Source organism: Lissotriton helveticus, chromosome 5_1, assembly GCF_964261635.1.
Source record: "Lissotriton helveticus chromosome 5_1, aLisHel1.1, whole genome shotgun sequence".
In the NCBI taxonomy this organism is placed as follows: domain Eukaryota; kingdom Metazoa; phylum Chordata; class Amphibia; order Caudata; family Salamandridae; genus Lissotriton; species Lissotriton helveticus.
The window spans coordinates 1,267,794,178-1,267,938,356 of NC_136065.1; positions in this window are offsets into that span (position 1 = coordinate 1,267,794,178).

Genomic DNA, 144,179 nt, shown 5'->3' on the forward strand with positions numbered 1-144,179 from the left:
ATGCCACTGATTTCGCATGTTGGCTAAACTCCAAGGAATTGTATTCTAATTGTTTTTGATCTTTACATTATTAGTCTTACCTAAACATGGCAAAATAAAGCATAAACTAAAAAGCAACTGCCCATTGTTTACATCCGCATGCGCTAAATAGTAGTTGCACAAAACATCACACCCAAACAAGTGCTTGCTAAACACACAGATTGATGTCAAATCAGTGGATATACAAAAGGTAAAATAAACAAGCTGTTACTTTGATTCTTTCCTGCGCGCAATCGTTTAAACAAACAAAAAGCGACAGAAAAAACTCTCATTGAAACTGCACATGCACAGAAATAAAAAGCATCCAATTAACAAAAAACAAAGAAACCAGCGCACACTGGCTGATGCCTAATGTAAGAAAAGGATGTGTGTGACTTTAGTCATCTCAATTTGTTTTATTAGCAGCATCTGCTGCTCTGTCACTGTAATGTGAGCCGCAAGGATCTAATCACCTCCTGTTCGGCCATGTCACTGTGAGTGCAGGAAACATTGAATGAGGAAGGAATGAAACCACGTACATGCCAGTATTTTGGAAGAGGAAAAGTGGGAGCCTTAAAAAAACAATAATCGGGGGAATGTATTTTCTTCATTGATTTGTATCGAATCAGAAGCAATGTGAGGAGGGAGACACCAAAATATACACGTTTGGCTTCAAAAATCGGGAATATCCCTCCTGAATCGGGTCTCTTGGCATGTATGCAACTATGATATAAAACATGTGAACATATATTACTTCGGCCGCTGTAGGTCCGCAATACTCTGTCACTTGCTATTCATACATATAATTCCCCATTTGTAAAGCTACTGTATTAGTGCGTGCTCGGAGCGTGGTATGTGCGACAAAGTAAAACAAAGGGGTTGGGGTGTTCTGCAGCATATGCCACTATGAAGCACATACAATACGGAAATGATGTATTGGAGCACCAGCCAATAAGGAGCCCGGAAAAAAAGAGCAACAGAGGAGTGACCCAACGGCAAGCGGCAGGCGGGATTAGGCGGGATTCCACTCTGTAGAGTGATTACCAGAGGTCTTCCAGACAGCGCATGCGCTGTCTAGGCTCGACCTAAAAATGGGGAAATTATTTTGTGTGGTAAAAAATTGAAATTGTCTGTTATTTCTCAAAAAATTCAGAGGGTGGATGGCTATTTGTTAAGTTGCTTATTAATAATATATCTTTAACAGTATTTAATGTTTATGGTTCCACTAAACTGGATGATTATTTCTGGCCTAACAGTTCTACAAAGTGTATTCAATGATGAATTTTTTATCTGCGTGCTGGGCAACGAGGCCCGTGACGGTTATGAGGTGGCCTTCTCTTCCACCCCTATTGACTTTCTCTACTGATGAGGGAAGATATCCCGAAACCTGGGCCATGTCCCGGGTCTAGAGATCGGGGTAACAACAAGTATCTACTTGCACCTACATAAGTGAACCACTTACGAACTTTCAGTAATTCTTCGAACTTCAGGCACTACACATACCAGAGTGCTTAGGGGTGACCCGGAGGAGGGGCTAGCAGTGTGGGGTCCATTGCTGGTTTTTCTACATAAGGGCTCCCTTGAGCCTCCCAAGCTGACGAGCTTCTGGACGATGCACCTGCGTGCTGGGCAACGAGGTCCGTGACGGTTACGAGGCGGCCTTCTCTTCCACCCCTATTGACATTCTCTACTGATGAGGGAAGATATCCCGAAACCCGGGCCATGTCCCGGGTCTAGAGATCGGGGTAACAACAAGTATCTACTTGCACCTACATAGGTGAACCACTTACGAACTTTCAGTAATTCTTCGAACTTCAGGCACTACACATACCAGAGTGCTTAGGGGCGACCCAGAGGAGGGGCTAGCGGTGTGCGGTCCATTGCTGTTTTTTCTACATAAGGGCTCCCTTGAGCCTCCCAAGCTGACGAGCTTCTGGATGACGCACCTGCGTGCTGGGCAACGAGGCCTGTGACGGTTACGAGGCCGCCTTCTCTTCCACCCCTATTGACTTTCTCTACTGATGAGGGAAGATACCCCGAAACCCGGGCCAAGTCCCGGGTCTAGAGATCGGGGTAACAGCAAGTATCTACTTGCACCTACATAGGTGAACCACTTACGAACTTTCAGTAATTCTTCGAAATTCAGGCACTACACATACCAGAGTGCTTAGGGGCGACCCGGAGGAGGGGCTAGCGGTGTGCGGTCCATTGCTGTTTTTTCTGTATTTAATGTTTATGGTTCCACTAAACTGGATGATTATTTCTGGCCTAACAGTTCTAAAAAGTATATTCAATGATGAATTTTTTATCCTCGCAGGTGATTGTAATGAAGTTATTGACCCGTTTATTGAGCGCCAATCCCAGGTTCGTTTTATTCCTCACAAGACTCATAAGCAATTCCAAAATACAATTTCTCAGACATGTCTTGTAGATGCTTGGAGACTCTGTAAACCTGATGCAACAGAATTTCCTTTTTTTGTCTCCTCCATATTACCTTTTCCTTTCTAAATCCTTGACCCAAAACCTTATTTCTTCTTCAATTGAACCTATTGTCATCTCTGAACATGCCCCAGTTGTTGCAGATTTCCATCTGCTCCATTCACATCCCAGGTCCTCTAGATGGAATTGTAACAATTTTCTTCTGCAAGATCTGGCTTTTTTCCCCCTCTTATTTCTTTGCTGAGGATTTTCTTTCCTTAAATGCGGACCCAGAGGCTTCCCCTTCATTAATATGGGAAGCATTTAAGGCTACTGCACATGGCTTTATCATAGACTTTGTTTCCAGAAAAAAGAAACACTTACTTACTCAACATAAAATTCTACTCGTCAATATCAAATGCCTAGAACACCAATTATACACCTCTTCATCTGATTCTGCCTTAGAGGAGCTTGTTCATTCAAAACTCGATGTTAACAAAAAACCGACGGATAATGCCTCATCTATTCTTCTTCGCACCAGTGCTTGCTATTATGGTGGATGAAATAAAGTTGGCAAACTGTTGGCTAACTACCTTAAATCTTGGAAGGAGCGTGTGTTAGTATAATCCATCTATTCACCAGATGGGAAGCATCTTTTCAAGAATACGGACATTTTAGATGAATTTATGAAATTTGATAAAACTCTATATACTCCAGAAACCCCTCACCTCTTTCTCTTATTGACACTTATCTTAATCACATTTCACCTCCTTCCCATAAAGATCTTGACTTCACATCTCTACATTCTGATCTGTTGACTTTGGAGTGATCTCAATCTTTTAAGTCTTCTTTAAAAAGATAAAACTCCGGTTCCTGATGCATTTACGGTATACTTGTATTTACACTTCTCAAATTTACTTCTTCCAAAACGCTTACAGCTCTTTAGTACTTTTACTCTGCTGGTATGGCAAAAGGCGCCTTTTTAGAAGCTACAAAATGCCTAATTCATAAAGATGGTTGTGATCCCAAACATTGTGAAAATTATTGCCCTTTATCCCTGGTAAATGTTGATTATTAAATTTTTGCCAAATTGCTTGTTTTACATCTTGAATCTCTTTTACCGAATCTAATTGGCCTAGAGCAGTGTGGTTTCATTAAAGGCAGCCTAACTTCCAATAATACCCGGTTACTCTTTAATGATTTGAATAAGGCTCAAACTCTTTCCTACTGCAGTTGCTATTGACGCGGAGCAAGCTTTCGATAGGGTAGATTGGTCCTTTTTATTTAAAGCTGTTCATTGGCATGGGTTTTGTCCCAAATTTGTTTCTCTTATCTCCTTGTTATATTCTGCTCCTAGAGCTTCTGTTGCAGTTAATGGTCTTACATCTCAATTCTTTTCTCTGCAATCTGGTGTACGTCAACCTGCCGAGGCTGCTATATATCTTACAAAACACACCATACCCTGTTCTTCAGGGAGTTTTCATGCGTATCTCACAGGCAGGTCGTACACTGCCCTGGAAGGCCGGGACTCCTAGAATAGCACTTAGCAAACTCACCAGAGGGGTGTACGACAGAGGCCTGGCGCTCCCAATGTGCGCCTATACTACTGGGCCTCTTAGCTCCAGGTAGTTAATGACTGAGTGGACGCAGATAGCTCTGAACCGGCCTACAGAGTGGACAGACTAGTAATGCCAGGGGGAAACAGTGAACATCTGCTTTATGCCCGAAGGCTGGGAAAAGAGTGGCCCGCGCATACGAGGGTGGTGGTCCAGTGTTAAAACAAGGCGAATAAGTTTCTGGGGTGGGCAGGCAGATTGACCGGTAGAACCCCTCCTGTGGCTTGGGTACCAGCTGCGCGAAGTGTCACGGCTGACTGGCTTTAGCGGTTGGAGATTGATTAGCATAGACTATTGTGGGGACGTCTGGAAGGGATCTGCCCCCGCTCCTTTGCATACCTTAAGAAGGAGTACGACCTTTATGATTCCCAACACTTTCATTACATACGCCTTACACATGCCATCCGCTCCCACCTGGATAGAGATTCCTTCATCCCGGAGCATTCCCCATTAGAGGATAGGCTATTATTATACCCTATATTAGAGAAGCCTACATCCACCATCTATCGTAAACTCATAAACAATATTGTGGACCCCTTGGTGAAGCTCAGAGTGAAATGGTCCCAAGACATAGGTGCCCTCGATGATGATGGTTGGCAGGATGCCATGCCGAGCCCACGTGAGATAGCAATTTGTCCTAGGTTCCGATTGGTTCAATTAAAAATACTCCACTGTATATACTACCCCTGCACACACTTATATGAATGGGGCAGGAGTCCATCGGCCCCCTGTTTGAGGGGTTGCCAGGGGGAGGGTACTTTCTACCACATACTGTGGGAATGCCCTGCATTAGTCCCTTTTTAGACCAAGGTTGCGGACACGATGTCAAGGATTGTGGGCGACACGGTCCAGCTGGAGCCAAGGTGTCTTTTGTTGATGATTAGACACAGATTGGTCCAGACACGTTGAACTGTGGCTTGCTTTGGCTGCGGAGGTGGCCAAAAAAAACACGATTCAGAAAAGGGGGTGGTGATGGACAGAGCATCTCAATTAAACAGAACACTCATACCCAGTCAACAGATCAGGGCTTGATCCATCACTGTTTTTTAGCTCACTGCACCATCCCAGTTCAGAACCTGGCTACATGCAAATTAGTCTGTCCCTGGCCCAGTGCATCATGGGAACAGGGCAGACCAAACTACCAAGCCAATTCTTTACTGGAAAGGAAACAAGCTTCCGGGGACCGGTTTCTGGCATTGCAGCCGTCTTCGGCCCGGCTTGCTTGAATCCTGATGGTGCAGTGAGCAAGGGACTCATGTCTGAGCATACCCTGCCACTCCTATAGTGGCCAAAACGATTCAGAAAAGGGGGTGGTGATGGACAGAGCATCTGAATTAAACAGAACACTCATGCCCAGTCAAAAGATCAGGGCTTGATCCATCACCGTTTTTTAGCTCACTGCACCATCCCAGTTCAGAACCTGGCTACATGCAAATTAGTCTGTCCCTGGCCCAGTGCATCATGGGAACAGGGCAGACCAAACTACCAAGCCAATTCTTTACTGGAAAGGAAACAAGCTTCCGGGGACCGGTTTCTGGCATTGCAGCCGTCTTCGGCCCGGCTTGCTTGAATCCTGATGGTGCAGTGAGCAAGGGACTCTTGTCTGAGCATACCCTGCCACTCCTATAGTGGCCAAAACGATTCAGAAAAGGGGGTGGTGATGGACAGAGCATCTGAATTAAACAGCACACTCATACCCAGTCAAAAGATCAGGGCTTGATCCATCACCGTTTTTTAGCTCACTGCACCATCCCAGTTCAGAACCTGGCTACATGCAAATTAGTCTGTCCCTGGCCCAGTGCATCATGGGAACAGGGCAGACCAAACTACCAAGCCAATTCTTTACTGGAAAGGAAACAAGCTTCCGGGGACCGGTTTCTGGCATTGCAGCCGTCTTCGGCCCGGCTTGCTTGAATCCTGATGGTGCAGTGAGCAAGGGACTCATGTCTGAGCATACCCTGCCACTCCTACAGTGGCCAAAACGATTCAGAAAAGGGGGTGGTGATGGACAGAGCATCTGAATTAAACAGAACACTCATACCCAGTCAAAAGATCAGGGCTTGATCCATCACCGTTTTTTAGCTCACTGCACCATCCCAGTTCAGAAACTGGCTACATGCAAATTAGTCTGTCCCTGTAAGAACGGACACGAGGACCTTGGCTGAGGTGAGCGGGTGCCTGTGCCCTGGCTAATCGGCAGGGTGCATAAAAAAAACAGAGGGAGCGAAGCTGCCATTTTATAGCACTCGGAGACCGCAGAGGTGGCGCAGAGCTTGGGAAAGAGGCCGCTGGGCTGACGTGAGAGGTGAGTTAGCCTAAATATTGCCCCACACGGTAAACTCTGAGCAGATAAGACACAGGGGGGAGCCTCCACAACGGATAGCCGCGGCACCCAACGCATAAGTTAGCGGGCGCTGGAAGACATTGTTCTGCAGAGGAATTACCGCACTGTCCGCGAGGTTGCTATTGCACGCAGGGAGGGTGGCTGAGAACTGCACCGGAAGGTCACAGCATTCCCCGTTTCAGTTGTGGAGGGGAGGAAAACACCGGGCAGCTGCTATCACCACCACGAGGGACCTACCCCCACACGGGCAATAAGTCAACACTGCCACAACAGCAATAACAGAGCAAGACAGTACTGCAGCACTGAGTGCTGAAGGGCGCAATCTGAAGGCAGGGAGCAACGTAGCACTCTGGACGGAGGGGGTGCAACCAAAAACACAGCCCATAGTTGCTGCAGAGACGCGTCAACACACTCGCGCTATACCGGGGAGCAACCTGACCCCGTTGCGGTGGATAGACCACGCACTGCGGCCCTCATCAGCGGAAGGAGAGCGGAGATTGCAAAGACTCGCAACATAAGGCAAGATATCTAATGCAGATCGAGTGGAGCTTTGAGTGTGGAAGAGCGCTCCCCCCCACTACACACCCAGCAAGTGTATTGGAAGATTGCCACCTGACAGAGGGCACGGTACTAAGCCATCAACTCTGCGGCACTGATACTGGGAGGTGTGGAGTGTAACAATGGGGAAGCCGCATACTAGACAACCACGTTTAAACTTCGATAAAAGTTGACACCGGCCACCAGGAAAAATCTGAAGACCACGCAGCGTCACAACCACCAGCTGATGATATCTGGGAAATGTTCAAAGACCTCAAATCCGGGCATTAGAGGGCATAGACACCAAGATGGACTTGTTGGCTGAAAGGATGGACAGAATAACACAAAGGATGGGCCGCGTGAGTGTACTGGAAACAAGAGTGACTGAAACGGAAGAGGGGCAAAGGGATATGGACAAGAAGCTACATAACATGGATGGCATATTACATGCCATACAGCAGAAGAATGATGATTTAGAATAGAAGCTAGGTCCCGGCGTAACAACATATGTATTACAGGAATTGCGGAAACAACAGATATCCAGAATATGGAGAAATACATCGAGACGATGATGACAGATCTATTCGGACAGGACTTGTCAGCCATGTTTCTTATCGAAAGAGCCCATCGCATGTTCAGACCTCGACCTAGGCCTGGGGCGCTGGTGAGGCCCATATTGGCACGAGTTGTGAATTACAGAGACTGGGACATGATATTGCAGATGGCAAGGGAGAGATGTGACATACAATACAAAGGCAACAACATAGCGATATACCCAGACTTCATGCTCCAGGTCCAAGCGGCCCAGTGGGAATTCATTCCTGCCAAGAAAATCTTTCAACAACTAGGCACCAAATATTATTTGATTTACCCTGCTAAGTTGAGGGTACAGGGGCCTGGAAAGCATAGATTTTTCACAGACGTGAAGGCAGCGCTGTCTTATGTTAAGCAAATGGCTAAGGACCACAAACAACGGGCAATGACCAGTGACCTGCAGATTGAACACAATCTAAGCGGCAATGATTGATGGGCATGTGCCGGCACGTAGAACTTGCAGATAAGTATCACATGCTACATACAGAGATTCTGTGCTTTGCAGCTCTGAGGCGGACACTATCAAGATAGACCTGATTGTGACTAAAGTGGTTAGGCTATAAAGTGATTGACAAGATTAGACAGATAATTCCCGTTATATGGAAAATTCTAGTTCATTGGATCTGGGATGTGTGCTTCGCACCCGGCTACCCTGTCACAAGTACAAGGAAGTTTTGACGGCAGACTCACGTACCCCACTGGGATGACTTCCAAGGGTTCACTACTGTGGACCATGTGTTTACAGTTCTGGGGGATGAGGGAGGGTACTTCACAACCTGATTGGGGGGTTGGTGTGGGTGGGGGGGATGAGGAAATGTTTTCTTTCATAACCCTGTCATGTCAAATGCCACTGTTTTGAGACAAAACTGTTTGATGGACACTTGTTTATTCCTCTGAGGCGACTTAGTCCGCAGCTTGGTCTCGCAGAAAGTTATCTTCATATTCAGAACTCCTGCCCATGCGTTAGCCTCATGCCCGACAACCAAGGACCCTGCACATATAATTCACATGTGTTCATCATGACAGAGCTTAAATGTCTTTCTTGGATGTGAGAGGCCTCAATGACCACAGAAAGGCCAGACTGCTCCACTCTTATCTCTTGCGACATGCAATAGACATCTGCTTGCTGCAGGAAACTCACTTGACGACCGCAGCTGTTACAGCACTCAAACATACCAGATGGGGGGAGGTAGTGGAGGCTGGGTTTTCGAACTACTCAAGAGGAGTAGCGATCCTCATTCGCAGGGGACTGCAATGGCAAACGAACCCCAGAATTATAGACAGAGAAGGGAGATACATTCTCTCACTAGGCACACTCTACAAAACCCCAGTGGTGATAATAAATACTTACGGACCGCACACAGATAATCCTAACTTCTTTCAGACCATACGGCAGAAAATCCAAACACTGGGAGACACCGGCGGTCTTGTGGAGGGGAGATTTTAATGTAGTTTTATTGCCCATAGCGGACAGGCAAGGAGCGTCCCGCGATCACCATCCAAGAGCTGCCGAAATTCTGCTAGGAGTTATAGAAGACCTCAGCCTAGTGGACTCCTGGAGAGTACTGCACCCGACAGTTAGGGGGGGTACATGCATGACTCATCATCGCAATGCATGGTCCAGGCTGGACTATTGGCTAGTATCTAGTGATCTGCACTCCTGGGTGACCAATGCCACACACTACTCCCGAACCTTGTCCGATCACGCGCCCACTTTGTTAACAATGCAAATCCCACCACCATATTGCCAACCCTTCAACTGGCGTTTCCCAATGGGAGCACTAATGGATCAGGTTTTCCAGGAGGAATTAAGAGAAAAAATTAATGACTACTTCACATTGAATGATGGGTCAGTGGACTCGCCAGGCATGCTATGGGAAGCGTTTAAAGTGATTATAAGGGGGAATTGCATGGCACTTAAAACAGGGGTACTAAGGGATATACGAAACACATTGAAAAGGTTGGAGCGCGATATAGGGCAACTGGAGCGATCGATCCAAATAACCTCGTCACCTGCTGCCTTGGCCCAGCTTAGGTCAAAATTAATGGAATAATAGTCAGAGGCGGAACGGGAAACGGCATATATGTATAAATATACACAAGCGAGAAGGTATGGGGAGGGAGAAAGAGCCAGGAAAACACTAGCTGGCCTGCTCAGGACCTCCAGGGGAGCTAACTACATAAGCGAATTGCAAACAGAAAATGGCGAGATAGTTAGAACACCGAGTGAAATACTGAAAGCAATGACCCACTTTTATCAACAGCTATACACCTCCCACACGAACCCAGCCCAGTCCGCCATTGTAGAATACCTAGACACCGTAGTGCTGGCATGGTTTAACAGGGGCGCCTGAGAATATATGGACCTACCAATCACGGCAGAAGATGTGAGGCAGGTGATAAGCAGTATGCCAGCTGACAAATCCCCAGGTGCAGATGGACTGACGGCAGCCTTTTACAAGGAATACGCCGATATTCTTGCTCCGCGTTTTCTACAGGTATATCTAAAGGCGATGGACACGGGTATTTTGCCCCCTACACTTAGGGAAGCCACAATCATCACATTACTGAACCCTGATAAAGAACCCACTAAAACAGACTCCTACCGGCCGCTATTGTTAATCAACTTAGATGCGAAAATTTATGCCAAGTTACTGGCCAACAGATTGCAGCCGATGCTGCCGCATATTGCTCTGTCGGATCAATCTGGGTTCATCCCGGACTGGTCGACAGCTCACAACCTACGAACAATATTTGGACTGTTGCATTATCTGACCCCACATGTTCAGGCAGTAGCTGCTTTATTGGACGCCACGAAAGCGTTTGATTCATTGGAGTGGAAGTTCCCCTTCACCCTCCTACCCCGAGTAGAACTGAGCCCCATGTTCGTGCAACAAATGCAAATAATATACAATAATCCGATGGCTAGAGTCAAGGTGAATGAGCATGTGGGGTCCGTTTTGTTATAACAAGAGGAACAAGGCAAGGGTGTTGGCTGTCACCATTGTTATTTGCGATTGCCACGGAACCACTGGCCGCTATACTCCGTCAACACCCCACACAACGGAGTATAGGTTTTACATCCAGGGGATTGCTGATATCTATGTACGCAGATGACACGACAATTGATTTAGGAAACCCCAGAGAAAATTTTGATGTAATCATGAGAGAAATGGTGCGGTTTGGCGGTATGACGCGGATACAAATAAACTGGGCCAAATCCACGATGCTACCACTCACTGAAGAATTTCCTATCCAGTGGGCGGAGGGTGAAATACGTTACCTAGGAGGATAAGTAGGGCCATACAAGAAATATGGTTAGCCAACTACGGGAGAGTAATGGACTGGATTCACAGTAAGGTTCGGAGCTGGAAACAGCTTCCACTATCCCTGACGGGCCGTATAGCTATCACCAAAATGGTGATCCTTCCTAAACTCTTATATCTATTTGTAAATGTACCAATGCCACTAAACACAATTTTTTTTAGATGTCTCCGTTGTAGCATCATGGGACAGACAACCTCGGGTCTCCTGGAACTTGTTGACGCTGCCATTTGGTCAAGGCAGGTTAGAGGCTCTGGTCTTTGAACTCTATGCGTGTAGCGCACAGGTACAATACCTACACTTCTGGCATCACCCTACACCCTACCAACCCCACGTGGCTATAGAAATAGATAGAATAGCGCCTACCCCACTAAACACGGTGGTATATAAACCCTACAAGAGACCCAATATGGAAATAGACACAGTGGAAACAACAAGATAGGCATGGAGGAATATAGCAGAGAGGGCAGGTCAAAGTGAATTATTTGCCCCCTCCATGCCACTGGGGGGTAACCCTCTTCTGGCTCCACTAACAGACAGGGCCACCATACAGAGGGCGAAGATACATGATCTGACCAAGGGAACTGACCTTTTCCCTGGATGACATATTTCTTTCCCTTCAGCAGATGTGCAAGCAACAGACACCTTCGGCTTCAGCCATGTTGCTATATTACCAACTTAGAGCGGCATGCAGGGCAAGATACGCCAGCTTTCCACAAGTACCTCCCACTTTGGCGGCTCTAAAAGATGTTTTGTCGAATCCATCCAATCCATCCATTGATAACACGTATTTATAGAATAACGCAAGACACGTCCCCCATCATCACCAGCTCGTCAAAAACACAATAGGAGGGCGAAATGGGCATTACAATAACCGACAAACAATGGCAAGTCTGCTGTTCACATTTAGAACACCTGTCACCAAACTATGGGCTGCGGCACATACATTTCAATTTTTTACATAGAGTATATAGAACACCGCTTCAATTACACCGCATGGGCCTGCAGCCTGACAAAGATGCTGGAGGTGCGGGTCACCAGACGCAACATTCATACATCTGGCCTGGTACTGCAGGCCGATCGCAAACTACTGGGTCGAAGTGGATAGACACATTGGGGACATCCCAGACTATCCAATACACTTTACTCCACTAGTGGCACTAATGGGTTTTGTGCTTGAGTTCCCGAGGAGTTCCCGCAAACTCACAGCTATGCTGCTGCTGTTGGCCAAGCACCAGGTTGCCATTCATTGGAAAAAGCAGTGCCCACCTATGATAGCTGGCTGGCTAAATGCAGCCACATACTGCAAGGATCAATTGACAAATTATTGGGAATTGATGCCTCACAGGTCTAGGCCTTTGGATATTTGAGCACCATTCGTGGGTTGGCTGAGTTCGGGAGGGGCGGACCTCCGGGACGATAACTGTAGTGCGAATTGCATGTTTGTGGGCATGGAGAGAGTCAATTCACTTAGAAGTTTGAAAAGGAGAGGAACATGATGTCATAACAAGTTGATGAGACGTGATACTAGGTATGGAAAGGGTTGATGGAAGGTTATAATAGATGAGTACGTATTGGACAGAAAGGAATTAACATATGCATTGGCATTTTGAGTAGGTTGAGAGGGGGACAAGGGGGGTTTAATGGGGTTTACTGGGTTTATAGAAGTTTACAGGGCAGTGCAGCATACCGATAATAACAACCTAACTCACAGTGAAGTGTTTCAATGTATTATACTTTTCAACCGCTGCTGGACCCATGGGATGTCGGCTTGACAGCTGTGTTAATCGAATTAAACATCATATTGAATACGCTGCCGGCCCCAGGGTTGTAGGCACCCAGTCATGTACACTGTATATATTGCAATAAAATCTTCAACAAAAAAAATATGTATATTGATTTTACAGGAAGCTTATCAGATTCGTTGAGATTACTTTCACAACATGGTTTATTCAACCCAGCCAAGTGTCAGACATCAAAGGCATAGCCACATCAACATCTCCCGTTGCAGTCCAATGCTTCCTGGGTCTCACAAATTACTGTGGGAGTTTCATTTCCAACACAGTGATGCTGGCAGGTCCCCTGAGGCACCTCACAAAAGCCTCAACCAGTGGACATGAAGAAAATCCATAGAACAAGTGTTTCAAGTAAAAAAAATCACTTTCCTACATGACACGGTAGTAGCCTACGTTGACTCCAACAAGGAGTAGGAGCTAGTGGTAGATGCCAGCCCCATCGGCGTCAGACCAGTCTTGTTGCAACACACTGAGGGCAATAGATGGGCACTGGTTGCATTTGCCAGCAGAGCCATTAACAACACAGATAAGTTCTACACCCATATCGAAAAAATTAGAACTTGCTATCAAGAGGGTGTGCCAAAACTTTCATTTTTATCTCTTACAGCTACCCCTTCCAGGTATTCCCTGACTATAAGCCGCTTATGCCACTGTTTTAGAGCACTGAGGTGGGCAGAACACACAGAGTTACAGAAAAAACTCAGAGATATTTCATGGAAATCTGCCAACAAGTGGAATATTTGCTGGTTGCACTGCAATATAGCATCAGTAGCGAAAGCAGCGCTGAAACTCAGTGCAAACAGCATTATGTGTTGTGCAATAGTGCACACCCATTCGAGTTGATTTTGCTGACACTTGAGTATAAAATCAACTGGAGTGTCAGCAAATCTATTCGAACTGCAGCCTACTCTGACCGCCGGAAGGCTCCGTGATGACTGGAAATTGTGCCAGGGGCAGTAAATTTCACTCGCAAGCACACGTTGTGAAGACTTGCGTTGTTCCTAAGAGGTGCGAACATCAGAATAATCCCATCATGCACCGATTGGCGGAATTTGGCAGGAACAACGCATTACAAGCATAAGGCAGAGTTACCCAAATTCTGCAAATTCCACGTGCGGAATTATAATTCTACGTGGGCCTATTGAGCACAGCACTGCTCCCTCCTCCATGCATCGAAAAATTGGCCCTTCAGCTCCAGAAAAATCATCTGACAATTAGGATACAAACCCAGATGCAACAATATTTCAGACTGCCTTTTCAGACACCCAAACCAAGGACCTAGCAACTCCAAAACACCCTTATTGGATGTTGATGAGTTTGCCTACTGGATTGGTGAAGAAGCTGTCCACGGGCAGTAGCACTTCAAGACATCGCTGAAGCAACTGACTTTGATCCATGACTCCAAAAGACTCTAGAAATGACCAAGTTCAGTAAATAGAGAGATGTGGGGAAATATGATAACATAGCTCATTGTGACCTGTCCACTCAGTAGAACATTCAACATGAAATCAGCACCACAGGACAAGGGGTCCTGCTTCGAGGCCACAGATTCATAATTCCCGGCCAGCTGCGACAAGTAATGCTATACCTCGCCTACGCTAGACTCTAAAGGGTTGACTATAACGAAATCCTGCAAAAGAAAGTCTGGTTTTCTGCTCTAAACACAAAGGTAGACTACATGGTGGCCGATGCCTCTGTTGTCAAGTATGCAAGGCCTCAGACCAACCTTCACTGATCGCCACTGACAGCCCCAGTGCTGGTCCTTCGTGAGACATCATTGTTTAATTTGGGTCCCTGCCTGACGAACATCATATGTTCGTGGTGTAGGATGCTTTTTCCAAACTCTCCATTGTGGAAATACTAACAAGCACATACTTTGAGCAAATGAAGAAGTACCTCAACCACATTTTCACAATTTTCGGAGTCCCCTCCACCCTGAAAAGTGAGAATAGGCTTCAATTTCAAAGCCAGGACTCTAAAGAATACATGCGGTGCCTTGCTATCACTCACAATAAGATTACCCCCGCTGGCAGGAAGCCTGCAAAGTTGAGAGACTAATGTGTATGTTCAACAAGGCAGTTCACATTGGGTTTAAGCAACAAGCTGACATGGAGGATGTCATCAACAAGGCCATCAGAGCCTACAGATGCACCCCACACAGCACAACTCAAAGAGCACCAGCAAACCTCATGTTTGGAGGGCTGTGAGAGACATAATTCCTCATGCCAACCCGTGGACTCCCGAGCCCATAGATAAGGAAGCCACCCAACATTGTAGGACCTAGAACAACAAAAATGTCAGTGTTACCCTAAGAGCCAGAAACTCTGACTTACACATAGGATATAAAGTTCTATAACGCATCCGGCAACTCGAGGAGCAGTTCTGACTCCCCTTCGAGGCTCTCTCTCTCTCTGAGTTGTAGATAAGAGTGGCATAATGGTGACTGCTAAGAACAATCATGACTGTGTCACAGGAACTGTGTCAGCATTCAATAAATCAATTTTATTTTAATTTCTTAACAAATAGAAAACAATCATTGCAATTTTATACTTAGATCAGTTTATAAGTAAGAAGGCGATCTCAAACATTGCAATTATACAGTGCAAGTGAAGATAAGTGAAGGAAAAGTGTGTTAGTGCTATACAATCTATGTACATACACTAGGGACTGATCGAGGATGCATAAGTAGTTTGTACACACTCTAACACAGAGTAAAATGCTCCAGAATCAAAATAAAACAGTACAATGTTGTTTTGTATAGTCAGAATGTCGACCCTAAGCATGTAATTTAGGTAGGTCATCATCAAGATGTAGGCTTGGGAAGCACCCATCCAATTGTGTAGGATGGATGTGGAGATATTTTCTGAGCACTATTGATGCATGGGATGTTTCAGAGGAAAACTGATGCAAGGAGCAGCTTGGGAGTGGCTCAACCTCTCCTGCTCAGTGTGATTTAACACATTCCAGAGAAACCTACATCACATCAAACACCAGGAAAAAATGACACCCCCCAGTAAGTCGAGGACACCTATATCGGCTATGGGCATAAATCATGAAGCCAAAAATATGGTATGTTTGTGAGTGATCCCATACAGTCAGGAAGTTGCCTTTGCAGGACTCTTAAGGCCCGTGAAACGAAGGTAAAGTTATACCAAAAGTCTAACTCAGACCAAATGTCTAACTTTACTACTAAGTATTCACAAAGGGACTTACGAGTAGTATATTTACGCTTGTGGAGGATCCACACTCGGGCTGTAGGTTCCGCACTCGGGGTGAAATCTTTGCACTCAGGGCGGAAGCTACATACTAGGGCTGGAATCTCCACACAAGGGGCAGGGAAATTGTAATTACATACATGTGCAGTCAATTAATGCCACCTGCAACCCATGCACTGCAAACCACATAAAAGCAGCACACACCCAAGGCTCTGTTTTTTTCAAACACATACTTCACCTGGCTGCCTTGCCATCTGCCAAGTGTCAGCATGTTAAATATCAGGAGGAAAAAAAACTTCACAGAGGAGGAGACCCAGATGATAGTCAAATTTGTAGTGGAGAACTCCAAAAAAACTACTAGGTCTTCCTCCATTCTTCAGCAGTGCAACACATAAGATAGCGCTATGGCAGGAGTTGGGTAATGCAGTCAGTGCATTGGGGGAGAATGTCCGGACCATCACCGACATCAAAAAGAAGTGTCAGGATGAGAGAATTAGGGTGAAGGAGAAGGAGAAGTTTACAAAGGTAAATAGTCAATTGTGTTGACTGGCTGAACTATCACCAAACGTACACAAGGGTACAAAGCAATTGAATGTTTTTTAGACCTTTTAGGATTTTTATGTCAGAACAGTTTATATCAGAATATCTGACTGTTTAACTGATAGTTGTTTGCACTTTACACATGCACGCTAGGTGGCACTAAGGATTCTTGTGTTTGTTTGCTCATTAGCACGGCCCAGGTCATGTTCAGTGCCAGGTGCTGGTTGCCAATGACTCCAATTTTGTACTTAATGAGCCTGGGAACGTGGACATACAATAGACGCACGCAGCGGACATGCCGCTGACGCGCCCAAGGCAAACCTGTCTGTGCCCATCTGCACTAAGACCGTGCCAGGACCCCTGGTCAAACTGCGTCCCAAATATACTGCAGGGAGCTGCTGCTGCTGCTTAATAGTGGTAAAATTTCACCATGCACTGTTTTCAGTCTTACTCATGATCAGGATAACATTCACTACAATCATGGTAAGTGGGAATGCCAGTCAAAGTCTTTCAGAAGACAACACTGAGGATTTTTCTTCCCCTGACTTTCAGATGAGAAGGGTAGGAGACTGAAGTACTAAACATACGCGCTCTTATTAAGCACAAGACAGAATTTTTAAATCACTTAGAAACTTATACCCCTCAAAAGGTATTTTTAACTAAGACCTGGGCAGGTGAAAGCTCAGACCCAGACATGGCTGACTCCCTACCAGTTAGATTCTCTGTTACCAGATTAGACCAAGCTGGTAAGAGGGGGGCTAGCTGTGGTGTATCAGAACCACTTTAAAGCTGTATGTTAACCCGCCACAGTAACTGATAGTGAAGCAATGCTATTCAGCTGTAAACTAGTACACCAATCCGTATTTAACAGATTATTGATATATAGGCCTCCTGGTCCCAATGCAAGCTTTTTAGAAGGCTTGGGAAATACTCTAGAATCATGTATGCAGAATGCTAATTTTACTATTTTAGGTGATTTTAACTTTCATCTAGAACATATTACTATGAAAGAGACAGAGCACCTTCTAGACAATCTAAGTGGTTTTAATTGATATCTCTCAGCGTGTGATCACTACCATTCTTATAGCAGGTCATACCACGGACGGCATTTTTTTCAACAAGTCAGACCTAAAGGTTGATGATATCTTACCTATGACATGGTCAGATCATGAAGCCGTAAATTTCAGCTTAGAATCTACCTTGCCCACCAATGATATAAAAAAATCATGTGCAATATAAACGAGTCCAAGTTTGGAATAAAATTTGCAATACAGATCTGGAAGACGTTTTAGACAGATCCTACTCCTGATTCATTAAAGACTCTAACACAACAGCGGGAACATATTTGGAGTGGTTAAAAACTGCGGTCACCAAGTTTGCCCCTGCTAAAACCATAAAGAAAAAACATAGAAGAAGACCACCCACTCCCTGGTTCTCTCCTCAGCTCAAGGAACTAAAACAAAAATGTAGAAGGAAAGAAAAAGAGTGGAGGAAACACTACAGGAGGGAAGAAAAGGTTAAATATAGTGAATTCATCTAAGAATATAAAAATCTGATTGTGATCGAGAAAACAAAATATACCTCAGAAACAATTCACTCAGTAAGGAATTCGACAAGAGAACTCTTAAAAACTGTTGAAATCCTCTTTAGACTATCTTCAAACTGCACTATGGCCCCTTGCAAGTTGTTTTGTAATCAAATTGCAGGTTTCTTCAAAAATAAGGTAGAGGAAATCCATGGTAAATAAATATCAATGTCAAACAAGAGGTATACAGTTCCTATCGAGAGAGGGGCTGAAAGGTAAATTGGTGGCTAGGTTCCAGGTGAGAGGAGAAAGATAGGGGGAATAGCTCCAATAAGGAGCAAGGACCCTCACACACCCAGAGATGTGTCATGAGTCATCATAGGGTAGCTCCTCGTTGGGCCGGCGCTGCAACCGGCCACGCAGGGGGGCTCTTTGCTGGAGGTCTTCTATGTAGTTTGACGAGAGTCCCTAGAAGATGGGATTGTTAAATAATTACTTTATTAATACAAATGTTTAACATGAAGTGCAAATGTGACTGTGGAAGTCACTTCAAGTGTTTGCAAATATTAATGGTGAATTCTACTCTCTGTGTTTCTTTTTGACTATCACACGACAAGTCTCAGAATCCTAAGTACTGTACATTTTAACTTCCAATTTTTTCTGTACAAACAGTTGACCATCTCTGCTGGTGATTTCAATGAGATTTTGTAACTGGCACTTGGAATTGTGCACGAATTAGTAAACATCATAGTTGCATTATAAATGCAATTAATTAACTATGTTAAAAGTTGTACTTAATCATCATTTGTTGTATTTGTCTGTTGACTTTTTCATTTAATTTCCTCATATAGCCAGAGTAGATCTACCCAGTGTAGAAGAGGTTCATGCACTTACAGGAAGGCAACATCATTGGGCAGATCAACCACTACCACGGAACAAACTAGTATGTAAATATGCCCAGAAGTGGGTCCCATGTACTAAATTATTATCAGACAACCTATAGATATTTTTCTGAAACTCCATCATTTGTTTCACACATGCTCTTAACTAGTATATTTTGGTTTTAACATGTATCAATTAAAATGATAGTGAAATTATAGTCATATCTTTTTAGGTCCTGTGACGTTGGCCAGGACAACAAATACTACTGTGACCTCTGTTCCATCCAAGCACAGGCGTCACAAATGGTCAGGCACCACATACTGGCCAGATGGAAGACCCTGGTAAGCTCACTTACATATAAATATATATAAGGCTCATTGTCTGATATATTGGATGACATGTTAGTAGTATGTGGTGTGTCTCAAATATCCCTATTGTCACCCATCTTCATATGCTCAGATATGGTTCATAAGAGTAAACTCCTTAACATGTTGGTGAATGAAAGTATGACTCTACATTTAAATTGAAATAATAAAGTATGTACCTAATTTCTTATATTGTCTCATGTAAAGAGTAGTAGCACTAACTGTTTTGAAAGTGTATTCTAACAACCATACGTGTAAGTTAATAAACGTCATCCTTTGTATTGAAATATGGATTTGTTTGTGTCATTAAAGCTGCTGTCAAGAGTACCTCAATCATTTAAAGTATCTCAACCAGGAATTTGGGAGACCTTCTGACTGTAGCAGTCAGACCCACTAGCATTCGTCCGTTACGTAAGTAAGCAATATAGTGTTGTAAAATAATGTTTCCCAATGAGTTCACGAGAACCAATTCATTGTGAAAGTAATTTTGCAGATATAGCAAGGTGTCACTTCCTTCTTAAGCTGCTGGATTGAGGATCATGTCTTCTGCCATGCAATCAAGGAGCCAGGTTCAGCAGCTGACTCACGGGGGATCTCAATACCACTCAGATATGTGGCAGGAGCTGTTGAGTGTGATTTAGCATGGCACATCTTCATTGAACACCTCAGTGCTACAGTGTGAACTGTCACACAATCTAGATCACATGTGGAACTTCAGTAAAATGTAAAGAAAAATGGCTCAAATGCTTGTGTTGGGAAATGCATTTTATTTTGCAACCTTTGTCTTCCTTGTGTTGGGGACAATGACTTGCATTATGAAGCTGAACCAAACCCCAGTGGAGAATCTGAGGAGAGATCTCAATCCTCCACCAAGCTGCAATGTCAGCGGCCAGCACTGCTCAACAAGATGAGGAAGAAATTGAGCATGTACTGATCGCAGCAGAGGACATGGATGAGCGGGTGTACATTTTTGGCCAGCTTGCCAAAGGCTGAAGGCAGCATTAGGTACGCCAGCATTGTACCTCCCACTTCCCTTCTGAGGATTGTCCATTCCCAGCAGTTAGCCAACCAACTTCAGAGTTCACCACCCCAACACAACCATCACTTCCTCACAGCCCTCATATTCAAGGTTGAAATGTTGCTTCTACACACCCCTACCATGTCTCTCAAGCATTTGAAGGACCCAATTCCCCTGGTGAGGAACAGGCATACCCTAGGCATGAATCTCCCCACCACAGTCTCCCATGTGCCACCCCTCCCCGTGCTGATGTCCTGACAATCATATCAGAGGGAGTCCTATGAGGAGGGGGATGGCAGATGCTCATGTTGGCCAGCGAGAGGAAGATGTTTTCTAACAACAGTCTGATGTGAGGCGAGACATGTGCAATAGGGGCTACTTTGTCTGACTGTCAGGGCTGAGCGGTTCTCCTCTAGGCGGAAGCTTTCCTCATCAGTTTTGGGAGTGAAGGGGTTACTTGGCGTCAGACAGGTACCAGAGAGTTGGAGTCAGTTGGTGGCCAAAACATTCCACAAGCTCAGAGACTGAAATATCGCTGTAGAGGAAATTCCAACATGGCGCTCTACAGTGAACTGAGTTAGCGTTCTAGTGTTTTTTTTACTTCTCAGATGGCATCGTCGGTTATCGTGCTCGCGCACCTAAAGTGCGTTGCACTTCAACCATCAATTCTACAGAGTAGCAGCATTTTTCCAGTGCTCCTCTCGTATCCTGTCAGAAAATTCCTGTGAGGTTTCTTCGCTTGCAATTCTTGCACTATGCCAAGCTCGTTTGAAGCCTTAAGGTCTGTAGCGGTACCCATTTCCGCCAACGCGGAGGAAGCAGGTATTTTTCTTGGGACTTCTGAGAGGGTCCAGTTAGAGGATTCTCTCGTCAGTCCGCCTCATCACCTACTTTCTCTTTTCTTTGGTTGTTTGTTATTTTAGTCAGGATAGCCTTCATTCCTGAAGAAGCAAGTACTTTTCTCTCTGGATTATTAAGAGACTTTCTTATTTGTTTTCCTACGAGGAAGCTAGACACTGCTGTATTTTTTATCAGGCAAGTGAAGGCTTACAGACTAATTCATTTTTGTTGGGCATCACAAAGAAACTATCTGAAGTGTTTGCGCAGAACTCTGTTCAGCCAGCACTACATGAAAGGCACATAGTCTCTCATTTTATTAGCCACTAAAACAATATCTCTCCCTACTTGCTGCGTCCATCCCACTTGTCTACAAGTAGGTATAAATATATATATAGCTATATATATATTTACTTACCAACTCTCCTGGTGCAGTTCTATCGTCAGCATCAATCTGGAAAGAGAAATAAAGAAGTAGAACTGAGATAGCTCAAACATTTCAAAAAGGCAATTGCACTACAAGAGAGAAGCTAGTCCGCAGTATAACACAGGTAATAGGAAGTCTAAGTATGTAGTAAAGTACATTTAGTGCATATATGTGCATGAAAGGACTACTGGTAATTGTTTGCCTGTAATTACAGGTGCTAGGAGATCATATTGAGGACGATCTCCAAGGTGGCACCGCTGTGGCGGTCTCTCTATCTTCCCATTTCCCTTTCCCCCTTCTTTCTGCGAGCAGAGTGAAATCTGGTGCGCAGTGAGGTTGAGGAGTTGAATGAATTTTCGTCTTTACAGTATTCAGCCCTTCTGCTCCTGTCGAGGCACTATACAGGTACTGAGTTCCGACACTGACATTTCAGACTCACTATAGGAAATTCCTCAGATAATTGACAGGCAGATCCGGGTCTTGGGCAGTATTGTCTTGCCAAGACATGTCAAGGATGCAGCATGAGCAAATATCAATCTACAGGGAGTGGAAGATGCCATGCCTTGGCCATGAAGATGTTGGAGGGCATGTTGAAAATGTTTCAAAGTCTTCCTTCATGGTCAACACATGTAGGAGACCCAGCATACTAACCTGCACCCCACATCACCCAGCCACATGCACCACCACCTGCACAGGTACCCCCCTTGTGAACAGCCCACTGTACAGACTCCCACATCCCTGTAGAGGCATGTCCCTCCTTAAACAAGCACCCCTTCTTATAGGCACACGATTTTCTTTTCAGGCACTCCCACCAACTGCGCAGGCACCACCTTCCTAAGCTTTGCAGACTAACCCACCTGCACAGGCAGATGCCTCACCCCCACCCACACATTGGCACCAACCCAGAATATGCACTAACTCACAGAGTTCCTCAACACCACATTTGTGAAGTCACAAGAGAGATCTCCAGTGACCACTCTAAATATGTAAATACTCAATAGATAGCTAAATAAAATTCATATTTTGCACAAATCAATACTTCTATCCTGAGTTGATTAGTAGTTGATTATGCTCAAATGGTTACTCTAATTGTAGGACATTTATGTTACTATAAATGTGTGTCAGTAAGATATGTTGATTTGTCGGACCATTCGTGTTACAAAATATCATGTTGAAAGCATAGAAAAACAAATACAGATGTAGACTTTACTACTTTGAATCTAGCATATATAATGGAAAACACAAGTCAGAGAAATGGTTTGGAACAATATTTTATACAGTGATGAAAATCTTAGTTGAAGAATTATTTCAATAAACATTGTCTTTTGGAAAGGGAGAAAGGAAAAAAAATGTCTTCACCAGAATGAGCAAGGGAACTAGGAGAGGTTGACCAACATAATCAAAACATGTCAGGAAGCGGCTGGGGAAGCAGTCTATGTACAAGGGTTAGTTAAAATGAAGCCCACAGTCAAAACGTTGTCCTAAAATAAGAGTCCATGGTAAACATGAAAAATTATTTTTGCACACCCAAGCCACATGTAGTTTGCCTACGATTGTCCAGTCTTGGGGGGACACAGTAACTAGCCATCCTCACTGTTCTCCTTGATAACTATATCCAGGTCCGCTTCATCTGTGGGCTCATTGGAGCGTAAAACACATGGGGTAGCTTGGGGACGCAACAACAATAGTCTTGATGAGTCCTTGGGTCAATGCAGCCAACATGGCTGCACCCAAGAAAGTGATGGAGGCATTGATGTTCTCCAAAGGTCTGGACTGTGACTCTCGGGACAAATGCAGCTCAACTCTGACCTTCTGTAAGCCCCAATAGAACACAGTCCGGACATCATCATATGCCACTATTACTCCCTGGGGAGCAGCCAAAGGATCAACTACATATGGAGAGGTTTGGGGCGAACATGAGGGGTGTGGGGTTTTGGGGCCAGATGTCTCCCTCAGCTCCTCTTGGCAGGCACTTGGAGGGAAAATAGTGGCTGGGTGCAGCTGGAGGCCGATTATAATGGGGGCCTCAAGAGTTAGAGAGGGTCTGTGGCAGGCCCAAATGGTGTTGGGGCCTGTTCAGGGATGCCATCTCTATTTCTAGTTTTTGTCGGCCAAGGGGAGACCCATATTCATCATCCCCTTAGCTTTTGGTGTCCCTCTCAATGTCCTCCCCTTCAATATCCTCAACTTCCACCCAGGCTGTTGATATTGATGGCAATGTCTCTGTCCGTGTGGGTGCACTACCCGTGCCTGTTGCTTGACCTTCTTCCTCTGCATTGCTGGTGGTTTCTAGAGGACGGGTCCACCAACGAGCTGTGGTACTCCTCACTGCCATTCTTTTTTCTAAATAGTCCTTTCACTTTCTCACTATCTCTTTATCCTTATTAGCTCTCAAACTCCAACACTAGTGTTTGCTTTCTTGGATTAATTTGGTTCCAGGTGTTCTCACTTTCTTTATCCACACTGGACCTGCCAGATCATTGAGAGATCTCTTTTTAAACCGTTGGAAATGTTTAACTCCCGTAGTAGAATGGGGAGTCAACCTGTACATGCAAACCTTCTTTTTTAGTTCATCCACCCAATTCATCCCATTCACTACAGCATGTTGCACACACACCTTAACTCCCTTGTTGAAGCGCTCAATCATACTGTTGCCAGTGGGATGATATTAGGATGTGGTCCTGTGTTTGATGCCCCTCTAATTCCAAAAGTCCTCCTTCATCCTCAATGTCAATTGTACACCATTATTGGTAAACAAGGTCACCAGAAATCATTTCCTATCAACGACCTCATCCAGAAAAAAAATCACATCCCAGGTCTCTACAGCATTGACCACTTTAAGTTCAGGCCACCTAGAAAACCTATCTATGCAAGTGATGACAAACTTATCACCACCTGAGAGCTACAGGTTCCCTGATTAACAGAGGTTGTGTTCTGCATTTCAAGATCTTATCGCTTTTACTGCACTCCATGCAATTATGTAACCCTCTCTCAATTACTAAATCCATGCCTGGCCACCAATAATTCATTCTCACTCTCTCCTTCATTTTGGAAATCCCTGGGTGGCTTTCATGGGCATTCTCAATAAGTTTCATCCTCACTATCTCTGGAGGAATCAACTTCTTCCTCACATTATTAGGCCATTTTCCAACAAAAACTCGTCCTTCACCTGCAAAAAACCTCTCATACTTTCAGATACTGAAGTACCTTAAAATAAATAAGACCATATAGAGCTATACTTACTGATAGCCCCCAATACCAATTACCAATAACCAGTCCGTTGGCAGTGAAGGAGGTACAATCATTTATTATACAACACTCTGCCAGAGGAGCCTCTCGCGACCTAACCCCTCGAGGTCCACCGAGAAGAGTACTGGCACATTATCAAGAGATCACATATATACTGTTACATTTCGAAACCGTTACCTAAGAAGGAAAAATTCAAGTTAGTACAGGTTGCTGCAAAGGAAAGACCATATAGGGCATACAAAGCAACTTCAGTTCAGCTCAGCTGGTTATAGCAAGGTCGATGAGGGTAACTCCCTTCTGCCTGTCTCAGGAGGGTTCCCACGGCGCCTCCTGGAATGTGCTTATCCGGCCTACCCCCACCTATAACCTTGACAGGCCAAACATGCAGGAGCAGCAGTTTGTTACAGTTGTCATGCTATTTCTCAAGGGAACGACCCTTACCGACTATAACGGTGGGATTCTGCTAGTGCTAAAAACAAGCTAGGCCACAAAATGGCGCTGGTCGGGTTAAGTTATAATACCCATCAAAAGGCAGAAACTCATATAGCGTGAGCAGTAACCACTACATTTATTATATGTGTGAAACCCACTAATGCACAGGTACCTATACTGAACTGAATAGGTACATCATGCTAATTTCTAAACAATACTGTGTGTATTCAGTTTACTCACAAAGCCTAATTTATATTTCAGTTCCTCAATACCTTGACCCCATCATACCAACCATTTTCCAACCTGTGAAGTATGTCCTTCAACTGCACATCATTCAGCTGTTTCCTTCATCACTCCTCTTCTTGAATGATGTGACCTGATATTGCACATACCATCACAGATTCATCACCAAATTCATCCTCAAAACCTAAGTCTTCTTCTCCTCTGGGCTCCTATGCACACAACCTAGAGCAGCAGTCTACAATGATAACAGAAGTCCAGGGCGAATATTAACCGTAAAATCTAAATCCTGTAGTGCCACCACCGACCTTCTAATCCTGCTGCAGATGGCATCAATTCCTTTTTTGCAAAAACCTCCTTCAAGGGTTTATGGTTTGTTCTTACTTCAAATGGACTGCCCCACATTAACATTTTGAGCTTTGATATCGCCCAGTATACTGCCAGTGCCTCCATTTCTATGAGGGAATAGTTTGCCTCAGAGTCCCTTAACAGCCTAGACAAAAACAAGATGGCGTTAACTTTGCCACAAGATTCTTGTTCCAACACTGCTCCTAACCCTTTCACACTGGCATCCGCTCTCAAAATGATTTTTACAGCAGGTTCACAACTACAAAAAATTGACACGATAGATAAATCTACTTTCACCCCTTCAAACTCGTTCTTACATTCCGCCACCCAAACAAATGCAACACCCTTTTTTAACAACATCCTCATGCTTTTACATTCTTTCTCATATCCACACAAAGTATGGCCTCTCCATTTACCTTTCTAGCCATGATCACAGGAAACATCCATTGTGTTGCCTCCACCTTTTGAATCACTCTGCTCTTCTGTAATTTGTCCAACTCTTTCTTTATCGCTTCCCGAACCATCAGAGGAACATTTCTCATTCCCCACTTTGTGATGAGTTGGTGGTTTCAGTTTTTTACAATGAACATAGTTCCTGAGATTACCTAACTCCTTTTGGAACACCTCAGGGTAACGTGCTTCAAATTCGATGGGTTTGCTCAAACTTTCCACCTCTTACACCATGACACTCATTCTTGCAACCCAGCCATCTCTCAGTTTCATTAGGATCTAAAAACACAGACAAGTTTCTCTGGTGAAGCCAGCTAAGCAATGAATCACCTTTATATGATACATATATTTTAGCAGAGATTATTCTGTTATACAACTCAATCGTCCCCCAAAAATAGCCCATTTGCTTACTGGGCTGTCGACCATAAGCTTTAGGCGTGATATCCAACTTCATTAGCCTTATAGAATTTTTCAGCCATTCTTCATAGAACTTTTTGGGGAATTAGTGTTATTTTCGCCCCAGAATCAAATAACATTTTTGCGTTAGAATTATTCACACCCACTGTCTCAATTTATTCTTGACAATCACCAGCAATGATTTGCATGCCAAATGCTTTACCCTCTGGGTCTGAGTCATATACCACTTCACTCACTTTCTTGCTTCTTGCCAACCTGCATCAGGATGTAAAGTTGCCCTTTATACCACGTCTTGCATGTGGCCTTCCATCCTGGACTTTAGTGGAATTCTCCACATGTCCAACATTATCACATCCAAAGCACATAATTACAGGTTTCTTTACCATCTGCCCATCTTGTTTACCCAGTGCAGTAGGGAAGCTCTTAGGTTTTACCACCTGCACTATCTTCTTCTTTTCAACACCAAGTTTGTGGTAGGGTATGACTTCAACACATGCTAAGGAATGCTCACATGTCTTGGCTGTTGTCAACACATCAGTAAGAATGGGGTTGTCTTTCAACCAGAGTACTTCTATAGCCTTGTCAAGCATATAGCCAAGCACGAACTGATCACGCAACCTTTCATTGTTTGCTGCACCAAAATTACATGTGGCAGCCAGTTTTCACAATCCAGTTATATAACTCTCGACTGACTCCCCCATGTGTAGCATCCTTCGTCCAAAATGATATTGCTTTAATATAGTGCTAATAATGTAGATCTAGTTTCTTCAGACACTCCTTATATGCACTGAGACCATTAGCATCTTCTGATGACACGTCTGGCAGATGCTCAACGACTTCTTACCCCTCAGGGCATAAGCAGTGCATAAGCAATTACATTTTTCTCTCCACTCCCAAAGAGGTTCCACTTACCCTGGTATAGTGCATAAATATGTTCTTCTATCTCTGCCATGGAATTATTGGCTGACTCAGTGCTAAAAGAAAGAAAGGTGGGCCTGTATTAGAGAACACAGCTACCAAGACAGACAGCAGAAAATAAGTGCTATCAGATTGTAAATATAACCACTAAACGAGAATTAGTTAAAGCGTAACAGACCTAAGTAAATTCACCTTGAATATGGGTATTTTGGCAAAATATAAGGCAAGATAGTAAACACACACACACTATCACACACAAGCATGCAGAAAAACTAAAATAAGTCCCAAAATGATTACACCAGTAACATAATAGTTACTCACGTTGCTTGCAATCCTTGCACTTGTTGTATGAAACAGTACCTGAGCTATCCGAAATCCAAGAGAAGAAAATAATGCATCAAAAAATAGAATATTTCAGAGAGGAATTGGCAACAGAACGAAAGATATTGCCAGCATATCATGGAATTGAAATCAATGACATTTCCTGTAAATTATCCTCTGGCTTATAGAAGGATTTCAAATAAGTAACGCCGCGTTTCCAGCATTTCAAAATATTTGTACATGTCCCTCTTGCAGCTGTAGAGTTCATAATGTATGAAATGCTACATGCTGTGTCTGCTGGGGTCATGTATGTGTCATGAGAATCAGGCATGTGTAATGGTTGTGTATATTCAAACAACATTTATAAGTATCAGACATGTATGGTGCTGAGTACTTACCCAGAAGCCACATCTTGCCAAATTCTCCCACTGCCAGGCGCCAGGCAACAGGTGACCTGTGGAATATGTAGGTGTCATGTCTACTGCCTGGGAACTCTGTACATGCATAAGTAGCACAGCCACCAGCATCACACACACCCTGCATGTAGATGGCATGCCAGTGGTATCTGTTGTGGAAGATGTGTGCATTGTGGTGAGGTGGCTGAAGTGTCACATGAGGGCAATCAATTTCACCTACCAGGCATGGGAAGTGGCAAAAGAGGTAGAAATTCCAAGCAAAACTTTGCCTTCCTGCCGGTGTATGTACCATACCTATGTAGGAATACACTCTCCTATTTACGTATTTCAGAATCTAATGTAAGCATCTGCACTGGCTTGTCTGAGAAATGACCACAATGTCACTAGACACGCTCTGGAATGACCGAGCAGCAAAGAAATGTAAAGCTGCTAGGATCTTGACATAGGCAGGGATGGATTGGGAGCGGCATGTCTCAGAGTCAAGATCCTGCTCCCACTCATAAACCTTGTCCAAGATGACATGAGGGAGATAATGAAATTTGGGACTAACATCTTGACTGGATATGCCAGAATGATTGATCCTTTGTCTGAAGATCCTCTCAGCTCTCCTCCACCTCAAATCATCACAAGGGGCAAACTGAAAAACATATTTAGAGACATGTTGTAAGGCCTGAAAGGGTTTCTTTGTGGCTGCTCGTATTGTATGTATGCAGCCAGGCTGTGATTGGCTGTTGGGCTAAAGACATTCTGCTGGAGCTGGGTGGGGGGTATGGTAAGCAAAGACACAGGTGAGTGTGTAGTGTTTGGTAGAAACTTGTAATTGTTAGGTTTGATTAGAGGTTTTGACTTGTGCACAAAATTGACATTTGAACTTATTGTGGAAGACATTACATGACAGATAACTATTTGTTAAATGTGCAACTATAGAAGAGATGTTGAAACAAATAAACTTGTGAAGTTCTTGTTGCCACTTGAAGGGTCATATGAATAGGTTTATGATATTGTATATGTTGTGATATATTTACACTGTTGTAGAAGTGTGTGTTTTTGCAATCTCAATTATCTCTCCAATACACTCCCTTCATCACTAACTTCTAAGAATATAAAAAGAAAAAAAGTAACAAATGATCCTGTCTGTTTTCATAACATCAAGAGTTGTGAGCTGCTTAGTGCAGCTGAAAGGCATCAGTGATTTGTACTACAGCAGCTGTAGCTCAGTGCTGTAATAAATTGTTTTCATCTTGTTTAATTAAATAATTAATAATATTGTTCAGCTCTGTTACATTTTTAACAAGTGTCAAGCGATGTTTTTTTTCTGTAATGCTCCACTTTCAATGTCAGTATACTGTATTTGTTTTGTGTAAGCACACAGGGGAACAGAAACATGTGTTACTTTATTTCTTGAATGGGCTGCAAAAGAAATACAAAAAATAAAGTGTGGCCAAGGTCAGTGGAATCAAGTGGCAGGGTTGTCTAAATGATGTGCCAAGAAAAGGCACATTATGCAGCATAAGGCCAAACATTTTGTGACTTATTTGTACACATATTAACCCTATCTTGGCAAAGATGTCTCCTCATTAGTATCAGTTAAACACCTAAATACAATAGTCATCAACTGAAAGATGACCAAGGGCCTTCCACTACACAGCAAAAGGCGCAGCCGTGTTTGAGTAATTTTAGATCCATTGAGATAGAAACAATTTTTTGGTAAAAATCCGAAAACTCTTCAGCAGAAGTCGGATAATAGCGCAAGTGCGGCATATCCATAATTATGTAAAAATACCCCAGCAGTGAACTTACATAATTTCAGTAGCCCCACGTATAGTTTAAGGGCATCAAAAGAATCAGATAATTGCTGATGCACTGCATAATACTGCATACTGCCTGGTACTATTGGAGGCTTTGATAGGTGTGCTCTTTTAAAGTCTCCATTGCAAATCAAGCTGACATTAAAAGCTGAAAAATATGAAAAAGCATGTTGCTTGTCACTGTATATGTTAAGAAGTAGGAATGATAATGCCATTTGGAAAGAGAGGAGTCTAAATCCCAGGAAGGATTAGCCCACTAGCCCTAGGACTGAAGGAAATTATGTTTCCACAGCTGTGCATATGTGCATCAGGAAAATACAGTACCCCGCACTGAAGCAATACAGTATATGAAGTGGGTTGACCTATTATCCCATGCTGCATGCTGTAGTGAGTGGAAGCAAATATGACAACTGAACAGTTGAAGACCACTGATGCATATTCACTCCATGCATGTACATTATGTTTTAGTAAAAACAACAGTTTGAAGAGACAGTGAATTCAGATTCAGAGCCCAGACCTAAAAATACAATATCACAATTCACTCACCCAGAAAAAGCCATCGTAGTTGAAGTCTACCACCCAACGGCCTCTGAATGTCAACATGCTTGTGAGATCTCCTTCAAACATTTGGGTCAATGAGCACACAGACTTTGGCAAATTAGTGCTCTACGACAGCTGCTAAAGAAATAAAAATATATAATATACCAGACTTCAAGTAGTATCAGCTTGCAAGTTAAGAATATCCTCTTGCTCACCTAGTTTATGGTACTGGAAAGTCCTTCTGGGTCCACGAAACATCTGGTTAAAACAATCAGCTATTTGTGTTTGGAAATCTTGTGCTCAATTGATGTCAGGATAATACAAGGGTAGTACACTATGCATATAGTGGTTCTGTCTCACTGTTATATAGCATCATCAAAGACACTGACATCAAAGAGTACCTTAGGGGATAAGCACAGTGGGATCAATGGAACAGAGCATTGCCTTGGGACTGAGCGGACACAAAGGTGATTATTGCTTTGCTATCAATTTTCTGGTCCATTATGAAGAAGCGCATGTGTTACATTCTTGGTTGTAAATAATTTATTTATTTCAGCAATATATTCTAAAGTGTTTAAATGAGAAAAAAAACAATGAAAAATACCACTTTTTTCAGATTTGAAGCATTATGCCTTTAGGTAGAATAATAGCTTTATACTGTTTTGTAGTCTGCCTGGCTTCAAACTGTAAGAAGATGGGGTCCTGGGAGGAGGCGACTGCAGGTGAGAGGAGCAGTCCAGTGACTGCTGGGACTAGGGTCGGTCAGTTAGGTGAGGACAATAAGTTTAGAGGCGGTAAGTGGGATGGCAGTCAGAGTTGAGGTCCTCCTTGGGTAAGTATACAACAGACACCAGGAGCTAGTTGTGGTGTGGATAAATTTTCAGCCCAGAACACTGGAGGTATATGGGAAATATTTCAGGAGTGATGGCCAATAGTAAGTTCCCTGAAGTACTAGCAGTACCAAAGTAAGCAGGGAGAACAGATTTCCTGAAGTCTGGGGTTCTTGAGCAGGCATGGGTCCTGACGCTGTAGTGGTAGGAGTGGCGGCCACTATTCAAGCATACTCACCCCCCAATAGTAAGTTGAGGAAGGCTGGGGATGCAGGGACACAGAATATGTAGACATGCCTAAGAACTTATATGGTGCAGGAGGAATTGATAGGGCTGAGGGAGTGTCTTGACCATCTCAATTTCATAGGCCCTCAGGGTGCAAATAGTAGCAGTTACGTAGAGGAGTGAGGCAAGGCAGAGAGTCGAAGTGGACATATCACATCCACACCCCAGATGTTTCAAAGCAGTGGGCACTCCTTCCACACCTATAAAGCCTATGGAGAGTCATGGTGGCGTTCATGTAGCAGCAGAGTGCAATGACGTTTGTGTGCAGAGTCGTCCCCACATCCCCAACAGTGAAAAAGGACCTAAGATACAGGGAATGCACAGGACAGTGGTTAAGGATGTAGCAGGTGCAAAGGTGGTGCTAACAAAGGACTTTCTGCTGTATAGCAATGGAGATGATAGTGAATGACGTGGGGAGGCCAAAAGGCCCAAAGGGAGTTAATGCTGCAATTGAGGTTGGTGGTTTTTCAGGAACACAAGTTGGAAGTTGAACAAAGAGATCAGAGCATGGAGAAAACAAGAGAGTCACGTCAGGACATACTGCTTCTGAGCAGGCTTCGATCCTACATCCAGGTAAGGGCATTGAGTATCAGACAATAAAAGAAGGGGTATGTTCTATTGGGATGGGTGATTATGCGAACAGTGCAACAGGGGCTTGTGGTTTAAAAATAGTTAATTATGTAGAAGGAAAGGGCATAGGAGGGATGAAAGTGTAAATGTAAAAGAAGATAAAGGGAAGTATAAAGCTGTTGCAAAAGTGCAAGAGTGTTCAAGCGGATAAGTGGAGAAAGACAAAAAGGAGACACAGAAGCATACATGGGCATAGGTAAACCTTTGGGGGCCAACCTCATGGCGGCAACAAAGGAAAGAATTTAGGAAGGGGATTATATTGAGGTGTTGAAATTTCTTCAAGAGAGGGGTCCAAGAAGGAAGAGTATGAACTGGTGTGCCTGCAGAGAGTCCTGGTGACTAAATTGAAAATTGGACTAATTGTCATTTAAGCCAGTGTGTATGGTAAAACGTACCAGCATAGATGCATTATCATATTTAAATATCATAAGGAAGGCTAAAAAAAACATTTGGGAGACTTGCTTGGGAACCTTACAACAAGGAATTCAGGACCATACTGTCAGAAAATGAGGAAGGGAAATGGGGTGAGTTAGATAATGATTTGTGGCTCCATACAATGGAGTTCAGCAGGCCATTACATGGTCACTGGCTTGCCTGTAATATATTGGCACTTTCCAGGGTGCCCACACCAAGTATGGGGTAGGATGAACTAGTCAAAGTCGGGGTAGGGTGTCAGGGGCCAGGTGGGGATATAACAAAGGGTTCTGTAATAGGCAGTACTGTTGCTTTTAAAATGAATGCTAAAAATGCAGCTGCAAACATCCTATTATTCACTGTAGTGTCACAAATGGGGTTCCACAGGGAGGGCATGCAGGTCCAGGACAGGCATATCTGGGGAGGACCAGTTGTTCCAACAAGGTATGCTCCTGGGCCAATGGGAAAAGGCTTGTCCATTTCAGTTCAGGCATTTGCTATTTTGGTTGCAGAGGTATGGCGAGAAGAAGTCTGCTGAGATCTTGGGGGATAGATATTCAGTTGCTTTTAAGATGCAGCATTGAGGTCTGTGAGAAGTAAAGTGGGCAGAGAATCTTTGTTAGCAAAAGCATAGACAGAGGTGGTGTGGGCCAAATTGATGAAAGAGGAAAGTGAAGGGAGGGTGGAAGGACTGTTTGCTGATAAGCTAAGTTGATCATATCTCCCATCAGCATGGTGCCCACAGAAGATAAAAGTGAGTTTCAATTAATCCAACATTTTTCTTGGCCGGAAAGTAGCTTGGTGAGCAACTACATATCAGAAGAATTCACTTCACTATTGTTTGCTTCTGTCAAATTGGCTTTTAAATTGGTGAGGAAGTCTGCATTTAGGCTTCTGACTGTGCACCCTGATGATTATGAATTACTATGAGTCCAGTTTGGTGGTTGTTTTTTCATGGACATAGACTTGCCCATTGGTTGTTCTGTTTCATGTGCCTTGTCTGAGAAGTTCAGCATGTTGTTTGTGTTTGCAGTGGGTTCTTAAGTTTCACATGTTGGCTACCTTTCAGGTGGTGATGCAGGACATTGGTGTTTGTGTGGCACCAGAAAAAACAGTCTGGCTGCAGTGGGTGCCCTTGAGTTTGGGTACTGATATTAAATCAGAGAAAATGGAGGTGAGGCTTATGGAGGAGAAGCCAGGGGTTTTGTTGCAAATGCTGGAATAAATTTTGTGGCAAAAGAAAGCTACTGTAGGCAAAATTCAGTTTTCTTGGGTTGCTTGAATTTGCCAGTCAGTGGTGAAAGCAGTGTGCACCTTTTGCAGCAGATTGGGGTTGGCTTTGGTGGGTTGCACTATGCCGCACCATAGGGTTTATCTGGCTGCAGGAGTAAAAGGGGACTTGTGATGTGGAAAGTGGTGTTGGAAAGATTTAATGGCATAACTTTGGTAGGAGTAAGGGTGGAAGCAGAGTGGTCCATTAAAATCTTTTCAGATGCTACAGGAAGTAACATCTTTGGTTTGTTTTGGCAAGGGAAATAATGTGCAGAGGAGTGGCCTACGACCTGAAAACATGGAGATAGGAGTATAACTTTCTTGGAATATTTTCATCTGGTGATGGCCATGTGGGGTAGCAATTTCAAGAACAGGAAGTTGTCCTTTAATGTTAAAAATATGCCTGTCATGAAGACTGTAACCAGGCAGACGTTGGAAGATAAGTAGGTACTACAAAAATGAGTTTTTGCGCTGGGCTGCTTGACTTACCGTGTGAGGTTTCACACAAGGCTTGTAACAGTGTTTGCCAATTACATTGCAGATGCTCTGTCTCATTTGCAGTGGAGTAGATTAAATGGTCTAGTGCCGGAAGCAGACTTGTCAAGAACAACTATGCCTTTGGAGCTAAGGAACATAGGAGCCATAGAGTGATGAGGCTGATTGAGGAGGTCCTTGGTGCCATCAACACAGTAGGCATACTTTCAAGTGTGATAAGAGGTTGTGCAATCTAGAGCAAAGACGGAACATGGGACACATTTAGCATGTGAGGCAACAGAAATTATCTCATCTATTTCATTATATGTTTGCTTGAAAAAGTGTCTTGTGTTTCATTTTAGAGTAGGCTTTTTTGGAGGTATGAACCTTTGGCAACAGAAATGGGAAAGAGGATTACCAAAGGTTAGGTGAAGGAGAGAGGCATGTCAAGCAGAATATGGAGAGTCATGTTGGATTTATGGGAAAAGGTGCTGTGGGTTCTGGGCAGGGTGTGCGAGTTGGGGTAGGTTTTGTTTTCGGTGACAATGATGTGGTCATTCTTTTTCCAATTTCTGCATATCGGAGCTACTGGGGGGAAGTTGAGGGCAGCATGGGGTGTGCAGGGGCAAAGTACAGGAGCATCACAAGGGGAAGTGTGTGTCAAGAAAGGTAAGGCAGATCAGAGGGGACATGGTAAGTGGGCAGTACTGAGGAGATAAACTTTAGAGGTTTTCCAAATGCTTGCTGGCAGAATTTCCAGGAGGGGATGCGTTCAAAATGCGTTGCAGTCTTTAAGCACGCAAAGGTAGGGAAATTGATGGGTTGTCAGGTGTTGACTGTTTTGAGGCAAGCCTTATGACTGTTGAGGCAACCAGCAGATGGGTTTGAGACATACTTTTTTAGATTTGGAGTCCACAGAGCCTGGGATGAAAAGATGAGGTAACGTAAAGGGAGGATTAAGAGGCTGGGGGGTGCAGGTCCAAGTCCCTTAGGAGGTATGTCCGCCTTGAGTGGGTGGTGCATCATGGAGTCCTGGTTAGTAATTGTTCTTTAGTTGGTTGTTTGCAGGATGCATGTCTAAACTACAGAGGGCCTCATTTCAGTTTGGATTTGTGGACATTCGTCCGGGAAATAGACACCAGTTGTACACCAGCATGTCTGCTGATCAGCATGGCTGTAAGTTAGTGGTGTAGAGGAGAGTCACATGAAGTGTGTTAGAGTGGAATGACAAAGAGTGGAGTAGAGTATTGTGGAGTGGAGTGGCAGAGAGTGTTGTTGAGTATATTGGCATAGAGTGCAGTGGCATTGAATGCAGTGGCATGTAATTCAGTGGCATACAATGCAGCATCGTAGAATATAGCGGCACAGATTAGAGTGATGCATAGTAGAGTATAGTGGTGCAGAGTGGGGTGCCACAGACTAGAGTGGTGCAGAGTAGAGTGGCGCTGAGTTGAGTGTCATAGAGGGCAGTGGCGTAGAGTACAGTGGCATAGAGTGGTGTAGAGAGGCATGGCGTAGATTTGATTTGATTGGCATAGAGTGCAGTGGTGTAGAATGCAGTTGCGTAGAGTACAGTGGCGGAGAGTGCAGTGTTGCAGAGTAGAGTGTCAGAGTGCAGTGGTGTAGAGTGGCATAGAGAGAAGTGGTGTTGAAAACAGTGACGCAGAGTAGAGTGTGGTGCCTTACAGTGCATTGACATAGAGTGCAGTTGTGTACAGTGTATTGGCATAGAGTAGAGTGGTTAAGAGTAGAGTGGCACAGAGTGCTTTGGTATAGAGTGGAGTGGCACAGAGTGGAGTAGAGTGGTGTAGAGTGCATTGGCATAGAGTAGATTGTTCCATAGTAGAGTGAAGTGGCACAGAGTGGAGTGGTGCAGGGTAGAGCAGTTGCATAGGGTGGCATAGAGTGTAATTGTTATCAGGCCTTGTGTCTCATTTTCTTTTCCGCAATGCCTTGAAAACTTTGCTGTTTACACAATCTATGATATGATCATCTTCATTTGCTGTGCACTAGTACTCTGTAGTGCCTTGATGCCCTTGGGCAACGTCTGCGCTTTATAAATCTACTATTCATTCATTCATTGGTGTAGAGTGAAGTGGTGTAGAGTGCAGTGGTATAGAGTGAAGTGGTGCAGAGTAGATTAGAGTGGAGTACAGTGGATTGGCGCAGAGTGGAAGGGCATAGAGTTGAGTGTTACAGAGTAAAGTGCATTGGAATAGAGTGTATTTGCATAGAGTACAGTGGCGAAGAGTGCAGTGCTGCAGAGTGGCATAGAGTACAGTGGCATAGGGTGGAGTTGTGCAGGGTAGACAGAGCGGAGTATACATGGTATGGCAACGCACTGCCATTACAGACCACACATTTTCTATTGAAATGGGCATGACTTTTGCACAGGTATACAGTTTTACTAATAAAACTATACAGTGCACAAGCACAAATATGTGGAAATTGCTTCACCTAATGTAAACATTTATTTTGATCATATTAAAATATTTGTTTTCAACACACTTCAGAAATAACAAAAACATTGCTTCATTTATGTTCCAAATTCTGATATATTCTGAAAAACCTACACAGTTCATATAAATGATGTTGTGTGCTAGAAAAAACCTCTTTCCTACCCCCAGGATCCAGCAAGACTATAACATAAATACTCCCACTTTGAAGTCAGAGAAAGAAAAGTAAACAAGCACCCTCAGGAGACAGCACCTGACATTTGATCTCGGTCTTTCAATGAACAGCAAATGTGACAAGGAAAGAACAAGATTAAAAGGGCCTGTTTACAGAAAGGAAGTTAATGGAATAATACTGTCAGCATTGTTTTTTTTTGAGGGGGGACAAACTGAACCTGGAGAGCCTAAACCAAATAAAGCCAGCAATTAGAAAACTAGAAAATGTGAGTTACAAACCACAAAGCCAATGGTAATCAATGGACGGAGCGCATTCCTAGGTCAACTTTCTGAAAGTCTCCCAACATGTCTTTAGCAAACCAAGGCTGTGACCTAAAAAGGGTCTCAATAGGACTACAGAAGCTGCATCATAGACCCAACTACTCAATTTAAGGAAAGTGAACTTACTCTGACACCCAACAGGAATCATAAAAGGCCTCTGTTGGAAAATAACAAGATGCCTTTCTAACTTCAATCACTACTAGTCATACATCAGGAACAGAAGAGCCAATAAACATAATGAATGCCCACTCTTCATCAAATAACAGGAGAACTATGAACCACCTTGTGCCCTGAACTCATTTAATAAAAGACATGCTGACGACAACAGTCGAGCTTAGTCCAGAATCTGATAACGTCTTTCCTGCTAAACAAATGAAGGTCAAAACATCCGTTAAAGGTGGCTACAAAGGCCCAAGTCCTAAGGATAGTCTAACAACGTCAACCAATCTAAGCTACATCAATATTACACCATCAAGGTGCAAAGAAAAAAATAGACAAATCATCCTACCAACAACAGCGAACACAACAAGAAAGAGCAGCATTGATAGCACTGGAGATGAAGACCGTGACTGAAGACTAGCCTTTAATCTTTAATCCCCTCTCCAGCTCACGGAGCCCCCATGACATCTTTAATTCGGATAATGTCCTGAGGCTGCTACAAACGTTCACTGAGGTAGTGCAGGTTAAATCACAATATCTCCTTGAAACTATGTTCATGGAAAAAAGTAAATTCTGGTTCTTTCAGGTCACCAAAGCTACAAGAAAGGCACAGATGGCAAACATTATTTGTTTATTTATATTGAATAATTAAATACTGTTGCTGTGCTAATCTAAGAAGTAGACCGACAACGCCACCATCTTGCAGAATGTAATTAGTGCGCATATTCAGAATTAAGTGCTGGAAACCACTATCTCAAATTAAGCACTGATTACGCTCATATGCAAGACCCAGCTAGGACTGCCCATGGAAGTGAAGTATCACCCTACTAACCCCTTTACAGTCGGTCATCAAACTACTAAGCTGGAACATTGTAGGACTGAGCTTGTTTGACAAGGAATGCTGACTAAAAGAGCAGTAACTCACTAAAATCCTATGAACTGGTATCAAGACCAAGTCACGAGCACAAGCCCTCAAAACTTGGAGGAAGGAATGCAAACATCTGATCATGCTAAAAAAGAAACAGGCCTATCAGGACTGTAAGAAACTACAAAGTTCGGGCTGGACTGTTCCTATGAGGCACAGGGTCAAGGCTGATTTGCATATGGTCATGTCTGAACTGGGGTGGTGTGGAGTGCAAAACAACAATGGATTTAGGCCCAGATCTCTGTACTGGGGTGAATGTATGACATTGTTCTGCATTCTGTCCATCAACTGTTGTTTTTGCATTTGTCACCCCGAGTGGGACGGGTATGCTCAGACGTGAGTCCCGTGCTCTCCACACCACTGGAGTCAAGCTATCCTGGCTGATGACGGCAGATAGCCAGAAACCAGTCATTAGATGCTTGATTCCGGTCCAGGGAAGACATGGCTTGGCAGTTCGGGCTGGACTGTTCCCATGAGGCACAGCATCAAGGCTGATTTGCATATGGTCATGTCTGAACTGGGGTGGTGTGGAGTGCAAAAAAACGATGGATTTAGGCGCAGATCTCTGTATTGGGGTGAATGTATGACATTGTTCTGCATTCTGTCCATCAACTGTTGTTTTTGTAGTTGTCACCCCGAGTGGGGCGGGTATGCTCAGACGTGAGTCCCGTGCTCTCCACACCCCTGGAGTCAAGCTATCCTGGCTGATGACAGCTGATAGCCAGAAACCGGTCCTAGGATGCTTGATTCCGGTCCAGGGAAGATATGGCTTGGCAGTCCGGGCTGGACTGTTCCCATGAGGCACAGAGTCAAGGCTGATTTGCATACGGTCATGTCTGAACTGGGGTGGTGTGGAGTGCAAAACAAACGATGAATTTAGGCCCAGATCTCTGTACTGGGGTGAATGTATGACATTGTTCTGCATTCTGTCCATCAACTGTTGTTTTTGCATTTGTCACCCCGAGTGGGACGGGTATGCTCAGATTTGAGTGCCGTGCTCTCCACACCACTGGAGTCAAGCTATCCTGCCTGATGACGGCTGATAGCCAGAAACCGGTCCTAGGATGCTTGATTCCGGTCCAGGGAAGACATGGCTTGGCAGTTCGGGCTGGACTGTTCCCATGAGGCACAGGGTCAAGGCTGATTTGCATATGGTCATGTCTGAACTGGGGTGGTGTGGAGTGCAAAAAAAACGATGGGGCAGATTTACATGCCCCTTGCGCCTCTTTTGCGCCGCCGTTGCATCACTTTTGTGACGCAGTGGCGGCGCAAAAGATGCACCATGGTGCGGGGTATTAAAAACGTGACGCATCTGGGAGATGCGTCACGTTGTAAAGCCCTGCGCCATAAGGAGGCGTTCCTGCGCAGGAACACCTCTTAAAAGTGGCTGAGTGAAATTTACAAGATTTCACTCAGTCACTTTTAGGCCAATGCTGCATCAAAACCATGTGCCTGCTTGAAGCAGGCGTAAGGATTGACGCAGCATTTGAAGGATAGGGCACCCTAGAGCCTTGCTGGAGCTGCATCGCACTTGAGATGCAACTCCAGCAATGCGCCACTTTTATTGCACAGATGCGTCACGCCTCATGGTGCGCCGCATTGTAAATGCGGCGCATCCATTGTGGCGGAGGCATGGCGCACAATAAGTGGCGCATCCCTGCTGATATGCAGGGATGCGCCACTTATTGTGCCCCAATGGATTTAGGCCCCAATGGATTTAGGCCCAGATCTCTGTACTGGGGTGAATGTATGACATTGTTCTGCATTCTGTCCATCAACTGTTGTTTTTGCGTTTAGTATCATAGGCAGCATGAGAGCAGTGCTTAGATTAGCTGGGAAGCTTTTGGCTTATTTTTTCTGGAACCGGCTGTCACCTCTACTACAGCCAGGCAGAGAGATGCAAGAGAATTTAACCTTGCGTGTACTGCAATAAGGTGTCAAGTTAGGTTTATTTATTACAGTACTGCATCCTTTTAACTGGCGGTGACTGCTTTATAAAAACACTGTTCCCAATGACCTCTGCATTACAAATTCCATTTTGCACCTATGATTCTAAGATGTGCCTCAAATTGGAATGTGTATTGCAGAAGTGATCAGACACATTCTACTTATAAAGCATTTACTGTTTGTTATAAATGAATGTATATTTTACATGTGAGTGCGTTCAGTCAGAGACTTTGTGAATTGTGGTAGGTGACAGCTCCTTCCCCTCGTTAAGTCCGAATGGCCCATCCTGCCAACACCTAGCCTCCCTATATCTCACTGTCTGGGAGAAATACACAAATATCTACTGCTTGTTGTACTTAGTCATGTAACCCAGAGACAAGCTACCGCCCAAAAATTGTTAGGACAAAGAAAAATCGCAACTTTCTATAAGTGCAATTTTCAGAATTGTGACTTAACTTTCAACTGTGCCATAATAAATAATAATAAGTCCACTTGTAAAGCGCCATTGTTACACTAATGCCAGTGTGTCCCCGCGCTGCGGTAAGATCAGCCAGTGGTCAAAGCCCAAAACCCCCCTGACTTATCCTTGAGGGAAAAGATATGTATTTAATTTTTTTCCTAAAACATCTTTCTTGGGTCGCAATCCGGAGCTCCATCGGGAGGGCATTCCATTGTTTAGCCGCCAGTAGACGAAAGGACCGGCCACCCATCCTGGCCTTTTTTATGGCCGGCACACATACCAGACCAACCCCACCCGACCTCAACTGACGTGAGGGAATGTGCGGGGACACAAGTTCTGCCAGATACGCAGGAGCCTTTCCCTGCAGAATCCTATGGCAGATGCAGAGTGCTTTAAAGGCGACTCTTTCTTTAATCGGGAGCCAGTGAAGTGCCGCCCGTGCTGCCCTAGCAGAAGATCTTCTCGGGCACCTCAGAATGAGGCGGGCGGCTGCATTCTGCACTCCCTGCAGGCGCAGCAAGCATCTGGCTGGTGCGCCTAGATACAAAATATTCCCGTAGTCTAGGCGAGAAGTCACTAGCGCATGGACCAGTGTCTTCCTAGCCGCCATGGGTAGTAGGTCCAAGGTTTTTCGCAGGACCTTCAGAATTCCGAAGCACGTCCCTGCCACCCGCCTGGTTTGGTAGTCAAAAGAAAGGCTAGGATCCAGCCAAACTCCCAGGTTTTTTGCCTGTGCACATGGCGTAGGTGTCGCCCCCAGGTCCTGAGGCCACCATGCCGACGACCACACAGTTGGGGCCCGTCCCACCACCAGCACCTCCGTCTTGTCGCCATTCAGCCTCAGGCAATTATCCGCCATCCATGCAGCCAATTCTTGCATGCATGCCCTGAAGCTGGAGGCGGCCGACTCCGGCGCCTGGGTTAGGGAGACCACCAGCTGTGTGTCGTCCGCAAAGGATACGACCCTGATCCCAAACCTCTCCACAATCCCCGCCACGGGAGCAACATAGATATTAAACAGGGAGGGGCTCAGGGTCGATCCCTGCAGCATACCTTGTCTCAGCTTGATGACCCGGGAGTAGTGTTCGCCATGTCTCACCTGGAAGCACCGCCCCGACTATAAAGATTTTAACCAGCCCAAGGCACTGCCCGACACCCCACCTTTCTGCAAGCATTGTACCAGGGTGTGGTGGGCTATAGTGTCAAAGGCGGCACTTAGATCTAGCAAGTTTAAGGCCGCCGTTTGACCAGCATCCACAAATTGTCGGATGGACTCAGTGGCAAAAAGCAGAGCCGATTCGGTCGAATATCTGGCTCGAAAGCCGGACTGGGTCGGGTGCAGAAGCTCATGTTCCTCCATGTGGGTCGTTAGTTGTATATTCACCACTTTTTCAGCCACCTTAGCAAAGTATGGCAAAAGGGAGATAGGGCGTAAGTTGTCTAAATGCTCTAACCCAAGGTGCGGTTTCTTCGGGAGCGGCAGAACCACAGCTTCCTTCCAGCAGCCAGGGACGCAACATGTATCAAAGGAGGTCGTCACCAGGTGCCTTATAAAAGGCTCTAAGCATTCCAAACTCCCTTTTAACCTTATAGGAGGAGCTGGGTTCTTAGGAGAACCAGACTTAATACTACTACAGATTTTAATCAGCTGTTCCGGGGGGTATAGAGAATTCCTTCAGCCCTCCTCCTTCCTCCACAAGTACTCCATCTTCCATCCCAATCTCACTGCCCCTTGCCACTTCCGGGAAGGCGGAATATATTTTTTCCACTTTTTCGGAAAATAATTCGGCTATCTGGTTACAAAGCCCCTCTGAACCCACCACCGGTGCTGCTTAGCTGGTAATGGAGGTTAGCTTTTTATAAACCTTAAAAAGCTCCTGGGTTGAGCTGCTAGCTGAATCCATTAACAAGGGCTTTAAATTACAACTAAACGAAGCATTCCTTCACACTCCCAATTGAAAGTTGTCACTTATTAAATGTAATAAATTAACCCAATGTTATCCTATGGGTGAGGTAGGCATTGCAGTAGTGAAAAACAAATGTAAGAGTTTTTTTACTAACAGGACCTGTAAAATGTAAAATGACATGTCCAACTCTTTTAATACCCTGCACCGTGACCTATAGGCTGTTTAGGGAATACCCTAGAGGTGACGTATATGTATTAAAAGAAAAGTTTGGGCTTAGCATAAGGTTTATTTAGCCAGGTTGGAATGACAGTTTAAACCTGCACACACAGGCTGCAATGGCAGGGACGGGAAAAGAGATGGCATGTGAAATACAATCCCTGGGTGCATGGGGTACCACTTTAGCAAAGACTTACAAGTGCATAAAGTTCTACGGCCAACAAAAGGGAGATCAACAAAAAATAGGAGGGGTGAAGGCAAAATGTTTGGTGAAAAGAATCAATCAATGCTGCAGGCCCACTATTACCTTTTAAAGTAAAGTCCCTGGTGTATAGAGTACCACTTTACTGAGGACTTACTAGTAAATTAAATGTGCCACTTGGGTATAAGCCAATTCTATCACATCTAGGGGAAACAGCACAAGTACTTTAGCACTGGTTAGCAGTTGTAAAGCGCATAAAGTCCTAAGGCCAACACAAACTAGCTGAACAAAACATAGGAGGGGTGAAGGTGAATGTTTGGGGGAAGACCACCCTAAGGCTGACAGGGCCAGAACCCACCCTTTAAAATGAATATTCCTGGCTTCCGTTATCCGCGTACACAGCATCAACATCCTCATCCATGAAGATGACACACACTCATACTCTCCCCCTCAAACAAGAACTCCAATGCAAGAAACATGTTCACCGCCTGCATGACCGAAGTTGCTAACTGGATGAAGGACAACTATCTCAAGCTCACCACTGACAGGACAGAAGTAGTGATATTTTGCAAGAACACCTCACCATGGGACTCCAATTGGTGGCTGCTTAAACTGTAACCCACCCCAGGAACCATGAAATAATCAGTGACAGCAAACCAGCAATGACCACACAAGTCAACGCCATCACCACAACCTGCTTCCAGACCCTGAGGAGGCTGAGGAAGATCTTCAGAGGGCTCCCAAATGACACTAGAAAAACTGTCACTCTGCCTAGTCACCACCATGTTGACTAGTGGAACACCCTCTAAGCCGGGATCACCAATCAACTCACTAAAAGACAACAAACCATCCTGACCTCAGCAGACAGACTCATCCTCAACCTCCCAAATAAACTCACATCACATCACACCTCAAGGAACTACAATGGCTCATGATAAATCTCCTGATACACAAATGCACTCTATTCAAACTCCTCACAACCATATCAAGGCACTACACAACTCAGACCCCACTTACTTGAACAGTCGCATCTCCTTCCTCCAACCACCCAGTCTCCATATTAAGGACATGATCAACAGTTGGAGACAATTTTCTGAGAATTTTTTTTTGCTGCACCCAAGGTGAGGATATTGTCTACTGTCACTGCCTGTTACAAGTCAAAGGGCCGGCAAGACATCCTTAATAGATCAAATATAATAAAATTAGTGGATGGCGTACCGAGGTTTACAGGTCTGGTATCGGATGACATTGAATCTATCGAATTCCTTCCACCAAGAGGTTCCCAACCCTCGAAGTAACTCTGGTGTGTTTCAAGTCGGCGACCTGGGCAGGAGTATTTCTGAGCCACAAGGCTACTCTGCGGGATTGGGGCATTCGCGTGTACCCGTACTCCATCCCAGGCTACCCCACAGCATTACTAAGCCAGCCAACACCACCCACAAAAGCTGGAACCACCAGATCCGAGGTTCATACCAGACCATATTCGATCCTAAAGAACGCATCAGGTTCTGAAGAACAGAATAAAACCTCCTTAACAGTGGTCTCCAACGTCAACCCAAGTCAAGGATGGAGCTGGCTCCCAGCCATCCTGTCAACTTAAAACTCAGAATGACAACAAGAAGAAGAGCCCACGAATCATAACCGTAAACCTACGGCAAAGACACTTCCCCTAGGAGCCCGACCAGTAACCGTGCCTAAATCACAACCAGATCCCACCTTTCTAATGTGCTCCTGGAACATCAGTGGCCTGCACCAGAAAATTACGAATCCTGACACTTTTTCCTTCCTACGCGAACACGAGCTAATAGCCCTGCAGGAAACTTGGGCCACACAAGACTGCCCCGTCATCGGCTTTACAGAATCATGGAAACCTGCATGTAGGGACAGCCGTTATGGTCACCCCAAAGGTGGCCTGTCAATATACATATCAAACAACCTAAAAGGCCCAACCACACTATTACACTTTGACGAAGACTGGCTACTCGGGGTCAAAATTAACCTATGGCGGAAACAACGTGCACTTTTCCTTCTAAACGTGTATATTAATCCAAGCTCTCGTACAAAAAAAGCACATCTGTCACGTCTAACGGAAATTATGAGCGACCTAGCCGCGTAACATCCCAACTCAGACTGTATTGTCACTGGGGATTATAATACCAACTTATTCCAAGGAAAACTAGTAGAACCTGAAGGACCCTTCCTATTCTTCATCGCAGAGGCTGCGACACAATCCAAACCTGCCAACCAACCTCACTGCAGATTGGGTGAAATCTGCCTGGTCCGATTTTACAGTGCAGGCTACCTGGTAGTGAACGGAAGGTCTGTGGGTGACACTCCTCCCAACTGGTCCTGGTCAAACGGCAATAAACAATCCTATTTGGATTACACCATCTGCAATTCAGCTTTGCTCCATTGCCTGGCCAGCTTTTGCATCCACCCACGTACAGAAAGTGACCACAGGCCTCAAGTTATATCCTTCAACAAAAACCCAGTGAACCATAAATCAGCACCCCCAACCTGCAGGGGAATTTACACTGAAAATCTAAAGCGCCTTAGATGGAGCGAAGACATCAGTTTGAATATTCTACATGTAAGCATGGACCTTATAAGAGGTGGAATCGATCAAGATGCCTCTCCTACTGCAATATGGTCGACGCTATGCCTTCATCTGACCAACCTTTTTCCAGCAAAACAGCAGGCCCAAAGGACATTCCAGCTTTGTAAGTTTACACTTTAAAAATTGACAAAGTCACTCAAGAAAGCCAGAAACAACTCTTTGCGGCAACTTGCAAAATCTCCGGGGAATAGTGAATGCCTAAATCTCTACCAAGTAGCCCAAAAGTCATTCAGGCAGGCGATAATTACAGAGAAATTGATGCACGAAAATCAATTCTGGTGCAAACTGGTGTGGGAAAGCAAGAACAGAAACCCAAGAAAATTTTGGGCTCTAATCAACCACTCTAACCGGATTACATCGAGCTTTGGTTCGGCAAATATTCAAGAATGAGACTGGGAAACATTCCTTATCGACCACTTTAGGTCCCCAGAACATCCAGGAGTTACAGGAAGCTGCCCTCTAAGTGAAGCTGAAACAGTTCTCAGTAACAGGCGGAGTCCACCCACTGAGTGCATACACCCCGCCAGTGAGGCCTTTCAGGTGTCGCAAGAAAGGGTTGCAATAGTAGTGTCAAAAGCAAGATCAGACGGTGCACCAGGCCCAAATGGCCTTCCACAGAGCCTCTTTAAATCCGACATAGCTTTCTGGTCAGGAACGCTAACGAATCTTTTTAATTATGCTCTGAGAACTGCAACAATCCCAGATTCATGGCGGGGCGCAATAATCCACCCTATTTATAAATCAGGTTCTCATGCCTCCCCCAGTAATTACAGACTCATTGCTCTTTTGGATATTGAGGCTAAGCACTATGCAGGTCTCCTTCTGGAGGAGCTGACTCTATGGGCAAAGGAACACAAGTTGATTCCGATGAACCAAACAGGGTTCGTTGCTAACTCCGGGACCATGACCAATCTAATAGCAGTGTCAACTATTGTCGACAAAGCACTCTCAACATCTAGGTCAGTCTTCTGCTGCTTTGTCGACTTTAAAGCTGCATTTGACAGCGTCCCAAGGGAGGCTTAAAGGGAAAAATTAAGGAAATGGGGGATCCCTGACAAATTACTGGAGGCAATTATTCAACTTCATTCATGTACGTGGGTCAGGGTGAAGCTGGGGTCCGGCACGCATCTCTCGCGGAAAATCATGACGACCAGAGGTGTGAAGCAGGGATGAGTGCTGGCCCCGCTTTTGTTTAATTTGTTCATAGCGGACCTTTCGACGATTCTAGACGAAACAAATAGTCATCCCCCAAAGGTGGGAGGCACGGTATTAAGTAACCTTCTATATGCCGATGATCTTGTTCTTTTTAGCCTCACTAGGGTCGGGCTGCAACGGCTCCTTGACAAACTGCTTAGTTACACGTCTACGAACCAATTGGAGGTTAATCTAAAAAAAACACAAGTTGTCCCCTTTGGAAGGAAACGCCAGGGCGGCGGTGGGTGGTCATACAATAACTCAAGTGTGGCTATAGGTCACTCGTATAAATATCTAGGTGTCCACCTTGACTCCAGGGGCAATCTCATTAAACAGCGTAACGAGATTGCAGTTAAAGCTACGACCCTCGTGGTGTCGCTAGCCAAGCCCTCGAAAAACCTCCCGAGGCCCATCTCTTTCGCCTCTTCTGGAAGTCCTAAGAGCATAAATTGGCCCTTCCCTATCATATGGCATAGAGATATTTAGGGGCAAAATGAACTCGGTTTTAAACCAACACACGACAAAAATCTATAAAAAGGTCCTCCAGCTACCAAATTCAGCATCGGCAGCACAGATAAGGTTAGAGCTGGGGCTATTAAACTATGAGGCCTCCAACACCGGCGCATACCTAAATCTTTGTCACAAACTGAGACAAGCAGACCTGGGCACACTAGAATCCATAGTCTGGCTTGAAATCACCCAGATAAACCCAGGAGGTATCTTTGGTCACCTTTTTAAGGACTCCATTCAACAAATGACGGCGAGCGACCTATGGGCCCTAAACCCCAGTCAGACAGCTTTTAAAACTGGCATTAAAAAATGTGTGAGAATGTGCTCACTCATCATAGACAAAGCACTCTTTTCGAAACGTAGTCATGCATGGTCTCTTGTAAATTCCTACACACGGTTAGCCCCCGCCACGTACTTGTCTTGCACATACTCATTGTTTTTAAAACGCAGCTTCATAGCCATTAGAATGGGTGATTGGCGATTTCTGCAAGATCTGCCCTCCTGGCGACGCACGACAGAAAATCTTACTTGCAGAGGGTGAGGCAAATCACCTGAAACCCTGTTGCATGTGGTTTGCCTCTGCCCAGCCCTCAATTTCCAACGCAGGCGTAAACTTAAAGTTGAGTAGAACAGGCTGGGTGTTCGGACCTGCAGGCAAGCCATTATTGTGGCTCTGAACCCTGAGAACACAGACTTAAACATAGGACTAACACATTTTATTCAGCAAGCATACCGCAATTTTAAGCAAAAGAGGTCTCGTTAATGCCTCACCTCTTCCTCTTTTAAACATTTAATACAGCTCACACAAACACACCAAAAAACTCTACGGTGGATGAAATGAAAAGAACTCCGTCGCAGCACTAAGATCACTGGTCTGTCTACCATATGTATGATGCCGTTGACTGCGAGAGTAACAAAAAAACGGGGTGACCACTTTTGTATATCATGTTTTAAATCTCTTTTAACAGTTTGTACACAATGTGAATATTGTAATCTGCTTTTAAAGATATCTGTGTCATATCTAAATAAAGAAATTTGATTTGATTTGATTTGATCACTGCCTGTTAGAATGTGTGCACTGTGTCATGACTAGGACTCTTCATTCCCCAGGAGAGGTGTGCACATGGAGTACATGAATTCATGATGGTGGGTTATCTAGTATCGAGTCCCTTTTAATTAATACGGACCCATGTTGACAGTGTACTGCATAGCGATAGTGATAGCCAGAGGGTAAGATATCCACTGTTTACTGCTTGAGCTTCTCCATTGCTTTCTGCTCTCTTCTGCCAGTGCATCCATTAACAACAAAAGACTATTCCTCCCGGTAAAAGAGACCACCACTCTGCATGTGACGCATGATCGCAAGAGAGGGAGATCTCAAGAAGCCTTTCCAGAAGAACAATTTAATATTGCAATCAGGGTCGAGGTACACTCTCTTTTCAGGTCATACTGTGAACTCATTTCTGTAACTTACAACATGCAATTCTAATTCTTCCCTAGCCATCTCCCTCTGCGCTCTTACATAGCCATCTCCCACTGCACTTGAGAATGACAATTGCCAGGAACCTTATCACTTTTCCTTACCACCATGGTGGTGCCAATCCATCGCACTAAAATGAAAAGGGGGGGCCCTCGGCCCCCCCGCACGCATGGCGGCGCGGCGACCGTCGCCCCCACTGTCTCCTTTGATGCCATTCGGCGGTGGGGGCGTGCCCTGGGGGGTGCGGCCCACCGCCGATTGGCTGGCGGCCTCCTTGACCCGGATCCTGGGAAGTGGGTCCGGGTCAGGGGGGGCGGGCTAGAGGAGGGGCCACCTGGTCCCTCGGGAATAAAGAGATAGGGAGCGCCCAGGAGACCCCCTTGTCCCTGGACGCTCCCTCGCCGAAACGGTGTGCCCCGCGCTCGGGGCTTCTTTGTTTTAGTCATTTTGTCCGCTTTTCTTTTTCAGGTTCGTTTTTCGATTCCTTTGTGAGCGGCTGGAGAGCGTCGACGCAGCGAGCGGACCCCCGCGCTCGGGGCGTCTGGGTTTCGGTGATTTTGTCCGCTTTCTTTTTCAGGTTTAGAGGCGTTCTTTGGTTGAGCCCCTTCGTGGTCGGCTGGAGAGCGTCGATGCAGTGGGCGGAGGCCGCCGGCTGAGGAGGCCAGCTCGGGCATGGTTTTTTCGGAGCACCGCACCGCTTCGGGATCAGGACCGGCTGGAGAGCGGCGCCGCATCGGGGACAGGGAGAACAGGTCGGTGCTTCGGCGTGGAGGGGCCGGCAGGCGACGAGGTATTTGTTGGCGGGAACTGGGGGCGGCCCGATTGTGCACGGTGGGAAATGTGGAGGACCCTGATTGTCCGAGGCCGGATTTGCACTGGGGATCGTTTTTGATTATTTGTTGGCGGGACCTGGGGGCGGCCCGATTATGCACGGTGGGAAATGTGGATGACCCTGATTGTCCGGGGCCGGATTTGCACTTTGGGTCGTCTGTTAGGCAAGTGGGGCAGACTCGTCTGCAGTCAGGAATGACCATGCTGAGCTCAGGCGGGTGTCAGGAAGGAATGATTGGTACAAGCCTCAGTAATATTCTGTCGTTTCGGGTGCGGATTCGAAGTTGCAGAGTTGGGTTTAACAGGGGTCTCTGGGAACCAGGTGGACAGAATGTGGTCACTTTATGACGTAGCCGTGTGCCCAAGCGCATAAAGGCCCAGGCTTAATGATATGTTGTGCACAGCATCCTTTTGTATGGACCCGCACTGAACGTTGATAGGGTTGCATCACTGAAACAGGTGTTGTGTGGTACAAGGTGCAACCCCTCTTCATCTTAGAAAATAGGTATATCACATATAATTAATTCCCTAGGTGCAATCTATAATTTCCGTGAGAATAAACATGTTATACATTTAAACCCTAGGGGAAATACAGAATATATTCTACTGGAGCATCTGCCTTAAGGGAAGAATCCACGTTCGCTGGCTAGGTTGGATCCAGTGCTATTGGTCCCAGACCCATGAGTTTACATTAGACACAAATATATTTCGCGCTCAATTTTAAACTTTACAGCTCAGCTTGAATGTGTACGAATGCGTGGGATCTGTGATACACACAAACATTACAACTTGGTTGTCTGTGATACCGAAGATGTTCTTGCTTACTTTATCAGTCACAGATCTTTTTTGAGAATGGCTCATGGAATTCAGATACCAACTGTAGACATCTGTATGTATTTAACAAGTCTCAGGCTATTACATTAGCAAAGGGTTTAATGTGTCCAATGCGCTTGCTGCAGAGGTCCACGCACAACCTTTGAGCACAAGATTGAATTATGACTAACTGGGTCGAAGGGTGAATATGCCTGTTTTAGAACAATGTTTGTAATGAGAGGTCACAGGGTGTTATCTTAGCGAGATCGCGCAGTGAGGTAGTGAGTTCTTACAGCAGTCACGTGTACCCTGCAAGTCCCATGTGCATAGCCTGGTAAAATCGTCCAGTGGATTATGCGTTCACTGTAAACATCTACGTGTAACTTGTGAGACATGGGTTTAAAACGCAGAAGATTTTAACTCAAGGTAGAACATTGTCATTTTGGGTTGAAACACACACATGGACAAAGACACCTAAACGGTAAATGCTCTGTGCTCTGATCTACGTTTATTTATTGGTCTACTTGTAATACGACATGAAGTGTGTATTCTCGTAGAAATTGAAGGGTAGGTGGGGAAGATCCCTGAATAGGACGATGAAGGACCCAGATTTGCGTAGAGTATTGGAGTCTCCCAAATGGATCTCCGGTAGTGCCCGTCCCTGATACCGTCAATTCAACTAGGTACGGATGACACATATGACCCCCCCCCCCCTTTTGCCTTTTAGCATCATGACATCGCAAGAGCGACCCCTGGTTCGACACCCCCTTCCCCCCTCAGCAGGCTCCTGGTTGCTGTTAGTCACCCAGGGAGAATGAGTGGATAATACACAATGAAGGAAGCGATAGTATAAAAAACAGAGACCCTTTTGTTGTTTGCAGTTCATAAATCACAACCCTTCTAACATTGCACAGTGAGCTAGGAAGGCCGTGTGTCTCTTGCATCATGTACCCCGCAATATCTCACGCGGGCCCACTGGCGTTATGGGATTCTACTGCCACTGCAATTTTCGCATAGTACTTGATTGGCTACATCTGCCACATATTTCGACTTTTCCTGCATAATTTATAAGTTGTCCTTAGCTCGAGCTGAACAAGATTTACGAGAAACGCAGGTCCCTAGGAAGCAGAATACAATTTACACAAGCTGACAGTTCACCTGTCAAATGCATGTTGTGGGTTGGGGTGTTAAATTGATGCTTATAAGATAAGACCTCTTATCCAGGTGGTGTTAAGATGTGAACATGGGACAGAGTAAAGAACTGGTTCTAACCCAAAAATGTGCCGCATTAGGCGGCATAATTTAGCAAACACTGCTACTTGTATTTAATCCGTCAATGCCGCATAATTTGAGTGGCCCTGGTCTTAAGTAACACACACTGTGCATAGGTCGACACACATAATCTAATTTTTCAATATATGAGGCGTACGTGTAATGTGACGTACTCTGCCACACGGCACTGTGTGCCTTTGTTTCGCATCCATGGTATTTACATCTAGGTGTGAGGCTCCCAGCCAAGATACTTTAGGGAAGGCACCACACAATGAGGACGGGTTGGATAGCAGGGTTATACGGTTGCTTCCTTAGTAGTAACGGCTGTATTGGGGGGCAAACTATACAAACGATGTTGGGTAGGCATCCCACCAAGGCCCCACAATTCTTTAGCGTTTTCAAAGGAATACACTATATTATAATGGAACAGGGCACGTATCAGAAGTTGAACACGCACATGCAAAAATATTTATCCAAGTCAGGGTTGCCGCTTATTTATCTTACGTGAGGAACAGCCATTGACTTAAGTCAAATTTTGACCCTCTGGAAGTACTATCATTGGGGTCTGCTGAGGGGATAGTTAGAATAATAGTTGAACGGTTCACGAATGGGGTATCCCCCCCCTTCTCTTGGGGTCCTCCTGGGGATTAATACACGTCTAAGGGTATGGCTTGGCAAGACCGAGAAAGCCAGTTTCCCAGGCACCACATTCCGTTGCAAGCCAAAGCAGCAAGTCACACTAGGGACGTATTTCATTGTAAAGGTGATGTTCATTGTTCTAAGGGGGGGACATTGCACCAGTCCAGTTGACTATCCATTGATGACAGGTAAAGTCAACATTAGTAGTGAGCTATCGTATTGGTAGCGGTTTGGCGGGCTGCATTCGGGCTAAGGCTTGAGGGAATGCAGAGCAGCTTGTTTTACCAGTTTATAATCTCATGAATGAGTAAATGGAAAAGAACAGGTGTATAACCTATATTTGTATTAGTTCTGAAACACATCCCTTAATTACTTTCCGAGGCTAAAGGCCTGAAATTACAGCCAGTAAACTTATTGAACATACAAGTAAATTGGCACAATATATGTTGGGCCTATGATGAGATTAGAGGCGAATAATTACGGTGTGTAAACTTATATAGCACACAGTGACTTAGCACCATATACGTTGAGCTCTAGGGGTGTACCAAAGCTACATATTAATAATATGGTAGGGGTACCACGAATGGCATTGAGACAGGGCCTAGGGCCGGTAGAGAGACTACTTGGGGTCCTGAGAACTATACACACCCTGATGTCACACCTGAAAGGTGCCCAAGAGCCTAGTTGCGGCATCACATAGGTCCAGGGAGGCATGTGATCTTGTCCGGTTGGCTAGGGCGATATTTCCCAGAAGCCAAGGTAGGGAACGGAAAGGGTCCTTGGGCCAGCTTATGGCCTGGCGGAATTGGGGCTGTGCTAAATCTTTTAGCTAAAGACTGTGGTGCTGCATTGTTAAGCAGACTGTCTTGTTTTTACACATAGATCCTATGCATAAAGACGTGGGTAGGAAACCAGGATTAAGAGGCAATGTCCTCGCCTACGGCACAACTTTCTTGGGTAACAATGATGGTAAAAATAGGAAGCCAATGTTACAGCCTACCATGGTTAGGCCGGCGCTGATCCTATGCTTAACGACATAGATGCGACACTAGCAAAGAGAGGAAAGGGAGGCTATGCTTAACATTTACTGTCGACGTGTTGATGGGTAGTAATATGGCACTAGGATTATCTGAAAGTTGGCAACTGATGGTACTGTAAGTCCAACGCGGGTACAGCAGGTATTGCCAGAAACACTAATGGTGTGTATCTATCTTTCCCATTTATGTATGACCGGGTCCATGGTGGATACCTGGAGTGCTCCACATCACAACTGCTGCAACAGGTGGACAGCCCAAGGGGGGCTTACGTCAGTCACGGCTGGGTCCATGGCGATATCTGAGGAGTGCTCCACACCGCAACATCAGCAGCGGGTGGACGTCAAAAAAGGAAGCATACGTCGAGAAAGGGGACGCCAAGTGCCCAAGTATTGCTGGCAGGTGTAAGTGCTACCCATTCCTTAAGGTGGAAGTGGGAATGGTCACCCAGGTTTGCTTGGTCCTTTCCGGGTTCTTGCAGTTTTCTCAAACCTGTCACGCAGGGGAGGAACTCATCACCAGAAGGGGAGGAGCCACAATGTGCCGGCACAAGCAACATGCTGGACGCAGGACAGGGTAGAGTTGGTTTGAGGGTCTGGGCCCGGGTCAGTGCAGGAACTTCTTTCAGGGACTTTTTTAGCTCAGCAGCCCGACCCCTGGCAGGTGTAAGTGCTACCCATTTCCCTATGGTGGAAGCGGGAATTCTCCCACAGGTTTTTCTTGGTCTCTTTTCCTGGTTATTGCGTTTTCCCAAACCTATGACGCAGGGGAGGAGCGCATCACCAGAAGGGGAGGAGCTACAACGAGCCAGCACAAACAACAGGCTGGACGCGGGACAGGGAAGATTTGGTTTGGGGGTCTGTGCCTCGGTCACTTCAGGAACTTCTTTCAGGGACACTTAGCGCAGCAGCCCGACCCCCCGTCAGTGGTGATACCTCACCTAGGGGGGAATGACTTGGCCAAACTTGGGACCCGAATACTTGGTGATGAGCTCATCTCCACTGCGGGTGGGTCGGAAAGGTGGGTTTTGCGTTTCAATAAATTTAGGGATTGCTTCCAAGGGCTGTTGGCGCGCTGGCACGTTCCCCCGTCAGTGGTGATACTTCACCTGGGGGGAGAATGATGTGGCTAAACTGGGAAGATGCATTCTGAGTGAGGGGGTTATCTCAACGTTAGGTTGGAGGGCCAGGGTCAGCCCGGGTTGCACGGTAGTATGGTCGCAACTCATACCTCTACTGTCAGTGGCGGGCGGGGGTTTCGGTCAGGGCGTTGAATCACTCGGTAAAGAGGATCAACACACAATTGGATAAGCTGTTTCGAGCCCCCCCCCCCCAATATTGCAGACGATACCTCGTGGGCGTGTCGGGGGTGGACTGTATTACTTGGGTGATGGAGTGCACTGGAATGGAGCGGATACCGTCGTAACGTCTTGGGGTCTGACAATATCTGGGCCTGGTCGGAGGGATTGCCCAGACGGAGGGAGGGAAGGTCCTGGGGTCTGGTAATGTTAGGGCCGGGTTGGAAGGTTTCCCTAAAGTAAGAATTTTGCTAGGGTAGGTCTAGGCAGGGGGGGGCCAGATCGTCGGTTAACAATGCTGGCCTGTGGCGGTAAGGTCATTATCGGTGAGCACATATTTGAGGTCTGAGGGGGCGGGCATCATCCTATGGAGGTTCCCGCCCAGGGGGAGGGGCCTGCGGGCCACTCCCACAACTCCAGGGGCAAGGTAATAGATGCTGCAAAGCAAAGGAGCGCGGGTAGGAGTAGTTCACGCTTTCCTTAGGCTGGTAGCCACCCCGCGCGCGTGGACTCATGACGCCACCGGCGCAGAGTAAGGGCCCTCCTTTAGTGGGTAAATGGAGTTCAGGGCGTAGTCCGGGCAATTCCCGGGGTAACACTGCGCATGCGCACATCCAGAGGGGAGGCGCAGCTTGTAGGACCTGACACCGGTAGTGACCCTGCCATATGGCCAGAAATGTACAAAAATTCTAGATGAGGATGTTTAGTATAAGTTAGGAGAACAACATGTATTAGAGTTTTGTTAAAGTCAGGCTCTCAAACGTGTTGCTAAGGATTATGTACCTAAATGTCCTGCTGAATTTTTGTATAAACTGTTGATTATGCAATTAAAACCTTTTTTAATTTCATACTTTAATAAATACGGCCGGGCGACTAGCGCCCGCCTTCCAAAAAGTAAAGACGTCTCGTGTCCACGTTCCTGGGTATTGGGTGCCGGATTGGGGGGGAGGCGGCAGCTAGTCGCTGACCATGTGAAAAGGGGGGGCCCTCGGCCCCCCCGCACGCATGGCGGCGCGGCGACCGTCGCCCCCACTGTCTCCTTTGATGCCATTCGGCGGTGGGGGCGTGCCCTGGGGGGTGCGGCCCACCGCCGATTGGCTGGCGGCCTCCTTGACCCGGATCCTGGGAAGTGGGTCCGGGTCAGGGGGGGCGGGCTAGAGGAGGGGCCACCTGGTCCCTCGGGAATAAAGAGATAGGGAGCGCCCAGGAGACCCCCTTGTCCCTGGACGCTCCCTCGCCGAAACGGTGTGCCCCGCGCTCGGGGCTTCTTTGTTTTCCCACCCACCATCCCTTGGAACAAAAAGTTTGGTAGCAGTTCTTATGTCTGGTCGAATGGTAAGTTCTGGATGTACGGTCCACGGGTCTCACAGGGTTAAAAGAGATGAACTGTTGGTGCATTTTGTTGATGCTTTTGTCTAGGAATTTTTTCCCCCTTTGTTTAGCAAGTCATGTGTGAAGTGAATTGTATTTAATGCTATGTGTCTTTAGGCCTTTTTTCCCTTTGTAGCTATACGTTGATACTGTTTGAAGTGAACTGTATTTAATGCTATGTGTCTTTAGGCCTTTTTTCCCTTTGTAGCTATACGTTGATACTGTTTGAAGTAAACTGTATTTAATGCTATGTGTCTCTAGGCCTTTTTTCCCTTTGTAGCTATACGTTGATACTGTTTTATTAGCCAGTGTAGCTGTCCTTTAGAATTTTTTCCCATAGGTCGTCGTATTTATTAGGTATGGGGCATGCGGTAAGGTCATTATCGGTGAGCACATATTTGAGGTCTGAGGGGGCGGGCATCATCCTATGGAGGTTCCCGCCCAGGGGGAGGGGCCTGCGGGCCACTCCCACAACTCCAGGGGCAAGGTAATAGATGCTGCAAAGCAAAGGAGCGCGGGTAGGAGTAGTTCACGCTTTCCTTAGGCTGGTAGCCACCCCGCGCGCGTGGACTCATGACGCCACCGGCGCAGAGTAAGGGCCCTCCTTTAGTGGGTAAATGGAGTTCAGGGCGTAGTCCGGGCAATTCCCGGGGTAACACTGCGCATGCGCACATCCAGAGGGGAGGCGCAGCTTGTAGGACCTGACACCGGTAGTGACCCTGCCATATGGCCAGAAATGTACAAAAATTCTAGATGAGGATGTTTAGTATAAGTTAGGAGAACAACATGTATTAGAGTTTTGTTAAAGTCAGGCTCTCAAACGTGTTGCTAAGGATTATGTACCTAAATGTCCTGCTGAATTTTTGTATAAACTGTTGATTATGCAATTAAAACCTTTTTTAATTTCATACTTTAATAAATACGGCCGGGCGACTAGCGCCCGCCTTCCAAAAAGTAAAGACGTCTCGTGTCCACGTTCCTGGGTATTGGGTGCCGGATTGGGGGGGAGGCGGCAGCTAGTCGCTGACCATGTGAAATCATGAGTGGATTAATCCAGCACTGGAATCCGCCCTTAACTCAGTTCCCTGATGTGATCGTTGAAAGGGTAGCACTTGGTTGGTAGGAAACCTTATTGTGCATCAAGCTGATGAAACACGCTCTTCTTCACGCCCATCTTCAAGAGCGAGGTGATCCATGGTGCTGAAACTGCATTTCTCCTTATGTGATGTCCAGAACTCCCTTCCCATCCCTGGCTCGGGCTTTTCCCGGGCTCACACCAGGCATTTAAGGAGCGGAGCATCGCCACTGCGGGCCAGGGATGAGGCTTGCACACCTGCTCCTAGGTTGGTGCTGGATTACCGTTTGTCTCTACAGGCGGAAAGTACGGAGGCTAGAGGAAGTGCTGAGCATACAGCAATGTGCACAGTACAGAGCTGTGAGGAGCCACCTATGCCATAACCTCCCTTCACTTTCTGAAGGGGCATAGAAAGGCCTGTGGTATCTAGCAGTCTCCAAAAGCACACTTTCTAGGTCTCGAGCCTGTCCTTTGTAGATGGGTGGCCCCTCCACTCCCTGCTCCCAGCGGTGAGCTGACACATTCAATGCTATGCATGCCCCTGCGCAGGCTTCCACTTGCTGAGCCGCGGCTCAGCCTCCAGGCATGTAGAGGAAGGGCGCGAGAGAGGCTGCATTGCCTTTTAGGGCTAGGTACTGAGAGGCTTTAGGCCACTCCTTGCAGCTCAGCCGCTCCTTGCAGAAGTCCAGTATTGATTTATGCCACTCATGCCTCCTGACATATCTGGGTGCACACCATGACGAGCTACAATAAGACTCTCACTCTCCCCAGCCTCCACACAAGGGGGGCATGCGTGCAAACAGGTGCTTAAAGCATCAGCCTGCTGCCAGCAACCCCGCCAACTACATTTGAGCTTTAAGCCTGAACGTGCCTGTGGGCCTGAACCCTCTGACCTAGATTTACTAAGGAATAGTGCAACAGTTTACTTAGTTTTATTAAACAAGGTATCACCCGCATTTAGCTCCCGGGTACATTTTATCGGATTTAAACACAATCTCATCAAAAGCACAAAATACATGACACATTTGCATCTTATACATATAAAATATAGATCACAATGCACGCAGAAAAACTTCCAAATAATTTTAAAAAGTTTTATAATGTATAATTTCTGTTTGACTTCATCTAATGGGGAGTGAGAGAAAAACGTTCGTCAAATTGAGCACATCAAGTTAATGAAAGAGGTACTCCAAATGATAACTGTATGATTTGTAAAAGAGGGCAACTTTTAAAATAATTACACCATCATGTCTTTAATTATCAAATTCATTATACATTTAAAAAAGCTTCAAAAAGATTTTAAAAGATCTATTACATATCATTTCATTTTAAATGAAAACAACAAGCAGATTTTCTAAATGGTTGGAAAATTCATTAGAAAGAAGATCTCATTTATGATTCCCTACAATTAGTGATGTTGAGCAAAGCAAAAGAATTCATTGAGAGTGGCAGGTTATTTTGTAAGATAATACTGTACTATGTGAATACCCATATTGCTGGCTGCAGTATTTAGTGGGTGTGGTATTGCTTCAGTTTTCTTAAGTCCACACCCCATATTGCTGGCTGCAGTATTTAGTGGGTGTGGTATTGCTTCAGTTTTCTTAAGTCCACACCCCAGAATGTGGGATAACAGTGTGGTATTACACCCCCCCTCATATCAACCTGTGAAACTTGGAATGTCGGTCTGTTTTCAAAAACAATTTCCATCAGGTTTAACTTGGAGAAATTGGTATAGAAATTGTGTGCCATTTTCACTCTATCAAATCAGGATTGGGCTTATAAACCAGCTATGGACTACCAAAGCATTCCGAACAAGGCCTTTGTTTGACAAATACGATTTGAGGAGTACCAATTCTGGCATCTCAAAAAAGTAACAAAGCACATTCCAACCCCTCTAAGTTCTAGTCCAAAATGGTTTGCAGCTTTTTCCATGCTAGTAGAACAAATATAAAATAACTTATTTTTACAGTTACACAATTCTTTCTATTAGTCTACTAAGTATTGGCCAAGAATTATTGAGAAAACACTTCAATTCAGCTCCGTCATATTTATTAATATTTCTTTCCCCAGTTTGAACAATTTCAAGGCAAATAATAAGCTTTTACTGAGTGTAAGAAAAAATCTGTTTTGCATCATGATCTCACAGGTTAATAATTCCCTCGAGGAATTATTTTCAAGCAGCACCAGGCAGAGTACCCAACGTAATAATGCGGCCATGCCCAACACATAAGCTCTGGGCGATCCAAGTTCTAACCTAATATGGCCTTATAGCCCGCCATAGTGGGCTATACCGGCTATTAAAGACCCGTTACAGTGTTAAATGCCCGAGCCGAAGGCGAGCAACTTAAACAAGGGAGCTTGACTTTAATAGCCAATATAGCCCTGCTACGAAGGGTTTTAAGGCTATCAGAACATTCTGCCACTAGAGGGCAGAATGTTCTAACAAATTAAACAAAGGCTTTAGGGAGCGCGAGGGGATTGAATTCCCCTCAGGCTCCCTGAAGCCTTTGTTCACAGCCACAGCTGTGAACAAAGAAACATTAGAATGTTGGAGCTCCAGGCTTATACTAGCCACTATAAACCAGAAGCATAAAAACGGTGATGGATTAAAACCATGATCTCTTGACTTGGTAAGAGTATTCTGCATCATTCAGAAACTCTGTCCATCACCACCCCCCTTTTCCAAAATCGGTTTTATCCACACTATGTGTGGGAGGGTATACTCAGACGTGAGTCCCTTGCTCATTGCACCATCAGGATTCAAGCAAACCGGGCCGAAGAAGGCTGTGATGCCAGAAACCGGTCCCCGGGAGCTTGTTTCCTTCCCAGTATAAGAATTGGCTTGGTAGTTTGGTTTGCCCTGTTCCCATCATGCACTGGGACAGGAACAGACTAATTTGCATATAGCCAGGTTCTGAGCTGGGATGGTGCAGTGAGCTAAAAAACGGTGATGGATTAAAACCATGATCTCTTGACTTGGTAAGAGTATTCTGCATCATTCAGAAACTCTGTCCATCACCACCCCCCTTTTCCAAAATCGGTTTTATCCACACTATGTGTGGGAGGGTATACTCAGACGTGAGTCCCTTGCTCATTGCACCATCAGGATTCAAGCAAACCGGGCCAAAGAAGGCTGTGATGCCAGAAACCGGTTCCCGGGAGCTTGTTTCCTTCCCAGTATAAGAATTGGCTTGGTAGTTTGGTTTGCCCTGTTCCCATCATGCACTGGGACAGGAACAGACTAATTTGCATATAGCCAGGTTCTGAGCTGGGATGGTGCAGTGAGCTAAAAACGGTGATGGATTAAAACCATGATCTCTTGACTTGGTAAGAGTATTCTGCATCATTCAGAAACTCTGTCCATCACCACCCTCCTTTTCCAAAATCGCCTTTGTTCACAGCCACAGCTGTGAACAAAGAAACATTAGAATGTTGGAGCTCCAGGCTTATACTAGCCACTATAAACCAGAAGCTACTCCATTGTTTTCAATGGAGCTCCCAACATTCCAATGTTCTAATAGAGAATACTGACGTAGAGGTACTTAAAGTGCACAACTTTCTGAAGATTTTCCAGTCCACAAAATCCATGAATGCCCAGTTCTTAATATCAATTGTCTCAGCCACATTTGGTATAGTACGGGGGAATTTTTATTCAATATTACATTAAAAGATGTGTAAAATGTCTGCTATCATATGCATTATAAAAACTTAGTAGCACATTTGCATAATTAATCACTCTCTGGGTAATGTTGGCAATGTGTGCTTTATCATCTAGTGAACAGCTAAATAACTTTCCCAAATAGGTATACTCTTTTACTGCTTCCAGTGGTTCCATCCCCACAAACCACCTAAAACTTTTTTTTGCTTGTTTCTTCCCAGGAAAGTTAAAAGTTTACTTTTCACTGTATTCCTTTTTAAAAAGTGGCTGACAGAAAAAGCTTTCAAATGTACATAGCTATAACCTGGCCCCAGCAGACATCACACATGCTTTTCGACTGTAAAAATATTCAACCTCTTTGGCACTGCACACAGGAAACAATCCAGAAGATTTTTAAAATACACTTCATTATTAACACAGCCACTGCAAATCTGGGTGTATATTCCTCCCCACAATTTCATAAATTCCCTATTGAAGATATCTAACTTATTGATTACTTATTAGCAATAGGCACCAAACTGATCCTTTCCGAATGAAAGAGTTCCACAAATGTTTCATTTCATTCCTGGTGGGCTTGGATCTCTTTTATTGGAAGAGTGGACAATACTTGTTTTAGGAAGTCCCATTCTTTGTCCTCCACTAGGAAATTATGGGATGCTCTGGATAGTTACTTCCAGAAAAATAAACCCCCATAATTTATTGTCAATCCTAAATTAATATGATGTTAGTAGCCTGTATGTATGGACATCCCTGCACTGTCCTTAGTTATATCCTGTACTTTGTAGACATGACAGATATTTCTGTCTCCCCTCTTTCATACCTCTGTTTCTTCTCTTCTTCTTATTTTTCTGTATAAAGAAAACAATTCTGTTCCTAGTAATAGAAACATGATGGTATGGTTACAGAATTGTTGTGAGTGTTACATTTTGGCCACTGTTTGCTCTTTAGATTGACAATGATATCATGACTGTATATCTCTGACGTCTTCTTGTCTACTTACTAAGTCGTTTACTGTAACGCACACAGGTATCGTATAGTAACGTTTTGTCTTTTTTCTGTTATCACGTGCCATACGTCAGAGATCAATGTCTACTACTTGCAATATGTATGGCAATGTTTTATTTGGTACTGTATTGGAAATCCTGTTCTCGCAGGGGTCTGATTTTCATCTAGAAAAATTATTTTATAGGCTGGATTTAGACCCGCAGGTGGGGCTTCTGGTTTTGAATCCACACACGGACTGGTCTCTGTATTATTCTGTTCTTCATTATAAAGTGTCATGCATCAAGTTACCTTCCTCATTACCAGCAATGAAGTCTCATACACAGTACTCACAAAACAGCAGACAAACACACTTAGCGAATGCCACACTAAGATCCTGTAGGCTTATCCTGGGAACTTAGGCCTCCATGGACCTGTACTCAGTAAGGCCTTGATGGATCGAATTCAGTACAACATAAACATACAATTTTGACAATACAACAATATTTCTGTGATCACAAGTCCATTTTAATCTTTTCGTCAATGTCAAAACTTCATCACCTTTCAAAACCCCTACTATTCTCTTCCAGTACTATAAAACCCCAACACTCTTTAAACACGTCTCTTCATATCCTTGCTTAAATAGTCCATCTAACCATCCGACAAGCTACCAGAAAACAGTTGCAGCGGAAAGCTGGGCAAAAATCTTTCGCTTTTATTCACATCATATATGTAACCTGACCCGATCAATTTTCCACTTTGGGCCCATAACAAAAGACTAAACTGCCATTGGTCCTCCAAAGAATAATTTATGAGAGCTAACAGGGACTTGGATATTTAGAGACCGTAAGGCAAATCCTTATGACGACCTGAAATAAGAAAATGTCAAATTCATGCTAAGAACATATAACCATTCATTAAAATCGTTCTCATCTTAAGACTTGCGACAAACGTTCTTTCAAGAATGACTCAAATACAATATGTTTGCTCATATAAACATTTTATCTAAGCCTAAATTTGAATCGTCAAAAACATAAATCACATTTTAGATTCAATTTAGTAGAAATTGTTTAGTACAATTAGTCACACAAAGTCATACAGATTCACTAAAATAGCATTTGATGAATACCTATGGAAAATACTTAAAAGGAGAGAGAGAGAAAACATGGGAAAATTAAGTTTCAGCATTCAGGTTATACAAACCAAATATGCAAAGTGGAAACACAATAATTTACAGGAAATAGCCCCTAAACTTTTCAGCTGAAGAGCTAGACCTGCACTCTTTACCAGTTGGTAAAGTACAGGTCGGAGTCAGTTCAGAATGTTCAGTTCAAAGGGTTGGCATAGGATAGAAAGTATCAATGTTCAGTCAACATCATATCAGGCAGGGAAACTGAAAATGACAACCAGCTCGACTCTTCCTCCAAGAGTAAAATATTTTCCAAAGTTCTCAATTTATGACCACAAAGTATCCTTTCCATCATACGATATGGTTTCCATTGGTAATCTACAGTGGGATGCTCATGCTGTGATCAATACCTCACTAGGAAATCCGGAAACATTAAGTAATCCTTGTGCAAATTCATCAAATCCAATTATTTTATATTTCCATCCTTTCCTTGGTAGTAAGAGAATTCATTTTGTTCACTGTCTGTCCGTTCCCAGACGCTCTCTCTGGGATTGCAATTGTATTGATAATTTCTGTCAAAAGTGTTGCTGAATCAAAAGAGTGTTTTGTTTGTGAGCACAGGAAAGACACTTCATTAAAAGTTCTCACAGCGTCTAGAATGACTACTTCAGCTAGATTCTGTTTTTCAAACGAGGAAAATGAAGCATTTGAGGCCTACATGAAGACTTGCTGAATCATTATCACGTTATGATTGATATGAAACACACATTAATATTAATAATTCAGTTTTCTTAGTTAATCCACTCAATCTTCTTCTTTTAAAAGTTACATGTCAATATTAGGTACCACTAAAAAGTTTTCGCACTTTATTTATTTTCGAACAAATTAATATGTGTGTCATTTTGTTCTACATGTTGATATCAAAAAATGCTAAAGTAATACTGTAAAACTTCATGTTATCAAACATTCATATATTAAGCATTTTAACAATTTTCGAGTGTTCATTTTATAAGCATTCATTTCATTCATTATATTTAGAAGTCATCCACAGCACATTTTCTTCGTTAACTTATGTTCAAATTCTCAAACACAAGATTACATTGCATAAGCAAATAACATTATCTCTCTCTTTAATCATATTTGTCACATTTCTACATTTCAAAACATTTCTGCATGCTTTTACAATGCAGCAGAAAATCTCACGTTTTTCTTTATCATTTTACATGTTCTTTATTATTGTCGTGAATTCTCATTTGATGGTGAGTATTAATAGAGGCAATTGTCATTAAAGTTTTCTGTGGGTCGACTTTTCTCCATCTTCCCTCACTTCAGTGTCTGGGTCTCCACCCACAGGGATGCAGTTGATACACTTCCACTGCTGGAGGAAGGTGTATCTGCTGCCCATCACATGCCATACTAAATCAGTGCCATACAAAAGTTGTTCCACTGGTGCCAGCACTTTGACGTTCACCACACCTGCAAACTCACTTGCTACACATTCACTGCACATATATACATATAGAATGTCAGTACGAAGGTCTGGGAATTACATGGACAAATGTACCAATCTTAACACTCAGTGCTTCTTTCCTGGCCTTCCAAACACTTCTGCCCCATATGTATCTCCACCACCCTCCATCTAGCCCTCTAGTTTCACAGACCACTTCTCTGGTCCAACATGCTGGCCTTGGTTCCCAGTGCTATCACACCTGGTTGTCAGATCTCTTTGTTTCTTAGAGTCCCTCTGTCCACAATCTGAGGCGATCTGTTTGTAGCTTCCCTTACCCCCTCTTATGTTTGTTTTTAGGGCTGGGGTGTTGGTTTTTAGGAGGGAGGAGGTAGTTTTAGGTGTCAGGGTGAGACTTTGTGGCTGTTTTAGGGCTCAGGACAGGGGGTAGAGATTGGGTTCATTTTTAGGACTTAGGGGAGAGGAGGGTCGTTTTTAGGAATGGGGCAGGAAAATATTTATGGCTCAGAGGGGAGGGGGTTGGTTTACAGGAGGAAGAGGGTAGTTTTAGGGCTCATGGTGGGGGCTGGGATCAGGGGTTAAGACTTACCTGTCAAGTCTTAACCACAGATATGTCTTTGCTATACATTCCTGTAACGCATATTTAATTGTAAAGGCATGCATGGTAAAGGTATATGCATTGTTAAGACTTACGTGGTTGAGATCATGTGGAACCAGCATGGTAAATACATGCGTGAGATGTATCCTGTATTGGGTCTTCTCTGTGTGGTCCCACTGGCCATGATTCTCCTAGACCTCCCAATTCCCTATTCCTCCAGCTGTCCTAGTCCTACAAGTCCTCCTGTTCACCTCGTATGTTTCACCTTGTTCTTGTCCATTTGACTGTGGGGCTCTCTGCCATGGTCCTCCTAACAATTATCACCCAGAGTCTGGTGTGCCTTATTCTTGAGGCTCTTTTATCTCTAGTTCCCATGTTGCAGGTTACTCAGGTTAATGTAGTCCTTCTCACCCTTGTTTAGGGTCCACCTAAGCTTGACTTTCTTGGGCCTTCTAATTCTGATCTCACTGGGCTTCCAGGATATTCCTCCTGTCTTGCTGCTATAGGGTCACCTGGCCCTGCAAGCCCTGGTCCTTCCTGATCATAGTTCTTCTTGTCCTGGTAGATTTGCATCTGGTCCATTAGTCCTTCTTGATCAGTGGTCCTGGTCCTCATGTCTCTGGTGCTTCTATCCCTTGTTCTCTTGCTACTGGTCCTCTTCGGTCGGTCCACCAAGGTGTGCTAGTCCTCACCTTAGTCATCCCTTTAGTCCTGATCAGTGTGCTCAGGGCCTCCTAGTCCTCCTCATTGTGCTGTACAAAGGTCTTCTGTTCCTTCTACTCCTGGTCCTTCAGTTCCTACGGGCCCTTGTCCACCGGGTCCTCATCCATATTTTCTCATTCCTCCTGGCACTCTGGATCCTTCTCACCCTGGTAGGTACCCCTAGTCCATTTTATCCTTGTCATGTTCCTCCTCATTTGTTTGTTCCTGGTTCTCTCTGGTCTTGGTAACCCTGGTCCTAATGAATTAGGTCTCCCTGGTCCTTCTGACTCTGGGCATCCTAGCCCTCCTAGTGGTCAGCCTCCTGGTTCTTATCCTGCTAATTGTCATCATTTTCCTCCTCCCATCCTTACTCCTTCCTTCCCTATGTCCCCACCATAATGCATTTAACCAGGTACAGCAAACACGCCTGTAATTTATATATTTTTTTTTTTGGGCTTGCAGATTTCTGTTGCTTAAACAAAACTGTTAAAGACATAAATGAGGGCCCAGCAGAAACAGGAATTTGCCTCACAGTAATTATCCAGCTGTCAGTCAACTAGTACATGATCTCTACTATTAAGCCTGCTGTAGGATAAACCGTGGAGTTTCTGATATTTAACCCGCTGCTGGCTAATAGCAGAGATGATCTACTATTTTGCTGTCGGGTGGGTGAGTAGCAAAGATTTTGTACTATTTTGCTAGGAGATGGATGAGTAGCAGATATTATGTACTATTTTGCAGGTGGCTGGGTGATTAGCAGAGATTATGTACCATGTTGCCGGCAGCTGGGTGAGTAGCAGAGATGAAGTACTATTTTGACAGCGGCTGGGTAAGTAGCATAGATTTTCACTATTTGGCTGGCAGCCAGTTAAATAGCCCCTTCCTTCAATGAATAATAATGAAACATTTTTAAACACCAGAAAAAAGCAACAGAAAATAACGCTTTACTCCCACCTCCTGCAAATTCACAATAGTAGTTGTAATACGGAAATATATACAGTGACTACTGCAATTGTCCCGGAAAGGTACCAGTAAAGTTAGAGGAGGGAAAATCTACAAAATGAGGGTGATACAGTTTGGCAGACATCAGGAGGAGGTCACACAAATGTAAAGGCTAATCAGTGATAATAAATTGAGGCTCATTGAAAAAAACACAGCCTCCCTTCAACCACCTACAGGTAGCTGGCATATAGTGCAAGTTTACATGAAGTTACTTGTTGTACTGCAACTATTGGAATCAGTCGTCTTCCAGAGTGACTGTGCAGAAGTAGCTGGGGTACCTCCAAAATAAACCATGCCCTCTACATAATAATTAAGCTAAAGACAACGGTCCTTGACAGGAAAGATCAATGTATCAATAATTATAGGCCACAATAAGCACTATAATGAAAAAAAAGTCCAGCTGGACTTTGAAATTTATTCAATGTTTGGATATATTAAATCAGACGAACCAACAATTAAACAGTGGGACACAATCCTGCATCCACAATGCTACACATACAATCAAACAATACAATTACTTGGGGTATTTCAGGCATATAAAATTTAGAAGCAAAGAGAAAATTTAAAGTGCATTTGCTTCATATATGTGGAAAACATACCATTTTAGGCACATAATAGTACACTATTATTTAAATCACATATCATGTCGACGGCGTTTCGATCCTACTAGCATTAAAGGATCATCATCAAGACATTCATTGCTTCCCTGAATGAAAAAAGCATAAGCTCCAGAGACCCGGTAGGGGCATGAACCAGCGTGTAGTACTGGAACCTCGAACCAATAGAACGGTGGAGCAGTTAATTCATGTGGTGCCTCATAGGGTACGGCTGGGATTTGCCATAGATTGATGAGGTACAACTAGAGCGAGGGTGGAGAGGCTGAGGTTATACGCCCCCGGTCTGATATCCACTCGAAGCAAGTAAAGGTGGTCCAGTGTGTGACGTTAACCTCATGGTGTCTCAATCAGGGGTCGAAGAGGCTGATGTCCGGAAGTCGTTCCGGAGAATACCTGTGAACTGATAATAAGGGCTCCTGATACGGAGCGAGGTAATTGCAGTGGGGTGCGTTCCCGGAGAATGTTCCGGCGTGGGGTAATATGCAGAGATACGGAGCGGGGTAGCCTGTGGTAGGGCTCCTGGGGTTCGCAATGGAACTTGGAAAACCATCCCGGTGCACAGTAGCGCCGGGACGGTTTTCCAAGTTCCATTGCGAACCCCAGGAGCCCTACCACAGGCTACCCCGCTCCGTAGCAGGAGCCATTACTGTCAACCGGCAGGTATCTCGGCATATTACCCCACGCCGGAACATTCTCCGGGAACGCACCCCGCTGCAATTACCTCGCTCCGTATCAGGAGCCCTTATTATCAGTTCACAGGTATTCTCCGGAACGACTTCCGGACATCAGCCTCTTCGACCCTTGATTGAGACCCCATGAGGTTAACGTCACACACTGGACCACCTTTACTTGCTTCGAGTGGATATCAGACCGGGGGCGTATAACCTCAGCCTCTCCACCCTCGCTCTAGTTGTACCTCATCAATCTATGGCAAATCCCAGCCGTACCCTATGAGGCACCACATGAATTAACTGCTCCACCGTTCTATTGGTTCGAGGTTCCAGTACTACACGCTGGTTCATGCCCCTACCGGATCTCTGGAGCTTATGCTTTTTTCATTCAGGCAAGCAATGAATGTCCTGATGATGATCCTTTAATGCTAGTAGGATCGAAACGCCGTCGACATGATATGTGGTTTAAATAATAGTGTACTATTATGTGCCTAAAATCGTATGTTTTCCACATATGTGAAGCAAATGCACTTTAAATTTCCTCTTTGCTCCTAAATTTTATATGCCTGAAATACCCCAAGTAATTGTATTGTTTGATTGTATGTGTAGCATTGTGGATGCAGGATTGTGTCCCACTGTTTAATTGTTGGTTCGTCTGATTTAATATATCCAAACATTGAATACATTTCAAAGTCCGGCTGGACTTTTTTTTCATTATAGTGCTTATTGTGGCCTATAATTATTGATACATTGATCTTTCCTGTCAAGGACCGTTGTCTTTAGCTTAATTGATACCCCAGGTCCTTGCTTACCTACGTGGGTTCCCTTGTCCTTTAGTAAAACTCTACATAATAATTGGCAGGTACTATGCGCTTCTGTTGCATGGTGTTCCACTTCGATGATCCAATACACCTGGATCCTAGTACATGAACGCAGCACCATTCCTTACTGTACCATCACTGTCTGTGGACAGCAGTGCCTCATGGAAGGCTATGCTTCCAGGCATACAGTTTGGCTTACATTTCATTCCTTGTTATTGTGAATATCAGTTTCTACATTCTTCATTTTGTCCTAAAAAAAGATAATTATTTAATTTCCGGTGATTACATATTCCTTTTTAGGTCTCGCCTCTGCAGCGCGCATGCGTGTTGCTTAGGAGGGGACCTCTTGTAATAAACTCGCTTTTTGGGCAAAAAACGTGCACGCGTTGCATTGCTTGCAATGGCAACGCGTGCACGTTTGGCGATTCCCTTGCAGAAGAGAGGTTTGGCGCCATGTGTTAGCAATTATCGCTAATGGCGCTGCTCGCTCCCGCAAGGGAAACGCTTTCACTTTTGCTGCCCCTTTGTTGCCAATGCCAATGCTTGTTCATTCCCCCGTCGCCCCACTCTTTTGTTCTTTTGTTGCATTTTCGTTTGCTTGGGAGTCTCTGCAGGCGTTAACCTCCCAGCCGGCTGTGGGGCGCGCGCCCTCACACACTGAGTGCTGAAGGGAGCTGTGCCTGTCCTGAGAGATGGGTGCCTTTCTAGGACTTCCTGTAGGACATTAGGCAACATTTCCCTCCTCCTGGTGTGGGGAGAGTATATGGTTAACAAGGCGCCATAGCGCGTGCCTGCCTGTTCCGAGGTAAGTAGCGTCTCCTCGGGAAACCAGTTTCGCATCGTTTGTTCGCTTTCCCAGGGTTCGTTACAGAGGTTGAAAGAGAGTTGATTGCCTGAACAAGAACAAGTACACATAGTTCTTCTGTGAGAGGGAGGCGGATGTGAGCCCTTTTTATGTGAACTTTTTTTGGGAAAAACATCCATCCCTATTCTCCCCGTGCGTTGCTCTCTGCACGCATCTATTTCTGAATATTGTCGTATTTGATGTCGTGATCTAAAGGCAAACCGTCTTTTTGAAATATACAGGAGGTTTTTTTAACAGAAAAATACCGGCCTTTCATTGTTGTTTTAATAGTCTACAAAGGCCTGGGCATGATACTAAATAGGGCAGCAAACAAGCCACTTCCGGGCTTGTTCTCTTCTGTCTCCGCGTATATATTTTCACTTGCGATTTTCAGCGCTTGTTGATGAATAGGTGGGCAAGTCAGGAATCGTATGCAAAGGGCTGAGCGAGAGCCGAGTCACAGGTCTAGCGTGGCACCCAGACTAAAACCAGAACCAATCCGTAATGCAAATACTTTCTTTGTCCAAGTATTTACCTCAACTTTTGTTTTTTCCCTCTTTCCATTCCTCTATCTCTGCCTCCACATCTCCCAGTTTCTCTCTCTACCTCTATATGGCTTTTTCTCTTCTGTCTCCGCTGTATATTTTCACTGGCGATTTTCTCATCTCCATCTCTCTTATATTTATTTTTCCCACCTCACTTTCTTTAGTTTTTCCTTCCCAAACCCCATATTACCCCTCTGTTATCCTACGCCCTTTATATATATTTTCTCACTCACGGTGTTTCGCTTCCCGTTCAATAGAATGCCTCCCGCGAGCATGCTCTGACTGTCTGTAATGTTTGGCACTTGCAGAAATCCAAGAATAATAAATACATAAACTAATTAAGTTGTGATGTGAGAATAGAAATTAATATCTTTAGCAAAGCGAAGTCGAGATCTTCATTGTGACTTTTACTTCTAAGCTTTTTCAAAAGATGAGATAAGCAAGCACTGACTGATCACAGCAATGTGAATTCCATGGGAGAAGGTCATGCTTTCTTGCTAATGGTATAGTTGCAAAATCTATCCTCCCTCAGCAGAGTGTATAAGAGAAAGGTCACAGCTGACAACATGACATTTCTTGAGCCTAGCACAGGCCGGATACTCAAACTAGTTTGGTGCAGTCTTTTGCTTGTAGTAAGGACTCCGGGCTAAATTTGGGTTACAGCCAGCAATCGGACAAGGGTGTAGAAAATGCTTTGTAGTCTCTGAAGCACTGTCCGTGTGACAGGGAAAGTGCGATGGCCTTATCCTGTGTAGGTAACCTGCCTCTTGTGCTGCATACAACACGATTCAGACAGTGCATACTTTCGTTGAGTACTAAGTATAAACCCAACACAAATTCACGGAGTTTGAATGCATGCACTGCAAAATAACAATAAACAACACCAATAAGTCAGTTTTTGTTAGGATGAGTGCTTATTAACAGTTGTGTGACCGTGTGTATGAGGTACACAGAAAATATCAAAACAAAGTAACATCTTGGGCCCCAACAATATGTAAGCTCCTATCTGAACAGACCCCAATTGCAGAGTTGTACGCTCAAAGACTAGTGTTATGAAAAGGAATCAGAGAATGAAATTTGAATTGTAAGGTGTGAATATATTAGTAATACTCAACAAAATATTGCACAGTATATACCTTTGACAAAGGGCCAGTATCTTTTTGGATAACCAGTGTGCACTCATAACTTTGTACATAAGTACATTTGTCAATCCAGCTACAAGTTACCACGGCAGCAACGTAAAACCAAGCCTTGCTCATTGGAGATTAGTTTTTTTAAATAGTCTAAAGCATTTAAACAGCAGTCAATTCTAAACAAGAAAGTCACAAACCAGCAATTAAAATGTTAATGCTTCGGAAAACTAAATACATCAAAGAACACACTCTGGCTCTAGTCTAACAAAATGAGTAATTGAGCCCCATCACCAAAAAGAATGGCACCACAAATGGATCAATGTAATCATCCATGAAATACTGTGGTCTTGATGGACATGAAAACCAGTGACTCGGGGGATGGGGGACTGAGCAAAAACCCTCTCTCTAGTTCTCGCTGTTCTTTCTTGCAGAACTCAAGACATGCTTCCTTCAGACAAAGTGGTCTTTAGCCAGAGCGGATGATTGAGTTACTTTCTACCTCGGTGCACAGGATGATATTTGGCTAGGTTAATAATGGAATTAGGAAAGTTAAATGTTCAATATAATGCTCTAATGTACACTCGTAAAATGAAATTCCTAAATGTAAGACCACGTTGAGACTGGGTGGCCAAATACACACATTATGCATTCGAGTCTCATCAATGACGCTCAACATCCTGTGATTCAGGGCCAATCACTTAGGGGTCGATTCCGATCCGGGAAAAAGCGCTCCGATTAGCTGTACGGAGCGTTTTACCCATACGAATCGTACACCTACAACGTCCCCGTACGAACGAGCAAGTACGATCCTAACCCAAAGCGCCACTCCGTACGACTCGTACCAAACACCGTACAACTAGAAAGTACATACGGATTGACTCCGGGCGACGCTGTACGCCGTACGTAAATAGGCAGCCATTTCTGGACCAGGAAGTACGATCCGTGTTGAAGACACTCCGTACGGCCCCTTTGCTACGAGAGCTGTAAACTGCCGTAAAACCAGAGTCCGGCCCGAACTGCACCCCGGTACGCAACATACATGACATGAACCCCATCGAGCGTGTCATCCCAGCCCTGTACGCCTACGACCTCGTATATAGAAACCAACAACGGCGCAGACAGTGAGTACACCCCACAGCAACAACAGAAGTATACCTGTACGGTGCGCCACACGCTAGCGCATATCACCATTGCTATAGTGATACGTTCCGCACATACGCCATTAACGTGGGGGGTATAGTGCGCTACACGCTAGCGCATATCACCATTGCCATAGTGATACGTGCTGCACATACGCCATTAATGTCGGGGTACGGTGCGCCACACGCTAGCGCATATCACCATTGCAACAGTGATACGTGCTGCACACACGTCTGAAATGTTGGGGTACGGTGCGTCACACGCTAGCGCATATCACCATTGCAATAGTGATACGTGCCGCACACACGTCTGAAATGTCGGGGTACGGTGTGTCACACGCTAGCGCATATCACCATTCCAACAGTGATACGTGCCGTACACACGTCTAAAACGTCGGGGTATGGTTCGTCACATCTGAATGGTGGGTGGAAAAGACCCCCAGCAGTGCCCAACAGTGCCCAACAGAATAGGGGGTGGGTGCAGAGGACTCCCAGCAGTGCCCAGCAGTGCCCAAAAATGCCCTACAGTATAGGGGGTGGGTGCAGAGGACTCCCAGCAGTGCCCAACAGTGCCCAACAGTATAGGGGGTGGGTGCAGAGGACTCCCAACAGTGCCCACCAGTGCCCAACAATATAGGGGGTGGGTGCAGAGGACTCCCAGCAGTGCCCAGCAGTGCCCAGCAGTGCCCAACAGTGCCCAACAGTATAGGGGGTGGGTGCAGAGGACTCCCAACAGTGCCCAACAGTATAGGGGGTGGGTGCAGAGGACTCCCAGCAGTGCCCAACAGTGCCCAACAGTATAGGGGATGGGTGCAGAGGACTCCCAACAGTGCCTAAGGTATATGGGTGGGTGGAGAGGACTCCCAGCAGTGCCCATCAATGCCCAACAGTATAGGGGGTGGGTGCAGAGGACTCCCAACAGGGCCCAACAGTATAGGGGTGGGTGCAGAGGACTCCCAACAGTGCCCACCAGTATAGGGGGTGGGTGCACAGGACTCCCAACAGTGCCCAAGGGTAAAGGGGGTGGGTGCAGAGGACTCAGAAAAGTGCCCAACAGTATAGGGGGTGGGTGCAGAGGACTCCCAGCAGCGCCCATCAGTGCCCAACAGTATAGGGGGTGGGTGCAGAGGACTCCCAGCAGTGCCCAACAGTATAGGGCGTGGATGCAGTGGACTCCCAACAGTGCCCAACAGTGCCCAACAGTATAGGGGTGGGTGCAGAGGACTCCCAGCAGTGCCCAGCAGTGCCCCACAGTGCCCAACAGTATAGGGGGTGGGTGCAGAGGACTCCCAGCAGTGCCCAACAGTATAGGGGTGGGTGCAGAGGACTCCCAACAGTGCTCAAGGGTATAGGGGGTGGGTGCAGAGGACTCCCAGCAGTGCCCAACAGTGCCCAACAGTATAGGGGTGGGTGCAGAGGACTCCCAGCAGTGCCCAGCAGTGCCCCTCAGTGCCCAACAGTATAGGGGGTGGGTGCAGACGACTCCCAGCAGTGCCCAACAGTATAGGGGTGGGTGCAGAGGACTCCCAACAGTGCCCAACAGTATAGGGGGTGGGTACAGAGGACTCCAAACAGTGCCCAAGGGTATAGGGGGTGGGTGCAGAGGATTCCCAACAGTGCCCATCAGTGCCCAACAGTATAGGGGGTGGGAGCAGAGGACTCCCAGCAGTGCCCAGCAGTGCCCAACAGTGCCCAACAGTATAAGGGGTGGGTGCAAAGGACTCCCAACAGTGCCCAACAGTGGCCAACAGTATAGGGGGTGGGTGCAGAGGACTCCCAACTGTGCCCAAGGGTATAGGTGGTGGGTGCAGAGGACTCCCAGCAGTGCCCAACAGTGCCCAACAGTATAGGGGGTGGGTGCAGAGGACTCCCAGCAGTGCCCAACAGTGCCCAACAATTTAGGGGGTGGGTGCAGAGGACTCCCAACAGTGCCCAAGGGTATAGGGGGTGGGTGCAGAGTACTCCCAGGAGTGCCCACCAGTGCCCAACAGTGCCCAACAGTATAGGGGGTGGGTGCAGAGGACTCCCAGCAGTGCTCAGTCATAGGGGTGTGCATGTCCAACATCATACAGCAAGTACATGCCTGTATGCGTACATCCCTAACTGGGAACACTCATTATAGTTGCATATCAACACATCACACACAGCAGTGACCTACTCCACGGAGAATGGTATCCTGTCACACACTGGGTGACACACCACATGTGGGTGTATTGTCAGATCCCACATGTATATCCACCCGTCTAGTTCGCTGGCACACACCCCTCCATAATGACTCAATAGTGTGTAGTCATGTAACAGACCACCAAAGAAATGAAGCACAAATGGACTAATGAAGTGTCATGTACATCCCGGACATGATGTCAATGTCCAGGTGGTGCAACATGTACTCCCTCATGGATGTAACAGGGTAGTAATCCCCTAGATACAAAGAACCAACATGTATTTTGTGTGCCCAAATGTAAAAAATGGGCAATCCGAATCATAACCTCAAGGCTGATAACATTGTCATGCATAGTGTGATCAAGTATGATGGTCTCCCTGAAGGCATTACTACATACTACAACCCCAAGCACAGTGAGTAGCATTGATGGCACTGACCAATTATCTGAATGGATTTGTGAGCAGGCATGGCCATTGCCGAAGGGAAGCTACAAATCTATAGGGAATCAACACAAACGTCATCACAACAATTGTGTAACTGTCCGTAGTGAAGATCACATGTGTCACTGAGGAAGGGACACTCTTTGGGACAATGTCTGCATGCAAACTGCACACACACCAATCTAGAAATTTTGCAGCAACATTGGGATAGCACAAACATACTATGGTCCACCTCATTACCATCAGGAAATAGACATATGTTACAATACCCAAAAATGAACATTACACCAACTCGTAGGCACACAGCAGCTAAAGTAATTTCCTGAAAAGCAAAAGTTCAGAATGAAAAATGAAAAGCTTTATTCAGCCCAACAATCTAAAATACGCAAGTAATGAGTCCAGGCTCACAAAAGGCCAATGGCCAGTCCAAATAAGTGTCCCCAACAGTGGTGGCGTTGTGGATGTTGACACTTGCCTGCACATGGAGTTCAGATGTCTGTGGACACATGGGGAGCATCATCGGAGTCAGGGTCCGGAACCGCAGGGACAGGAGAGGGAAGGGCAGGTATTGTGGGTGCAGGTGGGGTGGATTCCTCCACAGTGGCCGGTGCAGCGCAAAAGGATGACAAATATTCTGCGCTGCACACTGCTGCCAGTTCTGACAAACCACTACCTGAACCCGGGGACACAATGGGGGTGGAGGTAGAGGGCTGTGAGTCAGGAGTCGTGTGTCTGTGGATGCGTGTGTGACGTCTGTCCCCTCTCCCTGTGGGTGTGCCTACATCCCCTTGAGATTGGGTGCGTGTAGATTTGCGTTTTGACTGCCGTGTGGGTTTGCTAGGTGTGTCTGTTGTGGTGTCTGACCTGTGGCGTCTGCGTGTACGTTGGACAGGTATGGGAGAGGGTGATGTGGATGGGTCTGAAGGAGGGGGGGCTGACGCTGCAGGATAGACAGTGCTGCCGTCAGTGAAGACTCTATGGCTGCCAAACTCCGACTTTGACCAGACATGGCTGCTGACATGCCCTCCATGTATGACAACAACTGTGTCATGATGTGTGTTTGGCCATGGAGGACAGTCAGCATTGACGTCTGGCCAACTTGGATCTGCCGGAGCAGGTCCACAGACTCAGCACTGAGGGCAGCAGGGGAGACAGGGGCAGGGGCTCCGGTGCCGGGGACAAAGGAGACACGGGGGGTAGCACGGACCCTAGGGACCCTAACAACTGGGAGGGTGGAGATGGGTCTGGAGGAGGAGGGGACAGGCCTAGTTTTTGTAGATGGCATAGCTGCATATTCCCCCTCCTCCTGGGAGTCCGAATCCGAGTCGTCCGCATGGTATGAGGTGTCGTGCTCATGAGGTCCGGCCGCCTGACTCCCCTCACCCTCTGTGCCACTGCCTCCCTCCGACTCCTCAAAGCTGGTGGCACTGTTGCTGGGTCCCTCTGTCTGGTCCGTGCCTGTGTCTCCTCCAGGCTGTGGTGATGATGCTGTTGGCAACGAGAAAATGATAAATATATCAGTCACCTGTACACATCAGACATATCAGCAACAAATCATTTGGGGACATTTCTAATCATGGCATGCATCATGAGTCATATGCCACATAACTCTGCACATATATAAGTCTAGTAATGCGCAATTGTAATAGATACAACGCTCATTGTATACAAAGATACAAGTAACAGACCAGGCCACAACTTGGATGACAGTCACAATGATGAGCCTGTCAACAGGATAGGTGTTGATCAATCACCGTTCAGTTGCCCACTCTGCCACCCAAGTCCAGACATGGTCATGTTCAAATCTGTTAGACCCTGTGCCACATGGGAATAGTCCTGCCCGGGCTGCCATGTGATGCCACTCCTGGGCCTGAAACAAGTTTTCCATCACCTCTCACTGGCATCACAGCTGTCTACAGCCAGGCTTGTGTGAATCACAGATGTGTATACAAACAAGCATGGCTGAAGACGTCTGTAATGCCAGAAAGTGGTTCCAGGAACCATGTTACCAGTCCAGGGAAGGCATGGCTTGACAATTATGGCTAGACTGTTCCCATGAGGCACATGGACAGACAGATTTGCACATGACCATGTTTGAACTTGGGGGCAGAGTGTGCAACAGAGAGGTGATGGATAAAACCCTGACCTGTTGACTGGGTGTGAGTATATGAATGGTACAGAGGCTCCCTCTATCACCACACACTTTAGTGACACTCCTCACAGGGGCATCTATCCCCAGACCATACAGTTGCTAGCACATAACACACAACGGCTGTCAAGTGAAGTGGCACACATTTACAAAATCCAGAAAAAGAAAAAAGCTAATGTGCCTACAATTGTGGATGTGAAAAACATTGATGCATTCTTGACACATCCGCAACCACATGGGAAATGTGAATACAGTAATGTGGACACCAAGACAAAACTGCGTTGCACCACCAACCCATACATATAGCATTAATCGATGTGGAACAATCATCTCTGTGAGCCAATAACATCGTCTGTAAATCCTACATCGATTGCATTGTCCAGCAGGACAGGCTAAGTGCATAGTGACAAGTTTGCATGAGAAATAACATACACAGCACACCACTGACAAGGCTAAACAGGCAGGCCCATCACACCTCCCATGCACAACACCCCAATCACTCCGTCAATGTGAGTGATACACCTCAAGTAGTGAAAACTCAGAATCTGGGTCTCAATAACTGGGCAGCTATATTAACTAAGCCAAGGTCACAATGTGTGGCTGCCCATCAATATTAGTCCCATTCTTCTCATAATGGTGAGTACCTGTAAAATAGTGTGCAAGCTACTACCATAGAGTGACATGTATAGCATACTGTGTGTCCAGCAGACTGTATACAATGTCACTTTGATGTTTGTGGTGCAGTGTCACACAAGTGACGATGTCATGCCACACACATGAGCGCAATGATTGAACTTTGAATGTACAAGTGTACTACATTGTTAGTGTATTGTACATGACCATGTCTGAATGAATATATTCAGTACGTGACCCCTTGTGTGCCTGTCCTTTCCAGGTCGCCCTGCCTGTTGTCTGTTCATGTCATCTTGGTCCTCCTGCAATTGCTCTTGATGATAGCAACGTCGGATGAATCTGCGTACCCTGCACAGACATGTGGAAATGTCAGTTTGGGTAAGGATTCCAAACAGGCAGTTTATTGTTATTATGGTTTTTGATTGTGTGGAAACTGTTCATGCGCATGTTGTAGGCCCATACATACATGTCACATTACCATGTATCAAATTTCATATTGCGCCACTCCCATGACAAGACAGTCACCTTTCTTGACAGTCATCTGTAGTACAGTTTTGACTTTGGTGAATGCATCAATGTGTGTTAACATTGACCCTGACACATTGCGGATGGCACGGGTTGCCATTGTGTGTGACATCAGAAACACAGGCTCCGTGGAGAATTGCAGCCTCACTGTGTGCAGCAGGATGTGTCTGAATCATACACTCAACCTTGTGGGCCAGTACAGTTTGATTTCCAGTAAACCATGTTGTGCCGGTGTGGGCCAGTGTATGTCCCACATGTTCTGTCAACTGTCCCTTCATGACCCTTACTGATTCACAGGGCTGACTATGGATTGTTGGCTTTGTGTCATTTTGACTGCTATACGTCACAATTACTGAGATAGCGAGCATCAATCATACACTGTAACGTCGTGCATGACTGCATGGATCTAATTGCATTGTAGCAGCCTAGTGAGCGTCATACATGCTCCATTTTGGTGACAACTTCTACTAACTCTCATGTGTCCGTGTTGAAGGATCTGATCTTGTCTCATTGCAAGATCTGTGATCAGTAATAGGACACAGTGGCAGTGGTTACACTACACAGGTGTGAGTGGTACAGTCTAGGTGCCAAGGTAAACTGTGAATCTGTAACAAAAAGTATGGAATCCTTATGCTTGTTTTGCTTTGTTTCAGATCTCCCTCCCTGCAGTTCCCATCCTCACCTTTCTCGCTTGATCGCCCTAATGTGTCTGTCATTTGTAGTCAGTCCAAGGGGATATTGGGAGATGAAACCCTTCCAGCATCACACCACTCTGATGATCACAGGTACGGACAGTCCATGGCAGTCGTGTGGAGAGTGTTTCACCAGCATTACAGGTAACATCATTGCATGAGTGTTATTGTCGTCAGAGCAATGCCACTGGGCATGTAAATTGGCTGATGCAGCATGGCCTTGCAACTAACTTCATCCTATTGTGTAGGAACTGTGTTTCACACAGTACATTGTGCCTCATTGCTGTCACCGCCGTTATCTTTCCAGTCTGCATGCGTTCAATATGGCATTGTTTACAATGATTGTTCATATGTGGTTATGTGTACAGTGACAACAGGCATGCTGTTCGAAATGGTTAATGGACCATATTGTGCATGATGTACATGGTTGTGTATGTGTTGTGTAGCTTGCTACACACAACGTGCAGGCTACAGCTGCTGACGCAGTGTGTCCTGTGCCCCGCTTGGCATTATGGTGACTCGTCCTGTGGCCGTAATGTTTGGTGAATGTTCACACATTTTCAGGCAGTGACCCATGGGTAACCAGCCACTCCTGGCTCACATACACATGTCACTTATTGCCTAGCAAGAATGCTTGGGTTGTGTGCTTGTTTAGCATGTTCTATCGCCCCTTCTGCCGTCATGTGTTCACTCCTCCCGGCTGCTGCATCCCCAGCCACAACGCTGCACCGTGTGGCCCAATCCAGCAACACACACACCTATGAGATACTCCTCCATCCATCCATCCATTATTGAAGCATGCCGCAGCTTGTCTGTGCCACTGTTGCACAACCGCCATGTCAAAGGCAGGTCCATCAGCACCTGCAATATGCACACTGCAAGACACTCAGCTCATTTGATGACACATGTGACATCATCAGAATAAAGTCGTTTAGCTACCAAGTCTCTCCCCTTTTTAATAGTGGTGGCAGATTGTCTTTGGCTATCATAGGGATTCCAGGTGCACAAACACTTTAATTTCACCTTAGTTTATATGAGGGAACATAGAGTTTGCTTATTTGGGCACCATATTTATATTAGTTAGGGAATCACTATGTGTATTTTCCTTTTCGTTCTTAACTCACACGAAGAGAGAGTGGCCGATGATGAGAAGTGGGTAAACTGGCAATTGTCTGTCAGGAACCCCCTCGGGTGTTTCTACCGTGAGGCCCTCTCTCTTTGCTCACTTTATTTTTAATTTTTAGAGTGGGATCAGACCTTGGTGTAATTTTTATGAAAACGTGAAACACACCATGATGAAAACGTGAAACACACCATGACCCTATGGATTAGTGTCAAGGTACACATCTAAGGCAGTAGTAGAAATTGGCCATGTAACTCTGCCATTGGTCGTAAGAAATTTGGTGTGAGGTGGTTTAGGCCTTATTGTTGTTGAACAGTGTCTGAGTGGGGGACGGCCTTTTCCCTTTGTTCCCCCTTGTGCTCCTTTTGATTGAATGACACATGTGACACAACAGACTCATGCCCCAGCCAACCTCCACACAGTGAACACCAGACAATCATCCACCTGGTAACACGCTACCACAAACACACCCATGACAGCCTCTCAGGCTGTGTGTGCAACTCATACTGACAACATGATGCAGCCACACTTAACAGTGCGTGTACGTACAACCAGGTCATGTGCCTCGTACTGCACACACACTACTTCCAGCAGCACCACATTGTAGTGTATTACCTCGTTGACACAACACCACCACACATTGCCTCCAATGCTGTAACGTGGTAGTACGCAACCTCAGCACACCACTTCTGCCTAGCCATCACAGACGGATTGTCAAAATCCCACAGGGACCACACACCCAATCCAGGATTATGATTGGTCAAAGTTAACGGGGTACACCCTCAGAGTCACATCCGACACCATGGACACACTCTGCATTGTCAAACATCTGCACATCCAGCATCACACCAGCATCCTGACCAGCCTCATTGTAACTATCATCTACAGCTCTCCTATCCTACACACAAAATTTGGCTAAGCCATCTATCAATAAATCGATTCATTAGTTAAATGCACTATCTACCTGTGACGGTCTCAATGCACTGGGGGGGCTGCTACTGATCAAAACACCCTGGGCTTGAGAAGTATTGTGAAGGGCAGCAGGTCCTGGGTCTGTCGTTGACTTGTAGGGAGGGTGTTCCAGGTCTTTGAGTCGAGGTAGGAGAATGATCTGTCACTGTCCGTGTTTTTCCAGATATGAGGGACAGTGGCGAGAGCAAGGTTGGTAGAGCAGAGGCTGCGGGTGGGTGTGTAGAAGCTGAGTCTGTGGTTGTGGTATGCTGGTCCTGCGTGGTGTAGAGCTTTGTGTGCGTGGATGTGGAGTTTGAAGCTGATCCTGGAAGCCAATGCAGGCCTCTCGGGTGTCGTGTGATGTGGCCGGGTTGTGGCAATCGAGGATCAGATGTGCCGAGGTGTTCTAGATGCGTTGCAGCCGTCTCAGGAGTTTGGTTGTTGTAGCTGCGTAGATGGCGTTTCCTTACTCAAGTCAGCTGGTGGAGAGGGCCAGGGTGACTGTTTTTTGTGTATTTGGGGTGATCCATTATAAGATCCTGCGGGGCATTCAGAGGGTGTTGAAGCAGAAAGCAGAGATGGCGTTGTCCTGCTTGTTCATGGGGAGTGAGGAGTCGAGGATGCCCCCCAGGTTGTGTGCGTGTTTGGTGGGTTATGGGGCTGTTCCTAGCGATGTTGGCCACCAGGAGTCGTCACAGGCTGAGCTGGTGGGGCAGAGGATGTGTACCTCCGATTTGTCAGGATTCTGCATCAGCCTGCTGTCCTTACTCCATTTTGCAACAGCCTTCATTCCTCTGTGGAGGTTGATTTTGGCAGTGTGTGAGTGTTTGGTGAGGGATATGATCAGCTGGGTGTAATCGGCGTAGGAGATGATGTTGAGGCTATGTTGTTGTGCAACATGGGTGAGTTGTGCCATGTGGATATTTAAGACCGTTTTGCTGTGGGATGATCCCTGTGGGACGCTGCGGATGGTGTCAGTAGTCTTGGAACAGAACTGTGGGAGGAAGACGCTCTGGGTTCTGCCGGTGGCAAAGGATGTTGCCCAGACCAGGACAATCTCTTTGATTCCTGCGTCATGGATGCGTACTGTTAGGTTGCCGTGGGAGACCGTGTGGAAGTCTGCTGATAGGTCCAGATGGATGTGGGCATCTGTTTCTCCTTTGTACATGAGGATGCTGATGTCGTTGGTGCCGGCAATGAGGGCTGTGTCCGTGAGACTTGATGCAGAATCCAGACTGGGTTGGTTCTATGATGTTGTTGTCATTGAGTTAGCGGGTCAGCTGTCTGTTGATGATCTTCTACGTGACTTGTTCTGGGAAGGGGAGCAGGGAGATGGGCCGGAAGTTAGAGAGGTGTTTGTGGCCCACCTTTGGTTTATTCAGTAAGGCGTTGATCACAACATTCTCCCAGCTCCCAGTGAAGGTTGCTGTCTCGAAGGGGATGTAGGATTTTTTTTTACGGAAAAGGGGTGAGATGGCTTATCTGGCTTGGTTGGAAATGGGGATATGCCATGGGTCAGATGGGGATCCAGAGTGAATGTAGTCCATGGTCATGATGGTGTCTTCAATGCTGACGTTGTAGCATGCAATCAGGTGATTTGTGTGGATGTTGGTTGTAGGGGGGGTGGTCTTGTTTGTGGATGTGGGGCTAGTGGACTAGAAGCTGTTGTGGATGTCGATAATCTTACGGTGAAAGAAGTTGGCCAGTGAGTCACACAGGTCTTGTGATGGTGGAATGTTGTTGGTGCTGTATTTGGATTTTGAGAGTTGAATAGCGACGTTGATGTGCTATTTGCTGTTGTGTGCATTGCTGTCTAGGCGGTCCTTGATGGCTGTCCTGTTGTCGGTCCTGATGAGTTAGTGGTGTCTGCGGGTGGCACTCTTGTATGCGTTGTAGCTTTCTGGTGATTGTTTACAGAGCCTGCTCCTCTACAGATTCCGACATGTGCATATGGAGGTCCTTGGGTCTTTGGTGAACCATGCGGCAATGTTGTTGTAGGCGCCGGAGGTCTTGGGTGGGTCGAAGGTGTCTGCGCAGTCGTTGATCCACTGTTTGGCGCAGATCGCAGCGGTGTGGGGGTAGGTGGGGTAGGCTTGTGGTCCCAGGGCAAGAGTGGCTGTCAGTTGGTCTCGGTGAGCTTGCACCAGCAGCGGCATGGCATGGTCTGTGTGCCGGGGGTGTGGTGGGTTTCCTGAAGGTGAAGTGGACGCTTCTGTGGTCTGTCCAGTGGTGTTTGATGGTGTGGTTGAATGAGACGTGTGGAGTTTCTGAAAAGATGGGGTCCTGTGCGTGTCTAGCGGTGTGGGTGTGGGTTGTCACGAGTTGTTGTAATCCAAGGTTGGCAAGGTTGTCCATCAGGGCGGTGGAGTTAGCGTCATTGTTGTTATGACGGTGGAAGTACATTTCCCCAAGGAGGAGGTAATCCATGTTGGTGAGGGCATGCATGCTAATAAGGTGAGCGATGGAGTTGATGAATAGTGGTAGGACTCCAGGTGATCTGTAGATGAGTGTTCCTCTGAGAGTGGTGTTGGTGTTGGTGTGGATCTGTAAGTGCATGTGCTAGGCGGTGGGGAGGGTGTCGGTGTTGGTAGTGACTCTGGGAGTGTTAATGTGGATGATGGCAATTCCTCCTACCACTCTGTAGGTGCAGTGTTTGCAGGAGTTGTCATTGCCTTCTGGTATGGCTATGGTGATGTCTGTTGGCAAGGTGGTGTTCAACCTGGTTGCCGTCCACAACACGAGCCAGCCCACCTACAGCAACAACCTCTACACAGGAACAAGAACCTGACTCCCAGAGTACTTTTCGAAATCCAGGGTGCATGCACACACCTCATCCTCAACATCCCCTGCTACTGCCACATGACCATCCACCTGAGATACCTACAATGGTCCCACAGTCAAATGGAGGTTCACCTTCATACTCCTTAGCCACACTCAGTCGCCACTCCACAGACCCAGGCAAAATAAATGATATGGACGTCTACCATCCAACAACCTGTTGCCCACAGTCCGTCTTGCCACCCTTGGCCAGGCCAACAATCTTCACATCCACAGTACAAAAGCATGTGGCTGCTAGTTCTCATACCTCATTACACAGATCCTGTAGCTCCCTCTGTGGACACCTACATATTAGCCATGCTCTTGACACCTCACACACTCTTCTATGACTTTCTGTCATTGCAGTATTTAAAGCAAACCCCATCTTCTGCAGTTATTAACCATCACGGGTGAGTATTGCCATCCATGTATGTAGTTTTGGCTATCTTGTGACCTATGTGTGTCCACAGGCGGACTCAGATCCCACTGTGTGGATGGCTAGAGTTTGCAGGAGACTGTGGCATTTGAAGACATGTCACCTCACGAATGTATTTGAATCTGGGTACATACAAATACATCAATGCATATTGTGCTAGTTAGATTTATTTAGGACTCTTCTGCGTGTAACGTGTGAGTAGGTGCTGTACAACAAGGGGGGAATCCAAAGTTCACAGCGGGAGATGTGATGCCTTACAGTATGAGTCAACAGAGTCCAGGCCACAGTGCTTGGCATCATTGGGCACACTGCGACCAGCAAGTCCATGTGGGAGAGTCTGAAAGTCAATAGGGTGATGCTGTTGCCCACGAAGGCAAGATGCCAGACCAGGTGACCTGGGAGTTGTGCATGGCCCTATGCCTCTCAACGTCTGGACCGTGGATGACCCACCTTCCTTGGGGGACCCTCACATGCAGGCCTTGACGATGCCTGGGATGCTCCGTCTGACAATTCCTCCTCCTTCTCCCTCCCTGTGCCTGTTGTTGGTCTTTGCCTAGATGTTTCTGGCCTTGTGACACAGGGAGGGTGCTGCATGTTGACAGCGATCAGACGGAGTGATTGGTTAATTTCCCTATGTACCGTCATGAGCTCATCCAGTCTTGCCTCCATCCATCCCTGGTGTCGTTCTTGACTGGCATGTAGCTGGGCCTGCTGATTTGTCATTTTGTTGAGCGCCTCCACTACTAGGCTGAACTCCCTGGTGTCCCGCCGGTATACATCCATGATGTCTCTGAGTTCTGCCATACCGGGCCCTGCAGCTGGCTGGTCAGGTTCTCGCCTCCACCTAGCACCACTCCCACCACCCCTGCCCACACGAGCCGGGCCTACGTTTGTGGGCACATCATGTCGACGGGACCCATGAGTGCTGGCAGTGGAGGTGTCGTCTGCCACCTCCTGGGTGCCCGGCGAACCATGTCCCTCATTGTCAGACTGGCTCTGTTGTGGATTATAGGCAGGGCTCCGAGCTGTCTGCTGGGATGTGGTGGGAATGGGTGTGGTGGTTGGCACAGATGTATCTGTTCCAGCTGCTGCAGGGGTTTGGGATCCAGAGGGGCCTGGTTGGTTGGGGTCATCCACAGTGTGTTAGGAGGCCTCGCTGTTGGTGGGCTCAGTGCCATGCTGAGCCTGGGACTGGTATCCATCTTCCCCCTGGTTGGGGGTAGTTTCCACACGTTCCCCTGTGGGTGTGAGAGACAAACACTGTTAATGAACTATCATGCAACATCCAAATTTTATATCCATTGTCGTTAGCACTGTTCCACCTGCTTTGGATTGTTGAAATTGTTCACTTGTGTATGGGTATGTTGTGGGATGAGATTGACATGTGCTCAGGGGTGCTTGACATGTTGGGTACTGTTTACGATGACTGGCCCAGCTATTGCTGTGGCTTGTGTCGCTAGCATCACACAGATACAGCTGTGCTCTGTGTGGCCCAATCTGCACAATGCAGCATCAATCCTTATGCCTGGTTCAAGCATGCACAGGGTTTTAATGCAGCATGTGTATGATGGAGACTGAGTGGAATTTTGCTGATTTCATTCAGCAACTTTTGAGAGGTGTTGCTGTGCCGTGACGGCCACCCACTGCCAACACCCCCAGGAACAGTATACCCACTTCAGGCACAGGGCTTTGGAACGTGGCACTTCTCCAAGATGCATTACCTTGTCAATACCCAGGTCCGTGGTGCTACTTGAGTGCATCCACAGCATTACAAAGCTGTGGCAACAGCATTGTGTGAGAGGCACAATGGACTTGTGATTCAGCACTGTGCTTTATTTGCTTGGATGCGTCATCAGATCAGTATTTTTTAGGTTGTGTTACATGACGATTGTGACAGTGGTGCACTCCATTGTCTGTCCCCAGGGGCTCAGTTTCTGTAAGGGGTGTGTGTGACAGGCCATGCTAGTAGTTTGAGTGTGATTTGCAAGTGTGCGTCCCTCGTGGTGTGTCTGTCCACCCATGAAGCATGCTGCCATGATAGTGGTTGTGAGTTCCTGTGCAGGATATCTAACCTTGTCCTGGTGTTAGTCTTTGCACGGGTCACAGGAGGTCCTTGTGCTGCCTACACCAGGGCCCAGTGTCAGATATCTTGTCAGTACTTTCACACTCCCTGTGCATTGAGCATGGTGCATGGGTGTGCACCTGGGCCATATAAGTTGAGTGCAGCCTCCTACCCTACACCTTGCACCCTCTCACCCTCCCCCTTGCAGCCTTCTGGCACTCCCATTGAACCCACCCCATACTGTTAGGCACTGCTGGGAGTCATGGCCACACACCCCCACACCAACCCCATAACAACCCCATACTGTTAGGCACTGCTGGGAGTCATGGCCACACACCGCCACACCAACCCCATACTGTTAGGCACTGCTGGGAGTCATGGCCACACACCCCCACACCCACCCCATACTGTTAGGCACTGCTGGGAGTCATAGCCACACCCACCATACTGTTAGGCACTGCTGGGAGTCATAGCCACACCCCCATACTGTTAGGCACTGCTGGGAGTCATGGCCACACACCCCCACACCAACCCCATACTGTTAGGCACTGCTGGGAGTCATAGCCACCCCCCATACTGTTAGGCACTGCTGGGAGTCATGGCCACACACCCCCACACCAACCCCATACTGTTAGGCACTGCTGGGAGTCATAGCCACCCCCATACTGTTAGGCACTGCTGGGAGTCATAACCACACACCCCCATACTGTTAGGCACTGCTGGGAGTCATGGCCACACACCCCACACCAACCCCATACTGTTAGGCACTGCTAGGAGTCATAGCCACACCCCCATACTGTTAGGCACTGCTGGTAGTCATGGCCACCCCCCCATACTGTTAGGCACTGCTGGGAGTCATAACCACACACCCCCATACTGTTAGGCACTGCTGGGAGTCATGGCCACACACCCCACACCAACCCCATACTGTTAGGCACTGCTAGGAGTCATAGCCACACCCCCATACTGTTAGGCACTGCTGGGAGTCATGGCCACACACCCCCATGTTGTAGTTTGACAGTGATTGGGTTGAGCGTTAGCGAAAGACATCCGAGTTCTAACTATTATCTTGACGTTTTAGCAGCATCCATTTTGGATTCACGGCAGCCATTTTGTCTGCCACATTCTGCCTCGTGTCGACCATGTGCGTTGTCCTATCTTTCTGCACATGGCCTTTGAATCTGCCCAGCAACAGGTTAATAATAGCATCTCTGTGTTTTGCTGCTGACCGTTAGGGTCCGCATCTGCTAATGGTTAACCCTAGATTGGAATGTGTTAGCCGAGACCCCAAGACTGTTAACTCCTCCCTCTGATCGATTGTGCTTCTCGATATTACGTTGTATGGACATAAAATGTGCTCTTGTGCTTTGTACCGCCTTCTTTTGAGCCCGTGTGTGGGTATAAATAAACCATGTGTCCGGTAGCCCTTTGTGCTACTTCTCGCAGTGCCGAAGGGTACTGGTTGAACTTTAGCACCACCTCATGAGGTGTAATAAACTATGTGTTTGTCATTTCCAGTTTCCATGCCAATTTTTTCCTTTGGGTCTGAGGACTTCGTGCGCAGAAGGGCGAACCCCTTGCACTAGCGGGTCTGGCTAAGGCCTGCACCACAAATTGGCGCCCGGCACGGGGGGGGGGGCTCATCGGCGACTTGGATGCCCGAAGGATTGGTCGTGACGAAGGTTCAGAACTTCGCTGAGGACGCGATCGCTGCCAGAGAAGACCCGAGTCTTGGCACCCGAGGTGATTCTTCCTTACTTTCCGATCCGACCATCCAGGTGGCGCTGGTCCTCGACTGAGATCTCTTCTGCTGGTCTGCCGTACAGTGACCGTTTGGTCGAATTTAGAACTTGGCAGTTGGAATCTGGACAGCCTATGATTGGTAAGAGCCGTTTTGCGGCGCCTGTTGTAGGTTTTGGACTTTGGAGTTCCTCGTATGGTAAGGTAGTCTTAGGACGCTTACCGTGGCACGTTTGACTTTGGGTTAGACTTGTCTACTTTGGATTTTGTTTGATATGTTTGTTTGATTTGCATATATATGTGTTGCAACCCATATAGGCAGGCGATGCATGGAGTTTTTTTTCTCCGCTTTTGATATGTATAGCGCAACGTACTAAGAAAGTACCTTAAGCGCTCTTTCCCTATGGTAGTGAATATCTTGCACTATTTTTGAGCATGCCTGTTTGCCACGCACTTCGAAAGATGTGCTGTTTGTTTGGTGGCACCAATTTGCGACTTGAAGAATCACAGCCGGCTCCCCCCGAGGGGACTCCTAATCGAGACATGTATGCGAAGTTTGGTCTTTCTGCCATAATGTACAGCACATTGTGGCACAAATATACCAAAAAGGATCCTGAGTTACGTTGGCCATTGTATGGGTCGTTTGATGTGCGAAAGGTTGAATATGTGGAGCGATGTCTGTTTGAGCGAAAGTCTAGGCGTGATATGTTTGAGAGTTTGCGAATGTGGGAGAAAGAAGTACGGCAGCAAGAGAAACGTGAGCAAGCATTGATTGAAAAGGAACAGCGAAAGACTGTGTATGAGAAAGCGCTGGAATTACGAAAGAAAGAAGCAAAAGAACTACAGGAGCGAGAGGAGAAAGAACGAAGGTTACAGATATCTGGCCAATATCCTGTCCGTCAGCTTCTCTATCCTGTCCTTAATAAACCACAAGATGATTTTTTGTTATTAGATCGACCTCCACCTCCGTATATCGTTCCGTCTGCTCCGTCCGGGGACGACGAGGATTCTGATTCGGAACAGCAGAAAGCGCGGGAAACTCGATCTATGTTGTCTGCTGAACGTTCGGCCCAAATCAGACAAGCTGCTCGTAAAGCATTACGCAGCACTGATCCTGCTTCCGATCTCTTTGTTATTATACAGGATTGGTCAGAAAAAGAACAGATATATTTTGCTACGATATTTACCGATGAAGTTGTAGAAATGTATCGAACATATTCCACAATATTAGAACCTGTTGATATCGCAAATGATCATAAACAGTTACGTGATGGTCTTTTTGTTTTTTCCCAGGTAGAAGACCTGATTAGAAGACTGGTTAAAGTACGAAATGAGGCGAGATGTCTGAACGAGCAGAAAAAGGCTGCGGATGCTGTCCCACAGACCAATCCGCACGGTGACCCTCAGTCTCCTATCTTCGTCACAGATAAGATAATACCAGTTGTCAAGAAACCTATGCGGGAAGCCGCGCCGTTGTATGTTCCTCCTAAAGGAACGGGTGATAATGATGATAAAAATTCTGTGGCTTTTAAGGGATACTTCATTTATAATTGGGTGTACACCCCTTGGAATAGAGCCGATGTAATGGCACTTAAAAATGCGTTGCCTGACCCGCGTAAAAATCCAGCTGCCTTTTACGAAGAAGTTGAGGGTGCTTTAAATTCTTGTGTCATGACTTTATGTGATATAGATTTGTTTTTCGGTCTTATTTTACCCCCAGATATGTGGAGGACCGTTCGTAAAATTGATGACCGTGCTGTCCTTGGTGCCGAATGGAAGGAGATAGAGCGCATAGATGCGGATAGAGAGCCTGCCCAAAAACCGCATCAGTTAATATTAGATCTTCCTGCAGCCATTTTGACTAAACTTAAAACGATTATTCCCCCTAAAAAGATAGTTTGGACTGTTTTAGCGTCCTGTAAACAAAAGATACATGAATCGGTTTCTGATTTCTTTACTCGTTTTGAGGAAGCCTTCCATGACTTTAGAGGTCAGTCTCTTGCTGATGATACCGGCAGACATTTGTTTGTTGATAAATACGTTTCAAATCTGTTACCAGGGATAGCAAGCCGTCTGAAAGCTAGCGAAAGTTCTTGGACTACGTCCTCTCCGGCCTCTGTTTTGACGATGGCTCAGTATTATGAGCACCAGGAGGCAGAGGCGAAAGGGACTGAGGACAAGAAGTCAAAAGAGTTAAAAACAAAAGTTATGTTGGCCCAGGTATATGGTCCACCTTCTAGAGGTTATGATAGGGGCCCCGATAGACCTTATGATAGAGGTGGGTGACCACCTCCCTATACCCCTTATGGTCGTTCGGATGTATCTTCAAACCAATGCGCATATTGTAAGCAATTCGGCCATTGGGCGTGAAATTGCCCCGTGTTACGTTCTCAGCAGGATGCTAGGGGGCGGGGTCAAGGGAGAACTGGTTCAGGTTCCTCGGAGAATCAAGGGAATACAAATGATCGTGCCCGATCCGACATGAATACACGCCCGCAACAGAGACAGAACACATTCGATAGGCGGAATCAATGTCAAATGTCTGACTATGTTCAGCCTGATTTGTACGATTCTGCTCATGCATAGGATTGCCTAGGATGGGGTAAGGAATCAATTGAAGTTCCAGTAGATCAGACGGGTCCCTATGTTACAGCACATGTTTTGGGCTCTACTGATCGGTTTCTGGTTGATACAGGAGCTACACGTAGCGCTCTGTCTAAACAATTGGTTCCGAGGGCTCCCCTGTCTGGCACAATTATTACTTCGATAGGTTTCGATGGAACACCTTCCCTTAGCCCATTGTCCCAGCCACTCTTATTCTATGTTGATAAATTCAGTGCTCAATGTCCGTTTTTGCTTTCCCCTAACACGCCAGACAACATTTTGGGCCTTGACATGTTAAAACACTTTCGAGCTACGATACGATGTTTTCCTGAAGAGGTGCGAGTTATTTTAAACGATAATTACACTGAATTTGACAGAATTTACTTGGTTAAAGAAGACACTGCATTAGCCTCACTTCCTGAATCTTTGTGGGCTACCTCAAACATCGATGTGGGTCAGATGGTCATTCCTCCGGTCCAGATTAGTGTCAAGGAGGGAGCTGTGTTACCTCGATTGCCACAATATCGCATTTCACAGGAGAAAGAAGAGGCACTCATACGAATTGTACATGATTTGATACGAGTTGGAGTTCTGATCGAAGGTGTGGCTCTCATACAATATGTTGACGACATCTTGTTGGCAGCAGACACCCCAGAACAGTGTGAAAAATTTACTTTATTTTTGCTTTCTTTTCTTGCTACACATCATCACAAAGTCTCTCGAAAGAAGCTGCAATACTGTAGACCAAAGGTCACCTACTTAGGTCACCTTTTGTCTAAGGAGGGACGTGCATTGACATCAGATCGCATACAAGTTATTTTGGATACGCCAGTTCCTACCACACAGAAAGGAGTACGTGCATTTTTGTGTCTCACTTCTTTTTGTAGACAGTGGATTTTGGGATTTTCACACATTGTTAAGCCCCTGTTAGCACTTTTGACGAAAGATACACCAGTACCTCTTCCATGGACAGAAGAATGTGAAAGTGCTTTTCGGCAGTTACGGCAAGCCCTTTGTTCAGCACCAGTGTTAGGCACACCAGATTATACGAAGCTTTTTATACTTTACGTGCACGAGAAAGATGGATGTGCACTGTCAGTGTTGGTTCAGTTACACGGCGATAAGCAACGTCCGTGTGCATACTTTTCTGCAGTTCTTGACCCTGTTGCTAGAGCATTACCTGGATGTTTTCGTTCAGTTGCAGCAACAGCAGTGTCTATTCGACAGAGTGAGGGTATAGTTTTGTCACACAAATTGTTAGTGCTGGTACCACATGCTGTCGATGCCCTCCTGAATCAGACAAAGACACAGCATTTGACTAGTGCTCGTCTTACAGGATATGAATTAACATTGTTAGCCCCCCACATTACATTGAAGAGATGTGCAACTTTGAATCCCGCCACTTTGTTGCCATATCCGGTGACTCAGCCTCAGTCACAAGAAACGCATGATTGTATTTTTCTGACTGAAGAACAGACAAAGGGTCGCATTGATTTACAGGATACGCCCCTTCCAGATGTAGATGGTGAATTTTGGGTTGATGGGTCTTGCTTGAAATTACCAGATGGTACGACCTCAGCTGCATATGCAATTACTACGCTTGAGATAATAGTGGAGACAGCTCGCATACCACAGAAATCGGCTCAAGCAGCTGAATTGATAGCTTTGACACGAGCATGTGAGCTTAGTGCTGGTTTGTGCGTAAACATTTACACAGATAGCCGCTATGCTTTTGGAGTAGCGCATGATTTTGGCCTACTCTGGAAGGAAAGAGGTTTTCTTACATCCCATGGAATACAGATAATGCACGGAGATTTAGTGCACAATCTTTTGACTGCATTGACATTACCGAAGAAAATTGCCATAGTGAAGTACAGTGCACATAAGAAAGTCACGGATAAGATTGGACAAGGAAATGCTTTTGTAGATCGTATAGCACGTGAAACTGCAATGCAAAGAAATACTAATTCTATGTATGTAGTAAAGTCGCAAGCTGAAAGATGGCACGATGCTAGACAGGAAGTGCGAGAGATACAGAAGACAGCTTCTGACAAAGAGCGTGAACAATGGTCTAAAGAAGGAGAGTTAGATGATGAAGGTTGTTGGAGAAACAAGCAAATGGATCGATGGAAGCTGCCTATAGCTTTCGTGCAACCTATGGTTCAAATGGCACATGGGGTAGCACATGTTGGAGCTCTTGCAATGACGAAAATGCTTACGCAAGTTTGGGAGCATCCAGAGATTGCTAACAGAGCTAAGAGAATAGTACAGTCCTGCTTGATTTGTTTGCAATATAATCCTGGAAAATTGACACGAGTTCCATCTGGAGGTTTTGTTACACCGACTGCACCTTTTGAAGTCTTGCAAATGGACTACATTCAGCTTGAGCGGTGTAATAATTTAAAGTATGTCTTGGTGGTGGTTTGTGCCTTCAATAAATGGATTGAGGCATACCCTACGAAAGATAATACTGCTATTGCTACTGCTAGGGTGCTACTGAAGGAGTTCTTCCCGAGGTTCGGTGTGTGCAGACTTTTATGGAATGATAACGGACCTCATTTTGTCGGGGAAGTTATCTAGTATGTCCTGAAGGGATGAGGAATCAAGCAGAAGTTTCATGCTGTGTTCCATCCACAATCTACAGGATTGGTGGAGAGGTATAATGGCACTCTCAAGCTCACAATTGTGAAAATTCAAGCCTCCACGAACCTGACGTGGCCAGATGCGCTGCCCCGTACGAGGTGGTATTTGGACGGCCGATGAACATTTTGGGGAGTTCCAAAACCAAGTTCTGTGTATGATGTACCTTGCGTTCTAATGAATGACTATTTGGCACAATTGACTAACAGCTTGGTTTCTATTCATCAACAGGTTCGAGAAGCGCTCCCTGATAAATCCCAAGGTGAGGGCCATGAACTCCGTCCCGGCGACTTCGTGATGCTGAAGATATTCGAGAGGTCAAGCAGCCTGGAACCGAGGTGGCGTGGACAAGAGCAAGTACTCCCCGCCACGAGAACGGCAGTCCGAGTTACCAACAAAAGGAATTGGGTTCATAGTACCCATTGTCGTAAAGTGCTGCTGACCTTGGTGGAATCTGCTCTGTTGACTGATCATCTGGATATCTTGACTAAGGAGAAAGGCCCTGCTGTATCACCTGACGGATCTGCGGAGTTCTTCCCGGACCAGACGACTCCTGGAGCAGCGCGATACAATCTGAGATCAAGAAAGTAATTTGCAGTTTTTTTTGTTGCGAGACTGGTTGAGCCGATATGACAAGGGAGGGGGATCAGCCCTGCATAGTGTAGTGACACCTGTCTTGGTCTGTGGTGAAGAAACCAACGTCTACCCAGAGTAAAGAGCTCATGAACTATTTTGCTTTTTCTATTTTTTAGTTTTGAAGATTTAGCTTTGTGACTATGAATGCTACTAAGAAGAAGATTTTAGGAGTATTAAGTGTTTTTGTTGTTTTAACAGTTATAGCAGTGATCACCTGGTGTGTTGAGAGGGTGAGTCCTGCTCGGGAATTCTTTATGGTTCCTACTACTCCGATTCCGGAAGAGCATCAGCATTTTACTCTTCCCTATCATGAGCATAAGCATTGAGAATCTTATTTGAATAACACTTTCGTTCAAATGCTCCCCCACATTCACGATGCCACCAATACTACAAACTGCTGGATTTGTGGTATGCTTCCAGCTCATCAGAAGAAAGGTGGAACCCCCATGTTGTAGTTTGACAGTGATTAGGTTGAGCGTTAGCGAAAGACATCCGAGTTCTAACTGTTATCTTGATGTTTTAGCGGCATCCATTTTGGATTCACGGCAGCCATTTTGTCTGCCACATTCTGCCTCGTGTCGACCATGTGCGTTGTCCTATCTTTCTGCTCATGGCCTTTGAATCTGCCCAGCAACAGGCTAATAATAGCATCTCTGTGTTTTGCTGCTGACCGTTAGGGTCCGCATCTGCTAATGGTTAACCCTAGATTGGAATGTGTTAGCCGAGACCCCAAGACTGTTAACTCCTCCCACTGATCGATTGTGCTTCTCGATATTACCTTGTATGGACATAAAATGTGCTCTTGTGCTTTGTACCGCCTTCTTTTGAGCCCCTGTGTGGGTATAAATAAACCATGTGTCCGGTAGCTACTTCTCGCAGTGCGGAAGGGTACTGGTTGAACTTTAGCACCACCTCATGAGGTGTAATAAACTATGTGTTTGTCATTTCCAGTTTCCGTGCCAATTTTTTCCTTTGGGTCTGAGGACTTCGTGTGCAGAAGGGCGAACCCCTTGCACTAGCGGGTCTGGCTGAGGCCTGCACCACACCCACACCAATCCCATACTGTTAGGCACTGCTGGGAGTGATGGCCACACCCCCCACACCAACCCCATACTGTTAGGTACTGCTGGGAGTCATGGCCACACACCTCCACACCAACCCCCTACTTTTAGACACTACTGGGAGTCATGGCCACACACCCCCACACCAACCCCATACTGTTAGGCACTGCTGGGAGTCATAGCCACACCCCCCATACTGATAGGCATTGCTGGGAGTCATAGCCACACCCCCCATACTGTTAGGCACTGCTGGGAGTCATAGCCACACACACCCATACTGTTAGGCACTGCTGGGAGTCATGGCCAACCACCCCCACACCAACCCCATACTGTTAGGCACTGCTGGGAGTCATGGCCACACCCCCCCACACCAACCCCATACTGTTAGGCACAGCTGGGAGTCATGGCCACACACCCCCACACCAACCCCATACTGTTAGACACTGCTGGGAGTCATAGCCACACACCCCCATACTGTTAGGCACTGCTGGTAGTCCCCCCATGTTACATGAGTTGTTTGTATACTCACCAGGCTCCACGGCTCATTCGATTCCGTGAACTCCCACCGGTGGTAGCAGGGCCATTACTTTCTCCTCCCAGGGATGGTATTGTGCAGGTCTGTGGGGACCGCCACCTCCAGTGAGATGAGCGTTGGCGTAGTCCTCATCCATCTTGCGCTTGACCATCCTCCGCAGATCGTACCACCTGGCCTGGCAAACCACCCTGGTGCGCCTGATGGGTGCAACAGCATTAACCCTCTCAACGATCCTCGCCCACATGCGTGTTTTGTCAGCTATGCTGGTCTGTCTGACCAATGCATCAAACAGCTGTGGCTCAACTCTGATGACTTCATTGGTAAGGATCTCCATCTTTGGGTTAGTGAACTTTGGATTCTTTGGTGTGGGCATGGTGTGGGGTGTATGTGATTGGGGGGGTGATGGTGTGTATGGATGAGGGTGTTTGGGTCTGATTGTGAAGGGGGTGGTGTGTGCGTGAATGAGATAGGGTGTATGTGTGAAGGTATATGGCTGCAGTTGTTGGTGTGCTATCAGTGTCTTTGCGCAAATAGGTATGTTGCAAAGGATGATGGGTTGTATGTGTGGGCCCTTTTATTGGTCCATTGGTCGGTGTGGCTTATTTTGAATTTTTGGTGGGTGTGTTATAAGGGGTGGTTGTGACTTGGGCCCTCTGTTTGCCTGTTTGGATGTGGCCAGGACATTGTTTTCCTATGGTGTGTACACAGTAGACTTGATTTGTGGGGTTGTGCGACTCGTTTGCACCTTCCTTGTGCTGGATTTGGGGTTTGTGTACACTTTATTAGTGGGGGGTGTGCAGTTCGTTGTTGTTGTTGTTGATGGCTCATACGGGACATTTTTGCGGTTCGTATTTGTTGGTGCGGCTGGCAGTTACGGTCTGTTTTCGAGCCCGGGGTTCGTGTACGCTTGGTTGAGGGGTGTGCGAGTCGTATTTGTTGGTGCGGCTGGCAGTTACGGTCCGTTTTCGGGCCCGGGGTTCGTGTACGCTTGGTTGAGGGGTGTGCGAATCGTATTTGTTGGTGCGGCTGGCAGTTACGGTCCGTTTTTTGGGACCGGGGTTTTCTGTACGCTTGATTGAGGGGTGTGCGAGTCGTATTTGTTGGTGCGGCTGGCAGTTACGGTCCGTTTTCGGGACCGGGGTTCGTGTACGCTTGGTTGAGGGGTGTGCGAGTCGTATTTGTTGGTGCGGCTGGCAGTTACGGTCCATTTTCAGGACCGGGGTTCGTGTACGCTTGGTTGAGGGGTGTGCGAGTCGTATTTGTTGGTGCGGCTGGCAGTTACGGTCCGTTTTCGGGACCGGGGTTCGTGTACGCTTGGTTGAGGGGTGTGGGAGTGGTATTTGTTGGTGCGGCTGGCAGTTACGGTCCGTTTTCAGGACCGGGGTTCGTGTACGCTTGATTGAGGGGTGTGCGAGTCGTATTTGTTGGTGCAGCTGGCAGTTACGGTCCGTTTTCGGGCTCGGGGTTCGTGTACACTTGGTTGAGGGGTGTGCGAGTCGTATTTGTTTGTGCGGCTGGCAGTTACGGTCCGTTTTCGGGCCCGGGGTTTGTGTACGCTTGGTTGAGGGGTGTGCGAGTCGTATTTGTTGGTGCGGCTGGCAGTTACGGTCCATTTTCGGGCCCGGGGTTCGTGTACGCTTGATTGAGGGGGGTGCGAGTCGTATTTGTTGGTGCGGCTGGCAGTTACGGTCCTTTTTCGGATCCGGGGTTCATGTACGCTTGATTCAGGAGTGTGCGAGTCGTATTTGTTGGTGCGGCTGGCAGTTACGGTCCGTTTCCGGGCACGGGGTTCGTGTACGCTTGATTGAGGCGTGTGCAAGTCGTATTTGTTGGTGCGGCTGGCAGTTACGGTCCGTTTTCGGGCACGGGGTTCGTGCACGCTTGATTGAGGGTGTGCGAGTTGTATTTGTTGGTGTGGCTCGCAGTTACGGTCCGTTTTCGGGCCCGGGGTTCGTGTACGCTTGGTTGTGGGGTGTGCGAGTCGTATTTGTTGGTGCGGGTGGCAGTTACGGTCCGTTTTCGGACCCGGGGTTCGTGTACGCTTGGTTGAGGGGTGTGCGAGTCGTATTTGTTGGTGCGGCTCGCTCATACGCGAAGTTTCCCATACGAATCATGCTTCATGTGGGACTAGGTTTGGCCGTAGAAATCGCGTACTTGGTCCCTGGTCTGGATCATACTTGTTAGTTCGTACGGCATGTTTACAAATAGTAAGGTTGGAGTTCCGACGACATTTCGTACGGGTCTTCGATTGTGGTTCGTACGGTTCGCTGATATTCGGACGTATTTTCGGGATTCGGATCGTACTACGCAATTCGGACGGACTTTTTTCATTCGTACGGAGACGGCTACGAATACGATCCCGGATCGGAATCGACCCCTTAATGTCCCTGTGGTCAACAATAATGAATGTGTCCTTGCTCGTGTAACGCAGTGGTGATCATGTAACGCGCTCTGATACCTGATACCTTTGGGTCAAGTTCACATTATATAAAACTCTGAAAAGAAAAAACAAGCTTTGGCATTTTCAATTGGTCTCACCTATCGGACCTTATAAGTGTTTTGCCATGCAACAGTTGATGTTGTTGCACCAAGGATATTGTGCTACATAACTAAATACTTAGAAGGTCCCAAAAGCGAGACCTATTGGCTATGCCAATGCTTGTTGTCTCTGCCATTTCTACAGCATGTATGTCACCCACCTGTGCATATCAATTAATCTTTTACTTTATTGAGATCGTTAAAACACCCCAAAGACTTTCCGTGGACCCTTGATCGGGGGCTTTCATTATTCATATAAGGGCCAGCGCTGATGTTTGGTTACCTCATTGACGAGAATCTCGCCATCCTCATTAGTGAATTTAATTGTTCTTTTCGTCCCATCACTGGCTTGAGATTGCGATTCCTGTTGCTCTCTTGCTCCTGACTCTGTGAATCAGTCAAAGGGGCAGTCCTGGTCACTTTTCTCTATCGCCCGCATAATTCCTACCCCTTTCCTGCAGCTTTTTGCATTTTCTTTGCACGATGTGCAGCACTAGTTATCGTGTGTGATGCAAACGGCGTGTACAGCATCTGCCCGCATAATGTCGTCATCGCCACATGACATGATGTAAACTGGGCAGTGCGTTAATTATCTCACTTTACAATGAAGAGGCTTTTCGAGTGCACTGTGTTGTAGTGCAGCGTGCTTCGTAAATGGGGGCCTCTCCTGCCAGGGCATTTCCTACATACTCTGGTGTCAGAACATCCAGCGCCATCTAACAGCAGAGCTGTCCTCTCCATGGCATCAGTGAGTGGACAGCAGGTACCCAGAAGTGGGTATGATTGCCCCTTCACTGGAAGAGCGGAAGATCTTTACATCTGCACGAAGCATGAAGGAGAGGAGGTGTTAGTGAAGTGAGAGATACAATGTGCAACCACTCCTGCAGGAAAACTAAAGAGTATGCCAGAGGGATGTGTTGTGCAGCAGCCAGACCAGCATCATGTGACTCTGTGCAATAGCTCACTTAGGGCCAGATGTAGGTAACCCAAATGACTGAATTTCGGCCGTTACCGACCGGTATTAGGCATCTGAGATGTAGGGGCCATATATAAGGATTCGGTAATTTACCGAATCGATAATTTAAGGAATCAGTAAATTACCGAATTCTTAAAATACAGATTAGGCAAATTACCGAATCCTTAATGTAGGGAGCACTCAAGTGAGTGCATTTGTCATTTAAGGATTCGTTATTTACCACCAACTACAAGTTGGTGGTAAATACCGAATACCTTTAAAAAAGCAATTATTTGCTTTATTTTAAGTGCCATGTGGCAGACATACATGCCCTTAGGGGATGTATGTGTGCCACATGTGCACCCATGCACTATTCAGGGGTGCAACACCCTTGTAAATGGTCCCCCTATTACTGATTCGGTAAACACCGAATCGGTATTTACCGAATCGGTAATACCGAATATTTTCGATTCGGTAAAATCTACCGAATCTTTATCTACATCCCATTTACCGATTCTGAAATATCGAATCGGTAAAATTCGGTATTTTAGAATCGGTAAATGGGAATTACCTACATCTGGCCCTTAATCTCCCCGACGGCCCCCGGCGCCTTACACTTTACAAATAGGAATTATAGTTATAGTCACAGTGAGGCAGAGTCCGTTCATCACTAATCCATCCAGAGAGGGAGGGGACCTTAATACCTGTAAGGACAAACGAAGGGGATGTCAGTCTGGAGAGAGGACGTCTGATTGTCTGAAGGGATAGTAGGGTCTGTAGTATCCTATTGGACACATGCTAGTGTTCAACCTTGTGTTGCACCCGCACTGTACACCCACCCATCACAGGCGTCCCCTGTCAGGTGACCCTGCTAATAAAAGGGTCCCGGCGCACGTGCACTGGGCCAGTTCCAGTACTACACCTACAGTGTCTGTGTCTATTATTCCTGAGCATGTGGGTCTAGCGCCCAAGCCACTATAATGGCGGTGAGGGGGTCTGATCCTGCGTGTATGCCTGCTGCTGCTCTGTCGTGTTCCCCAGGGAAATGCTGTTTGAGCCTCCCTGCATCTAATGTACGGCGTGCCACTGCAGCTGAACACAGTGAGCCTGCACATGTCACAATCAGCCTGGGAGAAGCTAAGGGGTGAAGCACTGCCGTTCCACTGAGCAGGCCCTCCAGCACCTACAGCATCCGCATAAGGCTAGGAGACTGCACGCCAGAGAGGCTGCAACACAGCAGAGATGAGGCATGTCATACTGTTCTCCTGGGAGGCCCTGTGAATCTTCCTACAATCATCTGCCAGTGGTGCCCTGGCCCTTCTTCATGAGGACGTTTACTGCATGAGCCCCACTGCTGTGCTGACTCTTAGGCAACCTCTGCCGCTGAGAAGACCCTGCACCTCCTTCCCTGTCCACAAGGCACGCTGCAGCTAAGGCCCACCTGCAAACAGAAAGCCAAAGTGACAATGCATCTTGCTCTGCACAACTGGGGCCCTCCTCATAGGGTACAGCATGACACAAGGAGCGCCGCTACAGAAAACACTCGCCCTACACGCTGTCCTGCCTGACGTCCCCAGTTTGGGAGGAAGGGGGAAGGGGATCATTGCACCCGCATGTTGCCCCAACAAGAAGATTGACAGCGACATTGAAGAAAAAGGGGAAAGAAAGGGAGGCTACACCCGCCCCGTTGCACTGGTACTGAGCTTTCTCCATGCTGGCATCCCCAGCCCCACACGACTAAAAGCCACTGTGTCTCCAACAACAAGATAAGAGCAGCACCACCTACTGCTTACCTGTCTCACTGCACCCAAACTCTTCTGATGCTGGTGGAAGAAATGTAAGAACAGTTATGCATATTAGGCCGGCTCAAATGCCTGGCACAAAGAGACAGCTATAATGCCTCACAAGCGCAAGGAAAAAAAGAGCCCATCTCACCTTGCTCTTGTTGCCTGCAGTACGTGGGAGTGGCCGCTGTTTTTCCCATGCCCCGATGAGAGATTTGAAGTAAGGAGGCAATATCCAAAGACAGACGGCAGGGACAGGTCTGAACGGCAATGTGCGCCTCCAGTGGCCACCTGTTCTCAACTGCATTGTGAAGGGGAAAACTCCCACAGCCAGCCAAGAGCCTCTGCCATCTGCAGTCAAAGGCGCGGCTTCTGCATCATGCCAACCCTTGCGCCTCCATCTCCCGACACAACAGGGCCCGCAGCCTGAGAAGGGCCGCTATGGCCTGCTGTAATGTCTCTGGCGCCGAGAGAGCCAAGCGGGTCCGCAGCATGAAGAAAGCTGGTGGGCCTTTCTACGAATGCCTGCAGGGTCAACCAGTGACAATGAGCGGTACTTCATTTAAATAAAGAAGCACTGGTACGTGTACAAGCATCCCCCCATGAGGCAAGACCAAATCTGCGGCCATCAGCATGCACATGCAGACCGATGCTTGAGCGGAAAATGTGAAAAGACTCACATAAAAAAATCGAGTGCACTGTAACCATACACCCTGAACCACAGGAAGTGGCTGCAGCACCATGAGGTAGACATTCTATACCTCAGACAAGGGCCACAGCCAAAAAAGAAAATAGACTGCTAATCCCTGCACAGAGCCCTTCCAAAAGAAGCGGCTAGGTGTACAGCATAAGTCTTGGCTGTGAAGCCACATGCAGCCATGTGTGAAAGACTCAGCAAAAGGCCACGACAAGAGACTGACAAGAACATGCTACACACCACCTGTGGGATGCATCGTGTTTTAGTGGGGAGAGACTGCGTATCCCATCGGGGAGCACCTAGAAGCTCAGAGCTGCCCAGCCGAAGTAATGAAACCAAAGGCAGAAAACCCCACAAGAGGTAGATGGGCAATGGGCACTGTGCATGCGCCCCCAGATGCCACTACAAGCAAGGAAATAGCACCAAACACCCCTGGTGGTAAACGGCCACCACTGCAAGAAAGAAGAGCAAACGCGCCAAGTGCCAGAAGAGGGCTCCCGAAAGAAAGGCCAAGAGCGCGGAGACCAAGGTGCACTACACAGGCACCCTGAAGTTTGACAGCACAGGCAGGTGCACCTTGACAGCGCAGGCTTGAGGCGCAAGCACAACACCCTCAAGTGCAGAAGGTGACCTGCCATCCTAGCAGAGGAGCACCGCGAAAATCCCTGAGGAGGGGATGGGGCCTGCGGGAGGTCCGCAAGGAGTAGGAGCAAGTCCTACTGACAGGACCGACCTGTGACAGTTCTGCAGCAAAGAAAAGATACAGTCCTAAGAACCGGACAAGACCAGCGAGATGTCCATGTGGCGCAAACATGAGGCATGTGGTAGGACGCCACATCTGAGTGAGGACCCTGGTTGGAAGCAAGGAAAAGCGTGGCAGGACACCAGATCACAACGGAGGAAAAGAGTGTGGCAGGACACCATTTTGTGAAGGAGGAGAAGGAGAGTGACACTATGCCACAGGGTGAACAACCATCACAGGCGCACAAGGAAAAAGAGAGACGAGTGACAAGACAGAGGACTCATGCCAGCACTACAGAAGGTGTTCATCAACACAAGCCAGCCACCTGGGTGCAGAGGCGTCACTGGAGACAGCTTTGCGGGAGGACCAACAGTCAGCCGCTAGCAGGGGCACTCTGCGTCCAGGCCCCATTCTTCACAGTGCGATCGTCCACTCACTTGTCACCGGCTGCTTGGCATCAATGGCATCACTTCTAGCAAGTGGACCTGCCAGAAGATAACCGTAAGTAGCCACACATTCCCTCCTGTCCCCCTCACTCCATGATATCCCCTCAAGCAGGAGATCACAGCCTGTTGCCCAAGTGTTATAAAATTATTGTATTCATTATCCAGGTGCATCACCACCAAGAACATCTAAGGAGCATTGCACTACCAGAGTGAATCCAAATGCTGAAGACATCCGGATTTCAACGAGACACTCCTGGCACCATGAGAGGCTAGCCACCCAGGAACCTTCTGTGTGCCCCTGTACACCTGAGGCCTGCAGAAGAAGAGGATACCCGAACATTGGACCATCCACCCTTGGGGTTACACAAGGCTTGGCTGTGGCCCTGTTGCGAGTTCTGCAGCGAACCTTCAGCAAGGCCTATGAGAGGCCTGCACAGCCCACACAGTCACGTGGCAATCCAGGAGCAAGGGCCTCAATGGGGTTCCTGTGAGAAGGGAACCCCAACCAGAGAGATGCATCAGCAGCAGCTTCACAACAGGCACCTGGAAGCATGGAGGTCCCAGATGGAAATGGGTCACCTAAAGACCATTTGATGAAGGCATGTGAACCTGAGTCCTGATGGTGAGAGCACACAGTCTCTGAGACACCACCCTTTGCGGCTGCATGAGCGACTTGGCTGTGGTCCTATTGGGAGTTCCTCAGTGACGCTTTCGTGGGGCCTGCACAGTCCACATGGTCCAATGGCGGCCCCGCAGGAAGGCCCTCCAGGAAACTCCAGTGAGAGGGGAGTCCAGGCAGCAGAGGCAAGTTGGAAGCTGCTTTGCCAGTGGAAACTGGGAAGCATCCTCGCCTCCAAGGAAGGCTCTCATCCACCAAGGTCATCCTCAGTATTTGCAGGTTTGCCGTCCACCGGAGCCTGAGCGTCTGCAAGAAGCTCTCCAAAGTGGATTCACCACTGCTCCAGATGCAAAGCTATTTGAACTGTGTAAATAGACTCCAACACCACGAGACCAGGCTGGTCTGAACTACATCGCTGAGTTGGACCAAAGCCTCCTGACCATGCGGTCCAGAGCTCCAGCACTGCCCTGCATATGGCCTGAAGAGACTCATTGGTGCTGTGTAATGTTTTTTGTTTTTCCCTTAGGTTGAAATTTTGTTTGTTTCTTTTCCAATAGGTTTGGGAGGGATGTGTTGTCCTGCTGAACATGTTCTAGTGTTCAGCCTTGTGTTGCATCCACACTGCATACCCACCCATCACAGGTGTCACCGGTCAGGTGACCCTGCTAAGTAAAGGGGTCGGTGCACGTGCCCTGGGCCAGTTCCAGTACTACACCCACTGTGTCTGTGTCCATTATTCCTGAGCATGTGGGCCTAGGGCTCAAGCCACTACAGGTCTGCGGGCTGCAGTAAGAAAGATTTGCGGTCCTTGACAGGAGAAAGAGATATCATTCCCTTTAAGGAGAGATGTAAAGGGAGTCAGCTCTTGAGAATGAACAGCGTCACAGTTAGTGGAAGACAAAATGAAGGGGAACACAAGTCCATGTACAGAGAGAAGACAGTAGGACCAGCTGCCAGGGAAAATAAGATCATCAACTGCTGCAAGGAGGGAAAGAGATGTTAGTTCATGTAGAGGCTGAGGCCTTTTAAGAAGAGGGAGCATGTACTTCAGGGGTACAGACAGATGCCAATCCCTTCTCGTAAAAGGGTCAGCCACTTCCTTCTGGAAGAGAAGTGGGTGCCTGTCCTTATGATACAGAGAGCGGTAGAAAGAGCTGTCAGACCCTGCATAGAGAGGAAGAGGCGCAACTGGTTGTCACTATTGTGGTGTAGGAAGAGGGAACTGACCCTTGAGAGGAATAAGTAGAGAATGTTAATTAGTCCTGACAGAGAAATGCAAGAGGAGTCTTTGACCCTGATGAGTAGGCGAAGGCTGATCAATCAGTCTAGGAAAAGGAGGAATATGCATCTTTTAAATTAAAGAAGTGCCTAGTGAGAGAATAGTGAAAGTTAGCATCTTCTGGAGGGATGATGACGAAGGGCCATTGCCTAAACAAAAATAAGGGAGGGGTTTTAGCTCCTGTGGCAAGAAAAGGGCGCGTTAGTCCCTGCAAAGAAAGAAAGAAGGGCACGTCACATTAAAAAGTGAAGTGTTTGTGTCAATCCCTGTAAGTACATACTATTGGCAAAGTCAAAAGTTATTTCTTTGCTGTGCTAACGTATGCAGACACAGGCATGAACACATTATGTGTGCATGCATTCATATATTAAAGCCAGATCTATTGGCTCTGCCAATGCTTGCTATTATGTTGGAGCTTATTCTGTGTGTTGCATATCTGTTTCAAATCGTTGGCATTGGTGCTGTCCTGAAAAGATGCAGTTTAACATTTTAGTCCTGGTACTGAGCGGTATGTGTAGGTTTCTTATAACAATGCCGTCACATGACAAAATTCCAATGTATAAATATACACCTCAGTTCCTTCAACAGTTCCTTCAACTGCTTCCAGGAAACCTATGTTCCTTAGTCAATAAAGGCGCACACACAGAAAACTTGGCCAACATTCTGGTCTTTAATGTTACAATAACAGGTGGCCCCAATCCAGCGGGTGTTGCAGAGGCAGTACTCAAAATGAGAAAAGCAATTGATGCGCATACATCAGCAATATCACAGGGCAATTCTGGCACCCAGTCTTTTAACAACATCCAGCTGTACCTAAGGAATTAGACATGCATCCAAACACTCATTCATGATCTCAGTGGTGCTCTATTGTTCTTCAATGAGGTCTCGTCACTAGCTTTGTCTTACCTTGTGCTTGGAACATTTCTGCTGTCCCAAATTGATCTCAGGGAGAGTGAAATAACATTATGTTTGTTTAAGTCAGTGAGTGACCTTAAATTGGTGAAATGCCAATGGATAAAAATGCACCTCTCGCAGATGATCTGGACAGCTCTCCATATCCAGGCTGCAGAGATGGCAGAAGACAAGAAGAGTCACATCAAAGCTTTCTATAGTGTCTTGGGTCAAATCTATCCCAGCCCACCCAGCCTTTGGGTCCCTGAGGGTCAAGTCCTATGTCCTGGGGAGGCCTCTGCCAATCCAAGACCCTCCATGAGAAGAGAGAGAATCCTCTTCCTCTCCCACTCATAAGCCTTTCACAAAAGTTTTACCCTGCAGGGTGATGCATCATAACATAGAAACTACCCTCTTGCACATTACCGTATCTAGCACATAAGCGACTCCAGCATTCAAGCATTCAGTAATCCACAGTTGCTGTCACTCATTCCAGGCTCAGTCCCAAGGTATTGCAGAAACTCCGTCTCTTCTACAGACATACTCGGTATCACTCTTGTATAAAATATGTTGCTACACTGCACTACGATTAGCTATGCTCTGGCAAGATGGCAGTCCCTTAACAAATTCGATCAGACTAACCATTACCTGGAAATCCCTACCCTTTGTATGGGTGTGGTTGTATGTACAGCTGCATCTTCATTTCTCTTAGAAAAGTTATGGCAAAATCAAAGGATTTGCAATGGACACTAGTCGTCTGATTGCTGAACAACTTCACATTCTAAGACCCAGTACTCGCATGTAATCACCCAACGAAGAGTTGTACTTGAAAGGGTTTGATTCAAGAACCCAGCCGTAAGTTGAGGAGGACAGTCTGAACACTCCTCTTCCAGCCTCGATCTGCCTCAATCTGATCTCACTGGATTCCTTGGTTACAGAATGCACATAGTGGAATCCAATGAGGTCATGTGGCAGCGAGGACATGAACACAACACTTCCCTTTTCCTACTAAATAATTATACAACTAAAAAGAAATAACAAAGGTAATTAAACAATATATATATTATTATTTTTTTAACAAGTTGCTAGCAAGAGGAACAATAATCCTTTAATAAAGATATAATACGAAACGTGCTAGCTTAAATTAAGAAGGACAAACATGTGTGATGTAGTCTTTTAAATAAAGAGGTTTAACACAAACTCTACCAGCTCTAGTTACTTCAGGATCCCTTTCGGGAATGAAGCAATCCTTGGAGCCAACACTCGCGCTACCTACACCAGAATAATCCAAATTAGAACTAGACAGGTCATTGTCAATGTTGGGAGTATTACATAAATTACTTGCGTCAGGCAAAGTGTTGGAAACATCACTATTTTCCCCTTCAGCAAAACAAGGAAAAAACTCAGAGGCATTGGGAATGGAAACATAGTTTTCCTCTTCTGCAACACCTGGAATAGACTCAGACTTACAAGGATAATCTTGAATCCAATCAAAGTTAATTGGGTGATGGTTAAAATGAGTATCTTGAGCTATACTGGGTTCAAATTCACCTCTGAATTTGGCAATTCTACTAGCATACCACACTTTTCCATCACTCAACAAAGCAGAATTACTCATTACTTTAATAACTTTTAAAGGAGCAGAGAATTTACTTTCTCCTTTACGTGTCAGTCTGCCTTTTTTTACTTTCACCACATCACCAACACAGAGATGTATTTTTTTTTACGTTACAAATCTGGTCAAAAGTCTCTTTTTGTTTCTGTTGGATATCTTCCAAAGACTTCCTTACTTTTTTAGCAGACCAAGTTACAGAATTAGTAAATTTTAACCAACCCATGTTGTCTTTGGTACGGGGAAGTCTAGCCCCTCATAAGTTCAAACGGGGCATACCCCGAAGATTCACAGCGAGTTATTTTTGTATGCATTGACAGTCTTTCTTAGTTCATCTTCCCAATCTAAGCAATTGCTAAGAGACAATTCAATGACACCTTTGATTACTCTATTAAAGCGTTCCACACAACCATTCCCTTCTGGGTGGTACAAAGAAGTGGTTCTATGGTTAATGCCAGCTTCTTTAATGAATTTCTTAAATGACTCGCTAATAAACTGTCCACCATTATCAGAAATAATGTCTTTGAGAAGACCTTCACAACCAAATACATCTGCTAAAAACATGAGTATAGATTCAGTATCGGGTTTGTCAACTATTTTGTATACAGGCCACTTTGAAAAGTGGTCAACTGCAACAATTATGTACTTTGAAAGATTATGGACATTCCTAAAAGGGCCAAAAAATATCGATGCCAATTGTCTCCCAAGAAATGTGAAGAACAATAATGGGGTGCAAGGGAGCTTTGTGAGTAGTCAAACTCTTATCAGAATTGATACACTGAACACAATTTCTGATTTCTCTTTCAATATCTTTATCAAGGTCAGGTCACCAATATGATTATTTGATTCTGGACTTGCATTTAACAATCCCTAAATGACGCTCATGGTATAAGCTAATGATTTCATTCCGAAAATCTACAGGAGGAACAAGTCTTCCATTTCTAATCAACAGGTCATCTTCAACTGATAAATCATTCCTAACTTCCCAAAAAGCAAGGAGATTCCTCTGTAACATTGCCTTTGCTGGCCAACCCTTGTGGACATGCTCAATAACGGAAACCAAGGTCAATTCTTTAGCTAGACTTTGTGTCCATTCATTGTGAGAAATGCTTTGCAGTTCATTCTCGAACACTGAAGCAACCATCCAATCATCCCATTATTATTTTTTTCCATGGTATTGCGAAGAGGACATCTGCTGAGAAAGTCAGCAATCCTATTCCGAACACCAGGAACATAAATTACATTATAAACATAATCAAGTAATTGGATAGACATACGTGAAATCCTAGGTGCTAAGACCTTTCGATGTAAGTACTTTGCTCAAGGGTTTATGGTCCTTCCTGACAGTTACATATGTACTCCAAATGTATTGCCTGAAATCCCATACGCAACCCAGAGCCTCTCGTTCAATCACTGAGTATTTTTCCTCAGTGCTAGTGAGAGCTCTAGAAGCGAATGCCACAACACATTCATTGCCATTTTCTTGAATTTGAGATAATACCGCACCCAGGCCTTTACCGCTATCATCAGTGGTGATGATGCTTTTGAGGTTAGGAGAGAAGCCCTTGAGTGCAGGAGCAGAACATATATCTTTTTTGATACATTCAAAGCTGGATTGACATTCTTTAGACCAAAGAAATGTACAACCTTTCTTTAGAAGCTGTCTGATACTATACATTTTGTATGAATTTCGAATAAAATTCTGCTAATCCTAAAAAGGATCTAACTTCATCCTTATTCTGGGGTATTGGAGCATTCTTAATAGCGTCAACAAGTAAAGATTTCGAAAAAAATCCTTTATAGCTAATCTCATGCCCTAAATAGGTAACACTACTTCTAGCCAGTTTACATTACCTCAAGAACCTTAATCAGGGTATTGTCATGCTCACTTTTGTCAGAACACATCACCAGCATGTCATCCTGAAAAAATGCTATATTCTTAGTATCATTAAAAATCCGATGCATTAATCACTGAAACATTGCAGCAGCAGATGCGAAACCGAAAGGTACTGGCTTGAATTGAAAAAGGCCATTTAGGGTGATAAAAGCTGTTAGGTGTCTGTTCTCCACATGAAGGGGAACCTGATAGTAAGCGGAGGTTAAGTCGATAGTGGAAAACAATTGTTTGTTTCTGGTGGCAGAGAGTAACTCGAAAATCTTGGGTAGTGGAAAAATGTCTATAAAAATGTTCTTGTTAAGTTCTCTCAAGTCCACACATAGGCGGATGCGGCCATTGGCCTTGCGTGTGACCACTAATGGGGCAACCCAATCAGATGATTCTATTTGTTCAATTAAACCATTCTGAACAAGTTTATTTAACTCCTTAATAACTTTTTCCTTAATGCCCATAGGAATGTTCCTAACTGTATGAATGCATGGACGGGCATCTTTGAGGATAATCTTGTGTGAAAAACCCTTCAGTTCTCCAACTTTACCTGAAAATACTTTAGGAAATTTGGAAGTAATCATGTTGTACTGTTTGTTGTTATTTTCTGCAACACTTAACACTGGATCAGCGCTGTTGGGATCTAATAATATTCCCAACTCACCCTGGTCCCACTATCCTAGAACGCAAAGCCCAGATTCAGAAATGTAAAGTTTGCATTCAGCACATCTACCCTTGAATTCAAAGAGTCATTTTTTTAATCCAATTAAGTCAATAGGTTCACCTGTATAACTAACAGGATAAACGCCTGGGATTTCTAAAACACTGCCTAGTTTTTCTTCTAAAGATTCACTCTAAGTGTTCTGATTGATAATTGTATACGGTGAGCCAGAATCAGCCATGAGTGTGACTGTAACTCTCCCGATAACAATTTTGCACACAGGTTTCTTCATAACCACATGAATGCTACAGCAATTCATCCTCTGTGCTGCAGATCCTAGATTCCCATTGTTCATGACGAGCTCAGCTAGTCATGAGCACACAAGCAGTGTACTGCATGACGAGCTGAGCTCATCATGAGCTTGGAAGGGGTTAATGGTACTTCCGTCTCTATTAGGTTCTTCTATGACACAAATAACTTCCTCAGGATCTGAATATTCATCTTCAAATGCACATTCATCAACAACGCATTTTACAGACCTTGTTTTCTTTTGACAGACTCAAGAAAAATGTCCCAAAACTTGACAATTGGTGCACCTTTGTCCTAGCGCAGGACATTTTTTATCATGAGCAAGATGGAATGAACTTCCACATCTATAACATTTACCTCTCAGATCTACCATTCCTTCACTCTGAAAACATTTGAAAATGTTCTTTTCTTTACTTACAACATCTCTATCATTTTTTTTGTTTGATCTTCAGGGCGAGTACGAGCCCTCACAATTTTAATAACTTCATAATTTTGAGAACTATTATTGGAAGAAATTACAGTCTTAGCACATCTGGATGTGAGTTCAGCCTTAGAAATTATAGATGTGATTTCTCGTAGGCTGGAGTCACCATTCATCCATAACTTATCTTGTAAATGCGTATTATTACAATGCATAACTAACTGATTGAGAATCAGTTCTTCTTCTATTGCACCAAATTTAGATGGCAAGGCTACATTTTTCAATGCTGCAATGTAATCTTCCACTTTTTCATTAGCTCCTTGTTTGTGATGATAGAAATTGTAACGATGTACAGCTTTGCACACTGTAGGAGCAATGTAAGAGTCAAGGTCTGCTAAAGCATGCAAAAAAACATCACCTTCATCACCACCCCTGGGTTTCTTTTCCATGCGGTTATAAATACTTAAACCACCTTTACCTAAACAAGGTAACAGTATTTTTTTTTCCTTTCTGGTGGCAATTTTTCACTGTCAGAATCTTCTAAATAATTAATAAAATGATCCTTCCATTCTTCCTATTGTAAACTTGTTACCTCTCCTTCTATTACCATAAGTGCTTGAGGAGCTGGTAAGTTCATTGTGGCCATAAAGAGAGTTATGAGTTTTATCAAGTTTGGTGAAATGTAATGAGAAAGAAGAGAGAAAAAAATAATAATTGTCACCATAAAATGATACACGGTGTTTGTATCACCGTAGACTGAAGCATGGTAGCTGATTTCCTATAATGAAGACACAGCTGATACAGGTTGAAGCGTGGGAGCTGATTTCCAATAAGTGAGAAACAGCTGAAGAAAAATTGAGGTGTATACGTGCGTATCCATCTGGTCTCTCAATCAAAGTGCGCTGTCTTCGGTAACCGTTGCTAGGATACTGTCGATGCTTACTGGTTCTCTGCAATGCGTGTGGTGTCACAACTCTAGAGAACGTGTTGACGTGTTGCCAGGATACAGTGAACACTTCACTGTACGCTGAGTGGTTGCGTAAGCTTCCGGAATGTGATAAAAGCATCAATAAATTCAGAGTAACGTGCAGGGGATGAAGAGAGAATGACAGCATGACAAAGAATGCGTTTGCATTCAAACAACGCATCTGATCCAACCGCAATTACAACTGCCAGTAAATACGCGATCAACCAACTGACCACAACAAGGTAATCCAGGTACTCGCTGCGCTTCAAGTACTTACAGTTGTTGATCCAAAACTGTATTCTAGGCGTATAGTTGGCAAAGTCAAGCGGTGAATATTGAATTTAGACCTCCGATTCGTAAATGATGTCCGTAATGAAAATGGACGTGGGTTCATTCTTGCTGGGTTCAAAATCGTCGCCAATGTTGCAAAGTAATCACCCAACGAAGAGTTGTACTTGAAAGGGTTTAATTCAAGAACCCAGCAGTAAGTTGAGGAGGACAGTCTGAACACTCCTCTTCCAGCCTCGATCTGCCTCAATCTGATCTCACTGGATTCCTTGGTTACAGAATGCACAGAGTGGAATCCAATGAGGTCATGTGGCAGCGAGGACATGAACACAACATTAATCATAACATATCCAGGCCTTGGTACATAACAGATTTGCTGCATACTCTAAGGTCCCTCCATGCTATGTAGTTCGAGGTTTTGGTAGGGAATAACGAAGGCAGAATATCAAAGGTCACAATATCTTATCCAGAATATTGAGGGACAAAATATTTAAGCGATAATGGTGCAGAAGGAGTTATGAATGTACTAGTCTCAAATCCACATTTACTTACCTTGAAGATATATATATATATATATATAGATAGATATATATATATCTATATGTATACATATATATGCATATATATATATATAGATAGGTATATATCACCAAGGAACATATATGTGAAATTAGGTTTAAAAAATCCATACAAACGTACCTTTCAATATTTTGTTCCTCAATAGTGTGGTCACGATATTGTGGCCGTTTCACGATATTACGGCCCTTCAATACTCTGCCTTCAATATTCCTGCCCCACACCTCTCTCTTTGTCTCTGTCTCTCGTCTCTGTCTCTCATTGTGTCAGATCTCAAGAAAGAGCTCACCATTGTTTCTGGATGAACTCTGAATTGAGATTTCTAGCAATGTTTCCATTCTGGAAGACTCAACACCGGAGTTGCAAGGATGCTGCAGGATTCTCTAAGCTTTAGAGTCACGCTCTCTTGAATATCATGTTTTTCAATCCTTCATGGACCTCTTTGTTTCTAAGACTATAAATTATTGGATTCAAAGTTGGAGTTAGAACTGTGTATACCAGTGATATCAGCTTGTCCCAGTCGGATGAATGGGCGGATGCAGGTCTAACATACATATAGATTACAGTCCCGTAAAATATACAAACCACAATGAGATGGGAGGAACAGGTTGAAAATGCTTTAAGCCTTCCTTGAGTAGTTTTGATCTTGCAAATTGCTAGGACAATGAAGCAGTAAGTCATAATTATGAACAAAAAGGGGCACAGCACAACCAGAAAGCCTGCTATGCTGAGAACAGCCTCGTTGAGGCGGGTGTCCGTGCAGGCCAGCTTCAGTAGAGGCGGAATGTCACAGAAGTAATTTTTGACTGTATTGACTCCACAAAATGGCAACTTAGATGTCATAATGGTCAGGATCATCGACTCCACACAGCCACATGTCCAGCAGCTGCCTGTGAGTGCAGCACATTTCTTCTTACTCATCAGTAGGCTGTAATGCAAAGGTCTGCATATTGCGGCGTATCTGTCCAAAGCCATGGCAGCTAAAAGAAGACACTCTGTGACACCGAGGAAGTGTAGAAAGTAAATCTGGGCTGTGCAGCCAGCAAATGAGATGGCGTGAAGGCTTCTCAAGAAGATCATGAGGATGGTAGGGACAGTAACAGAGGTGTAACACACTTCCTGGAATGCCAGGTTGCAGAGAAAAAAATACATTGGGGTGTGAAGACGGGAATCTTTCTTCACAATCAAAAGTAAAAAAGTGTTTCCTATAAGACTACCTATATAAACAAACAAAATGAGGAAAAAAATTACCATTGGGTGATTAAGGTTATTGTGAAGCCCCACAAGTATAAATCCAGGCTTCGTGGTATCGTTCCCAAACCTCATTGTGTCAATTAGGTTTCACCTGTAAACAAAACAGACAATATATATTAAATTATATGCTGTGTTATAGTTCAACAAGTTCCATAAAATCACTCATTTTATATAAGCCTGTTGTATCTTGAGTCTCCCTGCTGCTCAGCTAGAATGAAAGTAATATAGAATGTTGGATGAGTGGAATGCTAGTACTTGATGAATGTCAGTTGAGTGAGGGCTGAGGAGCAGGACAGCTGCTCCTGATGGGGTTTGTCGTTATAACTTATAACTTAACATCTTAATTAAATAAAGTAACTTAAGAATCTACAGTTCCAGCTTCTTTCCGATTACTTAATTTGGCGACATTTGGTGATCACTGTGAAGAAGAATCTACGCGTGCAAAATTTCAACAGGAAGGGAGTGAAACGGTGAAGAGAAGGAAAATGTGAAGGAAGTACAATTGACTTTTAACTGATGAAGTATGAATGTTTCAAACGTTGTCTGGCACAAAAAGGAAGAACCCCATCAGTGACCTTGCCATCGAGACTCAAGATACAACAAAGCCCCATTCCAGATTTGCATATCCTTAATCTCCAATGATTTCATAATTAACTTAGAGTGTTTGGATTGGGTTGCATTGGAAGTTTGTGACAGTATGGCACTTTTGTTATATTTGACAGTGCTATACCGACTTCTTTAGTAAGTGAATTCATAAAAGCTTTCACAGGCAAATTGGTTGGATAAATAGTAAATTGTAGTTTGAATTAGGGTGCCATTTACTGGTGAAAGGCTAGGGCAGATTAAACATCAAACCGACTGCTCATTCAACTATGTATAATTACCATGAAGTCTGGTTCATTGCGAGGTTTTAAAATATGTATTTATATATGTAAATTATGTATTCATCTAAATAATTGGAATGTTGGCTTGAGACACCTAAGTCCAAAAAGTACATTAATATCAACTCTAGTAAAAACACTGGATATATATATTTTTTTTTACTTTGTTTTCTTTATTGGAATGTTAACACAAGTCATGACAGGCACAATATACAGAAATATATTTTTTAAAAAGCAGAAAGAGGAACCGAATACATGAGAAACAATACTACAAAGAGTTGTCCTGCATAAATAAGCAAAGAAAAAAAAGAGAGAAAGAAAGAAAACATCAATTTTATTCATAAATTGTGAGACCTAATGGGCAGGATGATGGCAGCGAAGTGGAGAAACTGAGAGAGAGATCTACACATCCATACAGACTGCATTTGGCACAGCTCCATGATGCACATCAACGCTTAGACCACTCCTTTAACTGGGCACATATTCTATAAGCCAACTCCTGCTTCCTTCTCCCCTTTAGAAGAAAAACAGAGGACTCCAGGTTATAGAATGCCAACATCCCAGCTCTCCAATTAAAGAAAATGGGGGCTTCCGGACTTTGACCACCATTGAGACGTAATACACAGCCAAAATATTGCCATCGCTATAAACAGGAAGGCGACGACATACCTAGACCTTTCGGCCATCCCAGTATCCTTGCGCCCCATTATCACCAGCTCTGGGGAAATTACAACCGGAATATCCAGCACCGTATCAATAAAGTACTGAACTTCCTGGAGGAATTCCCCCAGATCCGGACATGAGAAGAACGTGTGTTGTGCATCGGCCGCTTGGAGCCCACACCTGCCACAGCAATCGCCGTACTGCTCCCCCCCACTTTGCAATCTTTGCCGCTGTATAGTATAGATCAAACATTGCCATATAGCTTTGAGTACGTAAGCTACCAGAGACTAAGATATGGCTTGCGAGTTCCAAAGTAGGCCTTATATCAAACCCAGTCTTGCCAAATTTTCTCTCCCACTGAATGTTCTGTACGTCGACATCATCTGGAACACCGGATAACAGATGTTGATAGATTGTGCCTATTCTAGCTCTCCTTCGAGCTAATTTGATTACAATAACCTTTTAAAACATTGTGGGGGTATCATGATAATATTTATCAATGAAACTTCTGATCTGGAGATATTGAATATTTAGATGAAACTTTTCCCTTAAGAAGGAGAATGAAGCCATTTGCCCACACGAACATAAGTCGCCTATATCCTTCAGGCCCAGTAACTGCCATCTAAAAATAACCTGGTCCTGAAAGATAGATGGCAAGACTACAGTAGCCATAAAGGGCGTGTAGATATTAATATTTGGAATTGCCCATTTATGGCGAATTTTCCGCCAGATCGAAAACACAGCCCCGATTACTTTGAACCTTGTTTTTTTTAAGTAACTCGGTTCGAGTATCCGCATTGGAATACCCTTAGCCGCCTCTCCCAAACCTATCTCGTAAATAGTCGGCCTGTTGGCCCGCGGAACCTCTACCCTATTTCCTAACAGCAATACTCCAAAATGTTGCAACATGGCTGACCAATAATATAATAACAAATTAGGGACCGCCCAACCCTCACGATCCCTAGGCAAACACATCCACTTGGCCGCCCTGCGTGACCGACGGTATCCCCAGCGGAATCTAAAATAGATCCTCTCAGCCCTGACCAGGCTCCCTTGCAAGAGCTCTAGTGGGATAGGTCTAAACAAATACAACATTTTTGGGAGGACCAGCATTTTAAGTACGTTATAACGGCCATACAATGAAAGATGCAGATGATCTAATCTTTCTAACTTAGTATTGGCAGATTAGACCACTGGAAGGATGTTCAAATAAGGGATATTGGCCACTGAGAAAGTGTTTTTGACCCCCATATATATTGCTTCAGTGACGACAGGGACATCAGAGGGACACATATCGGCTGATTATATGTCCTGAGTTTTATAAACATTTAGCTTATAGCCTGATGGTAAACCAAATTGCTCAGCGAGAGTCTTTAAGGCTGCGAAGGCAGAACCAACATCTCTAGTTAAAACGACAATATCGTCCGCAGAGGTCAGCGTCTTGTACTCTGCACCATTGACCCTAATGTGTAAAACATTTGAATTCCCTTCGATTTTACTAAGAAAAGGTTCAATGTACAGAGCGAAGAGCAAAGGCGAGCACGGACAGCCTTGCCTGGTACCCCTGCCGATGTTAAAAAACCCTGTCTCCTGCCCTGAAATACGGATTGTTGCAACTGGAGAGATGTACAATGCCTCTAAGGCCTGTATAAATGCGATATTGAATCCCTTCCAGCGGAGCACTGCCCATAAAACCCCCCAGGAGACCCTGTTGAATGCCTCCCCGGAGTCCAACAGGATCACTCCGAGGGGAGACCCAGTAACCTGGGCCCAATACAATAGGGCACTGACCCGGCGAACATGGTCAGCTGTATCCCTGCCGGGAATAAATCCATGCTGCTGTATGGATACTAACGGGGTGATAACCTCCACGAGTCTAGAGGATACCATTTTAGAGTATATTTTGCTAACTGTATTTATTAGTGAGATAGGCCAATAGGATGGGAGATTTAGCTCGGACTTGCCTTTTTTCTTGAAAAGTACTATCGTGGTTTGTTGCCAAGATTCAGGTATGACGCCACCCTGTGCCGCCCTAAAGACTGATAAAACGCCCTGATAAATTTCTTGGGAAAACACCCCATAGAACTCTAGCGGGATAGCATCCAGGCCTGCGGCCTTTCCGTTGGCCAGGGACTTTATATCCAACTCAACCTCCTACCAAGTAATTGGAGCAGAAAGAGCCACATTCTGACCTGTTGTGACTTTGGGAGTATCGATATCCTGCAAAAAGCCCTCAACGAACGACTCACTCCGCAGTCTAGCACTCTCTTCCTTATACAGTAAAGTATAAAACTTCTTAAACACTTCCATGACCCCTCCTGTGTATCCTGAATAACTCCTTGCTGATCTTGCTTGAACTCTAATAATTTGATTTGCCAAACTTTTCTGTTGTAGCCTTTTAGCAAGAACTCTGCCCGAATTTTCCCCAAATTCGTACATCATCGTACGATATTGCACATACTTTGCAGCCAAATCTTCCCCAAAACATTCCAATAACTTGGACTTAATTATGGCCACCGCCTGTTGACTCTGATCAATATTAAGGCCATCCTTAATATTCCGCGTTAATTCCATCTCTGCGACCCATTGCTCCTCAATGCGCCCCTTAATCTGCTCCTGTACGGTCTTCCATCGATAGGCTGCAAAGCTTTTACTCTCACCCCGCTCTGCAGCCTTAAATGTGTCCCACAATATACAATCAGAAGCGGTTTTCCAATTAATACTTAAGAATTCCACTATCCATTTAATCATGTGATCCCGATAAGATTGGTCCAACAGTAGTTTTCTTTTGAATGTCCATGGCCTGGAAGCTCTGACCAAACGACCCCAAGGACACTTCACTATCAGTGAGTTATGATCAGATATAATTCTTGGGGGTACTTCAACAGAAGCCTCCCCTAACATAAAAAGATAGTCCAACCGGACCATTTTATTATGGGGGCAGAATAGTACGTATACCCGTCTTTGTCTTTATTATACCTGTACCAGACGTCAGCCAAACCGTGCTCTAAGTCTAAAGTCTGAAGAGCCTTGAAGACTCTGGGTTTCCTGCCCAGATACTTTTGATCACTTATAAGATTAAAGTTGACGGCCAAATGAATATTCAGATCCCCATACATAACCATTGGGTGTGGCCATGCTACTAATTCTAGATTTAGATATTTCATGACTTCTGGATCGTCTAAGTTTGACTCACATATCGTGCAGATGGAGATAGGTCTGCCATTGATCATAATTTTGGCTACTGCCCATCTGCCTGCACCATCCTCTTTGACTTTTTTGCAAAACCCAACTCCTGGCTTTACCGGTATGGCCACACCTCTAATCAGAGATGACTGTCTAGAGCATGCTATTAAATCAAACCCAGGGACTTTCAAACACTCCCGCTTCCCCCATGGTATATGTGTTTCTTGTAAACACAGAATATCCACTTGCATGGTTTGTAAAATTTTGGATAGCAAAGCACATTTTTTACCATCATTTAGGCCGCAGATATTCCATGTACTTATACGCAACCTACCCCGCCCCATTTAAGCAGAACATAAAACCTGATCTCAACTCAGAAAAAATATCATTTCTCCTCACAAACTCTAACATACAACCAAAACTGCTATTGCAAATGCCACAACTACATTTTAAGCCCAGAACCTTACTAACCCCCAAAAATCCCCCTTCAACCCAAGCCCAACCTCTCCCTTTACCCTTGCCCACTCCCAACCCCTGACCCCCCAACCCTTCATCCCCCTTGTGAGGCAACAGGACCAAGGTCCTTGTGATGGGATAAGCTGGCTTCCCCCTTTTTTCCCTAGAACCTTACTCCCATTATTACCAGCTACCGAGGATCTGAGCCCATACCAGCCCAAAATAAAATACTAAGAGAAAAAAAAACACCAAAGCTTGAATTTTTAGCTATATAGAATTCAAAAACTCCTTCACGTGGATTTCGGAAATCTCGTCTGTCCCTGGTTAATTATTTTCAGCTTTGAAGGGTAGAGCAAGTAGGCTTGGGCTCGCTTTGCTTGGAATGCCACTATTAGCTGGCGGAGCTGCCACCTCCACTCAACGGTTGCCGGACAGAAATCTGGTCTGACGAAAAACTCACAGTCTTTCCCTACCCTCTTCCTGTCCGGCCTAGCTAGGTCATAAACCTTCTCCCTAGCCAAAAAATTATTTAAACAGATTAATATTGTCCGAGGCTTATCCCCAGCTGAGCCCGACTTCTGCCTTTGCTTAAAAGGAAAACGATGTGCTTGTTGAATGTCCAGCTGCCAGTCCCGCTGCCTTAAGTCCGGAAATGCTTTGGAAAAGAGTTCCACAACAAACTGTCTGATGTCCGCCCCCTCTCTGCCTTCGGGAATTACTAAGATTCTTAAGTTATTCCTCCTGGCCCTATTTTTCAGATCTGTCTTTTTTTCAGAGCATATCATCCCTTTGCGCCTTACTCGAATCAGTAAGGCCTTTCTGAATTGCCAAATCATCCTCCAACGTGGAGATCCTTTCTTCAGCTTCTACAATTCTGACAGCAATATCCGAACATGTTTTATCCACTCTTCGGATTGAGTTTTGCATCCTGCAACATGCACCCTGTGTACGGGCACTCTCCTGATGCGTCTCTGATATGATAGTCTGATAAGTAGTTTACAGTGTTATTTCTCCAGGAGGCACCTGAGGGGGGTCTATTGCACTAACTCCATCGCAGCAGCATCTTTCCTAATTGAACTTGGCTGTGTAGAAAAGGAATAATCTCATACCATCGATCTCAGAGACCCCGGGTCCTTACTTGACAGAAGAGTCCCTTGATCTTTCAATTTCATAGCTTTGCGGACAGTACCAGGCCCTCGGGCGGAACGTCATCTTTTGACGCTTCGTTGGACCGCCAATCAGCGAAGTCGTCATCCATCCATTCCTTGTCCGGGCCTTCATCCTCTGATGACCCTGTATGGTCAGACATCGAATAAAATTTGTCTCCCCCTTCGGGCTCCTTTACATACCCATTACCATCAGAAGGATCCTTTGAATGAGCCCCTTGAGTTGCTATACTTACAACAACAGCACTTTGGCTAGGGGAGTTAAAATCTTTTTGAGCACAGATGCCCAATGCTATCGAGTGCGGGACTACAGTTCCCATAGTTCCATTGTCCAGGAAGAGAACCATTGGTTGGGATTCTCTATTCCCTTCACCTTCACCTTCACCTTCCGAGGCTTTTCTGCTGCCCCCAGCCGGCTTCATGCTATTGTTTGGGCCACTCCTGTATGGCACCAATGAGCTACCCTCGGTCTGCTCCTAATGCCGGGACCCATTTCGCTCGGGGGGGGGGACAGTTAGATTGTCGCTGCATACAGCAGGAATGGAGGCTGCACCTACCGGTTTCAATACCGTATAGCTTGCCGTTTTGCATGCAGCCGGCTGCTACCACTTGCTCCCACCCCCACTCACAGGGGTCTTCACTTTCCCCGCCTGCACCTTGAACAGTGCGGGCAGCGTCTGCATCCCTTTGCTGGCTCCGGTGACAGCCGTTTCACGTTTCCAGCGGCTCCCATGGCCATGTCGTCTGCACCGCGGGCTGCTAGCGGCTCCTTCCCCCAGCCGGCAGCTTTACCGGGACTGGCTGCTCATGCTGTCAGTGCTCGAGCTTTCTCGTTCGTGTTCTTTGCCGGCACTTTCGGAGCCATGATTCCAAGTGGACACCAAGATGGACAGAGGACACCGAAACAGTTTGAAGGTAATCCGAGCCAAGATATTTTGCCCAGTAGTATTTTCTGTAATTGAATCAGCCGCCAAAGCATGTCATTAGATTTAGGTTGCTTTTCTTCCCACTTCAGCCATCACAGCGGCGGCAGCAACCTGAATAGAAGGAATTGTCCAGGAGAGCTTGCACCACCAGCTCACACAACCGAGTGACCGGCCGCCATCTTGCCTATAACACTGGAATTTTTTAAACGCTAAATGATGCTTATTTTAATTACATTGAGCCAAGTATGTGACACCTCTTACTCTGTCATTCTGAAGATAGACATGCTAGGTGTTAGACCTGGCATCATCGGCGTGGTATCCCCTGTATTTTTTCATCTGCCTCCTGTGTTTTTGCTGTGTGTTGGACTTTGTTTTTGCTGATCCAGATGCTTTGGGCACTTTGCCACTGCTGATCAGTGCCAACATGCAAGTGTTCCCTCTGTAAATTGTGACTATGGATTGGTGTTTCTGTGATTGGCTTGTTTGACTTACTACTAAGTCCCTAGTACAGTGCACTGTGTGTGCCCAGGGCCTGTAAGTCAAATGCTGCAAGTGGGCTTGCAGCATTGATTGTGCAGTGTCTGTGCACTGTATGGTAATGCCATGTCGACCTGGCAACTGCACCCACTTGCCAGGCCCTTACCTTCCCTTTCCTGACATGTGAGTCACCCCTAAGGTAGGCCCAAGGTAGCCCTGTGGGCAGGGTGCAGTGTTTTCAAAAGGTAGGACATGTTTTGATGTGTGCAACATATCCTGATAGTGACTACAGGGAATTTTGTTTTTCACTATTGAAAGGCTATCTGTCCTAAAGGTTAAAATAGGAGTTTATTTATAAAATATTATACATAAAACGTTCATGGGGACAAGATAGGAAGGACAAGTTTAGCATGTCTGAACTTAGAATATAAAGATGTATCTTTTAGTAAGTTTGATTTTTACATTCTGTGTATGAAAATCCCTCTTTTAGAAAGTGGGTATTTTCTTGCCTAGCCATCCTGTGTGCCTCTGCTGGGTTGGCTGTTTGGCTTTGGAGTGACAGAGGCTGGGGATGTGCATTCACCGTAGACAGCCACAGGGGTTGAGCTGTGTCCTGCCTTTCCTGGATGAGTCAGGGCTGGGCTCAATAGACCTGGGCTGCATTTAGAGTAGGGAGAGGAGATTTCCTTTCACCTTTATTGACGTAGTCTGCCTTACACAATACTGTCTCCACCTCCTACTGCGAAGATGCACCAGAGAGGACAGAATGGGTTTTGACGGAGCACAAAGCCTCTCTGGCACCAGAGAACAAAGAGAAATGGATTATTAATATTGGGGCCCAGACCCCTGAACTCTAGATTACTTCTGCCAAGGAGAAGAGCTAGGAAAACTGAAGAAGTACTGCTCCTTTGCTGTGTGCTGTTTGAGGTTGGCCTGCAGTGGCTGTTTCTACCAAGGACAGGATAAAGACTTTGTTGTTTCCTGTATCTCCTGCTTGAGGAAGATCTCCAAGGGCTTGAAGTAGAGATTGCTTGCCTCCTGTTTTGAAGTCTGAGGGCTGCAAAGACTTCACCACCAGCTCCCCTGAACTTCCTTGCTGGGAGTTCTGACCTGCCAAGAGGTGACTGTTGCTGCGTTGGGGCTCTGGATATTGTTCCTGTAGTTGGGAGCTGGAAAAACAACACAACTTCAAGAAGTCCAACGCATCTGCACCTGTTTCCGAAGCATCGCCGAGGAAACCAATGAAGTGCCTGCCCACCGCTGGAGAAATCGCCGCACAGCGAATCCTGTGCACCGATGTCTGAAGTCCGAGATCACCGCACTGATTCCGACACAGGCCCTGCTGTGTAGCTGCATGAACCAATGCCTCATGTGACCATGGCTAGAGAGACCAACGTAGTGCCGTTGCCACCACCACATCGAGAACCAATGAATCCTTGATACTCACGCATCGCGCAAGGGCGCTAAGTGTACATGAACGCCAGGGTAAAGTAATAAAATGATGCATCACCTCCCTGCACAGTAAGAAACCGATGCATCACCTCCCTGCACAGTAAGGAACCGACGCTTCACCTCTCCTGCATGGTAGTAAGGAACTGATGCATCACCTGCCCTGGAGTAAGGAACCAACACATCACCTCCCTGGGAGTACAGAACTGATGAATCACCTTCCCTGCGGCCGTTTTTGATTATGATTGTGATGCATCCAAGGTACTTTGTGTTGAAAGTGTCTATAGTTTGCTATGGACAGAACTGTTTCTACCATTTAAAAGTCTCATTCTGATTATTGTATTGTGGATTTTTTGTTGTTTTGGGGTTTAGATAAAGATTATGTATTTTTCTAAACTGGTGTGTTGTTCATTTTTTGGCATTGTCACTGTGTTATTGTATGTGTGCACAAAATGATTTACACGTTGCCTCTGAGATAAGCCTACTTGCTCGTGCCAAGCTACCAAGGGTGTGAATAGAGGGTTATTTTAGTAGTGTATCCCCCTTACCCTGACTAGGAAGACATGTCCCTTCTTGGACCAATCTGCAAACCATTTCCAACTAGAGACCCCCATTTCTAACACTAGGGTTACCTTATACATTCCCTTTATCTGACTCCTTTATATAGCCATTGAGGTTGAATTGTATTTAAGCGATTAAAGTTGTAAATAATGCGATGCTGTTAAGGAGAGGGAATGCTCTCTGCTTATTTTAGTAATGGCAAAGTTTGTGTCACTCCTGACCCTAAGGGTCTCCTCCGGGCGGGCTTTATGGCGTGGCGACTAACTAGTGGGTTCAGCATATATTTGCAACTATTCTTGAACCATTTCAGCATTCTTGCAGCTGCACTGATAATACTATTGTATTTTCACTTTCAGGACTGTATCAGTGTGCCCACTCATTTAGAGATGTATAGCCAAGAGCCCTGGTGTTACCAATGTATTTTATGGCAGAAGCATTTTATTGTGTAGTGTTTTACGTCTGCTTTCCACTATTTGACTTACACTCCTACTCTAAATATATTTATACATTTTGAGATATTAAAGTAATTTTGGCTGGGCATTCACATCTTTATTGCAACTATGATAATGTGCCACATTGTGTGCTGTACCTCAAATCACCCAGCACCTTCCTGGTATTAAGCTTGACCTCTCACCCAGGTTAACACTGGGTATCCCTGAACAATAGAAAACATAGTTAAAATTCTTTCAGGATCAAGAGACCCAGTCACTAAACCATCCTGTATAATTCTATACAGCAGGACTAACTTGTCACACGTTTTGCCTACATATTTGGATTTGTATTTTTATATCTATCACCAGCTTAATGCTGATGGTGAAGGTGAGCACAGAACCTGAGCAAGCACAGTTTGATCTCAGCTCTTACCTCGCACTAGTGGTTCAAAATTAGGAAGAAATACATTTCTTTGCTGATAGCACTTAATGGTTACCTCAAGCTGGGCCCGATTCACAGAACCAACTACTTTTAGTATTCACAGAAGGCATTTAGTAGTCTTGAGTTAGGATTTTGTCTTAAATTAGGATTTTGTCATAAATTCGGATTTTGTCTTAAATTAGGATTTTGTCCTAAATTAGGATTTTGTCCTAATTTAGGATGTTGTCTTAAATTAGGATTTTGTGCTAAATTAGGATTTTGCTCTACATTATGATTTTGTCTTAAATTAGGATTTTGTCTTAAGTTAAACTTAAGTTTAACTTAAATTTGTCTTAAGTTTAATTTAAGACAAAATCCTAATTTAAGACAAAATCCTAATTTAAGACAAAATCCTAATTTAGGACAACATCCTAATTTAAGACAAAATCCTAACTTAAGACAAAAAACCTCATGTAAGACTACTAAATGCCTTCTGTGAATACCAAAAGAAGTAAGTTTAGGATTTTGTCATAAGTTAGCTCTGTGAATCGGCCCCACTGTTTGCATATGCAGGAGTAGTAATTAAATTCCAAAAATGTGTTTCTTTTTTTACCAAATTTGGTGTGCATTATTTTCTGGTGTATTTGTCAGACCTTCCCACTACCAGGTTAGAAGTGGATACTGGAGTAAAGTATTTTCAGTCATGGGTACCTCTCTTTTATTATGTGACTAATGTATGACATTCAGACTGTGACACCATTTAAAACTTGAGGAGTAGCATAAAGGTGACCCATCAGGTCGCGAGGATAGAGCTGCTTAAACAAGTGATGATGCTGTGCGTGTACAGTAACGGGTGTTACCCTTTAAGTGTGGTTTGGAATTTAGGAGTATGTTATGTAATAAGAATGTCTGTATCTATTACTCTGTACTAGAATGTGTTGATTCATTACAGATCTTACTCTTTGCTAAGCTGCATGCACTTATTGCTGTATAACTACAAATAAAGAATTTATGAAATATACTCATTAAGTGTGATTTACACTGAATTTCGCGACGAGCGGGAGCCCGATTTCAGAAAAAGAATCCCAGAACATAGTTACGGACGCTGTCAAGATATTGAAGGCTACAAGAACGAAAGCGGGACGAAGCTGAATCATTTGGGGATTCCTCTATGGTGATTTAATTGCATCTACGCAGGAGTGAGCACTTGTGTTGGCAAAACATTGGAAATTCACTCTACGTCGTTATATTCAGTAAGTGAATTTGTTTATAACAAAGTTAGACTTACCAACTGTTGGAACTAACATCGGTAAACAATTTTCAATTACCGTACTGCTAATCCAGTACACTTGAGATTACAGCATCTGCGTGTTTCCCTCGACGACACGTCACAACGCGAGGGAATGTGTACACGAACAAAGAAGGAGGACTGCATGCTCCTATGCATTCACGCAAGTTCACACGCACGGAGGCCATATTTTTTTGTTTGTTTTTTCTTTATCTCTGCCAGTTAAGAAATAGGCTCAATAAAACTGAGGACAAGTCGGACATGTCGGACTAGTCTAACCTCGATAATATAGCGATAATAGTGAACTAAATCTTTTTGGGACACCTCGCATTAAGGTATTTACATTTTACTGTTTCTTTCCTATTTTTATTTACAAGTGCATGCAGCGTTAAAGTTATAAATGTTTGAAGTTAAATAGGAGTGAGATTTACCTCTTCAGTCTTCTTGGGATGCATTAAGTACTGTTAGTCTTTTCAACCATTTTAGTACTCTTCTGTTGCGATTGCTTACATTTTTGGAAGACCTAATATTTTTGTAATAACTTTCTTGATACTCTTGTTCTTACTCGCTTGAACTTTAATTTTTCACATCAGTCATGTCTAATAATAGCACTGATGCAACTTCTTCACGAACAAACGCTGCAGGAGATACCACTTCGTCAAATTTGCACATCAATTCGCCTAAAGAATTTTTACCAACACCTGGAGAACCTGTTGTAGCGTGGCTAGACTGGAAAGAATATTTTCTCAATTACATTGCGAACTTAGAGGATGTCAGCGGAGTTTTCTCACCTGAAAGAAAAAAGGGGATGTTGTTATATTCTTTAGGTCCTGAAGGGTTGCGTGTTTTTAACGAATTACATAAGCATGAGAGAAGTGAGGGGGATATGGATGTTTTTAAAATCGCTATTTTAGATTTAGATGACCACTTTTCCCCTTCAGTATGTATTGCTGTCACAAGACTCACTTTCTTTCACAGGAAGCAGGAGAAACAGGAAAATATTGAAGAATATGTATCAGCTTAAAAAAAATTAGCAATAAGTGTAGATTTGCACAACTACACGACGAGTTCATTCGTGACCAGGTTGTCATGTATACCAAGAACAAAAACGTACAGGATAAGTTATGGAAAGAAGGCGAAGGGTTCTTGAAGGATATTGTTGCAATGGTAAAAAAAGCTGACCTCTCAGAACATTGTTCAAAAGCTACACTTTTTAAGGATAAAAAAGATTCTGAAGAAGTTGTGGGGGAGGTCGTAGAAAAAAAGTCATCATATAAAAATGACAGAGGTGCGGAGACTGAAAGAAACAAGGGAGACAATACTGAACAAAAGAAATATGGAAATTTAGTTTGTTACAGATGTGGTAGTTATTCGCTTTCTGCAGCGTATGAGAAATGTCCTGCCAAGTCTGCAAAGTGCTTTGAATGTGGTTTAATTGAGCATTTCTCTAGGGTTTGCACACGTAAACCTAAAAAAAAGTGCAAAGGAAAAGTTGCCTGTATACAAGAAGGGGATGATGAAAGTGGCTGAAGCTCTAGTGATGATGGTGTGCAGGTTAATTGTGCACAGAAGAAGAAAGTGGTACTAAATATCACTAGTAATTCTTCTTCAAAACCTTTGTGTATGGTCTCCCTTGGGGCCATTACTGTCCAACTAGCTCCAGACTCAGGGTTCTTGTTTACTATTGTTTCCCAAGATCTATGGAAAAGTCAGTTCATCAACAATATTGGTGAGTGGTTAAAACTGAACGACATTTCTGCTGAGTGTTTCACAGGAGAGAAAATTGACATGCTGGGTTTTAGAACCTTAATATTTTGTTTCAAGGAGAGACATTCAGTTGGGAAACTCTATATAGCCAAGAAAGAGCCATCTGTTCTGGGGTGGAAAGAGCAAAAGTTATTAAACATCATCCTTGATCCAAACAGTAAGGAGAAAGTTTTAGTTTCGTGTGAGAACACCAGGAAGTGGGTGCTACAAGAGTTCCTGGAGGTTTTTGCTAACAGTATGGGAAAACTAAAGGGTTTTGCTCATCGGATTCGTCTAAAAGAGGGGACGGTTCTGAAAATACATAAAGCAAGAAATATTCCCTTTATTGTTAGGGAAGAAGTTAAAGGGGAGTTAGGGAAAATGTTAAGTAACAAAGTCATTGAACCTGTGGAAGCAGCCAAATGGGTTTCTCCGTTGGTCGTCGCTCGAAAATCCAATGGAAAGGCCCGTTTGCGTGTGGACTTAAGATATCTTAATAACAATATTTTGATTGACCAGTTTCCCCTTCCCAAAATTGATGAAATGTTACCTTTGACGCGTAATGCCAAGTGGTTTTCCACATTGGACCTTTCTGCTGCATATCACCAAGTGGTGTTAGACAAAGGGAGCAGACATTTTACCACTTTTTGTACACCTTTAGGTTGTTACAGATTCAAATGGATGCCTTTTGGGTTGGCATCAGCAGCTGCAGTGTTTTAGAGGCTGATGTCGAACTTATTTGGTCACATTCGTGAGGTCGTATTCTTTCAAGATGACATTCTGATAATGGGAAAGGACAGATCACAGCATTATGCCATCCTTAAAGAAGCTTCAACTATTCTTAAAGACAATGGATTCATTGCTGCAGGTATTTTGATAGCATCAAGGGAGCTATTGCTAGTGCCCCTACAATACAAGGATTTGATCCTCTCGCAAACACGTTTGTTACTACAGATGCCAGTGGCACTGGTTTGGGGGGTGTTTTGTCCCAAATGTCAGGGCAGGGTAAAGAGGTTGTTATAGCCTTTGTGTCACATTCTCTTTCCCCCACTGGAGAGAAGTATTCAGTGCTAGAACGAGAAACGTTGGCGTGCGTATGGGCCATGGAGCATTTTAGGAAGTTAATTTGGGAGAAGAAATGTATTTTACGGTCAGATCATAAACCCTTGACTAAATTGCTTACCACGGGGGGTCTTTCAAAAGCTTTGGCAAGAATTGCTAGAATGTCAATGAGACTTCAAGATTTTGTGTACAAAGTGCAATATGTCCCTGGAGCCAAAAATGTTAATGCTGATTTTCTCAGTAAACTTTCTTTACCTCTTAAGGAAATTGATCCTGATCCCTGGGGTGTTTTTTGTGTTGCCGGTGTGTTTACCGACACTACTGGTTTACGTAAGGATGATTGGGAGGAAGAATATAAGAAGGATGAGATTTTCTTAGATGTAAAAAGCAGGATCACAAATGGATGGTCTAATGATTGTAAACTCAAAGGGGAGTTAAGAGCATTTTGGGAGGTACGTGATGAATTGAGTGTTGATGGTGAATTTATTTGTAGAGGAGAAAAAATTGTGCCACCAAAGGGTATGCAGTAAAGGATTGTTTCTATTAGACATGAGGGACATCCGGGTAGATCTCGCACTAAAAGAAACATTAAATTTGAATTTGAATTTAATTTGAATTTAAAAATATTTATTAAGCGCTCGTACACCAGGCGGTTTCATGGCGCTGTTGAGGAAAGAGAATGGTTCCTGGGTGGAAGGGAGGGGTTAGATTTCAAAAGCCTGTGAAAACGAATGGGTTTATAGGGTGCTGCGGAACTCCAGATAAGATGATGTAGATCTCATAAGGAGAGGAAGAGAGTTCCAAAGTTGCGGCGCCAGGGCGGAGAACTTAGAGCCTCTCATTCTACTCTTCTTGAACCTGGGCACCACCAAAAGGAACAAAGAAGAGGAACGCAATTACCTGCTAGGGATATAGGGTACGATTTTAAACCTAATGAAAGAAGGCGCTGTTCCCGCGAGGGCCTGGAACGTCATACATCCCATTTTAAAAAGGGCCCTTTCTCTAATAGGGAGCCAATGGAGGGATCTTAAGAGGGGAGTGATGTGATGTGATTTGGGTAAGCTATGTACCAGGCGGGCGGCTTGGTTCTGCACCAATTGAAGCCGTCGGATGGAGTATGCAGGGGCGCCATTGTACAGGACATTCCCGTAATCTAAACGAGAGAGAACCATAGCCATCGTGATCAGTTTGAGGGCTGAGAGAGAAAAAAAACGTGAGACCTTCCGGATAGTACGCAAGGTAAAAAAACAAGAAGAAACCACCGTGGTGATCTGGGAGTGTAGAGTGAGTTGATGGTTAAGAGTGATCCCCAAGGTCTTAACAGAGGAAGAAGGGGAAGGGGGGGGGCCAAGAGATGGGGGCCAGAAAGAAGGAGACCAGGGGTTGAGTTTACCACCAGTGAGAAGAAGCTCGGTCTTGTCAGGGTTGAGTTTAAGATGGTTAAAGCTCATCCAATCCCTGACAAAGACCATCACAGATTGGAAATTAAGAATAGAGTCAGGGGAATCAGAGAGATTAAAAATGAGCTGGAGGTCATCGGCGTAATTAAACACCGTGACCTCCATCCCCTGCAGTGCAGAGATGAGGGGAAAGATATATAAATTAAAAAGAAGGGGGAGAGAGAAGATCCCTGGGGGACGCCACATTGAACCTTGCGAGCCTGGGAGGAGAAGTTCGCCAGATTGACTGCCTGTGAGCGATCGCTCAAAAATTATCTTAACCAGGCTAAGGCAGAGCCTCCGATGCCTGCCGCCTCGACACGGGAGAGAAGGATTTGTATTTGTATTGGTGGCCAAGAATTGATTTAGACATCGAAAGATTTGTACGTGCTTGTGTTAGTTGTGAATGATCAGACAAGGCACAAAAGACACTCAACCCTCCCATGTCATCACTTGTGTGTCCTAACTTGCCATGGGAAAATGTTGCCTGAGACAGCATGGGGCCCATGGTTTGGCAAGATGGTGTCACCAAGTACGTTTTAGTGTTGGTTGACCTTTTTTCTAGGTGGATTGAAGTTGATGTTGTCATGAAAGTAGATACTGAAACAGTAATTTGTTTCTTAGAAAAGTGTTTTTTGAGAGAGGGTTATCCAGTTTCCATTTTAACCGATAAAGGAGTTTAATTTAAATCAGATTTAATGAAAAAGTTCATGGTTATTACTGGCATTGAACAGAAATGTACTGCTTAATATCATCCTGGAGGTAACTCAGTTGTTGAGAGAGTTAACAGAGTTTTGAAAGATGTCTTATAGTTAGCAAAAAAAGGCAACAAGAATTGGGATGACGAACTTAACAAGTTGATATGGTCGTGCAGAGTAACTGTTCATGATACTGTTGGGAAGAGTCCTTTTGGATTAACGCGTGGAAGGTTTCCCCATTGCAGGATTAATCCGGGATGGATGGGTACAAGCAAAAAGTACGATTTAGATTGTGAACAGGTGAAGGAATCCATCATCAACTCGCAGTGTAAAAATAAACTTTATTTGATGCCAAACATGGTACAAAGGAAGTTTGTATAAAGGTGGGACAATGTGTTAGAGTTAAATGTGGGAAAAAGGTAGGCAAGTTACAGTCTCGGTTTTAGGATCCTAGGATTGTGACTAAAGTCATGCGAAACACGGTTGAGCTGGAGGAGGCCAGACGAATTCTTGACCAGGGGAAAACGCGGCGATTATTCTCTTAGACCTAAGTGCCGCGTTCGACACTGTAAATTATGATATATTCCTCCACCGACTTAACAACTTAGGTGTTTCAGCGAAAGCCATCACCTGGCTTAGGTCCTTTCTAGCAGATCGTTCTTTCCAAGTGTTTGAGGCCAATTCCTCCTCCTCCAGTCTCTCAATCAGATGTGGTGTTCCTCAGGGCTCCTCCCTGAGCCCTACCTTATTCAACGTTTACATGAGCCCCCTAGCCGAGATCGTCCGCCCTTTTGGCATAAAAATTATCATCTATGCCGATGACACTCAGATAGTGGTGGCTCTAAATCAGCTAAACGCTGCCTCACCTAATCTGAACGGCTGCCTCCAGGAGGTGGCTAATTGGATGACCCCTTCCTGCCTCAAACTAAATGGAGAAAAAACAGAGCTGATGCTCCTGGGGCACTCCCCTCCACCAAATTCCAACCTACTGTGGCCCGCCTGCGTTGGTCCCCCCACCCCCAAAAAGTAAAATAAAAAGTCTGGGCTTTTGGTTGAACCAATTGCTCAACTTTAACCACCAAGCAGTGATGCTTTCCGCCTCCTGTCATGGCCTACTCAGACTATTAGGCAAAATCCTTCCCCTGCTCCCACTCCAGGCAAGACAAATCATGGTCCAGGGCCTCATCTTGTCCCGCTTGGACTACAGGAACGCTCTATATCTGGGGGGCCCTCAATCCACTGTTCACAAACTTCAGATTATCCAAAATTGTGCCGCCCGTACCCTTCTGCAAATTCCACGCCGACTCTCCCCCAAACATGGACTGAAAAACCTCCACTGGCTCCCAGTCAGGGAACGAATTCAGTTCAAGGCCCTATGTATTGCACATAGAACACTCTGGAATACCGGCCCAGATATATGTCAGTCACTGATCTCACCCTATCAGCCTCCCAGACAACTCCGAACAACTTCAGCCCACCTCGCCCTCATCCCCAAAATCAAAAGAGCGAGATGCGGCGGCCGCTCTTTTTCCTATAACACATCCAAGCTGTGGAACTCTCTTCCTCTCCCGCTGCAAACAGAACCCAACTTATTGTCTTTCCGCAAACTTCTAAAGACATTCCTCTTTCACTAATTCCCCTCACTCGGCCTTCCCTTCCAGATACACGTCCTGTCTATAGCGCTGGGACGCCTCAGGGTAGCCATCGCGCTTTACAAATATTATTTTAATTTCTTTCATGATGGTAGTGTCCATCATATGAGTCACATTTCCATTTCAGATGGTTCTAGTGTTAGAAAGAAGACTTGTACTATGGAAAGGAAAAAAGATTATTGGTGGATGGATGTTATACCGTCTGTTGAAAAGGGAAGAGATGTGACTAAGGATCCTGATTGTACGGAACCTAGTTCCCTTTCTGGAGTTCAGGATGCCGTGTCTCATTCATTTGATTTTGTGTCACAGGACAGGTGTAGTACGTCACGGCTAGAGAATGGAGTGAGTGTTGAAGTTCCCCAGGAGAGGTGTAGTAGTGGTGGTGAGATTGGGATTGATTCCGAAGGGATTGAATCCGATAATCAGGTGAAAGTAGGGGAATCTGTTTGCATAATGGAGCCTAGGCTGAAGAGAACAATGTAAAGAATAAATCCAGCAAGTGTGGGAGACGAATAGTGACTCCTAAGAAATTTGAGGAGTTTGTTAGTTTTTAAATTTTCTCTTGTGTTTTTAATTTTATTTTTTGTGCTTTATTAGGAAGGGAGTTGTGTGGTAATGGGTGTATCCCTTTAAGTGTGGTTTGGAATTTATAAGTATGTTATGTAATAAGAATGTCTGTATCTATTACTCTGTACTAGAATGTTATAATTCATTACAGAGCTGACTCTTTGCTAAGCTGCATGCACTTATTGCTGTATAACTTCAAATAAAGAATTTATGGAATATAGTCATTAAGTGTGATTACTACAGCATGTTGCCTCTACATTCCCAGAGTGTGCACCATTTTGGTTTTAAAATGCGTTGCAGTTTTTAAAAGCCAATTAAACTAAGATTATCGCTTCTAACAACATTTTGATGACTGAGTTTTCCTCATTAGGAGCCATCATAGAACATAAATATATCTCAATGTATAATGACATTAAGTGGGTAAAGCACACCATAGTGAGGATTGTCATGAGGCAACATGAGCATTGTATATTAGACGGTCAGCAATCTAAGAATAAGCCAGAGGGACATAATACCTACCCGACACATCCTGATTCAAATATTGGAACAGAACCTTATAATAGGAAATGGCCTGAGGTGACAAGGCAAAAGTGGGAGGCGATGGAAGGGGTCAAAGTGTGGGGGTAGAGTTTAAAGGCTTATTGGTGACATGAAAATAAGAGTTTGAAGTTGGAAGTCTAGAAGGGTGACAATGCAAGGGATAATTTTCTTTCATACCACCATGTGGGAAAGGTATTTTAAAAGAGGAAAAAAGCAGAATATGGTAATTATCATCAAAACCATCACCAAACCTACAATCTATTGATTTGCTAATACTCATGTATGATATAAGGTCCCTAGATATGTTGATAAATTAGATACATGTTTTAAACTTTACATCAGAATCTTATTGGGAAGGGCACCTTACAATAACTTGTGTTCTTTGAATAATACTTACCAGTTAATTTCTTAAGTTGCTAGGAGAATCTCCTGATGTTGCTTGAAGTGCAAACCCCTGATGTGGACACCAAAGTATGTACCCTATTGAGATCTATAGTGAAGAAACAAGAACCTATGTTAAAGAGCATCACTGGCTTTCCTTTTCACTTTTTCCTTTCACTAACTCACAACTATAGTATTGCACCTAACCATATAAAAATGTAAAGTAACCCCAGTCAATCCTTCTGCCTAGGACGACGAACCTTCCACAAAACCATACTTACCAAAAGAAAAGCCCATGGACCTCCAAAATCAATAAATTGCCCGCAAAACTATGGCAGGAGAAGGGTATTTTAGACCAGTACAGCCATAGCGTCTGGTGCCTGATGACTGAAGTCTAACTAATCCCAGGCTTGTCTATTGGAGGTAATAGATAGGGATAATAGATGGTTCATTAGCACCAGCACCCCAACTAGGCTGCACAAGATGCTTTAGGGACCTCTACCTAGATAACTACGAGGTGCAGTAAAAAACTGTTGTGTTTATGGATTAGCAGATGACAAAAAATCTAGAGGCAGTATCTCACTAATGTACAATTCAACATAACAGAGGGTACCTAGGACTCTGTACAAAAAAATATTTTTCTTTGTTGAGGGCTCTATCCCTATTTTTTTCTTGCTTCAACCTGCATATGACCTTTCTGTTGAATGGTCTTTCTATTAAGTGGATTGTGTCCTTTTAATAGGAAGGCCATAAGTAGGTGGAAGCCAGAAAAATAAGGGGTAGAGCACTTACAAAGAACACATTTGTAAAGGATTCTCTGGCACCTCAGTTTTGTAGATAGAAAAAACAGTTCATGCTAGTGATGCCCAAGGATCCAAGGATGTTTGCTACATTCATCAACACACTAGGGGCTGTATTATGGACCCAGCCCCACCGCTCTTACCTGCATGGGCCACAGCTGTTCCAATACTACTTGGGCTATACAGATGTGTTCAATGCTTCTGAATTTACTCTATATCCGCAGCGCCAGAGGGTGATATCCAGGTATCCTTCATGTCCTCCAGAGGCAACTAGAAGGAGCAGACAGGCGTCCCAGAGTATGGCCGGGAACTATGATAAAAGGAGACTCAGACACAATAGCAGGAAACAGGACAGCTCTTCCCCTGAGGATGCAGCAGACAGTGTTGGTAGAATCTCGAACGTTATTTGCACTGGAAAGTTGCTCTAACATAATACCAAATAGTGCTAGAGCTGCTTTGCATTACTTTGCATTATGGCGGTGTACCATGGCTGGTATAATGGTGTTCCCATGCAAACACCCATGGTTTTTGAAGCAACGTCTTATCTATAACTTAGTAGACAGTACTTTGCACCAAAAATGGCTCTTAGAGATGGGCATTACAAAGGAGAAATGTTTGAATTTTTCTATGCTTTCTGACTTTGCATGTGTGCTGACTGCACAGCACACATCCAAAGTGTGGAAAGTATTAAAGTCTGTATAAGCATAGTATTTTGCACTGCAAAGATACCCTTCAATACAAAACCTATGCTAGACATCACACATGCACACCTTTGCACTATGATGCAAACGTGTGCCTGTGGTGCTAGACACCTGATTGTGCACCAGCACACAGGAAGAAAGTAGTAGTGTCATATTTTAGTAGATTTGGTGCCCTCCTGCTCGGTCCCTCATGTTCAATGCAGTGCAGCTTTTTGGTTGCCCGTCCGCATTGCTTGATAACTTTGTAAATCTGCACTTTGTGTCCTCGATCTTGTGAAGTCCCATGAATGCTCCCACATGTGCCATTGATCAGCTGGGCTTCCAGACATCAGTGTCTCCTTTTTGTCCTAGTTTAGTTCAAACCTGGCAAGAGAGATAGCGACTACAATACTAGAGAGAACAAAATGAAAGGAATGCAACTGGGCTTCCAGGTCAGGAGAGATTTGTGCAGTCTTTGCACAAAGTCAGCCACCATTTTGAAAACACAAATTCATAACTTCATACTAGTGAGAGGTAGCAATGGAAAGGGAATAGTTTACCTTTTCCAGTAGTACCTCTCTTGTCTGAATGGCTCTGACTGGTTTCACTCTCAATCAGTGTCACTGATTGTAAAAAACAAATCACCCTGAGCTGTGAGGAAAGCTCTTCCTTCACAGCCTGTGACTAATGTTAAAACAGAAGGATTTTATAACACTGGTGAGGGAACAAAACATTCACATCTTCAGCGCAACTGTGAGGTAGTGCAGAGGGTGTGACTTTCTCGTCCACCAGACTAATACAATTAGTAAGAGATATCTGCATCATATGTCTTTTGCAAACGTAACATCAATTTAATATCGCACCATGTGTAATGCAGAAACATGAAGTATAACAATCAGTACAAATAGTTTGGCCGAATAATGTTTCAATCCCTGGTTGTGAATTCCGTTAAGTATGTTTTTTTTTGTGAGCAGACAAGTCATTTGTCTTGTTCTCAGAACCATTTCACGTAAATAGTGCAGAGTAGGTAATCATGTCAGAATATTATCAGTCCAAAAGCGTCAATCGAATATCTTAAGGGATAGCAGAATAGTAGTTTGACAAATAAAGCAGCCAGGATGAAGAATCAGTCAGTGTGTAATACAAATATTAAGTGGTGACTGGGAATTTTGATAAAGCTTTTTGAGTTGCAACAACCATTACGTACTATCTGCGCCTAGATAAAGTTCTGCCAGACAAACTCACTAACCAGGTATATCATTTTATTTTGCCTGAGTCAGATCAAGTTTGGTATTATTCAAACCCACACACATTAGCTCCACTTTACATAGTTTTCCAGTGAAGCGCTACTTTCTTTTTATCTTCTTTCTTTGAATAACATTGTTTTCCCAGGGTGGGGAAGTGCACCATTCCTAGAGGGACTGCAATACCTGGTTGATGGGTGAGGGGAAAACGTTTAATGTGATCCTTTTCAACTGTTTGAATTATTTTAGCGTATAATGTGTATGGTGGCTCTGTGTTCAGGGATGTGGTCTTTTTAAACTAAACTCCTTACGTTTTTGTAAGGATATATGCAATGGATATTGGAACAGGTCCCTTCCGTGGTCATGTCTTGAACTTTTGAGTCAAAAGCACTCACTGATTTCTGAATAATGAGTGTAAAAGCGTTAAGGTAACCATGTTGTGCCTGCTTAGATTTCATATGCTTTACTTATCCTTGCATACCCTATGAGTATTTGCTTTTTCCAGGATGTTATGACTTTTTTTTCAGGCAGCATATTACTCATCTAGTGCAAAATTTGAATTAAGTCGCAGCACAATTGGGTTGTAGCTGAATGCAGTGCAAGTTTCTCTCAGTGGGGCAGTATGATGTTCAGTGGGGGAGAGGATGTGGTACTCTGGCCAGAGCTGCCAAATTTGGAACTGGAGAACCAGGTTCAGCCTTCATGACCAGTCCACCAGAACACTCTCCTGACGGAACACATTTCCATGCTACACCTTAAAAGGCACCGACAGACCTTAGAAGCCCTTGTGTCTTAGCACCAGTAGGTGGACACCTGCGGTGGCAAATGTGGGCTAACCTTGAAGGCCTATCCACCACAATCCATACTGAAGTTCACCTCAAGTCTTGCGGGCGGGCATTTGAAGCAGCACACCCTAGAGCGATAGTGACTCTGTCACTGCGGTTACAAGACGCTTGAGGCCAGTCCACCTCACCCATTGCTATCTCTATTGGCCTTTTTCAGCAGTAGTACAGTAATTCACTGCGGATCAGCAATCCAGGATTTGCACACACGCCAAACTAAGTTTGCAAACTTTATGGTTCCTCTGCTTCATGCACAAGCACTTTAAACATCTGCTGCCTGCTCTGGGGGCAGTGGAATTATGCAGCAATGGAGGACAAAATGATGTCACAGTGTTTACTAAAATATGCAGCAAAAAAAAGACTGCAGCGTAATGCGGTACATTTTATGATACTTTATTATTTTGACATTCTTATATATACTAACAGCCTCTGCAAAAATGTTACCTCATTAGTACCTGTGTAATATACAAATGCAGCAGTGAACATTTAAGGAGATCTAAACCAAAAGTTCAGCACCTCAATCTCTATACCAACTTAGTCAATCAACCTCCGAGACCCGCCGCAATTGGGTCTCACTGGATTCCAGAGAAGTAAATTGAAGAGAATGGAGGGAGCACCAAGAATGAAGTCACACTCTGATAGAAATGGTCTTTTCCGTATCTTTTATTCTTCTTTTGTAAAACAGAAGACAGGACAACAACCAGCGCGTTTCGTTGCTTTCAAAGGAACTTTTTTATTAGGGCAAGTATGCCCGGCAATCAAGTGGGGCCATTTGATTGCCGGGCATACTTGCCGCCCCTAAACGGAAGACTTTCGGGATTATTTTGGCCGGAGTCCGTGATTACCTCCCCCATACTGTGGGAACGTTTACTACTATTTTATACATTTGGATCCTATTGTTCACCGGATGGAATTGAGCTTCAGACACCAGAAGAAGACAGGCTTTACAAATTAACAATGTTAATGGTGGAGGCAGAAGAAAGTAAATGATTTCCTGTATTTGATAAGAATAATCTACCTGAAGAATTAAAAGACACAGTGAATGTGAAAATTTGGAATTTCACTGGAGATGAGATGGGTTTGATGAAAAATGTAGACCCAGTAAAAATGTCAGTAAAACAAGGAGCAGATTATCCAAACATTCCGCAGTACAAAATGAAAGCAGAAGTGATTTAAGGAGTTATTCCTGTAATAGACAAATTCATAAAACAAGGAGTTCTAAAAGAAATTGAGAGTAGCCCATGTAATTCACCGATAATGGGAAATAAAAAGCCAAATGGAACTTTCAGAATTGTTCAAGACCTGAGAAAGGTTAATAAAATTGTAGTTCCATATTGCCCAGTAGTACCAAACCCAGCGGTAATTTTATATCAGATTCCGCATGATGCAGAATGGTATACAGTTATTGATTTGTGTAATGCATTCTTTACTGTTGCATGGCATCCAGAAAGCCAGCACATTTTTGCGTTCCGGTTCAAAGAGCGCATATTAGCATGGTGTCGAATCCCTCAAGGGTACACCGAAAGTCCATCTACTTTTAATCAGTTGCTAAAGAAATCATTAGAAAATCTAGATTTACCTGGAAAATCTAAGTTAGTGCAGTATATTGATGATCTCCTTGTGGCTGCAAAAACGAGAGATAATTGTGTAACAGATACCATTACTCTTTTAAATTATCTGGCAGATAAGAGACATAAAGTATCTCCTGCAAAATTACAGTTTTGCAAACAAGAAGTGAAATATCTTGGTCACAGAATTGCAAAGGGAGTCAGACAGGTGACAAAAGAAAGAATAAAAATGATTCAAGCAATGCAACCTCCAAAAACACAGAGACGGGTTAGAATGTTTCTTGGAATGGTTGGTTATTGTCGCCAATGGATTAGTGGATTTTCAGTAATCGCAAAGCCACTGCAAAGACTGACAAAAGCAGACATAAAAGACCCAATTAGCCTAACAGATACTGAATTAGAAGCTTTTGAACAGTTAAAGAAAAGTTTGTGTGAAGCTCCAGCATTGGGTATGCCTGATTATGAAAAAGAATTTGAGCTGTATTGCAGTGAAAGAGAAGGATGTGCATTATCAGTTTTGATTCAAAGACAAGGAAAACTGAGAAAGCCAATAGCATATTTCTCAGCTGTTCTTGACCCTTTTGCAAAAGCATTACCAGGTTGCTTAAAAGCAGTTGCTGCAACAAGTGTAAGTTTGGAACAAAGTGAAGGAATAATAATGGGATTTCCTGTAAAAGTTTATGTACCACACTCAGTTGAAATTCTTCTCACTAGAAGCAAAACACAGCATTTGACAAATAATAGGCTAACAAAATTTGAAAAGGTTATTCTTGGCTCAGACAATGTCTCAATTGCGAGATGTGTGAATTTAAATCCTTCCACATTATTACCGGATGGTACTGAAACAGAAGTCAGAGATGAGATTTATCATGAATGCTTGGATGTATTAGAATATTGCACTAAACCTAGGCAGGACATAAAAGATGTCCCATTAGCTGAATCAGATTATGTTTTATTTGTTGATGGTTCATGCCTAAGAACGGATGAAGGTGTTCTGAATGCAGCATATTCAGTATGCATAGTTGCAGATGTGATTTGAAGCCTCTTGTCTCAAAGGAATTCGTTCAGCTCAAGTAGCAGAATTGATTGCTTTGATTCGTGCATGTGAATTGGGAAAAGAGCAAAGGATTACCATAGTGACTGATAGTCAGTATGGTAATGGTGTAGTCCATGACTATGGTCAGCTCTGGTCTCAAAGAGGTTATTTAACTTCTGCGGGATCACCAATCAGAAATGCACAATTGATAAAAAGATTAATTGACGGAATTCAGTTACCAGAAAAAAATGCAGTGGTAAAGTGCATAGCACATAAAAAAGGTGAAGATTACATAACAAAAGGAAATTCATATGCTGACACAATAGCAAAATTCTGTGCAAAAGAAAATGTGGCAATTAATCGGGAAAAAGAAAATGAACATGTTTTGAACTCACTTATGCTAACATAAGTAGTTGAAACTTGGCAGGGAGTAAAACAGTTGCAAGATGAGGCAAATGATGATGAAAAAGACACATGGTTAAAAGCAGGATGCAGACAGAGAGAAGAAGATGAGATTTGGGTTTACAAAGATGACAGACCAGTAATGCCAGACAGTATGATTTCAGATATGGCACGCATGTATCATGGTCCAGGACATATTGGGAGAGATTCAATGATTAGATTATTTAGACAAACATGGTACAATCCAAAATTCAGAATAATTGCAGAATCTTTTTGTCAGAGGGGCTTGATCTGTCAGCAGATCAATCCAAACAGAAAAACGGTTGTGAGCATGGGAACCATAGGACGGGAGGGTGGTCCATTTACCAGAATACGGTTTTACTTGTATTGTATTTGTATTTGTATTTGGTAAATTTATAGAGCGCGAATTGTTGCCCGGGGGCGTCCAAGCGCTGAAGAACCCACAGAGGTGGCTTGGTGACCGAGAATTACTGAGGGGGTGAAATAGGAATGTCTTTAACTGCTTGCGAAATGAAGAGAGGTTGGGGTTGGCTCTGAGATGAAGGGGGAGGGTGTTCCAGGTCTTGGATGCATTGTGGGTGAACGTCCTGCCGCCAGACCTGGTCTTTTTTATTCTTGGAGCCAAGGCCATAAAGGCCTGTCTTGAGCGGAGGTTTCTGCTGGGATGGTAGTGGGTGACTAAATCACGGGTGATCATAGGACCTGTGTCCCAGAAGGCCTGATGGGCAATGCACATGGCCTTGAAGAGGATTCGCTGACGCACTGGCAACCAGTGAAGGCTGACCAGTCCAGCTTTCACTGATTGCCTGCGAGGAAGCTGGAGCAGTGTGCGAGCCGCACAGTTCTGCACTGTCTGAAGTCTGCGTAAGGTGTAATCTGGAGCGCCGAAATAAAGAACGTTGTTAAAATCTAGGCGGGACTGTATCAGACCCTGAATGACTACCTGCTTAGCTTCCATAGGTAGAAGGGGGAGAATTTTTTTTAACATTCTAAGAAGGCCAAAACAGGTAGCCGAGAGTTTTGTGGCCAGGATGTTGAATGAGAGGGATCTATCGAGCCACACCCCAAGGTTCTTGATGTTATCCTTAGGTGCCGGAGGGGTGCGTAGACAGGGGGGCCACAACGAGTTGAAGTAACTGGGGTCGGAGGGGCCCAGGAGCATCAGCTCCGTTTTGTCTACATTTAGTTTGAGAGATGATGAGGACATCCAGCTCTTTACCTCCTCTAGGTACTCTCTAAGTCCGCCTGACATTGGCGTGTCGGCCACCTGCGCCAATGAGACCACCAGCTGAGTGTCGTCCGCGTAAGAAATAATCTTGACCCCGAATGGACGGACGACCTCAGCCAATGGCCTCATATAGACGTTGAAAAGTGCTGGGCTTAAATCGGAGCCCATTGGGACCCCGCACTTCAGTGGTCTACTAGTGGACGCTGACTCACCATCTAATACTCAAAAGGATTGGTCCTTCTGGAAGGATTTGAACCAAAGCCAGGCTTTATCTTTGATTCCGACACTAGACAGACGGTTCAGCAGGATGTCGTGGCTGACCGTATCGAATGCCGCGCTAAGGTCGAGGAGGATCACTGCCACTGATCCTCCTTGATCCAGGATTTTTCTGGATTCCTCAGTGACCATGAGAAGGGCGGACTCGGTTCCGTGTTTGGGTCTAAAACCCGTCTGGGTGGGGTCTAACAGTTGGTGGTTTTCTAAGAAATTCTCCAATTGGAGATTAATGTATCTTTCCAGGATTTTACTCACCCAGGGGAGTAAGGAGATGGGCCGATAATTGCTAAAATCGGAGGGATCCAGATTGGGTTTCTTTAACAATGCTCGGACCATGGCCCGTTTCCAAACAGGAGGGACAGTGCCAGAGGTAATGGATACGTTCAAGACGTCCATAATGGTTGGCAGTGTGATCTGGGATGCTGACATTGTGACATCTGGTGGGGCTGGATCGTCAGGGGAACCAGATTTTACTTTCCGAGCCGTGGATTCTAGGGATACAAGATCAAGAAGGGGGAAGTGATCCAAAGTGGGTAGAGGCTGAGGTGAAGGGCTTGCCATAGTTGTATTGGCTTGGACTGAAGGGGTGGTAGCTATGGTTGTATTGGCTTGGACTGAAGGGGTGGTAGCTATGGGGGGAAAGGATGAATACATTTTGTTGACTTTTTGATGAAAAAACTCTGCTACGTTATTGCAGTGAGCTGTAGATTTTGTTTCGTGCAGGCTAGATGGGGGTTTGGTACTTTTTTCACAATTTGAAAGATTTCTTTGGGTTTTGATTTGGCTGGGATAATTTTCTTCGAGAAGTATGCAGCTTGGGCGGCTTTGACTTCTGCTTTGTAGTCATTGATTGACTATCGGTAGCGAATTTTATTTCCTGGAGAATAATCTAAACGCCATTGTCTTTCGGTTTTTCTGCATTGGCGTTTCTTTTCCCTGAGAGACTCTGAATACCAGGGGGCGGTTTTATGGGGGCGTTTCAGCGTGATTTTACTTTTAGGGAGGGTGTCTTCAAGAGTTTGTGTGATCCAGTCTTCATAAGCCTGATTGGCTAGACAAGGATCCTCATTATAGAGGGGTTGGTTGCTGGCGAGCTTGATGGTCCATTCGTCGACTGGAAGACGAGACCAGGCTTTGGTCGGAGGAGGCTTAAGTGTGGTCCTGTTGAAGGAAACCAGTAAATGGTCCGTCCATGGGAGGGAAATTGGTAGTCCGACTACAAGGTCTGCACAGTTGCTGAACACAGGGTCCAACAAGTGGCCCTTAACGTGAGTTGGGGTTTTGACATGTTGGGTAAGTTGCAGAGCGGCTAAGTCATCTGCGAGCGTAGTGACTGTATGATCCAATACCGAGTCAAAATGAAGGTTAAAATCACCTAACAGAGTGAAATTAGATGTAGTACTAACGCGTTCAGCCACAATCGAAGGAAGATGGTTGTGGAACTGCTTAGGGGAGCCTGGGGGGCGGTAGATTAGTGTTCCTGAGAAGCAGTTATTGGGAGAGAGTTCGAGACTGAAGGCTAAGCTCTCACAGTCAGGGATTGTTTCTGAAGTAACTCGGCAATGAAACTGTTCTCTATAAATGATTGCTATGCCTCCTCCTCTCCCCTCAGGTCAGTCCTGCCGAGTGATTTGGAAGCCTGGAGGGAGGGCTGTTACTAGGGCAGGGTCGGAGTCTGTGGTGAGCCACGTTTCCGTCAGGAATACTATGTCCGGCTTGCGTTCTTCTAATAGTAGGGCAAATTCCGCTCTGTGTTTAGGCAGGGATCTGCAATTTAGCAGAAACATACAGTACTCGTGTGTCAGGTCTGGGGCCAGCTTAGGTTTAAGGATTGATTTGCATTTTGAACAGGTTTGTGGAATGTCTTCAGCGTGATAGGGATGCACAAGGCAGTCCGTGGCAGGGGGCCTGAAGCTGTGAAGGGTTTCAGCGCTGTAATGCTTGGGCTCTTGCGACTGAGATATAAGGGGTATGGCCCTGGGCCCGGACTCGGCGTGGACGAGCGCAGAGGAGCTTGCCTTAAGCGTGCCTTCAGCGCGCAAACGTCGCGCCCGCTGCGCTCGTCCGCTGCGCTTCCGGTAGATGCACATGTTTATAGCGAGGATAGGGTGCGGGGGGCGTGGCCTCAAAGTGGGCGTGTCCCATGGCTGGGCGTTGGTAATGGCGGCAAAAAGTTTGAGAGAGACTCTCCCGCGTGAGCGCCAATTCCGCTGTGCGGGGATGCCTGCGCCAAGAAGATCGGGTGCCAGGAA